Source organism: Pseudophryne corroboree, chromosome 4 (assembly GCF_028390025.1).
Source record: "Pseudophryne corroboree isolate aPseCor3 chromosome 4, aPseCor3.hap2, whole genome shotgun sequence".
In the NCBI taxonomy this organism is placed as follows: Eukaryota; Metazoa; Chordata; class Amphibia; order Anura; family Myobatrachidae; genus Pseudophryne; species Pseudophryne corroboree.
This window is the reverse complement of record NC_086447.1, coordinates 562986987-563131165: the sequence shown is the minus strand read 5'-3', so window position 1 is coordinate 563131165 and position 144179 is coordinate 562986987. Positions and strand designations below refer to the sequence as shown.

Here is a 144179-nt window from a genome sequence, read left to right as displayed (position 1 = left end):
ACTGCAGATACAGTACGCACTGGGACGGGCGCCCAGCATCCTCTACGGAATAAGAGAAAAGGAATTACCGGTAGGTATTAAAATCCTATTTTCTCATACGTCCTAGAGGATGCTGGGGTCACTTCAAGAACCATGGTGTTTATACCAAAGCTCTAGAACGGGCGGGAGAGTGCGGATGACTCTGCAGCACCGATTGACCAAATATGTGGTCCTCATCAGCCAGGGTATCAAACTTGTAGAACTTCGCAAAGGTATTTGAACCCGACCAAGTAGCCGCTCGGCAAAGTTGTAATGCCGAGACCCCCCGGGCAGCCACCCAGGACGAGCCCACCTTTCTGGTAGAATGGGCCTTCACCGATTTCGGTAACGGCAATCCAGCCATAGAATGAGCCTGCTGAATCGTATGACAGATCCAGCGCGTAATAGTCTGCTTGCAAGCAGGAGCACCAATTTTGTTGTGAGCATACAGGACAGGCGCAAGCAAAAAGAAAAAAGGCGATCTGTTAGTGGTGCACTGAGTTTTAAAATTTAACTTTTATTTACTGTCCTAAAACATGATTGATCTATGATACTAGATCGAAAACACTATGCGAAATATTACAAACATATATGTGAAAAGATTATGACAATGTGAGACGATACAAAGAAGAATAAATATGAGAAAGAATTAAAACAGCCTGGGTGTCTTTACTGTGTCTGTGTATTATATATTTATTGTATCCTTTTATTGGTAATTTGTTAAATAATAATGCTGAATGTGTTACTAAGTATGTTCAAAGAAATTTTTGAAACTAATGTTTCTTATCAAAGCTCAGCTATAGTTCTTAGCAGTCAGCCAGATCACATTATGAAACAATGTTTGCTACAGCAGAATGATGCTTTTACTGATAGCATCTAAGTTAGAAAGGGAGCATGCATTGATTGTGTTGCGCACTGTGTCTTTCAGTGTGCAACTTCTCTGATTTAATATAAGTGCTATTATCATGCAGTAATCATGGAGTGTAATTCAATGCTGACAGCTAGCTTGTTTCGGCCGTGGTATCCGCGGTTAGACAGCCTTCATTTGCACTGATTCTCTCCAGTGGCCCGCAAGGTGTCAGTTTATATTATTGCCTTATAGCAGACCTGGGGATATTAGCGCTTTCAATCCTTTGTCTGCTACTATAATGTGTGTGCACGTTATATATATATGATCAGATAGACACTGAGGATCTTTCTATATGCCATTAATACAGTGATATTAATCAGGGGTACTTTAATGTAAGTCCGTGTTGAGATAGATCAATTTATAGGGCTACCAATGGTGTTTCAATACACTGTAATTATAATGCATTAATTGCCCCCGTATCGGTCTAACTTACTAATAATTCCGTCAGGAGTGCACAACTAGTTAATATATCCAAAAGTATTTCCACTTTATTATTTCCTAGATCTTATAAATATATATTATCTGGTGATATAATACTATATGCAGCACCACTATATACGGGTTCTATATGAACAGGTAGTGTCACTTCTTAATATGACTTCCACTGAGCATTGATATACATTCTAGTTTCACTATACTGAATTGAACCATGTGATCTATTGTTCCAATGCCGTGCTTTCTGCCTATAGTATACACTGTTTCTGGCTGAGCATTACTGGTACTGAATTTAAAAGTAACACATTCAATTTAAATAAAGCACAGTAGGACACAAGGCTGGAGTCCTACGTACGTTTCGCATACAGGCTTTGTCGAGGTAACCGGAAGCAGCCTCCAACTGTCCCTTTTAAAGTACCCGTTACCAATCATTATGCGTCTCGGAGTTTCAAAATTAAGTGAGCGCCAAAGTCCGTTGAGATCCATGATCTCTTTGTGTATTAGTTGCCCTGCATATTAATTAGATAAATACTCCTGGAGAGGTCCTAATATCCCCTTCACTGATAGTACCTTCAGGATCCAATCCACGTCTCGGTAATCATGTAAGCCACTTTTCGTAAGGCTGAGATCGAGATACATTGGACTGATGTCAGTGCTGTTTATCACTCTTGATGACAGTTGTTTTCACATCCTGACAATCCGTGCTGTATTCACATGAGACCATAATATTATTATACAGAGGTGCATGTATGGGATAGATTGGTTATATATCCAATTTATTGGCCCCAGGAATTTGCTGTTAATTGTTATTTATGGTTATCTGATACTCCATAATAATAAGAATGTCTGATATTTTTTACCTTTGTATAGTTAAAAATACATTTTTATGATATTACTGTTCTATCTCAGTATTTTTCTGTATTAGACACCATGTAATTGTGTTTTATCCTTACGTGACCTAAAAGTGAAAATGGTGTGTTTCTGTGAATTCAAGTATAATATAAAAAGTGAAAATTAAAAATAAATTACAATAAAGTGTGTTATTTGAAATAAATTGGATTAGAGCCATTGTGCTGATGGTGCATTTGTCTGAAACGGATTCTGGATTAAAAGGTGAAATAATTAAGGATGATTGATTTGGCAATTATATGTGATAATGATATACATGAAATGTGCCCAAAATGTGTGTTTTTATGTGTGAAAAAGAAGGGAAAAAAAAAAAAAGGGAAAAAGCTGAAACCTTAAAAATTACAACAAACCGCAAACAAACAAACAAACAAAACAAAACAAAACAAAACCCTAAATAGGTGAACAAATGTGTTGAATAAATAGAATAAAAAGAGAGAAAAATTGTTTTTAGACATATATTATCAATGTTGTATATATTGATTCTATCTGAATTAAATCAATTAGCACTATCAAAAAAATCTTCTTGATAGTATGAAACCGAATGGCATCAATGAATACAACAGTTACTTAAGGGGGGTACTCACGGGAGAGATGTGTGCTGAGCGATCTTAACACAGACCGCTCAGCACACATCTCTCACCCCGCTCAGCACAGCGCGATGTGCTGAGCGAGGGGGAAAGCCGACGGGGGGCCGCTCACTTCACACAATGGTGAAGTGAGCGACCCGCTAGATTGAGCCTGCATGCAGGCTCAATCTAGCATCGGCGATAGTGATGCGCGGGGCCGCGCATCGCTATCGCTGGAGGGCATACACACGGCAGATCCATGCTTAAAATCTAAGCAATCTAGCAAGATTGCTTAGATTTTAAGCACGGATCTCTCCGTGTGTACCCCCTTTACCCTTTCTTTGAAATAAGAATCTCAGGATAGCAATGGATAATCTTGTTTGATTAGATTCATACAAATTACCCATCAGTGATAGAGATCTAAGAAAATGCAATCCGGAATTCCTTCCTTATTTTCCTTACCATGATCTAATCACAGTAATTCTTCCTCTAACACACAGAAAAAACAGAGAAAAAAATGTAATAAATCAAGTTCTAAAAAAGAAACAGGAAGCCATAGCTTCCGCACAAGGTTATGTGAAAGCATCATTCTGCTGTAGCAAACATTGTTTCATAATGTGATCTGGCTGACTGCCAAGAACTATAGCTGAGCTTTGATAAGAAACATTAGTTTCAAAAATTTCTTTGAACATACTTAGTAACACATTCAGCATTATTATTTAACAAATTACCAATAAAAGGATACAATAAATATATAATACACAGACGCAGTAAAGACACCCAGGCTGTTTTAATTCTTTCTCATATTTATTCTTCTTTGTATCGTCTCACATTGTCATAATCTTTTCACATATATGTTTGTAATATTTCGCATAGTGTTTTCGATCTAGTATCATAGATCAATCATGTTTTAGGACAGTAAATAAAAGTTAAATTTTAAAACTCAGTGCACCACTAACAGATCGCCTTTTTTCTTTTTGCTTGCGCCTGTACCATACACGATCTGTGGTCGCACCCCCACTTGAGAATTAAAAAATTATATTTCCATTTAAAAAAAAGGGGCCTCCCTACATTACCTGTTTAGGTAAGGTATTATTTTTCCAGTGCAACAGAAAATTCCCTCCCCCTTTACCCCCTTTCTTGAATACAGGACAAACAGAGCCTCCGTTTTCCTAATCTGAGCCATTCTGGCCACATAAATTTTCAAAGCTCTGACTACGTTGAGAAACTTCGATTCCAGCAAGGCGTCAGTAGCCACTGGCACCACAATAGGTTGTTTCAAGTGGAACGACAAAATCACTTTTGGTAGAAACTGCTGACGAGTCCTCAACTCTGCTCTACCTTCATGGCGGATGCCAAGGCCAACAGCATGACCACTTTCCAAGTGAGGAATTTCAACTCCTCCTTTTGTAAAGGTTCAAACCAATGAGATTGAAGGAATTGCAACACCACGTTAAGATCCCACGGTGCCACAGGGGGCACAAAGGGAGGTTGGATGTGCAACACTCCTTTCACAAAAGTCTGAACTTCTGGAAGGGAGGCCAATTGTTTTTGGAAGAAAACCGATAAGGCTGAAATTTGTACTTTAATGGAGCCCAACTTTGGGCCCGCATCCACACCGGCTTGTAGAAAATGGAGAAAACATCCTAACTGAAATTCTTCCATAGATGCCTTCTTGGATTCACACCAAGACACGTATTTTCTCCAAATACGGTGGTAATGTTTAGCCATTACTCCTTTCCTGGCCTGAATAAGAGTGGGGATGACTTCCTTGGGAATACCCTTTCGGGCTAGGATCCGGCGTTCAACCTCCAAGCCGTCAAACGAAGTCGCGGTAAGTCTTGGAACACGCACGGCCCCTGCTGCAACAGATCCTCCCTCAGAGGAAGAGGCCAGGGATCTCCTATGAGTAATTCCTGAAGATCTGGATACCACGCCCTCCTTGGCCAGTCTGGAACAATGAGTATCGCTTGAACCATTGTTCTTCTTATGATCTTTATCACTTTTGGAATGAGTGGAAGCGGAGGAAACACGTACACCAACTGAAACACCCACGGTGTCACTTGGAGCGTCCACTGCTATTGCTTGAGGGTCTCTCGACCTGGAACAATATCTCTGAAGTTTCTTGTTGAGGCGAGACGCCATCATGTCTATTTGAGGAATTCCCCAAAGACTTGTCACTTCGGCAAAGACCTCTTGATGAAGACCCCACTCTCCTGGATGGAGATCGTGTCTGCTGAGGAAGTCTGCTTCCCAGTTGTCCACTCCTGGAATGAAGATCACTGACAGAGCGCTTGTATGCCTTTCCGCCCAACGGAGAACCTTTGTGGCCTCTGCCGTAGCCGCTCTGCTCTTTGTTCCGCCCTGGTGGTTTATGTACGCTACTGCCGTTATGTTGTCCGAGTGAATCAAGATGGACTGATTGCGAAGAAGATGTTCCGCTTGCAGAAGGCCATTGTGAATGGCCCTTAACTCCAGAACGTTTATGTGTAGACACATTTCCTGGCTTGACCATCTTCCCTGGAAGCTTTCCCCCTGTGTGACTGCTCCCCAGCCTCGGAGACTCGCATCTGTGGTCACCAAGATCCAGTCCTGGATCCCGAACCTGCGTCCCTCTAGGAGGTGAGAGCTGTGCAGCCACCACAGGAGTGAGATTCTGATCTTGGAAGACAGGGTTATCCTTCGGTGCATGTGCAGATGGGACCCGGACCACTTGTCCAACAGGTCCCACTGAAACACTCTGGCATGGAATCTGCCAAACTGAATGGCCTTGTAGGCCGCCACCATCTTCCCCAGCAACCGAGTGCATTGATGGATCGATACTCTTGGCGGTTTCAGGATTTGTTTGACCAGGTTCTGAATTTCCAGAGCCTTTTCCACTGGAAGAAAAACTCTCTGTAATTCTGTGTCCAGAATCATTCCCAAAAACGACAGCCGTCTCGTTGGAACCAACTGTGATTTTGGCAAGTTTAGGAGCCAACCATGTTGCCGCAGAATTGTCTGGGATAGCGTAATGTTCTGCAGTAATTGTTCCCTGGATCTCGCCTTTATCAGGAGATCATCCAAGTACGGGATAATTGTGACTCCTTGCTTGCGCAGGAGAACCATCATTTCGGCCATTACCTTGGTGAAAACCCTCGGAGCCGTGGACAGACCAAACGGCAACGTCTGAAATTGGTAATGACAATCCTGAACTGCAAACCTCAGGTAAGCCTGATGTGGAGGATAAATGGGAACATGTAAGTAGGCATCCTTTATGTCTACCGACACCATAAAATCCCCCTCCTCCAGACTGGAGATCACTGCCCGGAGAGATTCCATCTTGAAATTGAATTTCTTTAGGTAGAAATTGAGGGATTTGAGGTTCAGGATTGGTCTGACTGAGCCGTCTGGCTTCGGGACCACGAACAGGCTCGAATAAAAGCCTTCCCCCTGTTGCAACGGGAGAACCCTGACAATGACTTGATTGAGACACAATTTTTGTATTGTGGCGCATACCACCTCCCTGTCCGGAAGAGAAGCTGGTAAGGCCGATTTGAAAAATCGGCGAGGGGGAACGTCTTGAAACTCCAGTTTGTACCCCTGGGACACTATTTCTAAAACCCATGGGTCCAGGGCCGAACGAGCCCAGAACTGACTGGAGAACTTGAGACGTGCCCCCACCGGTGCGGACTCCAGCAGAGGAGCCCCAGCGTCATGCGGTGGCTTTGGCCGAAGCCGGAGGGGCTTCTGCTCCTGGGAACCGGCCACGGCCGGTGATTGTTTACCTTTTCCCTTTCCTCTAGTAGCAAGGAAGGAATACCCTCGGCCATTTCTGTATTTATTAGGCCGAAAGGACTGCATCTGATAGTGGTGTGCTTTCTTTTGTGGTGCTGGCACATAAGGTAAAAATGATGACTTACCCGCGGTAGCCGTAGATACCAACTCAGCGAGGCCGTCACCAAACAATGCACCACCTTTATACGGTAGAGACTCCATAGCTTTCTTAGAGTCAGCATCAGCATTCCATTGATGAATCCACAATACTCTCCTAGCTGAGACTGCCATGGCATTGGCCCTTGATCCCAAGAGGCCAATATCTCTCGCAGCTTCCTTTAGGTAGACTGCAGCGTCCCTGATATGACCTAGTGTCAAAAGAATGCTATCCCTATCCAGGGTATCCATTTCAGATGACAAGTTATCTGCCCATTTTTCGATAGCACTACTCACCCATGCAGATGCAATGGCTGGTCTGAGTAGCGTACCCGTGGTGACATAAATGGATTTCAATGTACTTTTCTGTCTACGAACCGCAGGATACTTTAGGGCTGCCATGTCAGGGGACGGAAGAGCCACCTTTTTGGACAGCCCTGACAGAGCTTTGTCCACAATGGGGGGTGACTCCCATTTTTCCCTATCCCCAGAGGGAAACGGATACGCCACTACAATCCTTTTAGGAATCTGAAACTTTTTGTCAGGATTTTCCCAAACCTTTTCACAAAGCGCGTTCAGTTCATGAGAGGGAGGAAATGTTACCTCAGGTTTCTTTCCTTTATACATACAGACCCTAGTATCAGGAACAGTAGGGTCCTCAGTGATATGTAATACATCTTTCATAGCCACAATCATGTACTGAATGCTTATTGCCAGTTTTGGATCTAATCTGGCATCACTATAGTCAACACTTGAGTCAGTGTCCGTGTCAGTATCCGTGTCTGCCAGCTGGGCAAATGAACGTTTTTGTGACCCCGAGGGGGTCTGGACTTGAAACAGCACATCCTCTACGGATTTCTTCCAAGCTTGGTTCTGAGACTCAGATTTATCCAATCTTTTATTTATCAGAGCCACATTAGCATTCAAAGCACTCAAAACATTCACTCAATCTGGTGTCGGCGGTGCCGACAGGGTCACTCCCACAGCCGTTTGTGTCCCTAACATAGTCTCCTCCTGTGATGAGCATTCCGTCTCAGACATGCCGACACACGCGCACCCACCACACGCAGACACACTGGGCCTATAGGGGACAGACCCACAGTAAAGCCTGTCAGAGAGACACAGAGGAAGTTATTGCCAGCTCACACCCCAGCGCCCAATCCCGGTCTGAAAACACTACAGAAAATGTCCCAGACCTGCAGCGCTTTTATAAGTTACATATAATGCACCAATATAACTGTGCCCCCCCCCCTGTTTTGCACCCTGTTACTTGTACAGCAGTGTCAGGTAGGACCAGTGTCTCTGCAGCCTTGTGTAGAGAAAATGGCGCCGGGCTGTGTGCTGTGAGGGCTAAGCCCCACCCCCGTAATGGCACGCTTCAAACCCGTTCTTTTTTGAAAAATTTTTTTTATACTGGCGGGGGTCCGGACAGTGCCCTGGCACTTAGTTCGCTCTTGCCAGGTAGTTATTGAGGCTAAAATGCTGCCCAGGGCGCCCCCCCCCTGCGCCCTGCACCCTGTAGTGCCGCTGTGTGTGGGAGCATGGCGCGCAGCTTGCGATCGCTGTGCGGTACCTCAAAGCAGTCACTGAAGTCTTCTCATCTTCTTCTACTCACCTGTCTTCTAACTTCTGGCTCTGCAAAGGGGGTGACGGCGTGCTCTGGGAACGAGCATCTAGGCGTACCTAGCGATCAGACCCTCAGGAGCTAATGGTGTCCTGTAGCCAAAGAAGCAGAGCCTTTAAACTCACAGAAGTAGGTCTGACTTCTCTCCCCTAAGTCCCACGAAGCAAGGAGACTGTTGCCAGCAGTTCTCCCTGAACATAAAAAAACCTAACATAAAGTCTTTTCAAAGAAACTCAGTAGAGCTCCTCAGAGTGCATCCAGTCTGCCTGGGCACAGATTCTAAACTGGAGTCTGGAGGAGGGACATAGAGGGAGCAGCCAGTTCACACCCCTTTGAAAGTCTTAAAGTGCCCATGTCTCCTGCGGATCCCATCTATACCCCATGGTTCTTGAAGTGACCCCAGCATCCTCTAGGACGTATGAGAAAATAAAAAACTAAGAAATCACATGTACATAAGTATTCACAACCTTTGCCATGAAGTTCAAAATTGCTGTTTCCAGTGATCATCATTGAGATGTTCCTACAGCTTAACTGGAGTCCACCTGTGGTAAATTCAGTTGATTGGACATGATTTGGAAAGGCACACACCTGGGGTCCCACACTTGACACTCAGTGCATGTCTGAGCACAAACCAAGCAGGAAGTCAAAGGAATTGTCTGTAGACATCCGAGACAGGATTGTCTCGAGGCACAAACCTGGGGAAGGGTATAGAAAAATATCTGCTGCTTTGAAGGTCAAAATGAGCACAGTGGACTCCATCATCCGTAAATGGTTTCATAGAGCTTGCGGGCTGTTAAACTGAGTGAGGGGGGGAGAAGGGCCCTAGTCAGGGAGGTGATCAAGAACCCGGTGTTCGCTCTGTCAGAGCTACAGCATTCCTCTGTGGAAAGAGGAGAACCTTCCCGAAGACCAACCATCTCTGCAGCAATCCACCAATCAGGCCTGTATGGTAAAGTGGCCAGACGGAAGCCACTCTTTAGTAAAAAGCACATGGCAGCTCGCCAAAATGCACCTGAAGGATTCTTAGACCATGAGAAACAAAATATTCTGGTCTGATGAGACAAAGATTGGACTTATTGGCGTGAATGCCAGGCGTCATGTTTGTAGGAGACCAGGCACCGCTCATCACCAGGCCAATACCATCCCTACAGTGAAGCATGGTGGTGGCAGCATCATGCTGTAGGGATGTTTTTCAGTGGCAGGAACTGGGAGACTAGTCAGGATAGAGGGAAAGATGAATGCAGCAATGTACAGAGACATCCTGGATGAAAACCTGCTCCAGAGCGCTCTTGACCTCAGATTGTGGTGACGGTTCATCTTTCAGCAGGACAACAACCCTAAGCATACAGCCAAGATATCAAAGGAGTGGCTTCAGGACAACTCTGTGAATGTCCTTGAGTGGCCCAGCCACAGCCCAGACTTGAATCCGATTGAACATCTCTGGAGAGATCTGAAAATGGCTGTGCACTGACGCTTCCCATCCAACCAGATGGAGCTTGAGAGGTGCTGCAAAGAGGAATGGGCAAAACTGCCCAAAGATAGGTGTGCCAAGCTTGTTGCATCATATTCAAAAAGACTTGAGGTAGGAATTGCTGCCAAAGGTGCATTAACAAAGTACTGAGCAAAGGCTGTGAATATTTATGTACATGTGATTTCTTAGTTTTTTATTTTTAATAAATTTGCAAAAATCTAAAAAAAACTTTTTTCACATTGAGGTATTGTGTGTAGAATTTTGAGGGAAAAAATTAATTTATTCCAGTTTGGAATAAGGCTGTAACATAGAAAAAGTGGAAAAAGTGAAGCGCTGTGAATACTTTACGGCTGCACTGTAAGTGTTTGTAAAAACCTGGCTCCTTAGAAACATTTTTACAGAGAGACCTGGAGACCTTGATTGCAGCATGCTGAAGATGGCTGCCCTAGTCTCCTAGGGAAGGAGGGAGTGTTGTTTACAGCTTAAGGGCAGGAAATGACTGACACCCAAAGCTGGGGGAGGTGCTACAGGTTAATCGCCTCCTCCCCAGGTACTAAAGGCCTTTATAAATTTAGTGTATACACTAAAACCTGTGCCTTATATGCCCTGGTGGTCTAGTGGAATCCCTGACCGGAGCCAGTGTCCACATCTGCACGGTGGTCCATCACCCTGGACACGTGGTAGACCGTGATATAAATGCGGGTCCTTTTAAGATGGGACCCTCTAACCTGCCCCATATGCCAGTGGTGCTAAATGCAGTGTGCGGCCCCTGCCGCAAGTACCCATCTTGGCATTGACCATGCAGGAATTTTGACACCAGCAGAGGGTGATTGAGCTGTAGTGCTGAAGTCTGACAGACTTACAGCACTGACAAGCTCAGAGAAGGAAGAAAAAAAACTTTTACATTTGAACGCATAGGGCTGCAAAGGTGCAACCAGCTTTCCTGCGAGCACCAACAAAAAACCTGACCTGCCTGAACATGGTGGCGGGGTTATAGGGGAGAGGAGCCGAGCATTCTAGGAAGCCTGAAAGCTTAACTGTTTCGTGCCCGGACTCTCATCCACCACCTACAACCCCGATGTTCTCCCTGTGGAACCCTATGAAACCCGAAGAAGAAAGTGGTAGCTAGCACTTTGCTTCCAACTCTTTGTTGGGACACTGCTTACTTGAGAGCACTGTATCAGCACCCCAACTATGCTAAATGCATATGCTAATTTTCACATCACGTTTTTTGGTGATATCACAACACAACTACATTAAAAATGCAGAATGTGATATATATGTCCCAAATGTGAAATGTAGTTTAATAGTTCAGGTATGAACATGAACTGGTTAAAGTCTGTCATATCAATAGCAGTTTGCAAAAATGGTAAACTATTACTTTTGGTCAATGACTGTTGTAGCCACATAATGGGTGGGATGTATTATGCATCACATCTGCAATGCGATACATCCCACCACTTATCTGGTACATACTGACATTACTAACACCAGTGTGAACCTAGAAATACACAAAGGACAGCTCTTCCGATAAGAGCTGTCTTTTGCAATAAAGGACTTCAGGTTTTAGGGCCTGCAAATTTTTCAGCGCATACGTAGAGTGAGGTACGCCACAACAGGGTGTGCGGTGGGTGTGTGTGATCCGATTGGATCTCTCTCAGAGGAAACACAAAAAGAAGCCCATAACCTTCTATTGTGTAATGCCATGGCATTACCTACCATATCCAAGCTCCAGAATGTGTTGCATTGTGGAGGGTGGTACATACAGGAATTGTGGGCAAAACTCAGAAAATGGGATTTTCTGAGTTTTGACTGCATTTCTGCCCTTAGTACATCCCGTCAAATATATTAATGCTTGGATAGGTGAGTACAACGCCTCATGAATTATGTACACTCAAATAAACACAGTCTCCATCTATCTTGCTCAAACACAATTTTTATAATATAATGGGTACAGTGTTCATCATTATTATTAGCTTTCAGCCGCCTGCATATTTAGGGGTCATATAGTCAGATGCAGTTGCAAGAAAGGACACACCTATAAAAACTAGTGATGTGCACCGGAAATTTTTCGGGTTTTGTGTTTTGGTTTTGGATTCGGTTCCGCGGCCGTGTTTTGGATTCAGACGCGTTTTGGCAAAACCTCCCTGAAATTTTTTTGTCGGATTCGGGTTTTTTTTTTAACAAAAAACCCTCAAAAACAGCTTCAATCATAGAATTTTGGGGTCATTTTGATCCCATAGTATTATTAACCTCAATAACCATAATTTCCACTCATTTCCAGTCTATTCTGAACACCTCACACCTCACAATATTATTTTTAGTTGTAAAATTTGCACCGAGGTCGCTGGATGACTAAGCTAAGCGACCCAAGTGGCCGACACAAACACCTGGCCCATCTAGGAGTGGCACTGCAGTGTCAGACAGGATGGCTGATTTAAAAAATAGTCCCCAAACAGCACATGATGCAAAGAAAATAAGAGGTGCACCAAGGTCAGTACGGATGGTGTAATGGTTAGCATTACTGCCTCACAGCACTGAGGTCATGGGTTCAATTCCCACCATGGCCCTAACTGTGTGGAGTTTGTATATTCTCCCCGTACTTGCGTGGGTTTCCTCCGGGTGCTCCGGTTTCCTCCCACAATCCAAAAATATACTGGTAGGTTAATTGGCTCCCAACAAAATTAACCCTAGCATGAATGTGTACATGTGATAGGGAATATAGATTGTAAGCTCCACTGGGGCAGGGACTGATGTGAATGGCCAATTCTCTGTAAAGCGCTGCGGATTATGTGTGCGCTATATAAATAACTGGTAATAAATAAATAAGGTCGCTGGATGGCTAAGCTAAGTGACCCAAGTGGCCGACACAAACACCTGGCTCACCTAGGAGTGGCACTGCAGTTTTCTAGCGAGAGGATGAGTGCTTCCATCCTCATGTGAATCTGAACCACTAGCCATGAACATAGGCCAGGACCTCAGCCGTTCCTTGCCACTCCGTGTCGTAAATGGCATATTGGCAAGTTTACGCTTCTCATCAGATGATTTTGATTTTTGGGTCATTTTACTGAACTTTTGTAGTATACTTGACGACACAGAGGTAGAGCAATGGACTGCTGTACCGTACTGCTATATATTATATACTGGTGGTCAGCAAAATTCTGCACTGTCCTCCTACTATGTAACACTGCGCACAACTAAAATGCACCACAGGTATGGATGGATAGTATACTTGACGACACAGAGGTAGGTAGAGCAGTGGCCTACTGTACCGTACTGCTATATATTATATACTGGTGGTCAGCAAAATTCTGCACTGTCCTCCTAATATATAATACTGCGCACAACTAAAATGCACCACAGGTATGGATGGATAGTATACTTTGACGACACAGAGGTAGGTAGAGCAGTGGACTACTGTACTGTACTGCTATATAATACTGGTGGTCACTGGTCAGCAAAATTCTGCACTGTCCTCCTATACTACAATGCAGCACAGATATGGAGCGTTTTTCAGGCTGAGAACGTAGATATTTTCAGCACACTGAGCACAGATATTTGCAAGCACACTGAGCACAGATATTTGCAGCACACTGAGCACAGATATTTGCAGCACACTGAACACAGAAACTAAGAGAACGCTGCACGTCCTCTCCCTATCATCTCCAATGCATGAGTGAAAATGGCGGCGACGCGCGGCTCCTTATATAGAATACGAATCTCACGAGAATCCGACAGCGGGATGATGACGTTCGGGCGCGCTCGGGTTAACTGAGCAAGGCGGGAGGATCCGAGTCTGCCTCGGAACCGTGTAAAATGGGTGAAGTTCGGGGGGGGTTTGGATTCCGAGAAACCGAACCCGCTCATCACTAATAAAAACATGCATATGTTGCCTCAAGCTGTACATCACCAGCATATGTGTCAGGTTTACATCAGAAGTATGAAGTGTGTTTATTTACAGCCAGTGATGGTGCAGAGAAGGTGTAGAGGTAGTGTAGAGGGTTTGGGGCTGCATTACCGGCAGCCGGGATCCCAGCCGCAGAATGCCGATGGGGGAGGGGAAAGCACAACGAAGCCCCTTGAGGGCTTGGTACCGAGCTGCACTTGCCACAGGTTCTATTCCCACTATATGGCTGTCGTGGACACCTACAAGTGGGAATAGTCCCTTTTAGTTGGCATGCTGACTGTTGGGATTTTCATTGATCGGGATGCAGGTGGAGGTATTGGAGGTATTCGTTCACACAGCTGCGACCGGGTCACTACTGTGCATGTGCTGGGGCCGTAATGCGCACGTGCGTTGTTGCCCGGTGACAGCCATTGCCGGGCAACGACGCTGACAGCGGAAAAAGCGATCGCAAGAAGATTGACTGCAGGAAGGCGTTCCGGGGCGTCAACTGACCGTTGGAGACCGTTTTCGGGGAGTGGTAAGAAAAGCGCAGGCGTGTCCAGGTGAACAAAGGGCGGATGTCTGACGTCAAAGCCGAGCCCATCATCGCTGTATCCGTCGCATAGGGTAAGTAGCTGCAGGACTGGTCTTGTTTTGTAGGAAACTTTTTTAGCATAGCAGGGCTGCACAAGTAATCGCAGCCCTGCTATGCTAAAATGCACTCCCCCATAGGCGGAGATTAGTTGATCGCACCAGCAGCAAAAAGTTGCTTGGTGCGATCAACTTGGAATGAGGGCCATTGTGAGACCGCCGGTCACATAACTTCATCTCGTGTAGAGACGTGGCTTGTCAGTGTTAGCAGCAAATGCATTCACATAACCCTATTTGTAAATAATATAATACTGTAATGAGGTGTCATATGCAGAAGAGAAAATTGTGTTATTAATAAATGTGGGTCGCATTTTCAACATAAAATTAAATTTAACATAAACACATTTGTAAAACACAGAAACAAAATATATAAAATTAAATAACATTGAAATTAAACTAAATAAAATCAGATATATAAATGATCTTCTTTTTTGCAGTAGTCCAAATGGATGTCTTTTCTGTAATAGTTGTCCAAGGTCACCGAAGCTTGACTTCATTAGCCCTATATAAGCATAGATTTTATAAATTAATCTTTGTTAGGTTTTGGAAGGAGCTAGAAGTAGGATAGAGCATAGTGTAGTGGAGTATTTGTTTGGAGTTTGGTGAGTGCTACAAATAATTACTTCTTGCCTTTTCTTTATTGCTTTTTGGCTGGTTGCTTTGTGTGTCAAGTTTACTATATTTTGTTCTTTTTATTGTCCTTTGATTTTTTGCTTGACTGTTCCATCATTTAATGGGGGAACACACGGAGAGATCCGTGCTTAAATTCTAAGCAATCTGACTAGACTGCATAGAAATGAAGCACGGATCTCTAATACCCCTTTTCCACTAGCTGTTTTTACCCGTGTTTTTGCACGGGGGCGCGCATCGACACGGATTTTTAGTAGGTGGAAACGGGTCAACACGGGTTGAGTGACCCGGGAATCCAACCCGGCTATTTACCTGGGTAGAACACGGTAATGACACGGATAGCGGTGCAGTGGAAACGGTCATTACACGTGTTTTCAGACCCGAGTAACGCTCTGAGACGCTGATTGGCTGCTTCTGGGGCACTGGAAGATGATGTCATCCCTGGGAGACACGCTGGGCACATGCAGGCACCGCAGCAGCAAACAACACTACGCTGGGCACATGCAGGCATTGAGGCAGCAAACAAAACACTCTGAAGTCGCGCTGGGTACATACAGATATTTTTATTGCAGCAGCTTCCAAACAAACAGACAATATACAGCAGCAGAAGCTCCAGCACAGCAACATGGCTAGCCATACCTGGTCAGACACAGAGATCAAAGAGCTGCTTAATATTCGGGGAGAGGAAGAAATAAGAAGGCAGGTGACTGGAACAGTTAAGGATGCTATCGTCTACAAGAACATATCCCTTATGCTGGCAGAAAGGGGCATCCAAAAAACCCAGCAACAAGTCATTAACAAATTGAAGGCACTACGCAGACAATTCACCAAAGTACACGACCATAACCGCAAGAAAAGTGGTGCTGGGCGTATGGAATGGCCATATTATGACCTATGCTATAGTGTCTTCGGCAAAACTGCGATAACAAATCCCATAGCACTATCGTCATCCAGCTCTGCCAGTCGCCAGATGTCAGTCGACGAGGACTGTGACGAAACACAGCACAGCCTTCCCAGCTCACAATGCAGCCCATCATCCCCGCTGCTTATATCGGACAGCAGTTTCGAAGACTCGACCGTCAATGATGATTCCATCAGTGCCACTATTGAGGACGTACCACAGTCTCAGGCGGAGACGTCGCAACCCCCCAAGACCACGACTTTGCGCTCAAATAGTAAGAATTACCATTACAAATACAGTTGCAGCAGTCCCTATACAGAATCTATGTAAAGGCATGGTAATGTTGCAGAGTATAGCTAGTGTGCAGGTGGGAGAAGGCCACAAACACGTATATGCTACCACTGCTATTTTTATATAGAATCATGGTAATGTTGCAGAGTATAGCTAGTGTGCAGGTGGGAGAAGGCCACAAACACGTATATGCTACCACTGCTATTTTTATATTGTTGCTTACATTCTGTTTCATCTCCTTCACAGTCTACAACGTTCCACAGCGGAAAAAGAAACTGAACAAAACAGAACAAACGGTCAAAGCAATGAAGTCCATTATCATGGATCACCTGCGTGAGGCAGATAGTGAGCTCAATGCCCAGGAAGATGCATGGCTTGAGAGATTTCTTGCGTCAGAAAAAGAAATGCATCAAACTTTTATGAGTCAGTTAATGACCATGCATGATAGGCAGATGACATTTTTTGAACGCACGTTTGCACGTACCATAGGGAATACCACACAAACACAACAGCAAGACACAGCCTACCCACAGCACCCATATGGTCCATACAACTATGAACCTCCCTCAAATCCCCCAACACAAATCCCGCAATCCTCAGAATTTCGGGTATATAGACAACTGCCTTAGAGCAGCGGGTTATAAAACAATGTTTGTGTTTTAAGGTTCTGTTTGCACTGTATCCTCAACCCTGATACATACAAATGCAAACATTATTTTGATTTTACAGAGTGCCCTGTTAGCACTTTAAACTTTTATATTGTTACCTCAGAAAATGGGCAGTGGGATCCAGATATTGGGGCTACCTTTTTATATTGTTACCTCAGGAAATGTGCGGCAGTGTGATCCAAATATTGGGGGTAACCCGATACCTGCCAAACCAAACATTAGGGGTTTTTTTTTACAGAGTGCCCTGTTTGCACTTTACTCTTTTACCTCAAGGCAGGTGTCTTCACCATGTGGCCCTCTAGCTGTTGTGGAAACACATAGCAACACATGCTGGTACATGTTGTTCCACAACAGCTGGAGGGACACATGTTGAAGACCCCTTGCGTTATGTGGAATTTTACAGTGACATGTTTGCACTTAAATATTTTATATTGTTACCTCAGAAAATGTGTGCCAACTGTTTAAAAGAAAAAATATAATAACAACTTTTGAACCAAATTTTTATAACTGAAAATCGAAATAAACAAAAATTGTTTGCACACAAAAACTTGTCTGTCTTCTCTACTGCAACATTGTTTGAAGATTAGCTGCAATGGTGGCCCTTATGCACTCGCTGGCAGCGTCATGCCCCCCCACCAAGCCTGGTGCATCATGTACAGCGACCCCCGCCCCATGATCATGTATATTCCACTCGGGGAGAAAGTTTTCCTTTTGAATCTCACATATGTTATGGAGAATGCAGCAGGCCGCTACTATATCTGGCATTATTTTCAAGTCCACATCATTCCTCTTCATGAGGCAGCGCCAGCGTCCTTTTAAACGCCCAAACGCATTCTCCACTGCCATACGGGCCGAACTTAGGGCATGGGTATATGATGTCTGTTCGGGGGATAAGTGAACATGCTGGGTGTAGCCCTTCATTAGCCAGCGCTGTAATGGGTATGCTGCATCACCAATGAGATGGACCGGGATGTCCACACCATGTACGATCACCGATTTCTGTTAATAAAACATTAATATTATTACAGGGGTAAAACTTGACTATTGGTTTATGGGCAAACATTTCAGTTTAAGTAGTAAATAATCTTACCTCTCGAGGGAAAAGCCATCCACCAAGCTTGTCCTCAGCAATACTGTAAAGATCGGAGTTGGCGAGAACCCTTGCATCATGTGACCGTCCGGGCCACCCTATGAAGACATCTGTGAAACTAAAAATAAAGGTTTATGCATTATCATAAAACAGGCCAAGCCTATTTCAAACACATTAGTGAAACAGTGCTTACCAGTATTTGTGGTCCACTACCGCTTGCAGAACAATGGAATGCCAACCCTTACGATTATAATAGTCTGCTGGGTTGTCACGGGGGGCGATGATGGGGATGTGGGTCCCATCTATGGCACCAGCACACTGTGGGTAGCCACGCTTCTTAAACCCTTTTATAGTCTCATCTAGCCGCTGTCCTTGTGGCAAGGAAATAAAGCGATGGTACATGGTATCCAGCAATGCCCGCGTGACCTGGTAGACAATCTTGCAGACCGTGCCAATCCCTACTCCAAATAAACTGGAAACTGTGCGATACTCTCCAGGGGTAGCATACCACCAGAGAGCAATCGCTAATCTCCTGGCTGGCTCAATGGGCTTACGGAACCTGGTGGTCTGCATGGTTATTGCGGGGGACAGTAGTTCCAAAACATACTCGAATGTAGCGCGAGACATCCTGAAGTTTGCCATCCACTGCTCCTCCTGATATGCTAGAATAGTCTGCATGAATGCTTCCCCATGTCTGCGATCTCTCATCCACATTCTTCGGCTTGGTGTAGAGTTCATTGTTATGAGAGAAATAACAACAGTGGATGATATACGCGCTCTCCTCCTTTTCAAATATTTGCGTCGATAGGTAGCCCTCTCTGCAAAGAATTGAGCTCTCCTTCTCCAGCTCTGCAGTAGGTAGCACGAGGTGAAAAGCTGCATCAAGCTGTCTGTAGCAGAAAGCAGCAGTAAACTGCAAACAGTCTGCGACTCCATGCTAGACACAGCTACTGCACCGGCGTCCATTGCTGCAATGCTGTGAGCAGGCCCCACCCCTCTGTTTTGGTCCTTTTGATGACATCATCTTGATGAGACAGTAAAAAGTCCATTTGTAATGACAGCAATAGGCTTTTACAGAGCTTACCCGGGTTAGGTGGAAACAGATCAGACACGGGAATAACCCGTGTCGAAGTGTAGTGGAAACGGGGGAGCCGACACGGGTTGTAGCCGTGTTAAACATCCCGGATCGGACACGGTACGTAGGTGGAAAAGGGGTATCAGTGTGTATGCCCGTAGCGATAGCGATGCGCGGCCCCACCCATCGCTATCGCTGACTCTAGATTTGGCATGCATGCCAAATCTAGTAGACCGCTCACTTCACTTCTGTGTGAAGTGAGCCCCGCCCATTGCGCTGTGTGCTGGGCGTTCTGTGCTAGATCACTTAGCACACATCTTCCTGTGTGTACGGGGCTATATTTATGCTGCCCTGTGTATCTATTATTTTCATTGCTAAGTGACTGATGGTTGTCTCTTTGCATGGTGGAGGTTGGCGACTGGAAGGAGAATTCAGTGGCAAGTACCTGAGCAGGAGGAGTGGGTAGTGCCAACCCCAGAGTTAAGCTGGGTACACAACTATACAATCATTGGCCCATTCTTTTGTTTTTGAGCCCTTCATTAAAAATCGGAAGAAAATCCTTTGTGCAGTTTAATTTTCATCCAATTCGACAGGGCCAGGACCGACTGAAAGTACTGTGTATATGCACCTTCGACCGTTCTTGCGACCATTCTTACGTTTGTACACCAAGCCAGGTTCGCCTCTGTGGGCGCGCATAATTAAACAAGCATTGAGTGACGCTCCTCTTCTTGTAAACATTTGCCCTTTTTTCGTTTGGTACATTGCACTGCTGCATACATTCTTTTACCTTTGCCCCATGACCTAAACTGCAATCCAGGACTTGCTGGCATGTGTAGTTTTGCAGGTGCTAATGCGCACAAGCATGCACCCTTTTAAAACTTTTTCCCTGCCACATACTGTATACTCCAAGTGTGTTTTCAAAACCAGTATAAACTATATCAGGGCTTGATGGCATGTGTAGTTCCCCAACCTGCTGTGATATGTAGTAATGCAGTTGATAGTGGTCACAAGCATACATCCTTTACCTCAAAAACTTTCCCCACCACGAGGCAGGGTTTGCTGGTGCGTGTAGTTCCACCACTTGCTGGGATGTTTAGTAATGCAAGTGCATTATATTTTTATTTTCTTTAAAACCTTTGCCCGCCATGTACTGTATACTCTATATTGGTTTCAACAACATCAGGGCTTGATGACATGTGCAGTGCAACAACAACTATTTTCCTGTAATAAAAACACCAGTTTTGTCCAAACTAAGGGCCCGATTCAGACCTGATCGTTGCTGTGCGTTTTTGCAGAGATCTGCGATCAGATAGCCGCCGCCCATAGAGAGTGAAAACCTGCCTCGTGCAAGTGTGCGAATGCATGTGTACACCATGCAAAAACTTCGCCAGACAGTGGACATCTGCAAATCCGTTTGCAACTAACTCACCATCTAATGATTTTTCCAGTTTGTGCAGTCTGTGCGCAGCCCAGGACTCACTCCTACAGTGCGATAGAAACAGGGTGATCTGGGCCAGAGCTGACGTCACACACCCTCCCTGTAAATGCTTGGGAACGCCTACATTTTTTTCCTGACACTCCCAGAAAATGCCCAGTTACCACCCACAAATGTCCTCTTCCTGTCAATCACCTTGCCACCAAATTTTGCACCATCCTGTCGCTGTTTGGCATCACACCGGAGCATTGCAGTGAATACACATGCGCAGTCATCCGATAATCGGCCACTGTGCAATTTTCGATAATCGTCCGCTAGCGTCCAAGGTACGGTGCTGTGGTTGTCTGCCGGCAGACCTTCCGTGATCCCACTATAGCACCTTTGAGGAGTGATTTCAACTACAGCACCAGCGGTGATGAATATTCATCTTTAGATCCCACAACTGGACCTCCATGTAGGACGGAACACCCTACCAAGGACCACACAAACAAAGTAAGATTACCTGCACAGGTTATTGTATACATGCGGTTAGAGGACATTAGTATTTACCAGGGGAATGTTGTGTGAGTACAGATTATCCATTTCCTACAGAACAGACTGGAAAGTCAATTTAAGAGAACATTTACAGTGGAACAGATCCTTAGATGCTCACAGCATATGCTTTTTAATTGACTAAACAGACAGGAGAGTAAAACGCTTTTGTAGTGTTTCGTCTGTCAATACCACCATAACCACATCTTGAAACCATTTATATGTTTTGTTTGTCTTGTTTCTCCTACTGTATATATAATTGTATACCGGTATTAGGTCACCAACATTGATTTGCATATTATCATATATTAAACTGTATCATTCTTAAACAAATATTTATTATCTATAATTATAAATAAAACATGACGTTTTAAACTTTTAATACAATTTATTGCACATTCATTTTCTTATATATAGCGAGTTTGGTATGCGCTAAAGCCACAGTCCCCATGTAGTGGTGTGTGTCAATCATGCGGTGCCATGGCAGCGGCGCATCACATGTCCACATCCCGGTTTGCGTCGCAGCCATGGGATCGCATGAGCGACACAAAACTGTACAGCTTGCAGCCCAGAAATTTGCATCGTGAACACAACAAAAACCCTGCATAATAAAACACTACTTTCACATAAAACCCTTGCAGTATTTGGTCATAAAGATACTGTGCATTTGTGAAGTATTTTTATAGTTTACAAATTTTTTGATAAATAACTGTATTTTTCCCCCCTACATGTTCAAGTCACTTTTTTGAAACTGTGCCATTCTCTCCTCCATAGTGTCTTCGTCACTGGGACTTTCAGATTTCTGCTTTCTTCTTGTGTCCTTCTACACTTTCATCAGAGATAGATTACTAGGGTATCTAATAGGAATCATAAAGTTAATAGTCTCCTCCTGGTAGCTTGCAGTGTTGTTGCCATAGCAGCAAGAATACAAGCTCGAGCCTTCCTTTTTCTCAAAATCAAACTCATACTGCAGAATGACACAAACGAACGTTCTGTTTCAAACTAGCTAGCTCAGAATCGAATGATTTTACTAAGAAGGAACGTACTAGCTCAGAAAATGATGAGGTAATTCAGGTAGGCTTGCTTTGGTCTTGTAATCACACCTCCTCCCAGCCCATTATGATAACTTTAGGTACACTCACTACGACCACTGCCTGAGGAAAGTATGTACGCTGGTACAATCATTTCCTTGCAATATTTTGGCAGCGCAGGTTCAAAGGTTCGCACGTATGATTGTATATGTGTGTATTGGCACTGCGATTGGGACTTTCAAACAGGAGTATGGTTGATCGAACAATTGCATTGAAAGTGTGATTATACACGTGTGTACCTAGCTTAAGTGAAGGAGCGAGGGGAGGGGACGGGAGTGGAGGGAAAAGAAGACGCAGGAGACTGTGCCACTCGGAAGATGAAAACTGGATGTAATGTCAGGCTCAGTTTTGATGAGTACTGTGTACTTGTGCATGCTTTTGTGCCAGTGTAAGACACTTTGGGACACTCACTACACATCACTGCCACATAAAACACAAGGTAGGCTGTCGGTGATCCTATTAATGCTGCTGGGTCTATGAGGACCAATGTAGAAAATTGCCGCAAACACTTCCCAGATGTCAAATGGAAGATGGTTGAGGAGTGCATGCAGCAGGAGAGACTGGTGGGGGACCACCACTCCATGTTGATTTAATCACATATGAGAAGGAGCTATGGCAAATCATACCACATGAAAGCTTGGCATGCATGGGGTGGATGCAGATCTGCCACCCTTTCAACCCCAGCCTGGTAAATAACATACGTCAGGCCTGATTCAGACTAGTACGCAAACCCATGTGTAATGCAGCCCGGCACTTGTAGGAGGGCTAGAAATCAACTGACTTGCAGGCGGTCAGGGCCGGTGACAGGGGGGGTCAAAGGGGACACCTGTACTGGGCCCCAAGGATCAGAGGGACCCCAAGTATACACTGCTTAGTGCCTGGCAGGGATGCGAGCCATCTTGTTCAAATAGGGCAGCGAGCTGTAGGAGGTGTGGCTGCAGCCTCAAAGTGACAGGAGCCTCTCACACACAGTGACTGTGCAGCGCAGTGTGCGCCTGCTCTTCCGTGTCCAGCAGCTCCTCTGGCCTGGATTCCCGTACCCTGCGCTGGCCTCTTCTGGTGGGGTGTGAGGTACGCATGGTTCCTGCTGTGCGGCGTTTGGTTCTGGATACTGGTGAGTCCAGCATAGGTGAGTCTTTTCCCAGCATAGATTGGTGAGGGGATACAGGGTTTTAGGATGGGGTGGGGAAGTTGGCAATGCAGCATGGAATCATTGGCGAGAGACAGACTGTGCTGTGTGTGGGGGAGGGAGGAGAGGTATACACAGTTATATATTTGTATAAATATTTATTTATTGACAGGTTATTATATAGCGCAGCAAATACCATTGCGCTTTAATAAATATATATATATATATATATATATATATATATATGTGTGCTTTAATATATATATATATATATATATATATGTAGGTGCCAAAGAGATATCACTGTACAGGGCCCCAAGATTTCTGTTGCCGGTCCTGAGTACAGTATAACTCAGTGTGCACTGGTAAAGCTGCAGCGGGTCCAAGCTAGGTGAATGCTGCTGCGTGCTAGAAGCAGGAATTTGCTGTCCGATGCTGAGACAGAGTTTAGCAGCTTTCACTTCTTGCAGGACCTCAGCTGATATTTTTTTAAATGGAGTGCGTTCAGTTTAGGGCACTGTATAAAGTTGCAATTTGTCAACCCACATAGCGCTGTTGCTTATTTATAATATAAAATCAAGAAAAAAAACTTCAGACAGGCGATAAATCTCAAATCTTTTTTTAAAAAACACACTCCTCTTTCCAACAAGCTCTGACTACTCAGCATCATTACCAGTCCTCTAGAAGGCAATGTGTAGCAGAGCAATACAGTATATGTCACGGATTCAGTATATCCCAGCTGTCAGGATACCGACAGACAGAATACCGTCGGCGAGCGTAGCATGTCCCCTCGTGGGATCGCTATGCTCACCACGCTTCGCACCACGCTAACAGGGTTATATTCCCCCTTGGGTGGTGGTGTGGACCACCACCCAAGTGGGGATTAATCCCGACCGAAGATACTATTTCACCAGGTGTCGGGATTCCGGTGTCGGCATCCTGGCCGCCGTTATCCCAGCACCCGGCAACTTCATTGCCTCCCTGTTCAAAATATAGTGCATGGTCTTGTGGCTCTGCATGTCTACACATACAGTTGTAGAACAAGCACATGGTATTTGTCACATTCTGTGGATATGGCATATTTATTCTGCTTATATGCCATATTTTCAAGGAGCCTTAACATTTGCAGACAGGCCTCCTAATGTATTAAAACAATATATAGGCAATTTCCATGTTAGAACAAATTTAACACAATAAAATATTGTGGTCTTTTAGAAAACACATATATACATCATTGCAGAATAGAGGCATAGATAAATAAAATGTTGATGGAGTTGAGGCATCCAAACAGTGAAATATGAATATCCTGTAAATTAAATAGTGGAAACATGCTGGATCGATTGAAATATTGCAAAATGCACAGTTTCTCTAGAGCAGGACTTAATTATTAAACATGTCTAAGGGTTTACATTACACTTGGGCTATGGCATCTGATTTCCATTTAAGCTCTCTATACAAAGAATACACTGTCATACTGCCTAAATAAATTGTTGGCAGATTTACAATTTGCCAATCTAAGCATCGGAACTGGGGACAAGGCTATCAAGGGAAACCTGAGCAATCTTATTGAGAGCAAACAGACCATGTTACAGCAGAGACAGCTGCAATATTGTATTTTAAGTGACATCTGATTATTTTCCTGGCAAGGAATGAGATTTTGTAAAGTCAGATTCACTGTATAAAGGTCAAAATGTAGTCTTGTGTCTGTTTTGGCGTGTATACTGTTAATGTGCTCAGTCTGTTTTGGCGTGTATACTGTTAATGTGCTCAGTCTGTTTTGGCGTGTATACTGTTAATGTGCTCAGTCTGTTTTGGCGTGTATACTGTTAATGTGCTCAGTCTGTTTTGGCGTGTATACTGTTAATGTGCTCAGTCTGTTTTGGCGTGTATACTGTTAATGTGCTCATCATTTGCCAGGATTGGGCTACACACACGTTCCTGATATTTCGTTTGGACTTAAATCCTTCAAGAGGCCACAATACTGTCCAGAGACGCATCAAATTGAGACGTAAAATTGAGAACCAGCAGGAAATCAGTAATCCTTAAGGTAACCAATCAGTGGCGTATCTATCTAATGGGTGTGTGTGATGCACCTGAGCCCTTCGTGTCCAGGGGGGCCCATCCGCACATGCTTCACCCATAACATTCTCCAGAAGGATATAAATACATTAGAGATGATACAAAGGAGGGTAACTAAAATGGTGCATGGCCTACATCACAAAACTTACCCGGAAAGGCTAAAAGATCTTAACATGTATAGTATGGAGGAGAGAAGGGAAAGGGGGGACTTGATAGACACTTTCAAATATATGAAGGGTTTTAATAAAGTTCAGGAGGGTATACATTCTTCAAAGGAAAAGAAGTATTAGAACTCGAGGACATACACTGAAACTGGAGGGAGGCAGGTTCAGGGGAAGGTGAAGGAAAAATTACTTCACAGAAAGGGTAGTGGATAAGTGGAATAGCCTCCCATCAGAGGTGGTAGAAGCTAAGACTGTAGAGCAATTTAAACATGCTTGGAGATAGGCACATGAATATCCTTACAAAGAATTACGGTTCATAAAGGGTTAAGATTACCTAAAGGATAAAAAAAGGGGCAGACTAGATGGGCAAGTGGTTCCTATCTGCCGGCAATTTCTATGTTGCTATAACTTCATAAACCTCCTAATGATAATGTGTGGACCCTAATTCAAAAAGTAAAGCATTCAATACCTTTAATACCAAGAAATAATGACACAGAGACTTGAATTTGGAAGAAAATTGTTAGCTATTTATTGTACCCTAACCATTAGAAAAAACCTGTAAAGTAAAATTTAAGTTAACATGCCGATTCAGCCGGCACATGGTGGCAGAAAAAAGAACGGCTATATTCCACTGACGATAACCTCAAAAAACATTAAAACCCAAACAATCCTAATTTACCACAAACCATACATAGGTAATAGGTGCCCGACTCAGACCTCCACGCTGACTGTCCACCCTGATGGGTGATGACGCTGCCCCCTGATGGGTGATCTAGCGGCCTTAAAAGTCAATGGAGGTGAGTGCACCTAAACCACACCAATACTGTAAACAACTGTAACTAACAAGTCAAACTACAACCTGCCGTTCTTTTCCGCCAACAGCGAAGGACTCTTCCCCAGAGTCTTCGCACCACCACCATACCCTCAACCTAACTCCTGCAACACCAGAAACAGATCCTCCAGGAAAAACAACATCCCTTCCTTGGACAGATGCACACCATCAGGCCGAAAAAGGTGACTGGCACGAAACCAAATCCTAGGGTGGCGAACCACTTTCCCTCCGTGAGCCAACACCCACTTCGCCACCGCCGCATTCACCTTTTGCCTGGCCTCATCAATCGGGCGACCGTCTGCCACTCCTCGCCAACGCAGCCTTGGCACCATCATAGAGAACACCAAAACACAATTGGGCCACGCTGCGGCCACACTGGCCAGATCCTCCATCATGGCCCATCGCAGCTCCAAAGATGTCCTCTTCCCCAGATCGTTGCCACCCAAATGGACAACCAGCACCCTAGGGACTCCATGCTCGCTGACCTGACTGACCAATCTACTCTTCAGATCTTGCCACATCATCCCTCGCCAACCAAGCCAACGAACGCCATGAGCCCAAGGAAAAAACTGAGCCCCCTCCGAGGCCAAAAACCTGGCTGCCCAGTAAACATAAGAGTGGCCAACTACCCAGATTGCCAAATCGTCGTCAACCCAACCTGAAGAGAAGGAAAGGAGTAAAAATCGGTTAATAAGAATCCTAACAGGAGCTTATTGAATGCATTAACCTGAAGGATCTGCCAAAAGAAAAAAGGGGTTTTCGTGTCTTGCATAAGTCATGGCCTAGCCGATCTAAACAAGCTTCCAGCCAATCGAAGCATAACATAAAAACACAACGGGAAAGATCAAAGTAAAATAAGGAAAATAAAAAGGGGGGGGGGAGGGGGGGGGTTAAAATGGGAAAAACATGTAAGAACTCAGCTGGAGGTGAAAGCGTAAAAACCTGCTGAGGGACTTTGAGTTGTACTGATCAGCCGAATTGTAGATTGAAATTCAGTCCGTCAAGTCAGGCAAAAAATCACAAAAGAACTCCAGACCCCCGCTGCCAGCAGCGGCGAGTAGCTAATCCCTGAGTAGGATGAACAGGGGAGACAAACAGACACAACTGCACAAGGACGTACTTAACCTTACAACATGAACTTATACAACGGCTAATAAAACTGAACTGTTAATCAAACTAAAAACTTATGAAACTGGGCGAATATATCGTCTGTAACTTGACGACTTCCATCGTCCCACTGCCTGGATCTCCGCAACGGAAAAACCCGCCGACGCAGCCGACGTCGCCGCCCCGATTCGGAAAGAATGCGTACCTAAAGCAGCGGGTGAAAGGCCCAAGCTCGCCAGACAGCGACTCAGCATCCAACGAAACTGATATTTCGTCAAAGGTAAACCGTCATAATGCAGCAGCCACGACCCCTGCACACCGGGCCGAACTGCTGCATATTACGATGCCAATCTCACCGGGCAAATGCTCCCCTCCAGAGACGGTACCAAAGTGACCCATCGCCCTCTACCTACTTGGTCCGTCTTAGAGCGACGCAATCTGCACATCAAGGACCTCTCACCCACCACCACGTCATCCAGAAGCATGCGCTAGTCTGCCCGCTTAGATGGCGCTACCAGTTCCGAAACCCGAAAGGCTCCGTGGTAAGCCATGGAGAACGCCAACTGGAACAAAAGCGATTCAAAAATTGACGACGCGATACTGCCTACCGCATCGATGACAGCCTGTAGCAAGGCCGCATCGATGGGGCGTCGCCTATCAGGTGGCGTTGGCGCCACGCGCGCCCACCCTTTAATCGCCTTTACCAGAAGCACGCTCTTCGTCACGTCAGGGACACCCTTGATTTTATTAAAAAACAAAATCCCTGCTAAGTACCGGGACACCACCGCTCTGGACCTACCCGTGACAAAAAGCTGCCAAATAAAAGAAAGCATCATCCGATGCCCGCTCTTACCTTCTTGACTACGTCCTCGGACAAACTCTTCCCACTCGCTCCAAGCTTGACCGTAAGCCTTGAGCGTGTTTGGAGCCACTGACCGCATCGCTAGACCCTCCAGTCCGGTCCGATCACCTGCCAGACATAACCGGGACATTGAAACACCCGCTCATCGGCCTCGGGTGCCAACAAACGAAATCTCTCCCACTGACCGCGGGACAACGCGTCGGCAATTCTGTTCTCAAGTCCTGGCACATGCTGCGCGCGGAACCATACATTCTTATGCAAGCATGTCAGCAGCAATCGCCCAAGCACCCTCAGAACCACCAGCGACTTCGCCCTCTGGTTATTGATCGCATGCACCACGCCCAGATTGTCACATCTAAACAAAATGCTGCGATGAGCCAGACGATCGCCCCAAACCTCCAGTGCTACCATAATGGGGAAAAGCTCCAGCAGCAAAAGGTCCTTAGTGAAACCTTCGCGACGCCATTCCTCAGGCCACGAGGCCACGCCCCAAGATCCCTCTAGGTAGCAACCGAACCCAGAGGAACCCGCCGCGTCGGTAAACAGCTGTAACCTAGCATTGTCAATCGTTGGGGCCAGCCAGATACGCACCCCATTAAAGTCCTCCAGGAACGAGGCCCAGACGGCCAAATCCCTCTTAATCTCGGAGGACAAACGAATGAAATGATGCGGCCTGGCACACCCCGCCGTCGCCCTCTCCAGCTTTCGGCAGAAAACCCTGCCCATCGGGATCACCCGGCAAGCAAAGTTCAAGAGGCCCAGCAAGGACTGTGCCTGCCTCAGCGTGACTTTGCGCGACATCACGAACTGGCAAATAACCTCGCGGAGCTTCGCGACCTTGGCCTGAGGTAGGCGACACGAGCCTGCCACCGTGTCGATTTCAATCCCCAAGAACGACAAACAGGAAACCGGTCCCACACACAGGAAATCATCGAGGTAATGCGCAACTCCATGACCCCCTGAAGAAGACTCCACGCACCAATGCAAGAATGTGCTAAACCTTTCAAAAAACCGAGCAGGATACGGAACATCCCATCGGCAAACATTTGTCAATGAAATATTCCGCTCCGATCCGAAAACCCATAAAACGGAATGAGTCCGGATGCAATGGGAGCAACCGAAACGCGGACTCAACCTCCATCTTAGCCATCAGAGCTCCCGGGCCGTAACTACGAACCAACTCCAGCGCCTCGTCAAACGACTGGTACACCACCGAGCAGTGTGCCGGCGGTATCGCATCGTTGACCGACGACCCTGACGGGTAAGAAAGATGTTGAATGAGCCGAAAGGGTGAGGGACTACCCCCACTGGGGAAATGACCAAGTCATCCACTGGGGGCAAGCTAAACGGGCCCTCCATCCTACCCATTCGCACCTCTTTATCAACTTTCTCGCGCAAAACAGATGGCAAGGCGCGAGCGGACTGAAGATTCCGGAGAGCCTTGACCGATACTTCGCCCGCAACTGGCAAGCGGAAACCAAACTTAAAACCCTGAAACAAAAACTGGGCGTCCGTACTATTCGGACACCAATCCAACCATTTGGACATGGCGTCCAAATTAATTGGCGTTGGGGCCCTGTTGAGCGATCCCGCTCACGCCGGGTTTTGCGTAGCTTTGCTTTCCCCTCGCGCCTTGCCGATTTCCTTTAAAACAGTTGGAGGCCGGGTGGAAGCCGCCACATTGCAAGCACGAATGTCAAAACCGACACTGCTTGCCGAAGGAACAGGTCGCATTATTAAATGCGAAGCACTTCCCCTTCGCGGGGGCCTGTCCTCCCCCGCGGATAGCCAACCTACCTCTCCTACCCGGTCCCCCTTCCGCACTACTCCCCTGGGCGGACGACCCTGCGCGTTGCCCGTCCGCCCCCGGATTCCGGGGCTCCTTTGAGGGTTGAGAAGCCCGGGTGACCTGGAGCCAGACCTCCACGTCCTTGCAACCAAAGTCAATAATCTGTAAGCAGTCCTGCTTCTCTCGGAACTTTTCATCATACATCCGCCATTCGATTCCTGACGATGTGCGCTGCATATCGTGTATCAAGTGCAGGTATCGCATGACGTTCATATGTTCCTCAGGCCTATCTTCCAGATAACACGCCGCAAAGACGCAAAAACCGGCCAGCCAGTTGTCGAAAGTACGGAAAGCTGCAGCTCCGATGCCTTTCTTAGCTGTCGCTGCCTTATACTCCTTCTTTGCGTCCTTAGTCAGCACGAACATATCCACGTAATCGCCTCTGCAGATCTTCCTACGGCAGCTATCCCGCAACCCCCTCAACACTGCTGTATAATCACAGTGGACTACTCCCGGCAAATCACGGCGCTTCTTGGCCCTGCGAGCGTCCTCGCTAAGCCGCTTGCATCTCTTCCGCCTCTCCTGCTGCCCTGCCGCCCTCTTAGCGTACTTCGTCGCACGCTTTTTTGCCCTAGTCGTGCTACTGATGTTGGACGCTTGCGATGACAGGGATGAAGAAGAGGAGGAACTGAGAGAACTGGAGCGCGCGCTGGAGCCCGACGCCAACTGCTCAACCTCACCTGACGCTGTCGACTGTTCGGACTGGGAGTCCTCCGGTGTGGAAACTTCGAAATCCTCCTCATCGCTCACATCCACCTCAACCTCTCCACGATCACCTGAAAAAGAAGACAAACTAGGGGACCCGGAAACCACTCCCGGGGCCTGCCTAGCACTCCGGGGCAAAGACGTCCCCACCTCGCGTCCGCGCTCCGTCCGTACTGGACGGTGTCCCAACTGCGCCGCGGCCGCCCCCAGGTCACGGCAATTCACTGAGCCGCTGACCCCGGCTGCGTACCGGACGCCCTCGCTTCTGCGCACGCGCCGGAATGCCTTGCTGCCCCCGGGGATGTGGCTGCGGCCAATGAGCCCAATGCCGCCACCACCGTCGACAGAGCCGACGCCAACTCTCCGGAAGCCTCCTGACTTCCCCAAAAGTCGCGGCCGGCACCGGCGGGAGCCCCCGCACCTCTCCTGGCCCGTCGGCCGGCAGGCACCGATAAGGGACCCAATGGCCAATGCCCCGCCTGGCCTGCTGGTGATCCGCTGGCCCCCCTGACCACAATTGGCGTGGCTCCCCACCAATCATCTATCCTATCCTGCGCCTTTCTGGCCCTCACTATCGCTGCTGTGCCTGCCACCGCCCCCCCCCCGCGCGTGCCCTCCCCCCGCAGGCCGGAGCTCTCTCCGTCTGCCGGGAAGGCACCTCTGCGGGGCTCAATGCTGCCGCGCCCTATCCTGGGATATCGCCCTATCCGCGCCCTATCCAGCCCCCACGCCGCCGCTCCCCGCCGGACTCCGGCTGTAAGGGAGGCAGCAGGGGAGACGTTGAAACTGGCTAGTGATGGGTAGTTCATGAATGATTAGTTCAAAATGAACTAATCTTCAAAGTGAACTAGTTCGTTCAGTTCACAGCTTTGGCAAAGATTAGTTCATCAGGAAGGAGGAGTCAGACACAGACAGAATAGAGCCAGCAGCTGCATTAGGCTTCTCACTGTCTCATTCACTTCACTGGATTTTCACTTCCTGAATCTGATGCTGTAAAATGAAAGGTAAAAGTACAACACAGCCCAGCAATACAGATCTAATAAAAAAAAAAAAAAAGCATCTGCACTGCCTAGCCAAAGTCTATGTGTGTCTGTGAGTGAGCATGTGTGGTCATGCTGCTCACCTTTCTGTGATACAATCACTGCCCTATTAGTCCAGATGTCCAAACACTTGCTGCTGCTTCTGGCAGGGGCGGATCCAGAAGAAAATGAAAGGGGGGGCACCATAATATGGGAACAGTAATAGTTATATTTACATGCACCTAAGGCACGCGTGCTCCCAGATAAGGAGTGTGGTTCTCCTTTTGAAAAAAAATAAAAAAGAAGTGTCAGTGATCGCGCTGAGCCCAAAGAAAAGTGGGTCCCACGGACCCCTCACTTTTAAAAATTGTGGTCCTATCTGTCCTTTTCTGGGTCCCATCGGAATTAAGGTTCATATTAATCTTATTAATTATTCAAATATAAAAACAGACTTGATTTGGACACTACAAAAGTATTGCGAGGGGGAGGATGGGGTGACAATGCTGCTGGGATGTGTAGCCAACAGGACACTCTGCCCCAGAGCTGTAACTAGACATTTCAGTGCCCTTTGGCAGAAAGTATATTGGTGCTCCCCCTGCCATATTTCAAACCAAGGACAGTGCGCGCCGAAGGTGCTCACCAAAAATGTAGGGGTCTGGCTTCATGGGGAAAGAGCATGGCCACATAACAGTACCAATTCACATTACACCACACAGGTAGAGCACGTTATATACACATTGCACCAGGTAGAGCACGTTACACACATTGCGCCAGTTAGAACACCCTATACACACTGCGCCAGGTAGAACACGTTACACACACTGCGCCAGGTAGAACACGTTACACACACTGCACCAGGTAGAACACATTATACAGACAGAGCCAGGTAGAACACGTTATACATATTGCGCCAGTTACAACACGTTATACACACTGCACCAGGTAGAGCACGTTCTACACACTGCACCAGGTAAAGTACGTTCTACACAATGCGCCAGGTAGAGCACTTTCTACACAATGCGCCAGGTAGAGCACGTACACACACTGCGCCAGGTAGAGCACGTTACACACACTGCGCCAGGTAGAGCACGTTACACACACTGCGCCAGGTAGAGCACGTTACACACACTGCGCCAGGTAGAGCACGTTATACAGATTGCGTCAGCTAGAACACGTTATATAGATTGCGCCAGGTAGAACACGTTATATAGATTGCGCCAGGTAGAACACGTTATACACACTGTACCAGGTAGAATACGTTACACACATTGCACCAGTTAGTGTTCTATACACATTGCGCCAGGTAGAGCATGTTATACACGTTTTATATGGTACTAGGGAGTAGCGACAGAGGTAGCAGGGAGAAGGGACAGAGGTAGCAGGGACAGAGATAGGCACCAGGGAATAGGGACAGAGAGAGCAAGGAGTAGGGACAGAGGCACCAGGGGGTAGGGACAGAGAGAGGCACCAGGGGGTAGGGACGGAGGCAGCAGGGGGAAGGGACGGAGGCAGCAGGGGGAAGGGACAGAGGCAGCAGGGGGAAGGGACAGAGGCAGCAGGGAGTAGGGACGGAGGCAGCAGGGGGTAGGGACGGAGGCAGCAGGGGGTAGGGACGGAGGCAGCAGGGGGTAGGGACGGAGGCAGCAGGGGGTAGGGACGGAGGCACCAGGGGGGGGTAGGGACAGAGGCACCAGGGGGGGGTAGGGACAGAGGCACCAGGGGGGGGTAGGGACAGAGGCACCAGGGGGGGTAGGGACAGAGGCACCAGGGGGGGGTAGGGACAGAGGCACCAGGGGGGGGTAGGGACAAAGGCACCAGGGGGGGTAGGGACAGAGGCACCAGAGTGGGGTAGGGACAGAGGCACCAGAGTGGGGTAGGGACAGAGGCACCAGAGTGGGGTAGGGACAGAGGCACCAGAGTGGGGTAGGGACAGAGGCACCAGAGGGGGGTAGGGACAGAGGCACCAGAGGGGGGTAGGGACAGAGGCACCAGAGGGGGGTAGGGACAGAGGCACCAGAGGGGGGTAGGGACAGAGGCACCAGAGGGGGGTAGGGACAGAGGCACCAGAGTGGGGTAGGGACAGAGGCACCAGAGGGGGGTAGGGACAGAGGCACCAGAGGGGGGTAGGGACAGAGAGGCAGGAGAGTGTGCAGCCAGAAACCCCACCAAATAACTCCCTCCAGGGACCAGGCCCCCACTGCTTACCATGGACACTGTGAGCAGCCAGCAGCGCTGTCAGGCCGGGGGTTATAGTTCGCCAGGATGGAGTCTCAGGATGCGGCCAGGGGGGAGCGGAAAACGCTGAGGGGGCCGCCGCATGGTCGAGGAGGGAGAAGAGGGGAATCAGCGGGGAGTGCGGCGGCATCCAGCTGGGGGACCAGGGACCAAACTGGTACAGCAGCGGAGACGGAGTTCATCGTGGGGGGAGAGCATGCGGAGCAGAGGAGGAGGAGGGGAGGGCGGGAGATCACACTCTTCATGGTCTCCGCCTCTTCCAAGTTCCTCCCTCCGTTCCGTCCCTCCCACCGGACTGATTGACAGGACAGGACAGCGCTGCGGCTCACAGCGCGTCCTGAGTGAGTCGGGACCCAGCATTTTTTTTTTTTGTGTCCCCATATCAATTCCTGGGTAACGACAGGGGGGGCACGGGCCCGAGTGCCCCCCCCCCCTAGATCCGCCACTGGCTTCTGGTACTACTGGCTTCTGTGCATACTGCTGTGCTAAATCTTCTGCTGGGTGTTGTGTAGGTGCAGCTGCAGCAGCACTGTTGTTATTCAGCTCTCACTCAGCAATACTCCAGCAAGGCAAACCAGCAGCAAGAGAGACTTAGCTAGCCTATACATCCCTATATATACTGATCCCTCCCCTCTCTACCATTGGCTGTACTTTTCATAACAGTTAGGTCCACCCCTCACAGGAGGTTTAACTCTCTCCATTCCTATGTCTGTCATTTCGCTCTCCGTACGTCTCTGGAGTCCCGCTGTCTGCAGCTGCAGCCGTGCAAAATCACTGGGAAAATGGTGCGACGGCCATTTATCTGTTATTTTGTGCATTATGCATTAAAGAAATCACCAGGAAAATGGCCACCATACTATTTTCTCTGAGACCTGTCTACTAGCACTAAGAAAAAACTAGATGGCCGGTTATAGAGAGGAGGAGCCCTGGACAGAGATCTGCACTTGGGGCCTCTCCTTTGTTAATACGCCCCTGTAACCAATATAGCTATATCTTCAAAGACGGTAGGAAAATATTACCGCCCTTGCATGCGCTACTTTGAATAAAACCTGGATTTGTTCCTTCACATGTATACTTACATTCCACAATAGCGAAGGGATAACATAAAAGTGTGGTGTGATAGTAAGAAATGCAAAAGTCGCATTACCGTATTTATACTAGAGATATTTAGGTCTTGATCTATTGATAAATGCAAAAATTGCATTTTCAATATAAAATGTAATTAAATAACAATTAAATTAGGGCATGGCTTGGTGGGCATACTGAGTGGGCACACGCTAGTGAAGCTCCTGCTGCCTGACACCGAAAATTCACTTTCTGCTGGTGGCACCTGCTGCTACGTCACTGTATTCAGGGCCATCTTAACAGCAGTGAAGGCCCCTGGGCACAGCAATGCACTGGGGCCTCTACCCATCCTCCAGCAGTAGGGGTGGAGGGTGCTATCAGCAGCACCTTTGATGTCCTGCGGTCGATAGGGGGTGTTCTATCTTCCACTAAGCACGTAGGACCAGGAGCAGCAATTTCTGCTAATTACTCCTTTACTGCACAGATGGGGCAGGATGGAGAACACTAAACTGTAAAAGGGGGCATTGGGCTGAATAAAGAGGCCCTGGTACATGACTTAATATTCATAATTTTCCGGTAGGAGGGCAACTTGCTTGACTGCAGATATCTCAAGTTCCTGGAAATAGATTTCTTAGCTTTGAATGGGATAAAAAAAAAAACTAGAGCGTCCCACCTTTCAGGGTGTACTGGGGACCTGGGGATCAGAGTTCAGGAGCCCGAGTAATCCACAGCTGAAAATATAAAACTGCATACCAGGCGTGTGTAGCTGGAGTAGGGACCAGCTGCTGGAAGGCTGATATCTCTGGTTCTGGGCATAGTAGAGACAAGCTGTCAGTGTCCACCAAAATGGGAGAATCCCAGCTTTTGGAGTATACCCTCACAAAAGTCAGACAGAATCCGAGACATCTGGCTGGGAAGAAAAATTAACAGGCTTGGATGGGCACCACTGTTTGAAGTCGGATATCTCCAGTTCCCCAGGGCCAATTTTCAAAAATCTGGTACCCCTGGAAATAGGGGACCCTCAGCTATCAGCCCAGTGCCCATTGAGCCCATGCGAAAAGACGGCCCTAACCGTATTAAGGGTTAGGTAAGTAGTGGAGTTGCTCCTGGCCTGACTGTGGCAAGCAGAGGCTCTCTTTCACTGCGGGCACTGAGCTTATCTATTGGAGTGGTCTCTCCTCGCTGGAAACATACCCACTACACCATGTACTATTACACCTGCTTTCTGTCTGTATGCCATCCCGCTCTCTGGATTTCACTCTCACTGATGACGCTGATGCCCTCATAATGGGACTTTTATTTAGACAATAGTCATAACCTTTTCTCATCATAGCATCTGGCCTGTCTTATACTAGTCCTATCCCTGTTATTTGTTTGAGTCCCCTCCACCATGGATACATTGTGGCACTGACCTCTACCCCTAAGGCCAGAGGGCAAAGGGAGGAAGCAGATCCACAGATACATCCATGCCTCCCACAGAGGACTCTAGTAATGCCAACGCCTTCGATCAAGGGTTCCATCAAGAGAGGAGGAGGTCCATGTGCAATTTTCGTCCAGGTCCCCTGATCTCTAGCCGGCAAGGCAATTGGGCACTAGGGTCGCTAGTAGAGATGAGCGGGTTCGTTTTCTCTGAATCCGAACCCGCCAGAACTTCATGTTTTTTTTCACGGGTCCGAGCGACTCGGATCTTCCCGCCTTGCTCGGTTAACCCGAGCGCGCCCGAACGTCATCATGACGCTGTCGGATTCTCGCGAGGCTCGGATTCTATCGCGAGACTCGGATTCTATATAAGGAGCCGCGCGTCGCCGCCATTTTCACACGTGCATTGAGATTGATAGGGAGAGGACGTGGCTGGCGTCCTCTCCATTTAGATTATAAGAGACTGAGAGAGATTTACTGGAGCTGACTAGGAGGAGTACTGTTACTGTAGAAGTGTAGAGACTGAGTGGAGAGAGTTTACTAGTGAGGACAGTGCAGTTTACTTTATAATCCGTTCTCTGCCTGAAAAAAGCGATACACAGCACACAGTGACTCAGTCACATACCATATCTGTGTGCACTGCTCAGGCTCAGGCCAGTGTGCTGCATCATCTATTATCTATATATAATATTATATATATCTGTCTGACTGCTCAGCTCACACAGCTTATAATTGTGGGGGAGACTGGGGAGCACTACTGCAGTGCCAGTTATAGGTTATAGCAGGAGCCAGGAGTACATAATATATTATATAGTGAGTGACCACCAGACACACAGTGCAGTTTATTTAATATATCCGTTCTCTGCCTGAAAAAAGCGATACACACAGTGACTCAGTCAGTCACATACCATATCTGTGTGCACTGCTCAGGCTCAGGCCAGTGTGCTGCATCATCTATTATCTATATATAATATTATATATATCTGTCTGACTGCTCAGCTCACACAGCTTATAATTGTGGGGGAGACTGGGGAGCACTACTGCAGTGCCAGTTATAGGTTATAGCAGGAGCCAGGAGTACATAATATATTATATAGTGAGTGACCACCAGACACACAGTGCAGTTTATTTAATATATCCGTTCTCTGCCTGAAAAAAGCGATACACACAGTGACTCAGTCAGTCACATACCATATCTGTGTGCACTGCTCAGGCTCAGGCCAGTGTGCTGCATCATCTATTATCTATATATAATATTATATATATCTGTCTGACTGCTCAGCTCACACAGCTTATAATTGTGGGGGAGACTGGGGAGCACTACTGCAGTGCCAGTTATAGGTTATAGCAGGAGCCAGGAGTACATAATATATTATATAGTGAGTGACCACCAGACACACAGTGCAGTTTATTTAATATATCCGTTCTCTGCCTGAAAAAAGCGATACACACAGTGACTCAGTCAGTCACATACCATATCTGTGTGCACTGCTCAGGCTCAGGCCAGTGTGCTGCATCATCTATTATCTATATATAATATTATATATATCTGTCTGACTGCTCAGCTCACACAGCTTATAATTGTGGGGGAGACTGGGGAGCACTACTGCAGTGCCAGTTATAGGTTATAGCAGGAGCCAGGAGTACATAATATATTATATAGTGAGTGACCACCAGACACACAGTGCAGTTTATTTAATATATCCGTTCTCTGCCTGAAAAAAGCGATACACACAGTGACTCAGTCAGTCACATACCATATCTGTGTGCACTGCTCAGGCTCAGGCCAGTGTGCTGCATCATCTATATATATTATATATCTGTCTGACTGCTCAGCTCACACAGCTTATAATTGTGGGGGAGACTGGGGAGCACTACTGCAGTGCCAGTTATAGGTTATAGCAGGAGCCAGGAGTACATATTATATTAAAATTAAACAGTGCACACTTTTGCTGCAGGAGTGCCACTGCCAGTGTGACTGACCAGTGACCTGACCACACTGACCACCAGTATAGTTAGTAGTATACTTATATTGTGATTGCCTGAAAAAGTTAAACACTCGTCGTGTGACTTCACTTGTGTGTTTTTTTTTTTTTTTATTCTATAAAAATAAAACTCATTCTGCTGACAGACAGTGTCCAGCAGGTCCGTCATTATATAATATATAATATATACCTGTCCGGCTGCAGTAGTGATATATATATATTTTTTATATCATTTATCATCCAGTCGCAGCAGACACAGTACGGTAGTTCACGGCTGTGGCTACCTCTGTGTCTCTGCACTCGGCAGGCAGTCCGTCCATAATTGTAATACCACCTAACCGTGGATTTTTTTCATTCTTCTTTATACATACATAGTTACATAGACATCTTCTCTTCATCAACCAGTCTATATTAGCTGCAGACACAGTACAGTACGGTAGTTCACGGCTGTGGCTACCTCTGTGTCTGCACTCGGCAGGCAGTCCGTCCATAATTGTATACCACCTAACCGTGGTTTTTTTTCATTCTTCTTTATACATACATAGTTACATAGACATCTTCTCTTTATCAACCAGTCTATATTAGCTGCAGACACAAGGGTCGCTAATCTTACTCACACAGCTACCTCATTGCGCCTCTTTTTTTCTTTGCGTCATGTGCTGTTTGGGGAGGGTTTTTTGGAAGGGACATCCTGCGTGACACTGCAGTGCCACTCCTAGATGGGCCCGGTGTTTGTGTCGGCCACTAGGGTCGCTTATCTTACTCACACAGCGACCTCGGTGCAAATTTTAGGACTAAAAATAATATTGTGAGGTGTGAGGTATTCAGAATAGACTGAAAATGAGTGTAAATTATGGTTTTTGAGGTTAATAATACTTTGGGATCAAAATGACCCCCAAATTCTATGATTTAAGCTGTTTTTTAGTGTTTTTTGAAAAAAACACCCGAATCCAAAACACACCCGAATCCGACAAAAAAAATTCGGTGAGGTTTTGCCAAAACGCGTTCGAACCCAAAACACGGCCGCGGAACCGAACCCAAAACCAAAACACAAAACCCGAAAAATTTCAGGCGCTCATCTCTAGTCGCTAGGAGACCCTAGCACTGTCCAAGAGTCTAGAGCTCATGCGCAGGTCTATGGGAAAATGTCACAGTTGCAATTTTCCCAGTTATTTTCCTACTGCACATGCTGGGAAATTGCCCCCCTGCTATTTTCTCGTGTTTTCTGTTGTGCTGCAGTCATAAATGTAGGAAGTCCAGGACAGGAGCAAAGTATTTGGTAACTGTTGGAAGCGAGGGTATGTATTTCTTGGGAAACTTACTGTTTGTTCCCTGATGTATTGTTTCTTACAATTCACATTAAAGTTCTATGGGCTGGATGTATCAATCGTAAAAATGCAGTAAAACTCAGAAAACTTCAATTTACCGCAATACATAGAGTATCTGCTGCAAACTCGTAGCACGCAGACTCCCAATGGGTCCTATGGGGGTGCTATGTGCTCTCATGCATACAGCAATCTCTAGAAAGCATAACCTTTGCAAAAATCCCTCTCTGATCCTTGCCGCTTGAGCATGCACATTTGGACCCCTGAGTCATAAACACATAAGTACAGTAACTGCATTGCCAGGACAGCTCTATCGGAAGAGTTGTCTTGGCGGTTAGGTATTCCTGCATAGCAGTGATCATCAATGTTATCCATAGCATCCAATCAGATTTTACCTATAGTTTTATAGAGTGTACTAGAAAACAAAACTAGAATCTGGATAGTTTCTATGGGAAACACATTGGGGGTCATTCCGAGTTGTTCGCTCGCAAGCTGCTTTTAGCAGCTTTGCACACGCTAAGCCGCCGCCTACTTGGAGTGAATCTTAGCTTATCAAAATTGCGAACGAAAGATTAGCAGAATTGCGAATAGACACTTCTTAGCAGTTTCTGAGTAGCTCCAGACTTACTCGGCATCTGCGATCAGTTCAGTCAGTTTCGTTCCTGGTTTGATGTCACAAACACACCCAGCGTTCGCCCAGACACTCCTCCGTTTCTCCAGCCACTCCCGCGTTTTTCCCAGAAACGGTAGCGTTTTTTCGCACACACCCATAAAACGGCCAGTTTCCGCCCAGAAACACCCACTTCCTGTCAATCACATTACGATCACCAGAACGAAGAAAAAACCTCGTAATGCCGTGAGTAAAATTCCTAACTGCATAGCAAATTTACTTGGCGCAGTCGCACTGCGGACATTGCGCATGCGCATTAGCGACTAATCGCTCCGTTGCGAAAAAAAATAACGAGCGAACAACTCGGAATGACCCCCATTGACTTGTCCTTTTTAGTAGGTGTGATATAAAGTATCTTCTCCTAAGGCAGACATATCATTTGTACAGCCGATGAATGATATATCAGCTGGACCATAAGCCGATATGTCCGTGAATGACAGGTTGTACCTGCAGTATGGGCGATGCAAATATATTCTGTAGATCAGGCATGTCCAAACTGCGGCCCTCCAGCTGTTGTTGTTGCAAAACTACATATCCCAGCATGCCCTGACACAGTTTTTCTGTCAGAGAATTCTAAAGCTGTGTCAGCATGCTGGGATGTGTAGTTTCTGAACAGCTGGAGGGCCGCAGTTTGGACATGCCTGCTGTAGATATATCAATAAAGCTGCCTGTGTGTACGGACAACCCACCGACTGATTGATATATAGTATCAGCCACAGAAACTACTGAATGTGATGTCACAAGTGGGCAAGTATATTCAAATGGGTATGCTGACCTTACAATCGGGCAGATGATTGTGTCTATGCACAAGATCGTTTGTGCATAAACCTTACCAATCATTAGATAGGTCGGTGGGTCAGCCGTCCTTAGTAATGCTAAGACTGCATCAGCTACATGGTCTGCTCACTCTATGGATCTTATTCTTCTGTTTATTCTGCTTAGAGCAGTATTTCCCAACCACGATCCTCAAGGCACACTAGCAGTCCAGATTTTAGTGATATTCATGTTTGAGCACAGATGGTTAAATCAAAATAACTGAGGTACTATTAAGTCATCTGTGCTCAAGTATGGCTATCCTTAAAACTTGGACTGTTAGTGTGCCTTAAGGACTGTGGCTAGGAATCCCTGGCTTAGAGGCTTAAAGTTCTTAGAGGAGATTATTATTATTATTATTAACAACAGTTTCTTATATAGCGCAGCATATTCCGTTGCGCTTTACAATAAGAACAATAGTAATAGAACAAAACTGGGTAAAAACAGACAGACATAGAGGTAGGAAGGCCCTGCTCGCAAGTTTACAATCTATAGATGTATATAGAAGCAGATGCTCAATTAGCTTAGTGATATCATTCAGGTGCTTGAGAGGAAGGGGTATTTCTAAGCAAGAAAAAAAAAAAGGCATTTTGTTTCCCCAGCACTCTGAATGATAACAGTAACCAGATATAAATCCCACACAATGGCCCTCATTCCGAGTTGATCGGTCGCAAGGCGAATTTAGCAGAGTTACACACGCTAAGCCGCCGCCTACTGGGAGTGAATCTTAGCTTCTTAAAATTGCGACCGATGTATTCGCAATATTGCGATTACTAACTACTTAGCAGTTTCAGAGTAGCTCCAGACTTACTCTGCCTGTGCGATCAGTTCAGTGCTTGTCGTTCCTGGTTGACGTCACAAACACACCCAGCGTTCGCCCAGGCACTCCCACCGTTTCTCCGGCCACTCCTGCGTTTTTTCCGGAAACGGTAGCGTTTTCAGCCACACGCCCCTGAAACGCCGTGTTTCCGCCCAGTAACACCCATTTCCTGTCAATCACATTACGTTCGCCGGAGCGATGAAAAAGCCGTGAGTAAAATTACTTTCTACATAGCAAAGTTACTTGGCGCAGTCGCAGTGCGAACATTGCGCATGCGTACTAAGCGGATTTTCATTGCGATGCGATGAAAAATACAGAGCGAACAACTCGGAATGAGGGCCAATATTAGAATTCAGAGATCTCGGGTACATACATTTGTGCAAATGTATGAATAAGCCCCAAAGGCGTCTCTATATTTGGGGTCCCTAGCGCTATATCTAGGTGCAGGGTGTGGCACCCCAAAGCACCAGCATAAGCCAGAAAGCCCAGGGCAGCATACCAGTGAAAAAACAATAGTGTTAATAAATTAGTGTTAGGAAGCCGCAGCTATAGAGAGGGTGATACAAAAATGAAATGTAATTAAAATAGAGAAAGTGTTAAAAAATTTAATAAGTGAAAAGTGTTAATAGAATGTAAAGGTATGCCACACTAAAGCCATCCAGCTCAGCCAGTCCTGGGGCACCACACCCTACACCTCCATTACCCCAATCTGGGTCTATGATTAACCAGCAAGGAGCCACATGATAATGGCTCCTTACTTAAATATATCTAAGCTAAGAGCTACCCTGGCTTAGAGGCTTAAAGTTCTTAGAGGAGATTATTATTATTAATAATAATAGTTTCTTATATAGCGCAGCATATTCCGTTGCACTTTACAATTAGAACAACAGTAATAGAACAAAACTGGGTAAAAACAGACAGACATAGAGGTAGGAAGGCCCTGCTCGCAAGCTTACAATCTATAGATGTATTAAAGCTTGAAGAGAAATAAAGTGGAGCTTCTGTCATTTTCCATACACAGCCTGTAACATGGCAGTTAGGTGCTAATTGGAAAAAGTGGCATGATAAATTTCATTATTTTTTTTAAAATATATGTTTATTGAGAAGGAACATGCAATAAAATACAAGTCGTGGGGGCGTGGCCTGGAGGCTGACCAGGGTGGCTGCACGTACAGGGAGCTCTCTATCCCCTGTGGAAAATATCCCCTTGTTTTCCTCCCCTCACCCCCTGATTGCACCACCATACCTTCCACTGCACCACTAAGACCCCCTCACATTGGTGGACCCGTGCTGCGGAGTCGGGAAGCCGGTATACTGGCTTCTGCGGACTGCGGCCTGTCCATCCACCTGAAGCCGGGGCCTCGAGTTCAGTCCGGCGCCACTCGTCGCGGGGGCCGTCCGCCTCTGGGGACCCCGAAGTGCCCGCTCAAGCCTCCCAGCTCGGATCTGTGCAGCCGGACCCCCCTTACCTGACATCTGGGGTCGGCCGTGCTGCAAGAGGGAGAAGAACCCGACTGATCGCGGCTGCGAGAGGCCCGGAATCCCCGCGGCGGCGGCCATCTTGGATCTCGGGGCCCGGACGGAGGACGTGCGGCCCGGGGATCCCCCCCGGCGAAGTGGTAAGCCGCTTCCCCTGCTCTTGCCTCCCTGCGGCGCTCCCTCCTTCTGGGCCCCAGCGCACACCACCCGCGGACGGCCGCCGTCGGCGGCCCTGACACGCTGGAGGGCTGGACGCAGCTCCATCCCCCCCCCCTCCTGTGACCTCAATCTGGGACTGACTCTGTCCCCCTCCTGGGCCTGAGGGAACCTGCTCCACTTCCATTGCCTGGAGACCTTCCTACACTGCCTCTCGGGGAGTACCGGCCCGGATCCCCCCCAGCTTCCGGCCCCCTGCAGCCTACTCCAGCGGCGGCCATTTTGTGGGTCTCCGGGACCGCAGTTCCCCTCTGCCTCCAACCACCTAAATCCCGCTGGGGCCTACACTGGAGCTCACCCGAGGGCCGTTTCCATACCGGTCCGCGGTCCTCTCCCCCCGCCGGGACCCAGCAGCGGGACTACCCCGGTCACTGGCTGGTCCGTGCCCTGGACCCGCCCCCGTGGTCCCCGAGCGGTGGAGATCGTCTCCGGGGCCCCCCCTCCTGCGGCTTCGGATTATCAGCCTCCAACCCGGGGCTGGGTGCCCTCCCTCTGCTCTCTTGAGCCTCCCTGGGCAGGCTCCATCTGCCGAGCTCGGCTGATGTCCACACCATGATGCCTCCCTAAACCCCCCGATTCACCTTCCCTGGCCCTGAGCCTCACTGCAGGAGCGCCGCCTCCATTTCCCACCCTGCTCTCCACCCACCCCCCTGCGCTCCCAAGATGACCAGGGGTAACAAAAAATCCCAGGGGTCCGACCTCACACCATTTCTAACCAAAAAAAGCACTCCAGCCACGAACAGGCCTGACAATCCCGGCCCATCCCAAGGTCCCTCCAAATCGGAGGCCGAAGATGACGATCTCACCCCCCTCACCCGCAAAGACTTCCTCTCCCTCCTTAAGGAGATGCGGGACATCAAGTCCTCAGTCCAGGCTCTACACTCCTTGAAATCCGATATAGCCGATATCGGCTCCAGAACCGACCAACTTGAAAGGAGAGTGGAAGAAGTGGTAACATTCCAGCAAGCAGCAGAGACCGATCTTCATCAACTCCGTCAGGATGTTGCCCACCTCCGGGAGGAGAACGAGGACCAAGACAATAGAGCAAGGAGAAATAATATGAGGATCCGGGGCATCCCAGAGGAGGTCGAGGCGACCCATCTTGAGCTTTACCTCAAACGTCTCTTCGCACACCTGTCACCTGACACCCCTGAGGAGCATCTCCTACTGGACCGAGCCCATCGGGCCTTACGGCCTCGCTCCCAGGACTCCTCCCAGCCCAGAGATGTCATCCTCCGAATGCACTACTGTACAGCGAAGGAGGCCGTCATGAGGGAGGCCCGACGACTGGGCTCTGTGACTTTCCAAAATACCCCGCTCCAAATTTTTCAGGATTTATCCCCCCTAACCTTAGCTAAACGCAGGGACTTTAAACCCATCACCTCCCTGCTCTCCCGTCACAACGTGAAGTACCGTTGGGGTTTCCCTTTCCGTATCCTAGTGTGGCACCAAGGGAAGCTCCTCACAGCCAGAGACCAACCTGAGGCCCAAACGCTCCTCTCCAGACTGGGCATCTCCGCTCCTGACCAAGATGTCCATTCTCCACGCCTCCCACCACGGACACAGCGGGTCTCACTTCAATCTCCTCGCTCCGAGTGGTTCACGGTGCCATCCTCTGCGGCCTCCCAGGCTCCACCTCCAGTTCCCTGAGAACTTTTACCTCTCTGCGCTACCGCTCCCCACATTGAATTGGGGCGATCACTCCTGGTCGTATCCCCCCATCAGAGGCGCTACTTTACTTTAGGTTCCCCGTAACCTTGCCTCTTGATCCCTTAGTTGCCCCACAAATGTTTTGTTGTTATCCCTTGTTGAATTGTTACAGTGTTTAAAAGCTTAAATGCCTAACTGCCTAAAAACTCGAAGCTCTCTCTTCTGATATGTTTCCATGCTGACACTTGATTTACTCTCTTCCATCCCCCCCCCCTTCCTATTCCTCACCCTTTGGGGCTGGCGCTCTGGCTGTCTTCTCCTCCTGTCTTCTCTCCAGCTCTCTCCCTCAGGTACCCCCAGGGGAGGCTTACCTCCTGTCCTTTCCCGTGCGGCTCGTGATCCGCGATCTGGACCCCATGCCGCGCCCCCACAGGGCCCCAGGCCCTACTGCTGACCTAGGTGCTCCCCCGACACCTAGTATTCCTTCCCCTTGTCAGCTCTACCGGTCCTGGCCTCCTCCGCCAGACGACCACCCACCCTCCCACCCCCTCCGGTCTTCTTTCCCTCCCCCACCTCCTCTGACCACACTCTCTCTCACATCATATATCTCCGATCTGTCTCCCCCTCCCCCCTCTCCACCTTTAACCACCTCCGCCCTTTCAGATCCGCCGACCTCGCTGTTGCCTGCCCATGGGTCTCCGGGTACTCTCTCATAACGTGAAGGGCCTGAATAGCCCTCAAAAGAGGGGTAAGCTCTTTGCTTCTCTTAAACACCATGGAGGCGATCTGATCTTCCTACAGGAAACTCACTTCGTACACGACTCTCACCCTACCCTCCAATGTAAACCATTCCCTGTCTCCTTTCACGCCTGCGATGACTTGGCCAAAAAGCGTGGAGTAGCGATTTTAATGGCCCGCCACCTCTCTTTTGAACTCCTAGACTCTCAAACTGACAAAGACGGCCGGTTCCTTGTCCTGGTGGGGAAACTTAATAATAATCTATGCACCCTGGTTAACGTTTACGCCCCTAACCAGCGACAGGAACGGTTCTTTACAAGGCTAGATAATCTCCTCACCCGAGTCCGCCAGGGCGACCTTATACTTGCAGGGGACTTCAACTCCGTCCTCAACCCACAGCTAGATCGCTCTTCCTCTTCCCTTACTCCTTCCCCATCGGACTCCCTCCGCTCTAGATCCCTCCTCCGACTTATGTGTTCTCAACTCCTCTACGACTCCTGGAGGATAAAAGATCCCTCTGCCCGCGATTATACCTTCTACTCTGCCCCTCATAACTCCTACTCCCGCATTGATATGGTCCTGCTCAGTCATGATCTTGCTCTGAATCTCTGCGATGCCCATATTCTCCCATTAGTATGGTCCGACCACGCTCCCATCTCCTGCGACTTGGCAGGTTTGGTTTCCCGTCCTCGCCCTATGACATGGCGCCTCAACGACTCCCTCCTACACAACCCTGAGATTAGGTCCCATCTTCATGACAAAATCTGATTATTTCACCTTAAATGACTCCCCCGATATCTCCAGATCCAGCCTCTGGCTGGCGCATAAGGCTGTTCTTCGTGGACACCTCATCAGCCTAGCCTCAAAAGCCAAAAAGCAATCCCTTTCCCAATACAACAGGCTCTCCATTAAACTCCACGCACTTGAGACCCAACACAAGGCGTCCTCCGACCCAACGGTCTTGTCCATTAAGGCGGAACTTGATCTCCTCCTTACTACACGAGTGGCCAAGCGTCTTAAGTGGCTTCGCCAGTCCTTTTATGAGAAGGGTGACAAGGCGGACAAGATCCTGGCGGCTCGACTCCGCTCCACGAGAGCCAAAACCAACATTGTCACTATCAGAAACTCTCTCAATCAACTTGTTCAGGATCCCATCGCCATTAGAGCCGCTTTCCAATCTTACTACACCGATCTATACAACCTCCCGCCCCCTCCACCGGGCTCCTCCCCCCGACCTCGATCCGACCTTATCTCCCACTTTCTCTCTGCTTCTAATCTACCCAGACTACCCCAGGACGCCTTGGACCTTCTTAACGGAGAGATTACGGTGGATGAAATCACCCAGACTATACTCATGCAAAAAATCGGCAAATCCCCTGGTCCGGACGGGTTCACGGCTCTCTATTACAAAAAATTCTCTGCCCTTCTCTCCCCCCACCTACACTCTCTGTTCAATAGGATTGTCCAAGGCGACTCCTTTCCCCCTGAGATGCTAGAGGCTAGAATTGTGGTGATCCCCAAAGAAGGCAAAGATCCCCTTAACTGCGCTAGCTATCGCCCCATATCTCTCCTGAACTTAGACCTGAAAATCTTTGCTAAAATTCTGGCCAATCGTCTTAACCCATACCTCCCTTCCCTTGTTCACTACGACCAAGTAGGGTTTATGCCGGGCCGCCAGGCAAGAGACAACACCAGACGAGCCATTGACCTTATACATATCTCGAATTCCAGGGGATCCCCTACTATCATGCTCTCCTTAGATGCCGAAAAAGCATTTGACCGGATCTCCTGGGAATTCCTGAAACCCGCCTTGGAGGCTTATGGCCTGTCCGGGGGCTTCCTCACTAGCATCCTAGCATTATACTCCACCCCCTCTGCCACCGTCCTTATCAATGGTACTCCATCCGCCCCACTTAGTATCTCCAATGGCACACGTCAGGGCTGCCCCCTTTCCCCCTTAATATTTGCCCTCATCATAGAACCCCTTGCCTCTCAAATTAGAACACATCCGGATATACACGCTATACAGGTAGGCCCCACAGATCCCAAAATTTCCCTCTTCGCAGATGACATCCTACTCTCCCTGACCCAGCCCCTTATTTCACTCCCAAACTTATTCTCAGTTCTACAAGCCTATAGCCTTATTTCAGGCTATAAGATCAACTACTCCAAATCTGAGGCCATGATGCTACATATCCCCCAACATGAGGCTGAATCCCTTCGCGCCAACTTTAACTTTAAATGGCAGCCCACGAAGATAAAATACTTAGGGATCTACCTAACCCCGCGCTATGACTCCCTGTTCCGAGAGAACTTCCCGCCCCTCCTCACCAACACACTAGCCGACCTGACCTCTTGGAACAGTCTCTTCATCTCGTGGCTGGGCAGGATCATAGCAGTTAAAATGACCATAATCCCCAAATGGCTCTACCTTTTCCAGACTCTTCCTGTAGCGGTCCCGGCCTCCTTTCTCCGCAATATCCAACGAGCCCTTATACGCTTTATTTGGAACCACAGGCCTCCCCGCATTGCTGCCAACACTCTGAAAAGGTCAACCTCCACGGGAGGCAGAGGCCTTCCCGACGTCAAGTTATACTACCTCGCCTCCCACTTATCCCACATTGTCACTTCATACGCTCCTCCAGGGTCGTTATCCTGGTTGGACATCGAGGCAGCCTTCATTGGCATCCCAGACCTGACCCCCTTATGGGGACTCTCCTCCACCTCTCGACCCCCAACCTCTAAACTTCTTCCCACCATCAAATTCAACCTCAAAACCTGGGACACCCTCTCTCTGAAGTGGGGTCTCACTACTACACCCTCACCCTTGACCCCCATCTGGCAGAATCCCATGTTTCCCTCCGGACTCTCGATTACGAGATCCCGGACGTGGATAACACTGGGCCTTAAATTCCCAATCGACTTTGCCGATCGGGGCCAATGGCTGTCCCTGCCTGACCTCCAGCAGAAAATCCCCTCACAACCACTCAATCCCTTCCAATTCCTACAAATACGCCACTTTCTAACCTCCCTCCCCCCCACCGCCTTACTTCGTGCCCTTACTCCCTTTGAATCCCTATGTGTCAACTCCCACTCCTCCAAAGGCATAATCTCCCAACTTTACTCTCTCCTACTGGAATCCTCCCTGCCTTTATCCCGGCCCCATGAACTCGCATGGGAACGGGACCTCGGGCCTCCACCCGAAACTGAAGACTGGGAGGACATGAGACTAGGGATTGCTAAATGCTCTATTGCCACCGCCTTTAAGGAAACGGCCTACAAAGTTTATTATCGCTGGTACTACACCCCCGACCGTCTTAACAAATTTTTCCCGTCCGCCTCTCCGGCCTGCTGGAGGAACTGTGGAGCTAGAGGTACTATGCTCCACATATGGTGGACTTGTCTGGTTATCATGTCCTTCTGGGATTTGGTCCACTCCCTCCTCAACTCACTTCTAGATTCTCCTATGCCGAAAGATCCCTGGATCTCCTTACTGTGTTATCCCCCCCCCCACTTCTCAATAAATTCTCCCAAAAGCTGACCTCACACATTCTAGCGGCAGCGAAATCACTGATCGCCCTCAACTGGAAGAGCCCCTCACCACCTTCCCTACTATCCCTTAAAGCTAAAATCTGGCACATCGCCTCCATGGAAAAGATCACCTATTACCTCCACGACCGGGGCCATGTCTTCGAGCAAGTCTGGGCCCCCTGGCTCGCCGCTTAACGTGGCTAGCCGTTTCCCTCCGTCTGCCCCCGCTCCTCCCGCAGACCCATGGGCACCCACCACCTTCTCTCTCCGACATTCCTCTTTAACCCCACTCCCATCTTTCTCAATTACCTCTTCTTCCTATTACCCTCTCTCTCTTCGTCTCTTTCCTGTCTCCCCTCCTCCCCTCTATTACGATCTCGTTGTTCTCGAGATATATATTATGTATGAACATAAATGTGGTTCTTCCCCCCCCTGTTCCTCTCCTCCCCCCACCCCCCCACCCCTGATCCCCATGTTTGAACTCGACTGTTTTCCCACACCGATTAACCCTGTTATGTATCTGAAAATTGTGGTCTATCTTGGACGCTGGCTATGTTGGCCGCCTGTCCCATGTATTTCTAGAATGCCTTCTCAATGTACCTGACCACGTATAAATAAAGAATTAAAAAAAAAAAAAATACAAGTCGTATGTCACAATGCTTGTGAGAAAACAGTCAACCACTGCAAGGAACAGAAATTGCCAATAAAAGAGTTGGACAAACACTTTAAATAGTATTAACAAGGTAATGAGGACAATCAACCATATAGTTCAAGCAGGAGAACGTAACATCAGTCTATTACATTTTTTAAAAGGGTGGTGAGCCTTTAATGAGGGATTCCGTATTATACCATGTTGTTAATCGAACTACTTTGCGCACATATTCCCTGGTGGTAGTTGGTAGCGTGAGTAGGTAGGGTAACCAGATGGCAAAAAAAAATTGGCGAGCGCGACTCTGCGTCTAGGGCACAATCAACCCAATCCATTTGATATAGGTATGTTAAACGTGGTAACATGAGGGAAAAGGGTATCGGCTCCGAATGTATCCATTGGGATAGAATGGTTTTCTTTGCTGCAGCAGCCACACGAGCCAACAGTAATTTCGTCCCTTTGGAATATGGGGGATCCTGAGTATTTATGAAGTTCCAGAAAGCCCAGACCATAGTAATATTAAAAGAAATGTGAAGTTCCACATTAATATACGTTTGGACTGCCGTCCAGAATGTTTGTACTACCGGGCATGCCCAGAGACAATGAATAATATCGGCTTCGGGAGAATTACATTTAAAACATGAAGAGTTGTCAGATACTCCAGTGAGGAACCTAAGTCTAGGGGTGTAGTAGGCTCTGTGTAGTATTTTAAAGTGCATCTCTGCATAGGAAGATGAAACTAGTTGTTTATTTAGCATACCACACCACTGAATCACTGTCAGGAGATCAGTGTCAGGGAGGGTGTCTGTCCATTTGGCCATCCCTGTTGTGAGCTTAGATAGATCCAACCTTCGCCTAGTATGGGAATAGATCAAAGAAGTGTTATATGGGGCTCCTGGAGACTGTCGTACCAGGCCATCAAGAGGAAAGGCGAAGTCAGAGGAGTGCAATCGTGACAATTTGCTAGTAACAAAGCTACGAATTTGGAAATAGGCAAACAGAGGAAAATGAAGAGTGGGGTATTTTACTTTTAGTTGTGCTAAAGTTAGGTCTAAACGGTTCCTAAGTTTACGCCAAGCTGTACACGGGGCATGTAATAATGAATTATGGAGTCTGTCATGTTGAGGAGGGATATCAGCAAAATGCAATAAATATACCAAAGTGTGTTGAGGTGAGAAATCCTGTTCCAAAGCTCTATTAACAAAATTGTCACTATCCCCTATCCAATCCAGAGCGTATCTATAGTTGGCGGCAAGGGAGTAGTCTTCAGGACAGGGGAGATTAATACCACCAAGTGACGGGGGTTGTTTTAACTTAAAAAGTGCAATGCGGGGACGTTTGTTTGCCCAGATAAATTTAGTAAGGGCTTTATTAATAGAATGGACATCACGTTTGGATGTCAAAAAGTCATTCGTCATTTGAGTGATGTGGTAAGAAAAGTTCACTGTATATAGGTCAGTGAGGAGTGGCGGGATGCGGAGGCCTAGATATTTTAAATATCGGTGGGCCCATCTGAAGGGAAATGAGTTGCCCCAATCCTGTGCCGCCTCTCCTCCCAATGCCAGCGCCTCTGTCTTGTCAAAATTAATAAGAAATCCGGAAATTAAATTAAAATCATGCAGTGTGGTTAGTAATGATGGAAATGCCTGTTTGGGGTCGGTAAAATATAGTAACAGGTCGTCAGCAAAAGCAGACACCTTGACTTCGTTGTTACCTACCATAACACCTTGCCAAGTGGGATCTAGTATAAAATGACGTATCAAAGGGTCTAGGGCCAGATTGAATAACAGGGGGGAAAGAGGGCATCCCTGACGGGTCCCTCTACCTAACGTGAAGGCAGACGAGTTTAAACCAGATGTCAGATGCGCCTGGGGTAATGTATATAGCATTCTGAATAGATGAATAAATTCCTCACCAAATTGCTGGACATGAAAAATATGAAGCAAATGAGACCAGGAGACGCGGTCAAACGCCTTATCAGCGTCACAGCTTACAATAAGAGCGTTTGGGCAGGCAGATTGTTGTGCACTATACATTGCTGCAATCAGCGTACGTATATTATGAACTGAGGTTCTACCCTTGACAAACCCTGTTTGAGCAGGATGCAGAACCCGATTCAGAATTGGTTGAAGTCTTGTTGCAATTAGTTTTGTAAAAAGCTTCATGTCCTGATTCAATAATGAAATAGGTCTATAAGATTGAGTATATCGGGGATCTTTTCCCGGTTTCGTAAACAGCACAATTCTGGCTTCACTAAATCCCATGGGGGGAGGTTTACCCTCTAGCAGTGCATTGAAAAGAGATAATAAATGGGGTGATAAATGGGGGGCCAGAATTCGGTAATACTCCGCACCAAATCCGTCCGGGCCAGGAGACTTACCATTGTGCAGTGATTTAATCAAAGAAAGTAATTCCGGTTCTGTGACCGGTTCTGTTAAGGATTTTCTTTCCTCTTCCGTTAAAACAGGTAATTTTGCTCTCTCAAGGAATTGCATTCCAAGAGTCGGATGATCCAAGGGGGCTTCATAGAGAGTGTTATAATATTGTAAGAAGGCCTCAGAGATTGAGGGAGTATCAAAGATGGCTGCAGACGAATCTGTGAGTAGTTGGGGAATACGAGAAGGGGCGGAGTACGGCCGAACCAGATTCGCCAACAATCTCCCGGATTTATTTCTCCCTCTGAAAAATCTATTCCGTTGTAAATCGTATGAAAATCTCTCCCGCTCCGTATGTAATGAGTCATATAGTTGCTTAGCAGCAAGATAGGCCTGTCGGTTGTCGGGTGAGTCCCTCAGCAAGAGTGCGTCATAAGTTTTGGTCAGGTTACAAGCAAGGTCTTGTAATTGGGTAGCGAGTAGCTTGCGTCTCCTAGAAACATATTCCATAATATGTCCACGAATCACTGGCTTCGAAGCCGACCAAAACAAATTGATGTCCTCCATATGTGTACTATTGTCTGCTACATAATTACGAAACGTTTGTTCTAGGTGTGTGCAAAAATCAAGAGGATTTTATAAGATAGGCTGGAAATCTCCAATTATATGACTGAGAGATAGGGGAGTGTAAATTAAGGGTAAACCAAACTGGGGCATGGTCGGACAATGATATGGGTTCTATTTTAGTTTCAGCCACGCGCTGTAATAGGGTGTCAGTGATTAGCCAATAGTCAAGGCGAGAAGAGGAATGATGTGGATGAGAGTAAAATGTGTACTCTCGGGAGTCAGGGTGTTGGCATCTCCAAGGGTCGCAGAGCCGCAGTGAGTCAGTTAACAAGGACAGGGATTGGGGTGGTGTAGAAATATGCGATCTAGTAGAGGTGGATCTATCCAAACCCGGAGACTGGACAGTATTGAAGTCTCCGCCTAAAATAATCTCCCCCTCCGCCCATTCTTGCAACTTATTATAAATATTAGAAAAAAAGAGTGAGTTGGGGCCAGTAGGTGCGTAGATAGTAGCTATGGTGTAGAGAACACCGAAAATAGTGATTTATATAAATAAATAGCGGCCTTCAGGGTCACTGAGACTATCATTTATTTGATACGTGAGGCGTCTATTAAAAAGAATCAGTACACCCCTTCGTTTCGCTGAATAAGAGGCCAATTTGATTTCCCCTATCCAGGAATCTCTCACAACATTAGGGTCCGCATTTTTCCAATGCGTCTCTTGTAAGAGAACTATGTCAGGCTTTAAACGTTTAAGATAGGAGAGAATCTTTCTCTTTTTGACTGGAGTGTTTAAACCCTCAACATTCCAGGTTACAAATTTAATGTGGGACTGTACTCTAGTGGAGGTGGCAGCATTCGAGGACATTAACCTATACCTACTCTAGGCCAAAATTCCCATTTAACTAGTAATGATAGACCCAACCAGCCCGTCCCAGCAAGCGGGCCAGCGAGCAAAATACCTGTACCAAAGCAGTATAAGGATAAGAGGAACAATTGTGACAATGACATACAATAAATTTGTACAACATCTATATCAAAATCCCAACTCAAAATTATTTTAAATATTATACGAACCAAAGTGTTGAGGTCAATGGAGCGGCCCACCGAGACGACTAATTGATTCCAACCTAAAACATACGTATAGTGGAGAACCGCGCCAAGAGACCGTACAATAATCAAACATAACAATAACAGATAAGGAAAGGAAAAAAGGGGGGTGGAGTTTAGTCGGAGAAGAGGAGGAAGAAAAAGAGTCAAAGAAAGTAGAGAGCATTTCAAGAAGAATTGAGAACAATAGGATAAGCGGTCACCGAGAGAGAGAATATTTTGGGAAATGCAATAGGGTATAGGTGACAATATACCCACGTATATAGAGATAAACAAACTATATATCAACCAGTGGTAGGACCCACTCTTAGTAGTTACCAAGAACCTGAATGTGTATTGTTCAAGAAGATGCAAATATACAAGGCCAACGGGTATCAGTCCTCATCGTCCATCCCGGCAGAGGAGTGTGAGGAAAGTGAATCTACAAAGTTCTTGGCCGTCTTTGGAGTCTCGAAGAAGTAGGCCTTTCCCGCATGAGTGACTCTCAATTTAGCCGGATAGAGAAGCGCAAAGCGGTGGCCCAGTTCAAAAAGTCTCTTGCAGACAGGCGAGAATTCTCTACGTTTGGAAGCAACCATATAGGAAAAGTCCTGGAAAAGCAGCAATTTAGCGTCTTGGTATTTCAAGTCAGCACATTTTCTATAGGCGTCCAATATCATGACCTTGTCAGCGTAGTTGAGGACTCTCAGGTTGACGGACCGGGGTCTATCTCTTGTGGATTGCCATTCAGGGCCAATACGGTGTACACGTTCCACTACTATGGATCCAGAACCTGAAACACAGCCCAGCTCCCTAGGCATCCATTGAGAGACGAGCGTCGTGAGGTCATGGGGTTTCACCGACTCCGGTAGGCCGATGAGGCGCACATTGTTTCTCATATTACGGTTTTACAGGTCCTCAAGCTTATCCTGAATAGATGCAACAAATTTTTCTTGGTCAGAGAGAGCCGTCTTAGCCATAGTGAGATCATCCTCTAGGTCGGATATTCTCTGTTCTGCCTCGGTGAGTCGCTGAGCATGTTGGTTCAGTTGAGTGAGAGCGGAGCCAATTTTTGGTCTAATAACTTAGACAGGATATCTGTTATCTCATTGGTCGTGCAGGATTTTGCAGAATCCATTGCGGATACGGACACAGGTTGGCTTCGGGGGCTGGAATGTGAACCCAATGAGGGTGACGGAGGGCTCTCGACCGAGGAGTTATCACGGCCACGGCCCCTACCCGACTGATTGCTACGAGTGCCCCGCGACGGTTTGGCCGCAAATTTGTCCATCATCAGAATAATGAGATAATAACAGCAGTGAGTGCGGCCGTAGACAGCTTGAGATATATAATAATATGAGCCGCAATATAATGTTCCTCCAGCAGAGGGAGTTAAATAAGTGCAATGAGATAATAGATGTATTATAGATGAATGATATTTCTTCCAGAAATAGAGTGTAGAAGTTGGAGGTATAATAAGGAGAGGGTATAAGATCCCAGGTCCAATTTAGCAGGTTCCAACCTGGCCAGAGAGGACAGCCAGCAAGGATCACGGACCTGCCAGTGACCACAGCTGACTGCCTGTAGCAGGGAGCTTCAGCTTACCAGCTCGCCTCCTCCAAGATGGCCGCCAGATGCAGGGGGGAGATGTGATGCAACCTGAGGAGAAGCCTCTTCCCGGCTGCCCAGCGCCTTGGTGCCGCCAAGTAGGGACCCAACAGGTCAGTGGCCGCCCTCCGGGGGGGGTATGGTGAGCGAGTGATTCAGCCGTGGGCGCGGGCGAAGCAGAATCTTCTGCTCCGCCGCCCTGGAAGTCCGCGGCGGGTCGCGGCTAAAATCGAGGTCCCGGCCTGTGGAGGTGGTGTAGGCCGCGGAGCTCCGGAGCTCCGTGAGCGGCCCCCAGCTGCCGGAAAAGCGTTCCCCGATAGCGGGCCCGGCGGGCAGGGAGGCAAGGGGGTATTTGAGTGCGCTATGTGTGGGCCAGAGGCAGGGGGAGGCTAATAAATAGCAGATGCCGTGCTGAGAGCTCCAGGGCACGTCCTCTTCCAGCAGTAATTTTCAATCCCATCTTGATAAATTTCATTTTAATACTTTTGTATAAGATTGAAACCTATCCCAATTCAGTTTCTCTAATAGATGATAGTAAATGTGCTTTTCTGCTATGCCAGACACATGGGGGTATTTATACTAAAAAGTTGATTTTGGTCCTATTTAAAATCGACCAGAATAGAAACAACATTCTCATAAAATTGATTACAGTGTTTCTATTCCAAATAGCTAATTTACTAAAAGTCGATTTTGAGTTCCTTTTAAAAATTGCTGTGTGATGTGAGTTCTATTTGAAGTTCTGAAAGTGTTCTACTAATGAAAAATCAACCCAAAAATCAACAAAATTAGATCAAAAATCGACTCAAAATAGTCGAAATTATACAAAAGCATTTCTGTTGTCCGAAACAGGTCACATGCACTGTATTATCCACTATTTTTTTTAAATCAGTGCTGTGCTTTTCAGTGTCATGATTTATGCAGCCAGAGTGTCCCACATTCTTCTCTAATTTGTTTTTTTCCATCATATTGAGGTTTCAGACAATTCTACATGGATTTTTTTTTTACTATTTTTGATGGTTCTATTGAAAAATAAGATTTTAAACTTACCGGTAAATCTATTTCTCCTAGTCCGTAGAGGATGCTGGGGACTCCGTAAGGACCATGGGGTATAGACGGGCTCCGCAGGAGATAGGGCACCTAAAAAGAACTTTGACTATGGGTGTGCACTGGCTCCTCCCTCTATGCCCCTCCTCCAGACCTCAGTTAGAGAACTGTGCCCAGAGGAGATGGACAATACAAGGCAGGATTTAGCAATCCAAGGGCAATATTCACACCAGCCCACACCAATCATACCATGTAACCTGGAACCTACATAACCAGTTAACAGTATGAACAAAAAACAACAGTAACGGTCCAAGACCGATGTCAACTGTAACATAACCCTTATGTAAGCAACAACTATATACAAGTCTTGCAGAGTTTCCGCACTGGGACGGGCGCCCAGCATTCTCTACGGACTAGGAGAAATAGATTTACCGGTAGGTTCAAAATCTTATTTTCTCTTACGTCCTAGAGGATGCTGGGGACTCCGTAAGGACCATAGGGTTTATACCAAAGCATCCAATCGGGCGGGAGAGTGCGGATGACTCTGAGGCACCGACTGAGCAAACGCTAGGTCCTCATCAGCCAGGGTATCAAACTTGTAGAATTTAGCAAAAGTGTTTGATCCCGACCACGTCGCCGCTCGGCAAAGTTGTAAAGCCGAGACGCCTCGGGCAGCCGCCCAGGAAGAGCCCACCTTCCTAGTGGAATGGGCCTTAACCGAATTTGGTACCGGCAATCCAGCCGTAGAGTGAGCCTGCTGAATCGTATTACAGATCCAGCGAGCAATAGTCTGCTTTGAAGCAGGCGCGCTAATCTTATTGGCCGCATACAGGACAAACAGAGCCTCTGTTTTCCTAATTTTAGCCGTCCTGGCTACATAAATTTTTAAGGCCCTGACTACGTCCAGGGATCTGGAATCCTCCAGGTCACCAGTAGCCACAGGCACCACAATAGGTTGATTCATATGGAATGACGAAACCACTTTAGGCAAAAATTGCGGACGTGTCCTCAATTCAGCTCGATCCACATGAAAAATCAAGTAGGGGCTCTTGTGTGATAGAGCCGCCAATTCTGACACTCGCCTTGCTGATGCTAAGGCCAACAACATTACCACCTTCCAGGTAAGAAATTTCAACTCAACCTTGTTAAGCGGTTCAAACCAGTGTGATTTTAGGAACTGCAACACCACGTTCAGGTCCCATGGTGCCACTGGAGGCACAAAAAGGGGGCTGTATGTGCAGCACTCCCTTTACAAACGTCTGGACTTCTGGAAATTCCTTCTGAAAGAAAATCGAGAGGGCCGAAATCTGTACCTTAACCGAGCCTAATTTCAGGCCCATATCCACTCCTGTCTGTAGGAAGTGGAGAAGACGACCCAAATGAAAATCTTCCGTAGGTGCATTCTTGGTCTCACACCAAGACACATACTTTCGCCAGATACGGTGATAATGTTTTATCGTCACCTCCTTCCTAGCCTTTATTAAAGTAGGGATGACCTCTTCCGGAATCCCCTTTTTTGCTAGGATTCGGCGTTCAACCGCCATGCCGTCAAACGTAACCGCGGTAAGTCTTGAAATACACAGGGCCCCTGCTGCAACAGGTCTTCCCTCAGAGAAAGAGGCCAGGGGTCTCCTGTGAGCATCTCTTGTAGATCCGAGTACCAAGCCCTTCGAGGCCAGTCTGGGACCACGAATATCGTCTGTACTCTTCTTCGTCTTATGATCCTCAACACTTTCGTGATGAGAGGAAGAGGAGGGAACACGTAGACCGAGTCGAACACCCACGGTGTTACCAGTGCGTCTACTGCTACTGCCTGAGGGTCCCGAGACCTGGCGCAATACCTCCGAAGTTTTTTGTTGAGGCGTGACGCCATCATGTCTATTTGAGGAGTTCCCCAAAGACGTATTACGTCTGCAAAGACTTCTTGATGTAGTCCCCACTCTCCTGGATGGAGATCGTGTCTGCTGAGGAAGTCTGCTTCCCAGTTGTCCACTCCCGGAATGAAGACAGCCGACAGAGCGCTTACATGATTTTCCACCCAGCGAAGGATCCTTGTGGCTTCCGCCATTGCGACTCTGCTTCTTGTCCCACCTTGGCGGTTCACATGAGCCACTGCTGTGACATTGTCTGATTGAATCAGAACCGGAAGGTTTCGAAGAAAACTCTCCGCTTGTCGAAGGCCGTTGTAAATTGCCCTGAGTTCCAACACATTGATGTGTAGACAGGACTCCTGGTCTGACCAAAGACCCTGAAAAGTCCTTCCCTGTGTGACCGCTCCCCATCCTCGGAGGCTTGCGTCCGTGGTAACCAGGATCCAGTCCTGAATCCCGAACCTGCGACCCTCCAGCAGGTGAGCACTTTGCAACCACCACAGGAGGGACACTCTGGTTCCTGGGGACAGAGTTATTTTCCGATGTAAATGCAGATGGGACCCGGACCACTTGTCCAGAAGGTCCCATTGAAAAGTCCTTGCATGGAACCTTCCGAAGGGAATGGCCTCGTAGGCCGCCACCATTTTCCCCAGAACTCGAGTGCATTGGTGAACTGACACCCTTTTCGGTTTTAGCAGGTCTCTGACCATGTTCTGGATGTCTTGGGCTTTCTCTATTGGGAGGAAGACCTTCATTTGTTCCGTATCCAGTATCATACCTAGGAACGGTAGTCGAGTTGTCGGAATCAACTGTGACTTCGGTAGATTTAGAATTCAACCATGTTGCTGGAGCACTCTCAGAGAGAGCGCCACACTGCTCAGCAATTTCTCTCTTGATCTTGCTTTTATCAGGAGATCGTCCAAGTATGGGATAATTGTGACCCCGTGCTTGTGCAGGACCACCATCATTTCCGCCATTATCTTGGTGAAAATCCTCGGGGCCGTGGTAAGTCCAAACGGCAACGTCTGAAATTGGTAATGACAATCCTGTACAGCGAATCTCAGGTATTCCTGATGAGGGGCATATATGGGGACATGAAGGTACGCATCCTTTATGTCCAGAGACACCATAAACTCCCCCTCCTCCATGTTGGCTATTATCGCCCTGAGTGATTCCATTTTGAATTTGAATCTTTTTATGTACAGGTTTAGGGATTTCAGATTCAAAATCGGTCTGACCGAACCGTCCGGTTTCGAGACCACAAATAGGGTTGAGTAGTAACCTCTTCCCTGCTGGTGCAGGGGAACCTTGATTATCACTTGCTGTATACACAGCGTTTGAATTGCAGCTAACACTACATCCCTGTCCGATGTGGAAGCTGGTAGGGCCGATTTGAAAAATCGGCGCGGGGGCACCTCCTCGAATTCCAATTTGTAACCCTGGGAAACTATTTACAACACCCAGGGATTCAGGTCCGAACTGACCCAGGCCTGACTGAAAAGTCGAAGACGTGCCCCCACCGGTGCGGACTCCCTCAGGGGAGCCCCAGCGTCATGCTGTGGGTTCTGGAGCAGCCGGGGAGGACTTTTGTTCCTGGGCACCTGCCGAGGCAGGTGCTCTCTTGCCTCTGCCCTTACCTCTGGCGAGGAAAGAGGATCCCCGGCCTCTTTTGGACTTGTGCGACCGAAAGGACTCCATCTGATAGGGTGTTACTTTCTTTTGCTGTTGGGGAATATATGGTAAAAAATTTGATTTACCTGCTGTAGCTGTGGAAACCAGGTCCGTCAGCCCATCCCCAAACAATACATCCCCCTTATAGGGTAGTACTTCCATATGTTTCTTGGAATCCGCATCACCTGTCCATTGGCGAGTCCATAAGGATCTTCTCGCTGAGATAGACATGGCATTGGCCCTAGAAGCTAGCAATCCAATGTCCCTTTGAGCATCCCTCATAAATAAGACTGCGTCTTTTATATGGCCTAGAGTTAGGAATATAGGCCCTCATTCCGAGTTGATCGGTCGCAAGGCGAATGTAGCAGAGTTACACACGCTAAGCCGCCGCCTACTGGGAGTGAATCTTAGCTTCTTAAAATTGCGACCGATGTATTCGCAATATTGCGATTACTAACTACTTAGCAGTTTCAGAGTAGCTCCAGACTTACTCTGCCTGTGCGATCATTTCAGTGCTTGTCGTTCCTGGTTGACGTCACAAACACACCCAGCGTTCGCCCAGGCACTCCCACCGTTTCCCCGGCCACTCCTGCGTTTTTTCCGGAAACGGTAGCGTTTTCAGCCACACGCCCCTGAAACGCCGTGTTTCCGCCCAGTAACACCCATTTCCTGTCAATCACATTACGATCGCCGGAGCGAAGAAAAAGCCGTGAGTAAAATTACTTTCATCATAGTAAAGTTACTTGGCGCAGTCGCAGTGCGAACATTGCGCATGCGTACTAAGCGGATTTTCACTGCGATGCGATGAAAAATACCGAGCGAACAACTCGGAATGAGGGCCATAGTATCCTTATCCATAGTATCAAATTGATCTGTCAGCTCATCTGTCCAAGCTGCAATTGCACTACACACCCATGCCGACGCAATCGTCGGTCTTAGCACAGCACCCTTTAAGGTAGTTTCTTGCCTGCGATCTGCTGGGTCTTTAAGGGCCGATGTGTCAGGAGACGGTAGCGCCACTTTCTTGGATAAGCGCGTCAGGGCCTTGTCCACAGTGGGGGGTAATTCCCAAATCTCCCTGTCCTGCTTAGGGAAAGGGTATGCCATAAAAATTATTTTGGGGATCTGCGGTCTCTTATCCGGAGTCTCCCAAGCTTTTCCAAAGTACTCATTTAATTCATGAGATGTGGGAAAATTTATAATCTGTTTCTTTTCCTTAAACATGTGTACCCTTGTGTCGGGGACTGAGGGTTCATCCACAATATGCAACACATCCCTTATTGCCACAATCATACACTGAATAGTTTTAGTCACCTTAGGGTGCAATTTTACTTCGCCATATCCGACACTGGAATCAGAATCCGTGTCGGTAGTAGTGTCTTGTGTTAAGGGACGCTTTTGAGACCCCTACAGGCCCTGTGAGTCGGTCCAATCTGAGGATTGACCGCCTGATGTCCCCCCTAAACCAGCCTTATCAAGCCTTTTATGTAAAGATGCCACACTTGCATGCAACGTATGCCACATGTCCATCCAATCTGGAGTCGGCACAACCGACGGGGACACACCACTCATTTGCTCCACCTCCTCCTTGGAGAAGCCTTCCGCCTCAGACATGTCGACACACACGTACCGACACCCCATACACACAGGGAGTTACCTATAAGGGGACAAAACCCCAACCAGGCCCTTAGGAGAGACAGAGAGATAGAGTATGCCAGCACACACCCAGCGCTTAAAAACACTGGAATATATGACCAGATAGCGCTATTATATGTTTATAATTGTAATCTCCACTCACTGCGTCGCCAAAGTGCCCCCCTCCTCCTTTTTCCAACCTGTGAAGCTCAGCAGGGGAGAGAACAGGGAGCCAGCGTTTTCTCATGCAGCCTCTGTGGAGAAAATGGCGCTGGTTAGTGCTGAGGATCAAGCCCCGCCCACCCGATGGCGGGCTTCGTTCCCTTCATCATATACTAATAAAATGGCGGGGGTTCGCGGATTTACTGTCCCACAGCCTAATCCATCGTATTTATGGCCAAATCGAGGTTTATTGCTGCCCAGGGCGCCCCCCCTGCGCCCTGCACCCTTCAGTGCCTGCTTTGTGTGTGTGACTGGGAGCAATGGCGCGCAGCTTACCGCTGCGCGCTTACCTCATGAAGATCTGATGTCTTCTGCCGCCTGAAGTCTTTTCCTCAATACTCACCCGGCTTCTATCTTCGGCATCTGTGAGGAGGACGGCGGCGCGGCTCCGGGACGAACCCCAGGTGAGACCTGTGTTCCGACTCCCTCTGGAGCTAATGGTGTCCAGTAGCCTAGAAGCAGTGCCCAACTTTACAAGCCAGCTCTGCTTCTCTCTCCTCGGTCCCACGATGCAGGGAGCCTGTTGCCAACAGGACTCCCTGAAAATAAAAAACCTAACAAAATTATTTTTCCACAGAAAACTCTGGAGAGCTCTCTGCAGTGCACCCATTCTCCTCTGGGCACAAGATCTAACTGAGGTCTGGAGGAGGGGCATAGAGGGAGGAGCCAGTGCACACCCATAGTCAAAGTTCTTTTTAGGTGCCCTATCTCCTGCAGAGCCCGTCTATACCCCATGGTCCTTACGGAGTCCCCAGCATCCTCTAGAACGTAAGAGAAATGGTGATTTTGGGTCAATTTTCAAATCGACTATTAGTAAATATGGATTAGGAATTGAACTCTATGTTAAAGTATTGAAGGTTCTATTGTAGTTTTATTTAAGTGTAAAGCTCTATTTCAGTTGATTTTCACTTTAGTAAATACCTGTCACACAAAATCAACTGAAAAACCAAAATCGACTTTTAAATACTGTATACCCCATGATGCGGAATGATCTCTACTGGGGACACAACAGGTTGGTTTTGCCTTGTAAATATTTGCTGCTTTAAAATAACATACGAGTTCGGCCAGAATTTCATAGCTCCGGCCGTCTCACGCTGCATTACATCTGGCCCTTGGAGAGAGATAAAGTGGATGGAGATAAAGTACTAGCCAACCAGAGCCTGTCATTTTTCAAACAAAGCCTTTAATGTGGTCGATAGGAGCTAATTGGCTGGCACGTTCTCTATACATTTTATCTCTCTCCAAGGTTTAGTACAAATACCCCATGGTCTAGAAAACCAGTATTCCTGTTGCTCCTTAGTCTGTGATGATGGTCTTTTAGAGGTTGTGTAGTTCTACCAGTATATTACAGTTTGCATTGATAGTAATTAAGATAATTACTTCTGCAGTTGATGAATGTTTAAATATCATGTTTACCAATATATAAGGAGTACATTTGGGAGGTTAAAAGTGAGTTTGCTTCTTGAAACTCACATTTATTGCGTGAATGCGCACACCTGAGAAATACGAGATCCAATTAGAAATGCCAATTCTTGGGACTCATGGCAAAGGTGCGTGACTTCTCTAGAAATAGTGACTTGGAAGCAGGGCACAAAAAAGCAGGGAAACCACCCTGGGCCCACGCAAAAAAAGTGGTAACTGAGACAGCAAAACCATACCGAAGACTTTTAGTGGCCATAAAGAAAGTACTGGAAGTTTTTAAAAGATGTAAAATGGATGATTTTTGCACTTATTATTCATGATGGAAAAATGATAGCAAGCAAATACTTTTCATCAAATTAAAGTCATTCCAGCATTTTTGATATAGAAAAATGTCTGTATAATCATTTTTCAGTATTTTGATACAAGTTTGTTAAAAGTTGGAAAAGAGCTTTTAGCTCCCATCTGTAAGTTCTAAACCTCCTCTCCCATCAATACACCACCTCTACATACTGGCCCTCATTCAGAGTTGTTCGCTCGGTAAAAATCTTCGCATCGCAGCGATTTTCCGCTTAATGCTCATGCGCAATGTCCGCACTGCGACTGCGCCAAGTAAATTTGCTATGTAGTTAGGATTTTTACTCACGGCTTTTTCATCGTTCTGGCGATCGTAATGTGATTGACAGGAAATGGGTGTTACTGGGCGGAAACAGGCCGTTTTATGGGCGTGTGGGAAAAAACGCTACCGTTTCCGGAAAAAACGCAGGAGTGGCCGGAGAAACGGGGGAGTGTCTGGGCGAACGCTGGGTGTGTTTGTGACGTCAAACCAGGAACGACAAGCAGTGAAATGATCGCAGATGCCGAGTAAGTCTGAAGCTACTCAGAAACTGCTACGAGGTGTGTAATCGCAATATTGCGAATACATCGTTCGCAATTTTAAGATGCTAAGATTCACTCCCAGTAGGCGGCGGCTTAGCATGAGCAAATCTGCTAAAATTCACTTGCGAGCGAACAACTCGGAATGAGGGCCACTGTACATGACACACATCATTTAACCTATTATTAAGCTTTTTAGAGAAATCACATAAAAACTATTATGTCTTCATTGGCCAAATTATTGAAATCTTCAATAAACAATAGCAAATACTTCAATCATATTTAGTTAGATTTTCCTGTTCTGATCATGGGATTGACTGTATCATGAAATAAAAGATATTTGGAATTTTGTTAGTTTTATTTGATCATAAATTCCCAATTTGACTTAAATTGTTGTCTCTGATAAAAGACAAAGGAATCTTGTGTTAGAGATTTTCAGTATACTTTGGGGTACATTTACTAAGCAGTGATAAGAGTGGAGAAGTGAGCCAGTGGAGAAATTTCCCCATCAACCAATCAGCAGCTCTGTATCATTTTATAGTATGCAAATTATAGATGTTACTTCAGTGCTGATTGGTTGCCATGGGCAACTTCTCCACTGGTTCACTTCTCTGCTCTTATCACTGCTTAGTAAATGTACCCCTTAATCCTTTAAATCTTATCTTTAGGGCTCCATACACTGGAACAATAATGCCCGATTTCATCCGATTTCGGGCATTCGGCCCGATATATCAGATGAAATCGGGCATTTTGGAGGTGTTTCCGATCTGATCCAATTCCCGTGAGCATCGGATTGGATCCTCCAGATTGACCGTGCTGCACTAGCGATCATATCCGACCCCACAGGCATGGCTGGGTTCGCACAAGATACATCATATGCAAAAGGACATGTCGCATAAGTGTATGGGGCCCTTTAAATATAGATGACTGAGAATAAAATTCATGGGGGTAAATAAATTTACTAAGATGGGAGTTCTATTTAAGATGGGATGTTGCCCATAGCAACCAATCAGATTCCAGGTATTATCTTCTAGAAGGTGCTAGATAAATGAGAAGTAGAATCTGATTGGTTGCTATGGGCATCCCATCTTAAATAGAACTCCCATCTTAGTAAATTTACCCCCCTGGGGCATAATACCTGGAATCTGATTGGTTGCTATGGGCAACATCCCATCTTAAATAGAACTCCCATCTTAGTAAATTTACCCCAGGGTGGCGTTGATCAAATTATATGAATGCATTGTAAGTAATGGACCATAAATGATGTTCCAAATCACTTCTTGAAACATCAGTGTAACTATTGGAGTCAACAACTGTGAAAATATTTTTTGACTTGATACATACAGCATCATTATGGTAAAAGTATTTATTTAAACCTTGTGCCTTATTAAAATTTTTATACATTTCAGTTTATCCTTACTGATATATTCAACAAAATAAAGGATATCTATTCTAATTCCTGACCGGATAATGCATTTATAAATCATGGGCATGGCCTTGCAGGAAAAGACTACCTTAGACCCCAGTTTTTGACAATGCAACAACAGCCCACAGAAAAAAACAAAACAAAAACATTCCACCATATTGAGCCCCACATAGTAATGCCCCCTGCACCATATTATGCCTCCTGCTACATATTATGTCACACACCGCAATGCCCGTAATACGTTACGCCCTACAGTAAAGCTTCTATTTTCTTTTAAATTACCTGCTTGTTACCAAGGGTTTCACGCATTGTGGGTCATGCTCATTGCCAGGGGTTTCATGCTCTGGGATCCATGCTTGTTGCCAGGGGTTTCATGCGCTGGGTGTCATGCTCGTTGCCAGGGGTTTCATGCTCTGGTATCCATGCTTGTTGCCAGGGGTTTCATGCGCTGGGTGTAATGCTTGTTGCCAGGGGTTTCATGTGCTGGATGTCATGCTCTGGGATCCATGCTCGTTGCCAGGGGTTTCATGCTCTGGGATCCATGTCCGTTGCCAAGGGTAATGCTCGTTGCCAAGGGTAATGCTCATTGCCAAGGGGTGTATAATTTCTGGTGGGCTGTTATTCTGCTTCCCCTCCTCCCTCCCCTTGGGGAGCGGTGTTTTGCAAAATGATGCGGTTGCGTTGTGACAACGTGATGCAACCACATCATTCCATGAAACTCCCCCCCCCCCTCCCAAGCGAAGTACAATATGGGAGGGAGGAAGGGGAGCCAGATAGGAGCTGCAAGTGCTGCGGCTGGCGTCTTGTGGTATCGCACGGCTCGCCTGCCGCTAGAAACGGCATTATGGTTGTTCAGGATTAATAAAGCTTTGTGTTCTGTAAAAGTCAGGTCTCTCATGTTGTTTCATGAAACAATATTTTATTCATCCATTAAATATTATTCCATTACTTTACTTTAGTCACATTACAGCTCAAATCACCATATAGAGGCAGATGTATAATATCCCCTTATGTATGATTGCTGATGTTTAACATGTACCATTTCCAGTTAATATGAAATGAGATTAATTATCCATCATCTCAATCCCATCCCTCATGATGAGGACTGATGTATTTATTCATATACCGCATTTGTGTAGAAAATAAGATTTTTAAACCTACCGGTAAATCTTTTTCTCGTAGTCCGTAGAGGATGCTGGGGACTCCGTTAGGACCATGGGGAATAGACGGGCTCCACAGGAGACATGTGCACTAAAAAGAACTTTAGGTATGGGTGTGCACTGGCTCCTCCCTCTATGCCCCTCCTCCAGACCTCAGTTAGAGAAACTGTGCCCAGAGGAGACGGACAGTACGAGGAAAGGATTTTGTAAATCCAAGGGCAAGATTCATACCAGCCACACCATTCACACCGTATAACATGGGAGATACGAACCAGTCAACAGTATGAAACAAAACCAGTATCAGTCCAAAACTGATCCAACTAAAAAATATAACCCTTATGTAAGCAACAACTATATACAAGTCTTGCAGGATGTTGTCCACATCCACACTGGGACGGGCGCCCAGCATCCTCTACGGACTACGAGAAAAAGATTTACCGGTAGGTTTAAAATCTTTTTTTCTCTTACGTCCTAGAGGATGCTGGGGACTCCGTAAGGACCTTGGGGATTATACCAAAGCTCCCAAACGGGCGGGAGAGTGCGGGTGACTCTGCAGCACCGAATGAGCAAACATTAGGTCCTCATCAGCCAGGGTATCTAACTTGTAGAATTTTGCAAAAGTGTTTGAACCCGACCAAGTTGCTGCTCGGCAAAGTTGTAATGCCGAGACGCCCCGGGCAGCCGCCCAAAAAGAGCCCACCTTCCTAGTGGAATGGGCCTTAACCGAATTCGGTAACGGCAATCCAGCCGTAGAATGAGCCTGCTGAATCGTGTTACAGATCCAGCGAGCAATAGTCTGCTTAGACGCATGAGCGCCAACCTTGTTGGCTGCATACAGGATAAACAGAGCCTCTGTTTTCCTAACCCGAGCCGTTCTGGCCACATAAATTTTCAATGCCCTGACCACACCCAGGGACTCGGAAACCTCCACGTCTCTTGTAGCCACAGGCACCACAATATGAAAAGAAGAAACCACCTTAGGCAAAAATTGAGGATGAGTCCGCAACTCAGCTCTATCCACATGGAAAATCAGATAAGGGCTTTTGTGAGACAAAGCCGCCAACTCCGACACTCGCCGCGCCGAAGCCAAGGCCAATAACATGACCACTTTCAAAGTGAGATACTTCAACTCAACTGTTTGAAGCGGTTCAAACCAGTGTGACTTAAGAAACCGTAACACCACGTTAAGGTCCCATGATGCCACCGGAGGCACAAAAGTAGGCTGGATATGCAGCACCCCCTTCACGAAAGTATGGACTTCCGGAAGAGAAGCCAATTCCTTTTGAAAGAAAATGGATAGGGCCGAAATCTGAACCTTAATGGAGCCTAACTTTAGGCCCAAATTCACTCCAGTTTGCAGGAAGTGGAGAAAACGGCCCAGATGGAATTCTTCCGGAGGAGCAGTCTTGGCTTCACACCAAGACACATACTTCCTCCAGATCCGGTGATAATGTTTCGATGTCACCTCCTTCCTAGCCTTAATCAGAGTAGGAATGACCTCCTCCGGAATGCCCTTCTCCGCTAGGATCCTGCGTTCAACCGCCATGCCGTCAAACGCAGTCACGGTAAGTCCTGGAACCGACAGGGCCCTTGTTGTAACAGGTCCTCCCTGAGAGGAAGAGGCCACGGATCTTCTGTGAGCATTTCCTGCAGATCCGGATACCAGGCCCTTCGAGGACAATCTGGAACAATGAGAATTGCCTGAACCCCTCTTCGTCTTATGATTCTCAGTATTTTTGAGAGGAGAGAAAGAGGAGGGAACACATAGACCGACTGAAACACCAGTGCGTCCACTGCAACCGCCTGAGGGTCCCTTGACCTGGCGCAATATCTCGGAAGTTTCTTGTTGAGACGTGAAACCATCATGTCTATTTGAGGCAGTCCCCACTGACTTGCAATCTCTGCGAAGACTTCCTGATGAAGTCCCCACTCTCCTGGATGCAGATCGTGTCTGCTGAGGAAGTCTGCTTCCCAGTTGTCCACTCCCGGAATGAAGACTGCTGTCAGAGCGCTTACATGACTCTCCGCCGATCGAAGAATCTTTGAGGCTTCTGCCATTGCCACTCTGCTCCTTGTGCCGCCTTGGCGGTTTACATGAGCCACTGCTGTGATGTTGTCTGACTGAATCAGAACCGGTAGACCTTGAAGTAAGGTCTGCGCCTGACGAAGGCCGTTGTATATGGCCCTTAATTCCAGAATGTTGATGTGTAGACAAGCCATCTGGCTTGACCACAGACCTTGGAAGTTTCTTCCCTGTGTGACTGCTCCCCATCCTCGGAGGCTCGCGTCCGTGGTCACCAGAACCCAGTCCTGGATGCCGAACCTGCGACCCTCTAGAAGGTGAGTACTCTGCAGCCACCACAGGAGAGACACCCTGGCCCTGGGGGACAGGCGGATCATCTGATGAATCTGTAGATGTGACCCGGACCACTTGTCCAGAAGGTCCCCCTGAAAAGTCCTAGCATGGAACCTGCCGAATGGAATGGCCTCGTAAGATGCCACCATTTTTCCCAGCACTCGAGTGCAGTGGTGTACCGACACCCTGTCTGGCTTCAACAGGTCCTTGACCAAGCTCTGAAGTTCCTGGGCCTTTTCTTTTGGAAGAAAAACCTTTTTTTATTCCGTGTCCAGAATCATGCCTAAGAAAGGCAATCGGGTCGTTGGAACTAACTGTGACTTTGGTAGGTTTAGGATCCAACCGTGTTGTTGCAACACCCTCAGGGAGGGTGATACGCTGTCCATCAATCGTTCTCTTGATCTCGCATTTATCAGGAGATCGTCCAAGTATGGGATAATTGTGACACCCTGCTTGCGCAGGAGCACCATCATCTCTGCTATTAATTTGGTAAAAATCCTCGGGCCGTGGAAAGCCCAAACGGCAATGTCTGAAATTGGTAATGACAATCCTGCACCACAAATCTCAGGAACGCCTGATGAGGTTGATAAATGGGGATGTGAAGGTATGCATCCTTTATGTCTAGGGACACCATATTATCTCCCCCCTCCAACCTTGCGATGACCGCTCTGAGCGATTCCATCTTGAACTTGAACCTCTTCAAGTATAGGTTTAAGGATTTAAAATTCAGAGTGGGTCTGCGCGAACCGTCCGGTTTCGGGACCACAAACAGGGTTGAGTAATAGCCCATCCCCTGCTGTAGCGGGGGAACTTTGACCACCACTTGTTGAAGGCACAACTTTTGAATTAGAAAAGGAGATCTTTTGCTGCGCCAATGTGTCTCAATTATCTTAATAAAATTTAAACAAAGCTAACAACTTAGAAATAAAATCACAAATGTCAGAAGTGTGTGCGCCTCTATAAGGAGTAGTGTGTTACTCCTAACTAATAAGCTGGAGAAGAAATGGGTAAAAATAGAAGCGCTCAACACTAACTGACCCTGCGATCCAGAATTAATTCACAACCAAAGTGTCAAAAGGGATTTTTTGATATATTAACTTTTGAATTGCTGCCAGAACTACCTCCCTCTCTGGGGAAGAAGTCGGCAGTGCCGATTTGAAAAACTGGCGAGGAGGCACCTCTTCGAATTCCAGCTTGTACCCCTGGGAAACAATGTCTATTGCCCAGGGATTCACCTGAGAGTGATCCCAGACCTGGCTGAACAGACGAAGACGTGCCCCCACAGGAGCGGACTCCTGCCGCGGAGCCCCAGCGTCATGCAAATGGATTTAGTAGAAGCCGGGGAGGACCTTTGTTCCTGGGAACTGGCTGTAGTTGGCAGCTTTTTCCCCTTGCCCTTACCTCTGGCAAGAAAGGAAGATCCCCAAGCTCTCTTGGATTTATGCGATCGAAAGGACTGCATCTGATAATGTGGCGCTTTCTTAGGCTGTGAGGAAACATAAGGTAAAAAAGTTGATTTACCTCCAGTAGCCGTGGAAACCAGGTCTGCGAGACCTTCCCCAAACAATTCCTCACCCTTGTAAGGTAAAACCTCCATATGCCGTTTTGAATCGGCATCACCCGTCCACTGTCGGGTCCACAGTGCTCGCCTGGCAGAAATCGCCATAGCGTTCGCTCTGGACCCCAGTATGCCTACATCCCTCTGAGCCTCTCTCATATAAAGGACCGCATCCTTAATATTGCCCAGGGTCAATAAAATAGTTTCCTTATCCATTGTATCCATATCAGTATGCGTTCTGACTCCCTCTGGAGCTAATGGTGTCCAGTAGCCTAAGAAGCAGAGCCTAGCATTTAAGTAGGTCTGCTTCTCTTTCCTCAGTCCCACGATGAAGGGAGTCTGTTGCCAGCAGGTCTCCCTGAAAATAAAAAACCTAACAAAATACTTTCTTTTCAGGAAGCTCAGGAGAGCTCCCTGTAGTGCACCCAGTCTCCTCTGGGCACAGTATTTCACTGAGGTCTGGAGGAGGGGCATAGAGGGAGGAGCCAGTGCACACCCATACCTAAAGTTCTTTTTAGTGCCCATGTCTCCTGTGGAGCCCGTCTATTCCCCATGGTCCTTACGGAGTCCCCAGCATCCTCTAGGACGTAAGAGAAATAGGCTTGCTATAATATCCCTTTAATGTGGGAAACCTACCTGTATGATTTACACAGCATCTGTGGCTGATTAAAACCAGGTGAAATGCAGGCTTGAATTTAGTTAGCCACAAAACATGTGTAAATCATAGGTCTTCCTGATTAAAAGGATATTATGACAAGCCTATGTAGAAATAATCTTTCCTGTAATTACCCTTTATTATAAATATAAAAATATTCCCCAAAAATGATATATTGCATATACTGTATCAGAACATGGTTGTAACCCTGACACTACTGCATTACATCACTGTATAGTCCAGTAGTGAGTATGCTTTTCTATGTAAGTACAAATAATGTTAATGAACATCACTAAGTGACAATTAAAAGTGAAGGAAATGCGGAATAAAATCCCTTGTGCTTCTTTCATGTGTTAACAATATCTTCTTTATTTGGTTAAAGCCGAGTTATTGGAAAACTGTACAATTCCAGTTGCGTAAACACTGAGATTAGGATGTCAAAGTCCTACAAGTAACGTAACAAGAACTCTTGTGCATTAGTAAAAGTATGATGCAGGGGTAGTACTTCCCAAGGCAATTATCTTCATTTTCCACTGACCAGGCACAGGGCTAGCCCAAGCTTAATTATTTTGGTAAGTGAATATAGATTTTGGCTCCCATTGATGGGATAAACCTTTTAAATGGACCTCAGCAAAAAGGGTTCTGGTCTCACAAGAAAGGGGCATGGCCACACAATAGTACCTACAAGGTTACAGGGAGATAGTAGGTGACTGGGGAGGCAGGGGTTACAGGGAGATAGTGGGTGAGTGGACCCCTGAGCAGGCACTTACAGCCGTGTGTGAATCATACCTCCCAACTTTGAGAAGTCCAAGTTTGGGCCTCTTTTGTGCGCTGAAGGCATGTGCGCCCAGAATGAGGGCATGGCCTAAATGAAATGGGTGTGGCTTTGCAGAATGCCATGACCGCAAACCATGTCTCCGTTTTCGTCACTGTAGGGGAGGCCGGCTGCTCTTTCCTTTATGCAGCAGGGACTCTCTGAGCTTCTGGCTGGCTTCTGACAGTATAGTGCTTCCCTCGTAATCATAAGGAGTAGGACACTAGCAAGGACCCCAGGGCTGTTCACCCAACTGCCTGCACAATGCTATCTGTGTAGTGCTCATAATTCCTGGGGCCCGGCCCGCACAGCATGACATACCCTCCAACACTGCTGTGCCTAAAACCGGTACAAATTCGTAAAGGTGTGGCCACTGGTAAAGGGGGCATGGCCTCGTGACGCTGCCATAGGAATGTATAGTATTGGGAGAGGTCAAAACCCGGTACAAAGCCTCTTTTTGGCAGGTACAGACCATTAAAAAAACGGTCAAAAATGTACAGTTGCAGGGTATGGCATGGTATCCCTGGGACCACAAAGCTGACTGATTAGCGGTGTTACTCTATGGCTACCTGACACCCTCCTCACTCTTGCACCTTACTTAGCCGCATACCCAGTGTAATGGCTGGGCATGCTCTGACCAAGCATGATAAACAGATTGTACGTTTTGTGGTTCATGGATGCTGTGATATTCTGCGCACTACGGAGTATGATATCAATGTTATTGAAGAATAAATAAAACATATAAAAGTGCAATCCTTACATTAGATCTATATATATGCTGCATTGCCCAGCCAATGTTAAATACAAAAGGACTGATTTACTAACACTGTATTTAGGTTTAAACATATGCACTGATACCAAATATGTACTTACATTATCTAACATGCTCTAGAGTCTAGATAGAGATATGCTAATTATTGGATAGTTGCAGCAAAAATGCAGCGATAGTAAATGAGCCCTCATGTACAGTATGCAGAGATGGTATGTTTATAATAGGCCAGCATAAATATTGCAATCTGCCTCCTTACTCCTATTGTTGCTATTTTTATACAGTATAAAACATTATATTTGTGCAATCTATGTTGTAAAAAGCCCTTACATTGGAAGCTGCTACATATTGTTTTTGTTCTAGGACTTCTAGGTCCAGCCGAAGTCCTCTTGCAAAGTGTACTGTACACAGTCCAAATTCTTAACATTATTTGCTACACCTGCGAGGTCTTTCTTCATATGGAGGCACTGGGTCTTGATAGATACTAATACAGGAGTCACTAGATGTTTTCAGTATTGCCTCCTCATAAGGAGGGGGCAAGCATATGGTTAGAAATGAGGCATCTGGTATCAATGTACAATACTGAAAAGGCTCTGTACTCCAGGGCATGTTGGAGAAGAAGTCCATTTCTCTATCTTGTACATTCTCCTGCAGACTTATGGCAAATATTTGACCTTGATTTGGGATCTTGCGTCGGCATCTCCGATAGAGGAACAGTACAAAGAACCCTATCACCAGCAATGCTGTTGTTGGAAGTATGATGCACAAGAATGGCTGTAAGTCTTCTTTGGTGGAATTTATTTGATTAGGATGCTTGCTCTGCAGAAGGAAAAGAGGATACACATTTATTTATATATCAATATTAGTTAAGACTACAGAGAAAATGTATTCTATTAACTCCACATAAATTGCACCATGTGCATCCTTATGGATAAAAAGTTTTGTTATACATTTGGAGTACTACACATGCCAAAACAAATAGTGTTGGATTTTTTATTTTTTAAATGACATTTGTATAGTATACTCATCATACTTGCCTACCTTATTGAATTCCTTTTCAGGAGATGCCCAGAGAGGAGAAGCAGGTGGGCGGGGCCACTATTAATTCAGTTATTAGGCTCGTCCCCCGCAAGAGGAAACTGACGTGATTGGAGCGCATTCACATAGAGGCGGGGCTAAATGACACAATTAACATGAAATTGCATCATTAGCCCCTCCCCCTCCATAGGGACCGTGGTTTTGCTCTGTTTATTTCCCCATTCTGTCCACTTCACTATGAAGTCAGCAGAATGCAGGAGGGGTGCCCACTCTTCCAGGACTGCGGGGTAGTACTAGAAAAAAACACGTGTCTCCTGCAGAATCCGGGATTGTAGGCAAGTATAATACACAGTATACATAGGAGTCTATTCATGGAGCAGTGAAAGAGTGGAGAAGTGAGACAGTGGAGAGGTTGCCCATGACAACCTGTGCCAGATTAAGGTCCACATGGGCCAGGAGCAGAAATGTATGAAGGGTCTATTGTGTGCTGCCGCGGGAGGTGTGTCCATTATCGCGGTCTACACAGGGTGTGTGGCCTTTTCCCTTGGGTGTGACTTACACCATATTTTAGTTTCATAAGTACTGTGACACTGCCAGTCAGACCGCAGTATATTATTTCCTACTCATACATGTATTGTGTTACTGAGAACTCCTAGGGCTGACTAATAGGCCCTACACACATGCCGATTTGTTTGAAAGATATGAACGATCTCGTTCATAAATGAACGAGAACTCGTTCATATCTTTCAGTGTGGAGGCTCCAGCGATGAACGATGCGTGGCCCCGCGCTCGATCATCGCTGGTCCCCCGTCGGCTGTGCATGCAGGCCAATATGGACGATCTCGTCCATATTTGCCTGCACTTCAATGGAGCCGTGTGACGGGGGGAGTGAAGAAACTTCACTCCCCCCGTCACTGCCAACCCGCCGCCGGGTCGCTCGTCGGCCGTATCCGCCGTCGGGCAGCTCGGCGGCGGATCGGCCAGTGTGTAGGGCCCATAAGCTCAAGACCATATAAGGGTCCTTAGTGTTTTGCAATAGGTTCAGAATCTAGAGAGCTCCTAGGATGGTATACACTACAGCTGCACTAATTCCATCTTGAACCTTTATTTGTTACCAGGTTAATCAAAATTTGTAATATTTTCTAACGCCATTTGGGTAAATTAATATTGACATATCTTAATATATGTACAGAATAAAAGTTATGTTTTACATATTTTTTTGCCATTATTATTTAATCTTCAATTAAGTACCCTGGGTTGGTGGTCCAGGACTAATTAAAATTATTTATGGTCAATGGAATAGGCAAAACCAGTGCTGGTGGCTGTCAGTCATAAAATATGTGGGCAAACAGAAGCAAATCTTGTCCTTCACCTCACAATTAAACCTAAGGATGACATATAAAAGGAGATTTATGGTAGACTTACCATTGTTAAATCTCTTTATGCGAGGTACACTGGCACCAACAGGCTAAAGCTGTGACTGTTCCCAGGATGCACTGCATCGCCTCCTCTATAGCCCTGCCTCCAGGCACTGGAGCTCAGTTTTGTTAACCAGTCCAATGCAGTAGCAGGTAAGAGAGACGGTAGATGTTAGTCACATAGAACCACATTCTCACGACAGGAGAAGGGACTAGCGGCTAATGCCATACACACCCAAAGAAGCTAAGTGCGTCAGGGTGGGCGCCCTGTGGAATCCAGTGTACCTCGCAGAAAGAGATTTAACAATGGTAAGTCTAACATAAATCTCCTTTTCTGCAGCAGGGCACACTGGTATACCACAGGGAATAACATCGGGGATGTCCTAAAGCAGTTCCTCATGGGAAGGCACAAGAACCCGGCGTCCAAAGGGAGCATCCTAGGAGGCGGAAGTATCAAAGGCATAGAACCTGATGAACGTGTTCACTGAGGACCACGTAGCCACCTTGCACAATTATTCTAGGGACGCACCACGGCAGGCCGTCCCAGAAGGTCCAACAGACCGAGTAGAATGGGCCTTGATAGCAGCAGGAGCTGGGAGCACAGCCTGCGCATAGGTTTGTGCAATCACCATTCTAATCCATCTGGCCAAGGTTTGCTTATTCGCAGGCCAGCCACGTTTGTGAAAACCAAAAAGTACAAAAAGGGAAAGTGACCTCCTGAGAGAGGCAGTCCTCTCCACATAAACACAGAGAGCTCATAACACATCCAAAGATCTTTCTTTGGAGGACAGACCAGAAGAGATGAAGGCCGGAACCACAATCTCCTGGTTAAGATGAAAAGATGATACCACCTTAGGCAAATAACCAGGGCGAGTTCGATGAACAGCCCGGTCACGGTGAAAAATCAGAAAGGGTGGACGACAGGACAAAGTGCCTAAGTCCGACACCCTCCTAGCAGAGGAAATAGCCAACAGAAATATGACCTTAAGCGTAAGGCATTTAAGGTCCACAGACTCAAGAGGTTCAAATGGAGACTCTTGCAGGACATTTACTGTAACACGACAGACAGATCCCATGGAGCCACAGGAGGGACATAGGGAGGCTGTATCCGTAGAACACACTGAGTGAAAGTGTGAACATCAGGAACTTTTTCTCTGAAATCACACTGACAAGGCAGATATAGGGACCTTGAGGGAGGCCAGACAAAGGCCCAAGTCTAGGCCTTGTTGAAGAAAAGCCAAAATTCTGGAAGTCTTGAAAGTATATGCATCATAATTCTTAGCAGCACACCATGTGAAGTAAGAATTCCAGACCCTGTAATAAATCCAAGCCGAAGCTGGTTTACAGGCTTTCAACATAGTTTGAATGACCGCCTCAGAGAATCCTTTTTCTCTCAGGAGTGATGTTTCAAGAGCCACGCCATCAAAGCCAGTCTGGCCAGGTCCAGGTAGACACAAGGGCCCTGAACGAGGAGGTCTGGGCATTGAGGAAGTAGAAGAGGACGCTCTATCGAGAGACCCTGCAGGTCTGAGAACCAATGCCGTCTGGGCCACGCTGGAGCGACTAGAAGTAGTATTCCTCCTTCTTGCTTAAACTTTCGTATTACCCTGGGCAGGAGTGACACTGGAAGGAACACGTATAGCAGCCGAAAGTTCCATGGAATTGCCAGTGCGTCCACGAACGCTACTTGAGGATCCCTTGTCCTTGCTCCGAAGACCGGAACCTTGTGATTGTGTTGAGACGCCATCAGGTCTACATCTGGTAGGCCCCACCTGTCCACTAGGAGTTGAAAGACTTCGGGATGAAGACTCCACTCTCCGGCGTGCACGTCCTGACGACTGATGAAGTCCACTTCCCAGTTGAGGACTCCCGGAATGAACACTACCGATATGGCTGGCAGATGGCGTTCTGCCCTTTGGAGGATTTTTGACACTTCCATCATTGCCATGCGACTTCGAGTGCTGCCTTGATGATTTATGTACGCCACCATGGTGGCGTTGTCTGACTGTACTTGAACAGGTCTGTTCTGTATCAGAAGCAGGGCCACTGTTAACGCATTGAACACTGCCCGCAATTCCAGAATGTTTATCGGGAGGAGAGATTCCTCCCTGGTCCACCGACCCTGGAGAGAGTGTTTCTCCAACACCGCGCCCCAACCTCGCAGACTGGCATCCGCTGTCAGGAGGACCCAGTTGGAGATCAAGAAGGGTTGGCCCCTGCTCAACTGTTGGTCCTGTAGCCACCAGCTCAGTGACAGATGAACCTCCGGTGTCAAGGAGATCATTTGAGACCTGATCTGATGAGGCAGGCTGTCCCATTTGGAAAGGATTAACCTCTGCAGAGGGCGGGAATGAAATTGAGCGTACTCTACCATGTCGAAAGCCGACACCATGAGGCCTAGTACTTGCATCACCGAGTGTATCGACACTCTCCAACGAGAGAGGAAGCATCTGATCTTTTCCTGAAGTTTCAGGACCTTCTCCGGAGACAGAAACAGTCTTTGGCTGTGTGTGTCCAGCAGTGCCCCCAGGTACACCATGCTCCGAGCAGGGACCAGCAAGGACTTATTCCAATTGATGAGCCACCCATGGGCTTGTAGGAATTGGACCGACATCTCCAGTTGACTGAGGAGGACATCTTGGGATTTCGACAGAATCAGCAAGTCGTCCAGATACGTCAGGATCCTGATACCTTGACGACGGAGGAAAGCCGTCATCACGGCCATAACCTTAGTGAAAATCTGAGGTGCCGTGGCCAGTCCAAATGGCAGAGCCTGGAACTGAAAATGAAGGTTTCCAATAGCAAACCGCAGATATTGCTGCTGCGAAATGGCAATAGGTATGTGCAGGTTAGGATCCTGTATGTCCAGGGATACCATATAGTCCTCGGGTTCCCATGGCCAGCACAATAGAGCGCAGAGATTCCACATGGAATTTGGACACTCTTACAAACTTGTTCAATGATTTGAGGTTGAGGATAGGCAGGAAAGACCCCTTCGGTTTCGGAACTAGAAACAGGGTCTAATAGTATCCCCTGCCTCTCTGTGACGAAGGTACCGGCATTACCACTCCTGCTTCCAGGAGGGATTGTACAACCAGGTGTAGAGCTTGCGCTTTCAACGGATCTGAGGGGATAACCGTTGAACAGAACTAGTGAGGGGGACGTCTCTTGAAAGAGATTGCGTACCCGTGAGAGACAACGTCCCGCACCTAGGCATCTGAAGTGGTCTTTAACCAGGCCTAGGCGAACTGCAGAAGTCTGCATCCCACCCTGGGTTCCCCCAGAGGGAGGCCCACCCCATCATGCAGCAGGCTTGTCTTGTTTGGAAGCAGGCTGACAGGCAGCCCAGGATTGTTTAGATTTGGACTTAGTGGTTTTGGAAGTACGAGCCTGTCTCGGGTATGCCTGACCTTTTGCTTTACCTGGGGGTCGAAAGGAACGAAAAGTGGTACTCTTAGCCTTCTGAGCATAAGGATTAGTACTTGGGAGAAATGCAGTCTTGGCCGTCACCAAGTCAGTCACAATCTTGTTCAGATCCTCCCCAAAAAGTAGCTCCAAGGTCTTTTTAGAGTCCAGGTCCACTTTCCAGGACCACAACTACAGAATCCGGTGAGCCAGGATAGACATAGTAGATGCCTTGGCTGTCAGGACCCCTGCAACAGAGGCTGCCTCCTGAATATAGTGAGAGGCTTTGGTAATATACAACAGATATTGTCTGCCTGTGTCAGAAAAATCCCGAGGTAGCTCATCCTCAATTGCCTGAACCCATGCTTCAATTCCTTTTGCCACCCAAGAGGCCGCCATAGTGGGTCTATGTACAGCACCGGTAAGACTGTAAATAGACTTCAGGCATCCCTCCACACGCTTATTTGTCATTTCCTTCAGTGAGGTGACAGTGGTGACAGGTAGAGTAGATGACACCACAAGACGGGCAACATGAGAGTCCACCGGTGGTGGAGTTTCCCACTTTTTACTCAACTCCGCAGGGATAGGTTAACGAGCTAGCATCTTTTTAGACAGGGAAAACTTCTTTCCTGGAGATGACCAGGATTCCTGACGTATGTCAATTAAAAGGTCAGAATGTGGTAAAACTACTTAAGTAACCTTCTGACGTTTAAACTTATCGGGTTTCTTAGATGTAACAGGAGGCTCAATGTCATCATCAATTTGGAGAATCAGCTTGATAGCCTCAACAAGGTCGGGAACATCAACCTGGGTTGTATATTCCCTATCCTCATCGGAAGAATGATCCGAAATATTAGTGGATTGTGAGGAAGAAATGGCCCGCTTAGATGACCCTTTGGCCCCAGAGGGACATGGGGTGGACTTTTGTCTAACCAAAGTCTGATTTAATTGCTGTAACTAGGTAGACAAAGCATCTGCCCATGGCGGATTAACTACAGGGACAATATGTGGCTGTAATGGCACGGGAGGCGTAAGATGCGTTACAAGCGTAGTCAGCATATTTGAAAAAGCTGCCCAAGGTGGGTCCTGATTGGCCACATGTGCTGCAGACGGACTGGAGGATGTATGACTCCCAGCACCTGAACCAGCAGCTAACACTTCCCCCAGTGGCGTCACAAGGCGGGTGCGGGGGGTGCGGCCCGCACCCGGGTGTGACGCCTGGAGGAGGTTGACACCAAATGTCAGCTCCTCCGCACTGACAGGAACCAGGTGCTGCAGTGAGAAAGTCTCCTACAGCACCCGGCTCCTGTCACAGAAGAGGAGCTGACAGCGGACGGAGACTGGCTCTGGGGGAAGCCCAGCATCTCCGGAGATGCTGGGCACGCCCCCAGAGTGACGATTCCGGGATCCCCGCGAAGCCACGCCCCCAAGTACAAGGCCACACCCCATTTTGTCCCGCGATCGCGACAGGAGATCAGGGGCGCGCACCGGGTGTCACCACACCCGGTGACGCCTCTGACTTCCCCCACTGGTGAATCCGTGACGACAGAACTGCATGATACAGGAGCATCCGCGGGATGCCCTGTGTAGCAGACATTGTATGGAATGTAGCTTTAGGGCGCAACAGTACAATATAGCCAGACAAAAACAAAAACCAGCAAACAATCCCCTGTGTTTTGTGACAGTAAATACAGAGCACAAACAGAGGATTTAAGAGGTGTGGGTTGACTGAAATACACAGTGAGAAATACAAACAGTATACTCTGTGTAGCACTATATATTATATGAGACCCTGATGTACCTAGTTCACCAGGGTACAGAATCTAGTAATAGCAAAACGTGTGATACACAAGAATGGAATTCACACAGCAGCTACAGCCACACTCAGTCACAGGTACAATGCAGGAATTATTACATATAAATATTAAAACTGCACTGGACTAGCAATTACATATAAGTATGTATGTATACAGATATAACAATGCACAGTAAACACTGGATGTACAGTATATCACAGAATACTTGTACTAAATATTCAGATAGCAGTACGCTTGTTCTTAACTAACACTGTCTAAAATGACATGTAGAATACTTAAGTGTCTGTAAATGCACAGTGCTGATGATACAGGCGGATTTACAAAGGAGACAGAGCCCTGCAGTCCCGGAGATCAGCCCAGCTACAGTATGTAATGGCGCCAAAATCTCTTCAGGGAGTTAGGGAGAGAGAGAGATGCAGCTCCAGGGCGGGAACACCAGAGTAGATAGTGCCCAGAACTGGGGGAGGGGCTACAGGTCAGCGCCTTATCTCCTCTGCTGGACTTCACCAACCTGTGCTCCTTGCCCTGGTGGATATAGTGGGGTCCTTGTGTAAGACGGTGTCCACGCCATCTGCGCGGTCCTTCTCCTGGGTCCGTGACCGGATTGCGATTTACCGGTGGGTCCCGCCTGGAGGACCCTCTTACCTCCTACCTTTAGTGCAGCCACGCGATCCTGGAGAGTGACAGCGGTGGTGTGCCTGGAAACCGGTGTGTCTCTGCTGCAAGTACCCAGGAACCCGGCCGCGGGAGTATGCAGCACCGATGGAGCCGCAGCACAGCATAGAGATATAGAAAGTGCTGCGGCCCTTGAAGTCTTCTAAAAAGCTTTTTTCAGGGCAGCCTAGCGCAGCCTCACCTGTTAGTGACCTGCACTGCAGGCACCAATTTACAAACTGAGCTCCAGTGCCTGGAGGCGGTGCAGTGCATCCTGGGAACAATCAAAGCTTTAGCCTGTTGGTGCTTCGGATCAAGATCCAACTCTACACCCCAATGTTATTCCCTGTGGAATACCAGTGTACCCCGCTGCAGAAATATATTTACTTAAAATTTCTCAATAAGAACCTTTTGGCCTAGGGTGCCGTGAAAATAATTCTGATACTCTAGAGCAGAGGTTCTCAAACTCGGTCCTCGGGGGCACACACAGTGCATGTTTTGCAGGTCTCCTCACAGAATCGCAAGTGAAATAATTAGCTCCACCTGTGGACCTTTTACAATGTGTCAGTGAGTAATTAATACACCTGTGCACCTGCTGGGTTACCTGCAAAACATGCAGTGTGTGTGCCCCCGAGGACCGAGTTTGAGAACCTCTGCTCTAGAGCACCATGATTCCAAAATATTTGAGAACCACTGCTCTATACCATTGTAGACAGGGAAATTTTGTCAGACATACCACTCGAGACATGTAGCGAGACCTCTGTATATATGTGTTACAGACTTTGGGGCAGTGGTGCAGGTAGAGAAAATTTCCTAGTGGTACTGTATGCAAAAAAAAAGGTTGTGGTCACGTGTCACAAGGGGCGTGGTCAATTGAAAATGGGGCATTTCAGCATGATATGCCACCTATTTCTTGTCACTCTGGGAGCATTTCTCTCCATTCATACCCAAATTACACCTTATCTATATGGTGATTTCCATTCAGGTCCATTTGAAGATACCATTTTACGTAGTGCAACAGGTGCAGTCACTTGATGCCACAAGAAACAGCCCTTGGTACTTTAATGTGCTACTCCATCCAGCCATAAATAGCTTGCAGGGGGAGGGATGGGTGTGGTGGTGGTATAGCAGTTAGACAGTTAAAAGTAGATAGTCATTAGGGTGACACCATATGATCGCCAGTCAAAAGGTTGACAGGGTCAGAAGGTCGACACACAAGAAATGGTTTTACGTTGTATTTTTAAAAATTTTTTACCCAAATTATTTGAAATGCATATGCTCGCCCCGCTCCAGGCTGAGTGGCTCACTCATCTCACCACATAGTTAATAAACATAATAGTTTGTGACATGGATAGTAAATGAGGCAAAAGTTGTAAAAGCATGAAAAACATGTGTCAACCCTGTTGACCTTTTGACCCTGTCAACCTTTTGACCCTGTCGACTTTTTGACTATTGACCATATGGTGTCAACCTAATGACTGTCTATCTTTTAACTGTCTATACATTGGAACCCGGGTTAGGGTTAGGCTGCGGGTAGGAAAGGCTAGGGTTAGGCTGCGGGGAAGGGTGTTAGGCATCACCGGGGAGGGTTAGGGTTAGGCTGCGGGTGGGAAAGGCTAGGGTTAGGCTGCGGGGAGGGGTGTTAGGCATTACTGGGGAGGGTTAGTGTTAAGCTGTGAGGGAGCGAGGGTTAGGTTTAGGCTGCGGGTAGGAGGGGTTAGGCACCACCGGGGAGGGTTAGGCTGTGGAAGAAGGGGGGGATGGTAGGTTAGAATCAGGCTGCAAAAAGGCGGGTTAGGGTTAGGTGGTTAAATGATCAGGGTTACATTACTTATTAGAAGCTGTCTGGATCTTAAGCTCTGGAATGCCGCTGTTGGTATTGTGACAGCCAGCCTCTCAAGTGCCGGGATCCCGTATCCAGTCCCTAAATACAGTGTGCAGTACATAATACACATTGTTTGCCTTTATATTGTGCTGGTTGCAATCTCAATACAGTACAATGCATAAACTATATGCAGCCAATGCGTACATGTGTGAGATAAAGGCACAGAGCACGTAAACAATGAGTAGAAGGCACAGTTGTAGAGGGCAAGGTATAATACATTATACGAGTGGTGCTTTTCTGGGCTCGGTATCCGGATGCTAGGTCGACATGACTTACAGTAGGTTGACAGTCATTAGGTCGACCACTATTGGTTGACATACATTAGGTTGACAAGGACAAAAGGTCGGCATGGCAAAAAGGTTGACACAGGAAAGGTCAACACATTAAAAAGGTTGACGTGAGTTTTTTTACAATTTTTTCATAGTGTACCATCCACTTGGACTATGATTGTGAGTCGCTTGCCATGCAAAAGTAAGTCGTAAACAACACCAAAACCCCCCCTAGAAAGCTAATTTCGCATACCTCCCAAGTGTCCCGAAATTCGCGGGACAGTCACGTTTTTTTAAGGACTGTCCCGCCGTCCCACCCTAGGGCCAGTGTCCCACGGTGGGGGGGTAAGTTGGGAGGCTCCTGCACTCGCTGCCCTGCTTAGCAGAGCAGCAGTGAATAGACGCTATTCACGGGAGACAGAGGAAGAGAGGGCATGCCAGCAGCTCACAGAGCTCTGGGCATGACCCCTCAGTGATGGAAACGGCGGGCGTGGCTTGCGCTCGTGACACTCACACGAAACCACGCCCTTTCACATAGTGCCATGCCCCTCTACGCCTACGGGAACGGCTTCACCGCGCAGATGTCCCGCTCGCCATTAGACAAACGTTGGGAGGTATGATGTCGACCCTTTCATGTGTCAACCTTTTCCATGTCATCCTTTTTATCATGTTGACCTTTTTGTGATGTTGACCAAGTGCCTGTCGACCTAATGACTGTCGACCTTAGTCAGGATGACCCTATGATCCATAAACCTCTTGCTCCTTCTCGCCACAGATTGTCGTCGTCCCCTCACTGGGAACCGCTTCGGAGCTGCCTGCGCATGGCCGGGGTGCTGGGAGGTGGCATCTTACAAATTCCACAGAGATTATATATATATATATATTATATATACTCACACACACACATGCATACACTCCTGTACTTAAGGGCGGCACTCAGCGCTGCAGGAGGATGTGGCACAACCGCCAGACCTCATGGCAGCGTCCACCCGGCTCCAGCAAGCTCACTTGCTGGAGCCGGGTGGACACTGCCGTGAGCGGCGGCTGTGCCACATCCTCCTGTAGCGCTGTTCTGTAGCGCTGCTCTCCCCCTTCTGCCCGCGGCTCTCCCCCCTTTCCTCCTCTCAGGTCCCTCATCTCAGTTCGACTTTTTTTAAAGTCGAACTGAGATGGTCGGAAACGGGGCCAAAACCTGAAGAATTTGGCCCCGTTTCCCTCAGAAGCTATACTGCCAATTCACGTACTATTCGACAAGTCGAATTCCTCGACTTGTCGAATAAAAATGCTGGGGACTGAATAGGTTGGAACCCCTTCCGACCTGAAAAAGTCGAAAACTGCCGTCTTTTCGACAAGACGGCAGTTTCGACCTTAATTGAATATACACAGGGGCGTTTTAAGAGAGGAGGAGGCCCGTGTGCAGCCTTCTGCTTCAGGGGCCCCCTCCTCTCTGACTGATGCACAGCATTTAATACTTACCTCTCCGGAGTCCCCCAGCGGTGACATCCTTCTTCGCGGCAGCGGCAATAGAGTCTAAGAACTGACTCTATTGCGCATGCGCAAACCTCCGGGAACACGGCGCGGCGGCCATTTTCCCGAAGATTTTGCTAATGCGCATGCGCAAAACTCTAGAAAAATGGCCACCGTGACATCTTTCTGGAGTTTTCAGCAGGCGCAATAGAGTTTGTTCCCCCTAGTGTTCATACTCTATTGCGCTGCCAAAAAGGGATGGCTTCGACGGGGGACTTCAGAGAGGTAAGTATTAAGCAAATGGGTGCAGTGTGTGCGGGGTGAGCCCCCTGGACCTGGGGGCCCGTGTGCCTCGCACACACTGCACCTATTAAAGAAACGCCAATGAATATACCCCTAAATCTAGCAGTTAGTGGTAGTTTACGGAGCTTGACATACTGAAATCAGTTAAGCTTGATCAAGCAGGTGAAAATGATTATATCTTAAATATAAATTCTCTGTTTTATTCTCTTGAGTGTTTTGACACCACATGGGAATTAATATATTGAGTTTAATCCTGAGCAGAGAGGTTTCTGAGTACATTTCAGAAATAATTTGTCCTTGACAGCAGTAGGTAATGGCATATATTGATACTCAAACAGCATTCAATCGTATTATTATATGTCTATACTGCACAAACCACCAAAATGTTAGGAAGATTCCCAAAGATATCTACAAACATGTCTGTTGTTGTTGTTGTTGTTGTTGTTGTTGTTGTTGTTGTTGTTGTTATTATTATTATCAGCTAACAGACTTGGGTGACACAGAAAGGGTAGACAGTGAGCATAGGGGGTAATTCATACCTGATCGCTGCTGTGCGTTTTTGCACAACAGGCAATCAGATCTAAACTGCGTATGCGTATCCACCGCAATGTGCCAGACGACTGCACCGGGTATCGGTGCCTAGCGACGGGATGGTGCGAAAAAAGTGATTGCAAGGTGATTGACAGGAAGAGGCCGTTTGTGGGTGGCAACTGACTATTTTACAGGAGTGTCCAGAAAAACGCAGGCGGGACCAGCCGTTTTCAGGGAGGGTGTCTGACGTCAGTTCCGGACTCGATCAGCAGGATTACATCGCAGAGGAAGAGTAAGTCCTGGGCTGAGCAGAGACTGCACAAACTCATGTTTGTGCAGCTCTGCTACAAATGCAATTGCACACCTGCACAGACCTATCCCCCTCCCCTGTAGGCGGCGACTATCTGATCGCAGGGCTCCAAAAGAACGCACCCTAGCAATCAGGTCTGAATTACCCACATAGACAAGAAGGTTAGGAGGAGAGTTAGCTGGGTTTGGTGAAGAATTGGGTCTTGACAGCCCGTTTGAAGTTTTGTAGAGAGGTGGAGAGTCGGATGGGGAGAGGTAGAGAATTCCAGAGATAGGGAGCAGCACATGCAAAATCTTGTAGGTAGGAGTGGGAGGAGGTAATCCATTGGCAGGAGAGACGGAGAGGATGAGTAGGAATGTAAGAGAGATAAGGTCGAGATGTAAGAGGGAGAAGAGTGGGTGAGGGCTTTGTAGATGAGTGTGAGAAGCTTGAATTGGATTTTGAATGGTACGGGTAGCCAGTAAAGGTCCTGCAAGAGAGGGGATGTGGATGTAGTACGTATGAGATGGGCAGCAGAATTGAGGATAGATTGGAGTGGAGAGAGGCATTTTTCAGGGAGGCCAGATAGGAGGAGATTACAGCAGTCCAATCCAGTATTTAATCTGTGGTATTTAAATATAGGCGTGCTGTAAACACTCCTATTAATACCTAAACAAACACCATGATTTTTAATATATCAGGATTGTGAACAAGTCTCTACCATACCTCCCAACATGGGTGATGGCAATCATAAATTAAGAGGGAAGTCCAGGAGCAGAGTATTCTATCCGTCCTGGAGAGGGTCATGTTGGGAGGTCCACTCTATACACTGCCGACTCGATAGTCAGCTGACCAGGAGCTGACACCCGATCACAGTGAGAGGGTAGACAGCAATAGGAAGGCACCGCATGTAAAGTTACAGCCTACACCACACGCATGACCCGGGACCTGGCTGAGGACATTGCGATCTGCTGGTATACAGGAACTTGCTTCCAGTTATGTACTGCACCACCTATATCATACTTAACATCCACGGACACCGTGGGACCTGACCTTGGACACTGTACATCACTGTCCGGCAGGCCAGATAACCAGCAAGCTGTATATGCTGTTATTAGCAACACCGCTATATATTCTTTACTAATTATAACTGTCATAATAACATAAGACGGGTGTAGTATTGTATGCCGGCGGCCGAGCTCCCGGCAACCAGCATACCGGAGCTGGAATCCCGACCGCCGGCATGCCGACAGAGTGGCGAGAGCAAATGAGCCTCTTGCGGGCTCACTGTGCTCGCCATGCTGCGGGCACGGTGGCGTGCTACGCGCGCCACACTGTTTACTCTCCCTCCAACGGGGTCGTGGACCCCCAAGAGGGAGATAAAGTGTCGGTATGCTGGCTGTTGGGATTCTGGCGCCGGTATACTGTGCGCCGGGATCCCGACAGCTGGCAAACTGAAGACCACCCCATAAGACTATTGGAACAGTATTGATTAAAAAAAATACAGTCATATGAAATAACATTTTGCATAAAAAACTACCTTTGTACTCCTACCTTTTTCCAGTAGAAAGTGCTGGTAATCTAGGCACATTTGAACCCTGCAATACCCATGCGAATCAGGGGCCATCTAACACCCATAGGATTGTATCCCTTCTACGGCAGCTATCTTTTCCATAAACACAGTTGACTATTCTCTCAACGTCCGTTCAATCTTATAACGGACGATAGCAGAAATAGAAAACTGCTTGTGTGTTTTACTATCTATTTATCCAACTCTGGTCTAAGAACCACAAATGTCTATTATCACTAGTGATGAGCGGGTTCGGTTCCTCGGAATCCGAACCCGCCCGAACTTCACCTTTTTTTTACACGGGTCCGAGCGACTCGGATCCTCCCGCCTTGCTCGGTTAACCCGAGCGCGCCCGAACGTCATCATCCCGCTGTCGGATTCTCGCGAGACTCGGATTCTATATAAGGAGCCGCGCGTCGCCGCCATTTTTCACACGTGTATTGAGATTGATAGGGAGAGGACGTGGCTGGCGTCCTCTCCGTTGTATTAGAAAAAAAAAAAACTGAGTGACTTAGTTTTAATTGTGGGGAGGATTGGGGACGGGGAGCAGCTGTTAGGGAGTACAGTGCAGGGTTTTGAGTTTAATCCGTTGTTTCTCTGCCTTAAAAAAAACGCTCCACCATATCTGTGCTCACTCAGTGTGCTGCACTGCTGCATGATATATCTGTGCTGAGTGCACTGCTCACACTGCCTAATTGTGGGGACTGGGGAGCAGTTATAGCAGGAGTACAGTGCACAGTTTTGCTGACAGTGACCACCAGTCCAGTATACGTTTGTCTGCCTGAAAAACACTGTGGTGTTTTTTTTTTTTCTTTCTTCATGCTAGTTTGTTTAGCAGTCTGCTGACAGTGTCCACCAGGTCCGTTATACAGTATATTATATATATAATTAAGCACTAAGCAGCAGTACGGTAGGCCACGGCTGTACCTACCTCTGTGTCGTCAGTGCACTCGTCGTCCATAAGTATAAGTAGTAATACTATACTATCCATCCATCTACATTGTATACCTGTGGTGGTTTTTTTTTCTTTCTTCATAGTCATACTAGTTTGTTTAGCAGTCTGCTGACAGTGTCCACCAGGTCCGTTATACAGTATATCATATATATAAGCACTAAGCAGCAGTACGGTAGGCCACGGCTGTACCTACCTCTGTGTCGTCACTCGTCGTCCATAAGTATAAGTAATACTATACTATCCATCCATCTACATTGTATACCTGTGGTGTTTTTTTTTTCTTTCTTCATACTAGTTTAGCAGTCTGCTGACACTGTCCACCAGGTCCGTTATACAGTATAATATCATATATATAAGCACTAAGCAGCAGTACGGTAGGCCACGGCTGTACCTACCTCTGTGTCATCACTCGTCGTCCATAAGTATAAGTAATACTATACTATCCATCCATCTACATTGTATACCTGTGGTGTTTTTTTTTTCTTTCTTCATACTAGTTTAGCAGTCTGCTGACACTGTCCACCAGGTCCGTTATACAGTATAATATCATATATATAAGCACTAAGCAGCAGTACGGTAGGCCACGGCTGTACCTACCTCTGTGTCGTCACTCGTCGTCCATAAGTATAAGTAATACTATACTATCCATCCATCTACATTGTATACCTGTGGTGTTTTTTTTTCTTTCTTCATACTAGTTTGTTTAGCAGTCTGCTGACAGTGTCCACCAGGTCCGTTATACAGTATATCATATATATAAGCACTAAGCAGCAGTACGGTAGGCCACGGCTGTACTACCTCTGTGTCGTCAGTGCACTCGTCGTCCATAAGTATAAGTAAAACTATACTATCCATCCATCTACATTGTATACCTGTGGTGTTTTTTTTTTCTTTCTTCATACTAGTTTGTTTAGCAGTCTGCTGACAGTGTCCACCAGGTCCGTTATACAGTATATCATATATATAAGCACTAAGCAGCAGTACGGTAGGCCACGGCTGTACCTACCTCTGTGTCGTCACTCGTCGTCCATAAGTATAAGTAATACTATACTATCCATCCATCTACATTGTATACCTGTGGTGGCTTTTAGTTGTGCGCAAAATATGGAGAACAAAAATGTGGAGGTTAAAAAAATAGGGAAAGATCAAGATCCACTTCCACCTCGTGCTGAAGCTGCTGCCACTAGTCATGGCCGAGACGATGAAATGCCATCAACGTCGTCTGCCAAGGCCGATGCCCAATGTCATAGTACAGAGCATGTAAAATCCAAAACACAAAAGATCAGTAAAAAAATTACCCAAAAATCAAAATTAAAAGCGTCTGAGGAGAAGCGTAAACTTGCCAATATGCCATTTACGACACGGAGTGGCAAGGAACGGCTGAGGCCCTGGCCTATGTTCATGGCTAGTGGTTCAGCTTCACATGAGGATGGAAGCACTCATCCTCTCGCTAGAAAAATGAAAAGACTTGCGGCAAAAGCACAGCAAAGAACTGTGCGTTCTTCGAAATCACAAATCCCAAAGGAGAGTCCAATTGTGTCGGTTGCGATGCCTGACCTTCCCAACACTGGACGGGAAGAGCTTGCGCCTTCCACCATTTGCACGCCCCCTGCAAGTGTTGAAAGGAGCACCCGCAGTCCAGTTCCTGATAGTGAAATTGAAGATGTCAGTGTTGAAGTACACCAGGATGAGGATATGGGTGTTGCTTGGGCTGGGGAGGAAATTGACAAGGAGGATTCTGATGGTTAGGTGGTTTGTTTAAGTCAGGCACCCGGGGAGACACCTGTTGTCCGTGGGAGGAATATGGCCATTGACATGCCTGGTGAAAATACCAAAAAAATCAGCTCTTCAGTGTGGAAGTATTTCAACAGAAATGCGGACAACAGGTGTCAAGCCGTGTGTTGCCTTTGTCAAGCTGTAATAAGTAGGGGTAAGGACGTTAACCACCTCGGAACATCCTCCCTTATACGTCACCTGCAGCGCATTCATAATAAGTCAGTGACAAGTTCAAAAACTTTGGGCGACAGCGGAAGCAGTCCACTGACCAGTAAATCCCTTCCTCTTGTAACCAAGCTCGCGCAAACCACACCACCAACTCCCTCAGTGTCAATTTCCTCCTTACCCAGGAAAGCCAATAGTCCTGCAGGCCATGTCACTGGCAAGTCTGACGAGTCCTCTCCTGCCTGGGATTCCTCCGATGCATCCTTGAGTGTAATGCCTACTGCTGCTGGCGCTGCTGTTGTTGCTGCTGGGAGTCGATCGTCATCCCAGAGGGGAAGTCGGAAGACCATTTGTACTACTTCCAGTAAGCAATTGACTGTCCAACAGTCCTTTGCGAGGAAGATGAAATATCACAGCAGTCATCCTGCTGCAAAGCGGATAACTGAGGCCTTGACAACTATGTTGGTGTTAGACGTGCGTCCGGTATCCGCCGTTAGTTCACAGGGAACTAGACAATTTATTGAGGCAGTGTGCCCCCGTTACCAAATACCATCTAGGTTCCACTTCTCTAGGCAGGCGATACCGAGAATGTACACGGACGTCAGAAAAAGACTCACCAGTGTCCTAAAAAATGCAGTTGTACCCAATGTCCACTTAACCACGGACATGTGGACAAGTGGAGCAGGGCAGACTCAGGACTACATGACTGTGACAGCCCACTGGGTAGATGTATTGCCTCCCGCTGCAAGAACAGCAGCGGCGGCACCAGTAGCAGGATCTCGCAAACGCCAACTCGTTCCTAGGCAGGCTACGCTTTGTATCACCGCTTTCCAGAATACGCACACAGCTGAAAACCTCTTACGGCAACTGAGGAAGATCATCGCAGAATGGCTTACCCCAATTGGACTCTCCTGGGGATTTGTGACATCGGACAACGCCAGCAATATTGTGCGCGCATTACATCTGGGCAAATTCCAGCACGTCCCATGTTTTGCACATACCTTGAATTTGGTGGTGCAGAATTATTTAAAAAACGACAGGGGCGTGCAAGAGATGCTGTCGGTGGCCAGAAGAATTGCGGGCCACTTTCGGCGTGCAGGCACCGCGTACAGAAGACTGGAGCACCACCAAAAAAACCTGAACCTGCCCTGCCATCATCTGAAGCAAGAGGTGGTAACGAGGTGGAATTCAACCCTCTTTATGCTTCAGAGGATGGAGGAGCAGCAAAAGGCCATTCAAGCCTATACATCTGGCCACGATATAGACAAAGGAGGTGGAATGCACCTGTCTCAAGCGCAGTGGAGAATGATTTCAACGTTGTGCAAGGTTCTGCTGCCCTTTGAACTTGCCACACGTGAAGTCAGTTCAGACACTGCCAGCCTGAGTCAGGTCATTCCCCTCATCAGGCTTTTGCAGAAGAAGCTGGAGGCATTGAAGGAAAAGCTAAAACAGAGCGATTCCGCTAGGCATGTAGGACTTGTGGATGGAGCCCTTCATTCGCTTAACCAGGATTCACGTGTGGTCAATCTGTTGAAATCAGAGCACTACATTTTGGCCACCGTGCTCGATCCTAGATTTAAAACCTACGTTGGATCTCTCTTTCCGGCAGACACAAGTCTGCAGGGGTTCAAAGAACTGCTGGTGAGAAAATTGTCAAGTCAAGCGGAACGCGACCTGTCAACATCTCCTCCTTCACATTCTCCCGCAACTGGGGGTGCGAGGAAAAGGCTACGAATTCCGAGCCCACCCGCTGGCGGTGATGCAGGGCAGTCTGGAGTGACTGCTGATGCTGACATCTGGTCCGGACTGAAGGACCTGCCAACGATTACTGACATGTCGTCTACTGTCACTGCATATGATTCTCTCACCATTGAAAGAATGGTGGAGGATTATATGAGTGACCGCATCCAAGTAGGCACGTCAGACAGTCCGTACGTATACTGGCAGGGAAAAGAGGCAATTTGGAGGCCCTTGCACAAACTGGCTTTATTCTACCTAAGTTTCCCTCCCTCCAGTGTGTACTCCGAAAGAGTGTTTAGTGCCGCCGCTCACCTTGTCAGCAATCGGCGTACGAGGTTACTTCCAGAAAATGTGGAGAAGATGATGTTCATTAAAATGAATTATAATCAATTACTCCATGGAGACATTCACCAGCAGCAATTGCCTCCAGAAAGTACACGGGGATCTGAGATGGTGGATTCCAGTGGGGACGAATTAATAATCTGTGAGGAGGGGGATGTACACAGTGAAAGGGGTGATGAATCGGACGATGGTGATGAGGTGGACATCTTGCCTCTGTAGAGCCAGTTTGTGCAAGGAGAGATTGATTGCTTCTTTTTTGGTGGGGGCCCAAACCAACCAGTCATTTCAGTCACAGTCGTGTGGCAGACCCTGTCGCTGAAATGATGGGTTGGTTAAAGTGTGCATGTCCTGTTTATACAACATAAGGGTGGGTGGGAGGGCCCAAGGACAATTCCATCTTGCACCTCTTTTTTCTTTCATTTTTCTTTGCGTCATGTGCTGTTTGGGGAGTATTTTTTAGAAGGGCTATCCTGCCTGACACTGCAGTGCCACTCCTAGATGGGCCAGGTGTTTGTGTCGGCCACTTGGGTCGCTTATCTTACTCACACAGCTACCTCATTGCGCCTCTTTTTTTTCTTCTTTGCGTCATGTGCTGTTTGGGGAGTAGTTTTTGGAAGGGCCATCCTGCCTGACACTGCAGTGCCACTTCTAGATGGGCCAGGTGTTTGTGTCGGCCACTTGGGTCGCTTATCTTACTCACACAGCTACCTCATTGCGCCTCTTTTTTTTCTTCTTTGCGTCATGTGCTGTTTGGGGAGTAGTTTTTGGAAGGGCCATCCTGCCTGACACTGCAGTGCCACTCCTAGATGGGCCAGGTGTTTGTGTCGGCCACTTGGGTCGCTTATCTTACTCACACAGCTACCTCATTGCGCCTCTTTTTTTTCTTCTTTGCGTCATGTGCTGTTTGGGGAGTAGTTTTTGGAAGGGCCATCCTGCCTGACACTGCAGTGCCACTCCTAGATGGGCCAGGTGTTTGTGTCGGCCACTTGGGTCGCTTATCTTACTCACACAGCTACCTCATTGCGCCTCTTTTTTTTCTTCTTTGCGTCATGTGCTGTTTGGGGAGTAGTTTTTGGAAGGGCCATCCTGCCTGACACTGCAGTGCCACTCCTAGATGGGCCAGGTGTTTGTGTCGGCCACTTGGGTCGCTTATCTTACTCACACAGCTACCTCATTGCGCCTCTTTTTTTTCTTCTTTGCGTCATGTGCTGTTTGGGGAGTATTTTTTGGAAGGGCCATCCTGCCTGACACTGCAGTGCCACTCCTAGATGGGCCAGGTGTTTGTGTTGGCCACTAGGGTCGCTTAGCTTACTCACACAGCTACCTCATTGCGCCTCTTTTTTTCTTCTTTGCGTCATGTGCTGTTTGGGGAGTATTTTTTGGAAGGGCCATCCTGCCTGACACTGCAGTGCCACTCCTAGATGGGCCAGGTGTTTGTGTCGGCCACTTGTGTCGCTTAGCTTAGCCATCCAGCGACCTCGGTGCAAATTTTAGGACTAAAAATAATATTGTGAGGTGTGAGGTGTTCAGAATAGACTGAAAATGAGTGTAAATTATGGTTATTGAGGTTAATAATACTATGGGATCAAAATGACCCCCAAATTCTATGATTTAAGCTGTGTTTTAGGTGTTTTTTTGTAAAAAAACACCCGAATCCAAAACACACCCGAATCCGACAAAAAAATTCGGTGAGGTTTTGCCAAAACGCGTTCGAACCCAAAACACGGCCACGGAATCGAACCCAAAACCAAAACACAAAACCCGAAAAATTTCAGGTGCACATCCCTAACTCACTAATGAGATTTGGTAAGATCAGTAACACATAAGATTAATTATTGTTTTTTAATACTATTGGCATCCCATTTGAACATCCAGATTGATGCCTGCTAAATGTGATGCTACAGATATGTAAAGTTTATGTGTTGTCCGTTCAGAATGGAAAATATGCTACAGCCGAATCATGAATTTCTATATTGGTGCTGTTGCCTGCCGTGTGTTTTGAATAGGGGTTTTTACACAATAATATTACTTATTCTGTCTGGCTTGTTTAAACTGCTATGATACAGAATACCTAATACAGAATATTTATTCTGAGACATTAAAATCATGGTGTTTGTTCAGGTGTAGTGATGTGCACCGGACATTTTTGGGGTTTTGTGTTTTGGTTTTGGATTCGGTTCCGCGGCCGTGTTATGGATTCGGACGCGTTTTGGCAAGACCTCACCGAAAATTTTTTGTCGGATTCGGGTGTGTTTTGGATTCGGGTGTTTTTTTACAAAAAACCCTAAAAAACAGCTTAAATCATAGAATTTGGGGGTCATTTTGATCCCATAGTTTTATTAACCTCAATAACCATAATTTCCACTCATTTCCAGTCTATTCTGAACACCTCACAATATTATTTTTAGTCCTAAAATTTGCACCGAGGTCGCTGGATGGCTAAGCTAAGCGACACAAGTGGCCGACACAAACACCTGGCCCATCTAGGAGTGGCACTGCAGTGTCAGGCAGGATGGCACTTCAAAAAAATAGTCCCCAAACAGCACATGATGCAAAGAAAAAAAGAGGCGCACCAAGGTCGCTGTGTGACAAAGCTAAGCGACACAAGTGGCCGACACAAACACCTGGCCCATCTAGGAGTGGCACTGCAGTGTCAGGCAGGATGGCACTTCAAAAAAATTGTCCCCAAACAGCACATGATGCAAAGAAAAAAAGAGACGCACCAAGGTAGCTGTGTGACTAAGCTAAGCGACACAAGTGGCCGACACAAACACCTGGCCCATCTAGGAGTGGCACTGCAGTGTCAGGCAGGATGGCACTTCAAAAAAATTGTCCCCAAACAGCACATGATGCAAAGAAAAATTAAAGAAAAAAGAGGTGCAAGATGGAATTGTCCTTGGGCCCTCCCACCCACCCTTATGTTGTATAAACAGGACATGCACACTTTAACGAACCCATCATTTCAGCGACAGGGTCTGCCACACGACTGTACAGATTTGGGTGGAGGCTGCGCTCACAAAAGGGAGGGATGCTAGACCTGGAGGCGTCCTACCTCCTGTACTGGAATTTGGAATGGTCAGTGCGCTCATTATGGAAAATGAAAGAGGTAGAGAAAAGAGGGGATGTTGCGGGATAGGGTGTTGTTATAGATATGTAGATGTATCAGAATTTTTCGTATGGATGTGGGTTTACAGCAATGATCAGTATAATGGTGGTTTCTAAACATAAATTTATTGTGGTATTGGAGATATATATATATATATATATATATATATATATAGAGGTCAGCAACCTTCTGGAATGATATATGGTTCCTTGTCCCACCGTTCCTTCACCACTGTCAGGTGTGTCCTGCAGACTACCCTTTACAAGGTATACCTCACTAATGGTATACCAAAAATGGACCCCAGCTCAGGTAAATGTCAGGTGTACCCTACGGGTCACCTTTACCATAGGTGTGGTGGGTGCCTATGTATCCTCTGAAGCTGTGTCCTAAATTAGTGTTTGGGGGGTTTTGACCAGTGCGGCGTCCGCCTGTCAGTCCCCTCTCGTGTGCGGCACTGAGTTGTGGGGTCGTGGGCTGTGTGTCACACACTTACCGCCGGGGGCAGGTCTCTGCCTGCCGCCGGTGACCTCGTCTCTTCCTTCCACGAACTCAGGCCTTGGTTCTCTTTGTCCGTGTCCTCCGTCTTATTCGGTCCGCGCGCTTCTCCTGCAGCCGCCGGTCTCCTCCGTCCACGGGTCCCGTTCTACCACCTCCTGGTTTGTGCGTCACGTGCGATGTCACGTGAGCGCTCCGTCTGTAGTGAAAGCCGCTGTGTTCCCTTCTCCGGCCGGGGAAGGGTGGCTGTGAATAATTGTGGTGTGAATTAGCAAGTTACCAACGCGTTTCAGCACGGATGCCTTTGTCAAGGGTTGCATGCCTGATGTCCTACACCCATTATAAGCTTTAATGGCTGTAGTGATTGGTCAATCCTAGATGTCCTTAATTACCACTCTCCAGTGTGATTGGAGGGGGAATCAGTCCTCACTTGTCAATCATATCCACATGTGTGGCTTTCTTCTTAAATGTGCTGCAAAACTCAGTTCTCCCACATTTTAATTGGATTGTAATCCCGTACTCAGCATCCAAATTGACTTTAGATGTAGTATGATAATGGTATGTGTATGTTGTATTGATGGATAAGCCCAGCTACATATGTCATTAATCAGCAGTCTGATGAGCAACTGCTGATTGAGAGTTGGAATAAAATAGAATAATATTAAATTAAAACAGGTAATGAGTTGAGCCTCTATTATAGTTAATTCTGGGAGTGGGTGGAGGGGCAATATGGTTGCTGTAAACACACATCCATACGAAAAATTCTGATACATCTACATATACATATCTACATCTACATCTACATATCTATAACAACACCCTATCCCGCAACATCCCCTCTTTTCTCTACCTCTTTCATTTTCCATAATGAGCGCGCTGACCATTCCAAATTACAAATTCCAGTACAGGAGGTAGGACGCCTCCAGGTCTAGCAGCACTCGTTAGCATCCCTCCCTTTTGTGAGCGCAGCCTCCACCCAAATCTGTAAAGCCGTATTGTCCTTTAGAGGCTGCAGCACACACCCTATCTCTATCACCCTATTCCCCGTGGGCAGGGTCGTTTCTAGACAATTTGGCTCCCAGTGCGAGATTTAAAAATGCGCCCCCCCCCCCCCCCCCCAATTGCTCTAAAAAAAAAAAGTGTGCCCCCCCCCCCCATATAGCCATAAAAAGAAAAAGCATGCGCACGCCATAGGCGCGCGCGCTCCCGGCAAGGGTGTGTGGCCTGATTAAAATGGGCGTGGTTTCATTAAAGTGGGCATGGCCTCATCTGATATCATCACATCCACCACAGGGGGGAAAAAATAAATAAAAAAGTCCCCTTTTTACACATTACAGCAGGCAAGTGTCCCCATATTACACAGCGCGGCAGGCAGGTGTCCCCATTTTACACAGCGCGGCAGGCAGGTGTCCCCATTTTACACAGTACGGAAGGCAGGTATCCCCATTTTACACAGTACGGTAGGCAGGTATCCCCATTTTACACAGTACGCAGGCAGGTGCCCCCATTGTACAAAGTGCAGCAGGCAGGTATCCCCATTTTACACAGTGCGGCAGGCAGGTATCCCCATTTTACACAGCACGGCAGTCAGATATCCCCATTTTACACAGCACGGCAGGCAGATATCCCCATTTTACACAGCACGGCAGGCAGATACCCATTTTACACAGCACGGCAGGCAGATATCCCCATTTTACACAGCACGGCAGGCAGATATCCCCATTTTACACAGCACGGCAGGCAGATATCCCCATTTTACACAGTACGCAGGCAGGTGCCCCCATATTACACAGTGCGGAAGGCAGGTATCCCCATATTACACAGTGCAGCAGGCAGGTGCCCCCATTTTACACAGCACGGCAGGCAGATATCCCCATTTTACACAGTACGCAGGCAGATGCCCCCATATTACACAGTACGCAGGCAGATGCCCCCATATTACACAGTACGCAGGCAGGTATCCCTATTTTACACAGTGCGGAAGGCAGGTATCCCCATTTTACACAGCGCAGCAGGCAGATATCCCCATTTTACACAGTACGCAGGCAGATGCCCCCATATTACACAGTACGCAGGCAGGTGCCCCCATATTACACAGTACGCAGGCAGGTATCCCTATTTTACACAGTGCGGAAGGCTGGTATCCCCATTTTACACAGCGCGGCAGGCAGGTATCCCCATTTTACACAGCGCAGCAGGCAGGTATCCCCATTTTACACAGTACGCAGGCAGATGCCCCCATATTACACAGTACGCAGGCAGATGCCCCCATATTACACAGTACGCAGGCAGATGCCCCCATATTACACAGTACGCAGGCAGATGCCCCCATATTACACAGTACGCAGGCAGATGCCCCCATATTACACAGTACGCAGGCAGGTGCCCCCATATTACACAGTACGCAGGCAGGTGCCCCCATTTTACACAGTGCGGCAGGCAGGTATCCCCATAGGCAGGTGTCCCCATTTTACACAGTGCGGCAGCGGCAGGCAGGTTTCAAGTTGAGGGGAAGGAAAGGGGAGAGAGAGAATACTTACGTCTTCCCGCTCTTCGGTCCCGCCGCCTCACGTCCCTCGCGCCGGCCGCCTCCTCCTTCTTGCTTATCTCCTTATCGCCTCTCCCGAGCGCTCCTGCTCGGGGGGCGGGGCTTCGCGGAATGACGCGTTTGCGTCGTGACGTCACGACGCATCGCGTCATCCCGCGAAGCCCCGCCCCCCGAGCAGGAACGCTCGGGAGAGGCGATAAGGAGTAACAAAGTGCCGCGGCGGGCGCCCCGCGCGGTTGCACAGCTCGCCCGCCGCTAGAAACGGCACTGCCCGTGGGACACACAGAAAGCAACATCATAGTGTTCATACATGGGATTATTAGATTACAGGAATGATCGTATAGATAGGGCAAAACAAACATTTCATACATTTGAACGAACTACATCATTCCTCAGCAAGGGACAAGATTTATGCACACATATCGTCCAGTTGGAACGATTACTTAAACAGGAGACGAAATTATGGTTGGACACTTTTGCATTACAATGGTATGCAGACCAGAAAACGGTACCAAAGGGACTCACCATTAAGAAAACACCCACACACAATAGAGAAAATGCGGAGTTCATGGAAAAATGGAACAACACTCTTAAAGATTGTTCGTTTAAATTGATACACATCATTATAGAACAGCACGAGAAAGATTTGGAAACAATAGACAAAGATATAATTTCATTACACAACAATCTAGAATTATACCAAAAGGACAAAGATTATCAGAAAATAGAAACATTGACACAAAATAGACTAAAGAGGGGGGAGGACATTATTATTGAAAGGAAAAAGAAAAAATTCCTTAGAGACAAGTGGGGGATCAAAACCACACATAAAGGGAAGAAAACCACACCTCCTACACCAAAATTGAGATCAAGACACAAGAACATCACTTACACAACAAACTTACACAAAACCATCCCTAAGACATACAGACACCCAAACACAAACAAGACTTTGACGTATAAGGAATATATGACATTGTTACACTCCAATGCAACAAGATCCACAGAAGTGGAATCTGAGACAGAATCAGACATTACGGACACATCATGTATGATAGAAGCAGACTCATCTTTCTCTATCCACGAGATAGAGGATCCAAATTACGAGGCCACAATAAGACAATCCCTAGAGATAGGCTGTTTAATAGCAGTAACAGATACACAGACAGGAAAACCAAGCGACATTGGAAAGGAAAATACCATGCAAATAGAAGAAACACAAAACCAATTACCCACCACCACAACAAAAAATGGAGAACACTGGGACCTAGATTTTTTAGACATAGAGGCAGGCATTGCGGCCTGCCGCACACCAGCAACACACACACAAACCAACAAAAGAAAACTCATGGAACCAGACGAGGTTGCAGGGGAGGCCAAAAAAACAAAACCAACAAGGACATAGAGAAAGCACCGTCCTCCGAAGGAATTTTTAACCTAAGCAGCTTTCACTTGGGGGATCAGCAAAAGAAATTACTTAACAAGGGACTCAAATTTGCTCCAACCAAAAAAATGAACAAATTTGAAACTTACATGGATATACAGGCCTTCACTAGGAAGATCACTCTCAGAAAATTCTTTGCACAGACCCACCTACAACACATACCAGATGACAATACTTCAACTTTCAAACATACTGAATGCAAGCCACAATCGACATTCTACCCACAACACATAAAGGGACACATAATCAATACATTTGAACAATTGCTAACCAATGATTTAGACAAAATTGATAATACACACAATAAACACATAAATTTGGATAAGGGAGAAATACAGGCCTTGGAGGAACTAAAGAGCTCCAAAACACTCATCATCAAACCGGCGGATAAGGGTGGTGGTATTGTGCTGCTTGACATAAGTGATTACATTCAAGAATCAGGACGATTACTTGGGGACACACAAACATATACCAAACTGACAGGGGACCCAACACAAGAATACAAACGGCAGTTACAATCATTACTAAATGAAGGCCTGTCCTTAGGGATCATCAACAAGAAAGAATTCGATTTTCTCACCCCCTCAAATCCAGTGATACCAGTATTTTATTACCTCCCGAAGATACATAAAGACTTGGAACACCCACCAGGAAGACACATCATTTCAGGGATCAATTCACTAACATCCAATTTATCCAGATACATAGACTCCTTTCTCCAACAGTATGTAGTCACACAGAAATCCTACCTAAGAGACACCACTCACATACTTCAACTATTACAAGACACAGTATGGACAGAAGACATGATATTGGTAACCAGTGATGTAACATCTCTTTACACAATCATAGAACACAAACAAGGGACTGACAGTTCGAGACACTTTCTTTCACAGGACGCCACACTGCAACCATTACAGACTGACTTCATAATAAAGGCCATTACATTCATATTGGAACACAACTACACTTGGTTTGAGAACGATTACTACAAACAGCGGACAGGGACAGCCATGAGGACCAGGTTCGCCCCGAGTTATGCTAACCTGTTTATGAGTAAGTGGGAGGAGGATAACATCTGGAAGGGGCATGACTTTGGGGCGAACCTGGTCCTCTGGCGCAGATACATAGATGATATCATATTCATATGGAAAAGGACAGAAAGTGAATTACAGACATTTCTACTATACATCAGTGACAATAACAGAAATTTACAGTTCACAACACATTACAGTAAGGAACAAACAGTATTCCTTGACCTAGACATCCACATTGTGAACAACAAGATTCACACACGTACACATCACAAACAGGTGGACGTTAACAGTTACATCTTATTCACCAGTGGCCACCACCCCAACTGGCTTCAAAGCATCCCGACAGGACAATTTACACGACTAAGAAGAAACTGCACACAGATAGAGGATTACCAGAAACAAGGACAAGAATTGAAACAGAAATTTATAGACAGAAAATATGATCAGGAAATTGTAAATAAAGCATATAAAAAATTGGAGGACACAGATAGACAGGATCTACTGAAATACAAAGAAAGGAATGAGAAACAACACAACAAGGATATTTACTTTGTAACACAGTACAACACTGGAGCGGGCAAGATGAAACAGAGCATAATGAAACATTGGGCAATCTTGATGCAAGATGAGACCTTAGCTAGAATACTACCCCTGCAACCAAAAGTAGTGTATAGAAAAGCCCCAGATTTGATGGAGAAACTTGTACACAATCACATCCCACCATCAAGAATGCAACAGACAACACTAGATGGTACTAGAAAAAGGCAGGGATTCCACTACTGTGGATCTTGTTCAGGTTGCAGGACAACCAACTCCAGAACAACACAGAGCACTATAGAGTTTTGCTCGAACATCACAGGACAAAAATATGAAATTAGGGAAGAACTCACATGTCACACAAAAGGTGTTATATACCTCATCACATGCCCGTGTGGACTCCAATATGTTGGACGCACCATCAGAACACTAAAGATTAGGATATATGAACATATACAGAATATAAAGAAAGGATACAAGAAACATAGTGTATCACAGCACTTTAAGGAGAAACACATGCAGGACCCGTCCAAAATACAATTTATGGCCATAAAACAGGTAACCAACAATTGGCGAGGGGGGGACTACGTGAAAAAAATTAATAGAGAAGAACTTCAATTTGAAGACCCTCACACCAAGAGGACTCAATATAGACTACAATATTGTTGCAGCTTTATAATTCGATGTATTGCACAGAAATATGACATCCCCCTTTTTTATGGTACTTATATTTCCCTTCATTCTCTACCCATCCATCCACATTTTCCCCCACCCCGTCCTTAATTGAATTTATTTAAATTTATCCATATTGCCCCTCCACCCACTCCCAGAATTAATTATAATAGAGGCTCAACTCATTACCTGTTTTAATTTAATTTTATTCTATTTTATTCCAACTCTCAATCAGCAGTTGCTCATCAGACTGCTGATTAATGACATATGTAGCTGGGCTTATCCATCAATACAACATACACATACCATTATCATACTACATCTAAAGTCAATTTGGATGCTGAGTACAGGATTACAATCCAATTAAAATGTGGGAGAACTGAGTTTTGCAGCACATTTAAGAAGAAAGCCACACATGTGGATATGATTGACAAGTGAGGACTGATTCCCCCTCCAATCACACTGGAGAGTGGTAATTAAGGACATCTAGGATTGACCAATCACTACAGCCATTAAAGCTTATAATGGGTGTAGGACATCAGGCATGCAACCCTTGACAAAGGCATCCGTGCTGAAACGCGTTGGGAACTTGCTAATTCACACCACAATTATTCACAGCCACCCTTCCCCGGCCGGAGAAGGGAACACAGCGGCTTTCACTACAGACGGAGCGCTCACGTGACATCGCACGTGACGCGCAAACCAGGAAGTGGTAGAACGGGACCCGTGGACGGAGGAGACCGGCGGCTGCAGGAGAAGCGCGCGGACCGAAGAAGACGGAGGACACGGACAAAGAGGACCAAGGCCTGAGTTCGTGGAAGGAAGAGACGAGGTCACCGGCGGCAGGCAGAGACCTGCCCCCGGCGGTAAGTGTGTGACACACAGCCCACAGCCCCACAACTCAGTGCCACACACGAGAGGGGACTGACAGGCGGGACGCCGCACTGGTCAAAACCCCCCAAACACTAATTTAGAACACAGCTTCAGAGGATACATAGGCACCCACCACACCTATGGTAAAGGTGACCCGTAGGGTACACCTGACATTTACCTGAGCTGGGGTCCATTTTTGGTATACCATTAGTGAGGTATACCTTGTAAAGGGTAGTCTGCAGGACACACCTGACAGTGGTGAAGGAACGGTGGGACAAGGAACCATATATCATTCCAGAAGGTTGCTGACCTCTATATATATCCAATACCACAATAAATTTATGTTTAGAAACCACCATTATACTGATCATTGCTGTAAACCCACATCCATACGAAAAATTCTGATACATCTACATATCTATAACACCCTATCCCGCAACATCCCCTCTTTTCTCTACCTCTGCCACACAACTGTGACTGAAATGACTGGTTGGTTTGGGCCCCCACCAAAAAAAGAAGCAATCAATCTCTCCTTGCACAAACTGGCTCTACAGAGGCAAGATGTCCACCTCATCATCATCCTCCGATTCCTCACCCCTTTCACTGTGTACATCCCCCTCCTCACAGATTATTAATTCGTCCCCACTGGAATCCACCATCTCAGGTCCCTGTGTACTTTGTTTAGGCAATTGCTGCTGGTGAATGTCTCCACGGAGGAATTGATTATAATTCATTTTGATGAACATCATCTTCTCCACATTTTCTGGAAGTAACCTCGTACGCCGATTGCTGACAAGGTGAGCGGCTGCACTAAACACTCTTTCGGAGTACACACTGGAGGGAGGGCAACTTAGGTAGAATAAAGCCAGTTTGTGCAAGGGCCTCCAAATTGCCTCTTTTTCCTGCCAGTATACATACGTACGGACTGTCTGACGTGCCTACTTGGATGCGGTCACTCATATAATCCTCCACCATTCTTTCAATGGTGAGAGAATCATATGAAGTGACAGTAGACGACATGTCAGTAATCGTTGGCAGGTCCTTCAGTCCGAACCAGATGTCAGCACTCGCTCCAGACTGCCCTGCATCACCGCCAGTGGGTGGGCTCGGAATTCTTAGCCTTTTCCTCGCACCCCCAGTTGCGGGAGAATGTGAAGGAGGAGATGTTGACGGGTCACTTTCCGCTTGACTTGACAATTTTCTCACCAGCAGGTCTTTGAACCTCTGCAGACTTGTGTCTGCCGGAAAGAGAGATCCAACGTAGGTTTTAAATCTAGGATCGAGCACGGTGGCCAAAATGTAGTGCTCTGATTTCAACAGATTGACCACCCGTGAATCCTGGTTAAGCGAATTAAGGGCTCCATCCACAAGTCCCACATGCCTAGCGGAATCGCTCTGTTTTAGCTCCTCCTTCAATGTCTCCAGCTTCTTCTGCAAAAGCCTGATGAGGGGAATGACCTGACTCAGGCTGGCAGTGTCTAAACTGACTTCACGTGTGGCAAGTTCAAAGGGTTGCAGAACCTTGCACAACGTTGAAATCATTCTCCACTGCGCTTGAGTCAGGTGCATTCCCCCTCCTTTGCCTATATCGTGGGCAGATGTATAGGCTTGAATGGCCTTTTGCTGCTCCTCCATCCTCTGAAGCATATAGAGGGTTGAATTCCACCTCGTTACCACCTCTTGCTTCAGATGATGGCAGGGCAGGTTCAGGAATGTTTGGTGGTGCTCCAGTCTTCTGTACGCGGTGGCTGAATGCCGAAAGTGGCCCGCAATTCTTCGGGCCACCGACAGCATCTCTTGCACGCCCCTGTCATTTTTTAAATAATTCTGCACCACCAAATTCAATGTATGTGCAAAACATGGGACGTGCTGGAATTTGCCCAGATGTAATGCACGCACAATATTGCTGGCGTTGTCCGATGTCACAAATCCCCAGGAGAGTCCAATTGGGGTTAGCCATTCTGCGATGATCTTCCTCAGTTTCCGTAAGAGGTTGTCAGCTGTGTGCCTCTTCTGGAAAGCGGTGATACAAAGCGTAGCCTGCCTAGGAATGAGTTGGCGTTTGCTAGATGCTGCTACTGGTGCCGCCGCTGCTGTTCTTGCTGCGGGAGGCAATACATCTACCCAGTGGGCTGTCACAGTCATATAGTCCTGAGTCTGCCCTGCTCCACTTGTCCGTGGTTAAGTGGACATTGGGTACAACTGCATTTTTTAGGACACTGGTGAGTCTTTTTCTGAGGTCTGTGTACATTTTCGGTATCGCCTGCCTAGAGAAATGGAACCTAGATGGTATTTGGTACCGGGGACACAGTACCTCAATCAAGTCTCTAATTGCCTCTGAATTAACGGTGGATACCGGAACCACGTTTCTCACCGCCCAGGCTGCCAAGGCCTGAGTTATCTGCTTTGCAGCAGGATGACTGCTGTGATATTTCATCTTCCTCGCAAAGGACTGTTGGACAGTCAATTGCTTACTGGAAGTAGTACAAGTGGTCTTCCGACTTCCCCTCTGGGATGACGATCGACTCCCAGCAGCTACAACAGCAGCGCCAGCAGCAGTAGGCATTACACTCAAGGATGCATCGGAGGAATCCCAGGCAGGAGAGGACTCGTCAGACTTGCCAGTGACATGGCCTGCAGAACTATTGGCTTTCCTGGGTAAGGAGGAAATTGACACTGAGGGAGTTGGTGGTGTGGTTTGTAGGAGCTTGGTTACAAGAGGAAGGGATTTAGTGGTCAGTGGACTGCTTCCGCTGTCACCCAAAGTTTTTGAACTTGTCACTGACTTATGATGAATGCGCTGCAGGTGACGTATAAGGGAGGATGTTCCGAGGTGGTTAACGTCCTTACCCCTACTTATTACAGCTTGACAAAGGCAACACACGGCTTGACACCTGTTGTCCGTATTTGTGTTGAAATAATTCCACACCGAAGAGCTGATTTTTTTTGTATTTTGACCAGGCATGTTAATGGCCATATTCGTCCCACGGACAACAGGTGTCTCCCCGGGTGCCTGACTTAAACAAACCACCTCACCATCAGAATCCTCCTTGTCAATTTCCTCCACAGCGCCAGCAACACCCATATCCTCATCCTGGTGTACTTCAACAGTGACATCTTCAATTTGACTATCAGGAACTGGACTGCGGGTGCTCCTTCCAGCACTTGCAGGGGGCGTGCAAATGGTGGAAGGTGCAAGCTCTTCCCGTCCAGTGTTGGGAAGGTCAGGCATCGCAACCGACACAATTGGACTCTCCTTGGGTATTTGTGATTTAGAAGAACGCACAGTTCTTTGCTGTGCTTTTGCCAGCTTAAGTCTTTTCATTTTTCTAGCGAGAGGATGAGTGCTTCCATCCTCATGTGAAGCTGAACCACTAGCCATGAACATAGGCCAGGGCCTCAGCCGTTCCTTGCCACTCCGTGTCGTAAATGGCATATTGGCAAGTTTACGCTTCTCCTCAGACGCTTTTAATTTTGATTTTTGGGTCATTTTACTGAACTTTTGTTTTTTGGATTTTACATGCTCTCTACTATGACATTGGGCATCGGCCTTGGCAGACGACGTTGATGGCATTTCATTGTCTCGGCCATGACTAGTGGCAGCAGCTTCAGCATGAGGTGGAAGTGGATCTTGATCTTTCCCTATTTTAACCTCCACATTTTTGTTCTCCATTTTTTAATGTGTGGAATTATATGCCAGTAACTATCAATAGCAATGGCCTACTACTATATATACTGCGCACAACTGAAATGCACCACAGGTATGGATGGATAGTATACTTGACGACACAGAGGTAGGTAGAGCAGTGGCCTTCCGTACCGTACTGCTATATATACTGGTGGTCACTGTCAGCAATCTGCAAAACTAAAATGCACCACAGGTATAGAATGTAGATGGATAGTATACTTAATGACGACACAGAGGTAGGTACAGCAGTGGCCTTCCGTACCGTACTGCTATATATAGTATACTGGTGGTCACTGTGTCAGCAAGCTGCAAAACTAAAATGCACCACAGGTATAGAATGTAGATGGATAGTATACTTAATGACGACACAGAGGTAGGTTCAGCAGTGGCCTTCCGTACCGTACTGCTATATATAGTATACTGGTGGTCACTGTGTCAGCAAACTGCAAAACTAAAATGCACCACAGGTATAGAATGTAGATGGATAGTATACTTAATGACGACACAGAGGTAGGTACAGCAGTGGCCTTCCGTACTGCTATATATAGTATACTGGTGGTCACTGTGTCAGCAAACTGCAAAACTAAAATGCACCACAGGTATAGAATGTAGATGGATAGTATACTTAATGACGACACAGAGGTAGGTACAGCAGTGGCCTTCCGTACCGTACTGCTATATATAGTATACTGGTGGTCACTGTGTCAGCAAACTGCAAAACTAAAATGCACCACAGGTATAGAATGTAGATGGATAGTATACTTAATGACGACACAGAGGTAGGTACAGCAGTGGCCTTCCGTACCGTACTGCTATATATAGTATACTGGTGGTCACTGTGTCAGCAAACTGCAAAACTAAAATGCACCACAGGTATAGAATGTAGATGGATAGTATACTTAATGACGACACAGAGGTAGGTACAGCAACCGGGCAATAATCACGCTGCATTTCAACACTGGACAACACACAATATTCTCTTCCTTCAGGACATTGCCCCTCTTTCCTCATTCCCATCCTTTGAAAATTTACAATCCCGCTACTTGCTCCCTCACTCGGTATTTTACCAATTTTTGCAAATTAGACACTTCTACGGTACACTCCCTAAACCCACCAATCCCTCCATAGCTACCCCCCTGGAAATATGGTGCTGCGGCTCTCGCTTAACGAAAGGACTCCTTTCACGCATATACCGAGTGTTACTGTCGCACAATGTCCCCCCCAAGGAGAGTCACGAGTTGGCGTGGGAGAGGGAGGTAGGGGAGTCCTTAACCGTAGAGGAATGGGAGGATATTAGACAGGAAATTACCAAGAGCTCTATCTCGGTTCGTATAGCCGAAAACTCATATAAATTGTACTATCGCTGGTACCTGGTACCTACTAGATTACACTCTATTTATCCAACGTGCTCGGACGAGTGCTGGAGATTATGTGGTTGCAGGGGGAGCTTGCTGCATGTTTGGTGGTCTTGTCCAACAATTCATCAATATTGGAGACAAATTCATAAATTGGTTCTAGAAGTTACGCACTTAACCGTGCCGGACTCACCCTTTTATTCACTACTTTCCCGTCCCATCCCTGACACCTCGCGCCATCAACGAGCCCTAATTAAACATATTCTGAACACAGCCAAATGTCTAATAGCGTCCAAGTGGAAATCTGTGGCCCCTCCTACTATGACCGCTACTATTAACGCAATTTGGTTCACATATAAGTTAGAGCGAATTACGGCTTCTCTTCGAGACTCCCCACTCTCTTTCACCGAGACATGGACACCATGGACCTTGCATTTCAACGCTGAACCTCCATTGACAACCATTTAGCATCTAATACCTAGTGCCACATTCTATATGTTTGATGCTGATTATTTGGGATGTTGTATGGACCTTACCTACATCGAAAATTTGTATCCATCGGTAGCTCGGACTGGCCGACCTTTCCCTCCCTCCCCCCTCCCCCCCCCCTTCTTCATATCCTCTGTTTCTCTCCCCCTTTCTCTTAACCTTAATGGATAGTTGTAGCATTTAGGTAATCTGTCTTCATGGAGGCAAGCGCGACAACTATTTATTGATGGATCTATTGAGTGCCCCTCCCTCCTGATTATAATATGTCATTCGTTCCCTATATGCCATCTATTGTTACAACGTTGTATCTGTATGTTTATATGCTTATATAATCAATAAAACATTATTTAAAAAAAAAAAAAGAGGTAGGTACAGCAGTGGCCTTCCGTACCGTACTGCTATATATAGTATACTGGTGGTCACTGTGTCAGCAAACTGCAAAACTAAAATGCACCACAGGTATAGAATGTAGATGGATAGTATACTTAATGACGACACAGAGGTAGGTACAGCAGTGGCCTTCCGTACCGTACTGCTATATATAGTATACTGGTGGTCACTGTCAGCAAACTGCAAAACTAAAATGCACCACAGGTATAGAATGTAGATGGATAGTATACTTAATGACGACACAGAGGTAGGTACAGCAGTGGCCTTCCGTACCGTACTGCTATATATACTGGTGGTCACTGTGTCAGCAAACTGCACAACTGAAATGCACCACAGGTATAGAATCTAGATGGATAGTATACTTAATGACGACACAGAGGTAGGTACAGCAGTGGCCTACTGTACCGTAATGCTATATATTATATACTGGTGGTCACTGGTCAGCAAAACTCTGCACTGTACTCCTCCTATATAATATTATACTGGTGGTCCCCAGTCCCCACAATAAAGCAGCACACTGAGCACAGATATGGAGTGTTTTTCAGGCAGACAACGTTTACTGGTGGTCACTGTCAGCAAAACTCTGCACTGTACTCCAGCTATATAATACAGCTGCTCCCCAGTCCCCACAATTAAGCAGTGTAAGCACAGATATATGCAGCACACTGAGCACAGATATGGAGCGTTTTTTTCAGGCAGAGAACGGATAACTGGTGGTCACTGATCAGCAAAACTCTGCACTGTACTCCTCCTATATTATACAGCTGCACCCCAGCCCTCCCCACAATTAAGCAATAGTGCACAATCAAGTTCAACAATAACGGAGTGGACGCCAGCCACGTCCTCTCCCTAACATTTCCAATGCACGAGTGAAAATGGCGGCGACGCGCGGCTGCTTATATAGAATCCGAATCTCGCGAGAATCCGACAGCGGGATGATGACGTTCGGGCACGCTCGGGTTAACTGAGCCATACGGGAGAATCCGAGTATGCCTCGGACCCGTGTAAAAAGGGTGAAGTTCGGGGGGGTTCGGTTTCCGAGAAACCGAACCCGCTCATCACTAGTGTTAATAGGAGTATTTGCTGCACGCCTATACGTAAATACCACAGACACGTTTGTGGATATCTTTGAGAATTTTCCTAACATTTTGGTGTTTTGTACAGTATAGACCAGTGGTTCTCAAACTGTGTGCCATGGCACTGTGGGGTGCCTTGGGGTACTTGCACAGGTGACCAGGGTTGGTGGTCCAGGACCAATTCAAATTATTTACGGTCCATGTAATAGTCAAACCCAGTGCTTGTCGCTTCCAGTTATAAAATATGTGGACAAACAGAAGTGAATCCTGCCTCTCACCACATAACTAACCCCAAGGATGACATATAAACACAATTTACTAAATTTTATATTTTTTTTCTGGTTTTCTCAATAAGAAACTTTTGGCCTAGGCATGCCGTGAAAAAAAAATCTGATACTCTAGGAGCCGTGACTATACCAGAGGTTCCCAAACTTTTTTCAGAGGCATATAGTAATAAGACTGAATGCTGTTTGAATATCAATAATTACCATTACCTACTGCTGTCAAGGATAAATTATTTCTGAAATGTACTCAGAAACCTCTCTGCTCGGGATTAAACTCCATGGGGAATTCAAATGTTTGAAAAGTCGGTTGGATGTCTGTTTTTTCCTGTCTATTAGATAGGAAAAAAACAGACACCCAACTGACTTTTCAAACAATTGCATACCCCCCCATATGTTAATTCCAATGTGGCATCAAAAACACTCAAGAGAATAAAACAGAGAATTTATATTTTATAGGCTGACCATATTATCCCTTTAACCTGGGACACTCATGAATTACACAGATTCTGTGACTACAAGCCTGCAATTCACCTGGTTTTTAAGCAGCCTCAGAACCTGTGAAATTCATGAGTGTCCCAGGTTAAAGGGATAATATGGTTAGCCGATTTAAGCTATAATAATTTTCACGTGCTTGGTCAAGCTTAACTGATTTTTCAGTATACGCAACCACTAATTGCTAGATTTAAACTAATTAATTTATGTCACATGGTAAAAATTATTTGCTACCAAAAATGTTATTTCATGGAACAACTGAAGGGATGATATACAGTATGAACAAATATTTTGGTTATACTCTTTGTATGTATTTTAATTTCATACAGTATGTTATGTCCTTTTTGTATTGTTTGTAGCAAATTTTAAGGTCTACAAACAAATGTTATATTTTATCAGTACTGACCTGATTTAGGTATAAGTTTGCGCCTAAAAAAGAGTCTTTCTTGTTTAACTGACTGTATTTTTCCAGGAGGGTAATTTTGCTTCTGTTCTGTATACATACATATTATACATACAGTACATACCAGGATATGCGGTGAGGTAAATGGCTCAAGAGGCACTGGCTAGTACCAGAGCCAGATTTACACATAATATATGAGCCAAAGGATTCATGTGAGTATTACACACAGGTGCAGCAGTATATACTGCTGGAAAGTTGGTGAGTTTAGATCAGAGATGTGCGGACAAGGTAGGCAGGTGACACTACCTCACCTGTCGTTGACAAGTATACGCAAGAGTTTTGACTATAAAAAAATCAGAATAATGCAAAGAAGGTATTACTAATATATTCTTTGTATTTTTTTTATATAGCTTACATAGTCAAAACTCTTGTGTATATGTTAGTATGACAAGAAAGGCTCTGTCTCACCCCACCACACATCACTGATAGATAGATACATACATACATACATACACAAAGAAGGAAAAGAGGCCAGACACTTAAGGCCCATATAGACGGGCCGATGTGGGAGAGATGTATGCTGAGCGAACCGCTCAGCATACATCTCTCCCCCCGCTCAGCACAGTGCGATGTGTGCTGAGTGTGCGGGGGGAGACAGGGGGGGAGGGGGGCGATCATTTCACCCAGCGGGTGAAATGAGCGACCCCCTAGATTGGCGTGCACGCAGGCCAATCTAGCACCAGTGATAGCGATGCGTGGGGCTGCGCATCGCTATCGCTGTAGGGGGTACACACGGAGCGATAATGCTCAAATTCTAAGCAATCTAGTCAGATTGCTTAGAATATCGCTCCGTAAGTACCCCCCTTTAAACTTTTATGGATATTTTAGCAGTTAATTACCACCACCCAAGCTGAGGAGATAAGAGTATACTTGTCTACTTTTGAAAAACATGTCAGGGAGATGTGAAAGTAACACCTATCAGCGCGGGCGCGTACTGCTACATCTGAGAGGCGTGTCACGAAAATAACTTTCACCCAAATGTAAATGAGCCCCAATGTTAGCAAAATCTATTTGTTGAAGAAAAGACACTGATATTTTGCAGGATTTGTTCGTGTGTTGTGTTTTACAAGAGGTTCCATATACTGTAAGTGGCCATAACCAATGCAGGGAAATGGCACTGATGAGCCCATTTGAATGTATGTATCTCTGATTTATTTTTCCCCCAAGAATGAAATAGCTACATAATGGGGGTAATCAGGGAGATTGCTGCTATTTCAGGAAGTCTCCTGCAGAATGAGGGAGGGTAGGCAAGTATGGATAAGAGTAGTCCCGAGTCCTGGTTGTGCAGAGCCTAATGTCCCTGGCTATGGAATTCAGCTCAGCAGCCCCACAATCAGCACCATGTGTGGAGTACCAGGTACAGCTACTTTTATCAGTTAGACATGGCTCCATCTCCCCCCTGCTTCTCCTTAAAGCAGTGCCAGATTAAGGTCCACGTGGGCCTGGAGCTAAAATTTAGGAAGGGCCTACTATGTGCCGTGGCAGGTAGTGTGATCAGCGCCGTAGAGAAATTCTTCCAGGTGGGCAGGGGTGTGTGGTGACATACTATATCACTGCACTACCTCCCCACACTACATCACTATATCTACCTCCCCAAACTACTCCCCACAGTACATCACTATGCTACCTGCTCACACTACATCTCCACACTATACCTCCCCACACTACATCACTATGCTACCTCCCCACCGTATATCACTATGCTACCTCACTCCACTCCACTCCACACTATACCTCCCCACACTACATCACTATGCTACCTCCCCACCGTATATCACTATGTTACCTCACCACACTATATCACTATGCTACCTCACCACACTACATCTCCACACTATACCTCCAAATACTAGATCTCCACACTATACCTCCACACACTACATCACCACACTACCTCCCTACACTACATCCCTGCCGTATATCACTATGCTACCTCCCCACACTACATCCCTGCCGTATATCACTGTTCTACCTCCCCACACTACATGCCTGCCGTATATCAATATACTACCTCCCCACACTACATCCCTGCCGCATATCAATATACTACCTCCCCACACTACATCCCTAACGTATATCACTGTGCTACCTCCACACACTACATCCCTGCCGTATATCAATACGCTACTTCCCCACACTACATCCCTGCCATATATCACTACGCTACCTCCCCACACTACATCCCTGCAGTACATCACTACGCTACCTCTCCACACTACATCTCTGCAGTACATCACTACGCTACCTCTCCACACAACATCTCTGCAGTACATCACTACGCTACCTCTCCACACTACATCTCTGCAGTACATCACTACGCTACCTCCCCACACTACATCCCTGCAGTACATCACAACGCTACCTCCCCACACTACATCCCTGCAGTATATCACTACGCTACCTCCCCACACTACATCCCTGCAGTATATCACTACGCTACCTCCCCACACTACATCCCTGCGGTATATCACTATGCTACCTCCCCACACTACATCCCTTCAGTATATTACTAAGCTAACTCCCCACACTACATCTCCACACTATTTCACTGGTCCCCAGACTACATTCCCGCACTACATCTACCTCCCCACACCACAATACTGCGCTACCTTCATGGACGGTTTAAGGTTTGTGGGGCCTCTGGGCAACAAACCTGTGGGGCACTTATCAATAAAAGAAAAGGGGGAACATGCAAGGCTGCAATGCTTGCCTCCAGTGCGGGGTTAGCTGGGATCAAGGTCGAGGAGTGCCATCATCCGCTTTCCGGCAGGGGATGGCTCCAACAGGGTGTGCCAGGGTTGAGGGAGTGACTGACATCCTCCTTCTGACAGTGGCTGCCTGAGCAGTAAGCTGTACTGTAAAGTGGACACTGGGCCAGAAGTGTTTCAGATGTATTAAATGAAGACAAACACTGCATGCTAGTTCCAAGTAGTCATGTTGAACAAGGCAGCCTGGACAGGAAGTCACACCCCCATCACAAGCAGCTACATCTATATAACTCACATGGCAACACTAGGTTAGATTAACATTACACAAACATCTTCCTTTTTTTTTTTTTTTTTTATGCTGCAGATATAACATAACTAACAATGCTAACAATGTCCTCCATTACTTTGTTTATTTTGAAACTATAAATCAAGTCTGTCAGGTGGCCGTGAATGACGGCCACTACGAGTAAAAACAGGAAGTTGAGTCGGAGATGAAGTTCGTTGGGCAGGAGTCTGTATAACTCTAGCGGGTGATAATGATGGACTGCCATCTGGAATGTCTGCATGTTCCATGTTCTCATTTTCTCCAAATTCAGGTATAACAATCTGTGGCCTTTCAAATTCCTGATTCACCATTGGCGCAACCGGCTCCATAATCAAGCCAGGAAAGGAATGCCCAACATTCTCATGTAGTATTGTCCCTTCAGCTACTCGCAAATCCACACGATTGCGTCTGTACAAATTACCTTCCACATCCACAAGATATGAGCGTGGTGCAACCTTGCGCACACAGGTACCAAGTCTCCAACGGCCTGTGCGATCTCCAGGAAGGGGCTTCATGCGAATTGGCTCACCAATAGCAAGTTCAGGCAACTCCTTAGAAGATTTATCATACCCCAGCTTAGAAATCTGCTTCCTCTGCTGTAGCAATTTAGGCACACCTTGGACTACACACGGATAGAGCAAAGTGCTGGCAACTGGTAAAGATGTCTTAAGTCTCCTTGACATCAGACGCTGTGCAGGACTAGTCCCAATGCCCTCGGTGGGTGTATTTCTCCAATGTAATATGGCCTTCCATTGGTCTGTATTATCACTGCTAGCTTTTTTGCACAAATTCTTTACTATCTTAACTGCAGACTCAGCTTTACCATTCGATTTTGGATAACGTGGGGATGAAGTAACATGCTCAAACTCCCATTCAGAGGCAAATCGTCTAAATTGTTCACATGCAAACTGTGGTCCATTGTCAGAGATCACTCTTTCAGGCTGGCCATAACGTGCAAATTGTGCCTTGCAGTGCTTTATTGTAGTCTCAGATGATAAGTCTGGGAGAAGCTCAATTTCCCAAAAATCAGAATAATGGTCCACTATTAACAGAAAGTCTTTGCCTGCATAAGTAAATAAATCCATGCTGACAATCTGCCATGGACGCACTGGTATCTCATGTGACATCATAGGTTCTTTTTGTTGTGCATGAGCATATTCATTGCATGCCGAGCAGTTACCAACATAGTTCTTAATCTCACTTTGCATATTAGGCCAGTACAATGTATCTCTTGCTTGTCTGTAGCATGCATCACCTCCAAGATGGCTGGAATGTATGCGTGCCAGCATCTCGGATCTTAAAGATTTTGGTATGATGACTCTTGGCCCTTTGTACAAAATGCCATTCTGTACGCTGATCTCATCTCTAAATGACCAATAGTCCCTCACTATGATTGGTGTCTCTTCTTTTGAGTCCGGCCATCCAGCCAGTACAATAGACTTCAAAATCTGCAGGCTCTCATCAGTCATGGTGTGCTGCTGAACCTGCTGCAGTCGCCGATCAGTGACATTCAGATAATCTGCCTGGTTAATCTTTGCAAAGTCAGTCATTACCGGATGCATGGTGCACACTGTGTGATAACTCTGAGCTGCTCCAGAACTCCCATCCATAGCTATTGCTCTACTAAGAGTGTCACTGATATACATCTCAGGGCCTGGCTTGTAGGTGACACAGAGATTGTAATGCTGTAATGTTAACATCATACTCTGAAGTCTTTTAGGTGCACACAGAAGAGGCTTTTTAAAGATGGCAATTAGTGGTTTATGATCAGTCTCCACTGTGATCACGTCCCGGCCGTATAGAAAATAATGAAAACGGGAACAAGCAAAGACAATGCTCAAGCACTCCTTTTCAATTTGTGCATAATTCTGCTCAGTTGGAGTCAATGCTCTTGAAGCAAATGCAACTGGTTGTCCTTCTTGCATAAAGCAACATCCCAGTCCAGTTTTACTCGAATCACTTTGTACAGTTACTGGCTTGGTAACATCATAATACTTCAGCACAGGTGTAACTGTGACCAAATGCTTTATTTCCTCCACAGCTTTATCATGCTTTGGAAGCCAGTGCCATATCGAATCTCTGTCCAGAAGCCTGCGCAGGGGTTCACATACCTCTGAGAGGCGAGGCATAAATTTGGCCAAATATGTCACAAACCCAATCAAACGTTGCACAGACTTTACATCAGTGGGCTTTGGCATTTCCAAGACAGCTCTAACTTTTTCAGGGTCAACTTTCAAACCTTCAGAGGACAGGATATGACCATGAAAATGAACCTCATTCAACTTAAATTGCAGTTTCTTCACACTAAGTCTTAATTTCACTTGTCTGCAACGATCCAATAGCGCTAGCAACTTGCGGTCATGATCAGCCTCCGCTTCCTTTACTGTCTCGCCACAGCCAACCACAAGAATATCATCTGCTATCGGCTCAATGCCGCTAAGTCCAATCAGCAATTCGTGTTGTTTTCGCTGGTAAACCTCAGGTGCTACGGAAACTCCAAAAGGAAGTTTAAGCCATCTTTTCCTACCCCAAGGGGTCCAAAAGGTTGTCATATAACTGCTTTTATCATCCAGCTTACATTGCAGAAATGCATCACGTGCATCAACCAGTGTAAAGACTTTTGCTTTGGGCAGCTTATATAAAACATCCTCCAATGTCGGCATAATATAATGAGATCTTCGCAGTGCTTGATTTAAAAATTTAGGATCAATACAGATTCTTAACTTGTCAGGCTTTGCCACAATGACCATATTGCTAATCCAGTCCGTTGGTTCAGTCACAGGTGCAATATGCCCATCTGCTTCATACTGATCAAGCAAAGCTTTCACTTTCGGTTTGAGGGCTATAGGCACATTGCGTGGAGCACACTGGAATGGTGGAACACTTGGATCAAGTTCAAAATGTACTTCCCCAGGAACAGACTTCACTGGCCACTTGAACACATCATCATAGGCCTCTATTATTTGCTCTTTCCTCAATGGTCCAGACAAATCATGTTCCATCTTATGTAACTCAGAAGGAATAGTAAATTGCATCAACCCCAAACGCTCACATGTGGAACCTGACAATAATGGTTTCTGGTGGGCCTCTACAATTTCAAAAGTAAGCACATGGGTATGTCCACTAACAACGCATTCTGTTTTGAACCGTCCCAATGATTTCATCAGCTCTCCAGAATACAGCTTCAGTTTAGTGTCACTTGGCAGTAATGGAACTCTAGGAGCCAATTTCATCTTATCTTCCAGACTCATAACATCACATGTTGCCCCTGAGTCTAATTGACATGGTTGCCTCTTATTATTCAAAGTCAGATGTGCAAACCACTTTTGGCCTTCTGATCTTATAGTACCAATACATTCTGTTGAATAAATCACCTCAGCACTATGGGTATCAGCTCCAGGTGTTTCATCTACTATGTGTACTTTCCCTGCTTTATTCCAGCTCTTGTTTGATAAGCACATTTTAGCAAAGTGATTGGTAATACCACATGATCTACAGGTTTTCCCAAATGCTGGGCACTGCTCTTTCCCTAGCCTGTGCCTATTACCACAGTATTTACAGGCCATATATTTGGCTGCTGGTGAGTTCTGCTGCCGATTTGCACACTTTGGGCTATCCAGCAAACCACCCCTGCTGTGCTGTTGTCTGTCTGTAACATTGACATTATCAATCTGTCTGTCTATTGCTCTGATTCTCTGGTCAGTGAGCTCTGCTGTGCGACACATTTCAATAGCTGCTGACAGATCTAAATTCCGCTCTCTCAGGAGACGGCGGCGTGTGTTTTCACAATTTATGCCCAATACTAATTTATCTCGTATAAGTTCATCTTTCAATGTGCCATACTCACAGGTTGCTGCCTTTTCTCTCAGCCGGGTAACAAATTTATCAATGGATTCACCTTCCTCTTGTTTACTGCAGCCAAAAATATACCTTTCATAAATGACGTTTTTTGCTGGCTTAAAGTATGCCTCCAATGCATCCAGTATTGCTTTTACATCTGTTTGTTGCTGCGCAGAAAGACTCAGGCTGTGCTTATAAACATGACGACATTCACTGCCCATCACTCTCCTCAGTGTGGCTGCTTGCACCTCAGCTGATTTATCATTCAGGCCTGTAGCTAAAGAAAAATCTTCAAACTCAGCTCTAAAGTTCTCCCAGTTGATGCACAAATTGCCACTCATCTGCATCCCATCAGGTGGAGGAATATTGTTGTTAGTTGCCATGTTGTTGTACTCCCACTCCAGAGAAGGCAGACAAGTTTAACACAATGGTGATTCAATCCACTTGATATCTATGCAATCCTTATCCTTTTCTTGTCACTGCAGGTCTTCTCATAAGCTTGAGCTGCTGCTCTGCCAATAATCAGCATCATTTGTGGGCTCAGGAACTTCTGACACCATGCTTCAGATGTATTAAATGAAGACAAACACTGCATGCTAGTTCCAAGTAGTCATGTTGAACAAGGCAGCCTGGACAGGAAGTCACACCCCCATCACAAGCAGCTACATCTATATAACTCACATGGCAACACTAGGTTAGATTAACATTACACAAACAAGAAGTCACCTCTGGGGGGAGTCAGCCCGAGTATATCTGGAGTTTGCGGGAGCGCCGCTGCTACACTGTATTAGGTCAGTGGTCACTGCAGGGAGCCATCTCACTGCACAGGTGGCCTTCTCTGGGTTCAGGTAATGTCACTGCAGCAGCAGCAAGCATACTGCAGTGTGCTGTTGTGGAGATACAGTGGTCACTGGCAGGGCCGGATTAAGCCTTTGGGGGGCACCTAAGAGAGGGGGCCCTCATATCAACACTGCCTCCCTAGTGTTGTGGTGCCCCCATACACACATTATGCCACACCATAGTACTTAAACCAATAATTTATTGTTATATGTCTGTGTCTGCCCTGCAGTGCAGACTTTACTTACAGATCAGCTGCAGTGGTCTCCAAGGCTTCTGTATGGAGAGGCTGCACTCTGCAAGGACACACATGGCTGACTTCCAAGGGGCGGGGCTAGTCAGGCCTGTGGGCGGAGCTTCGGGTTACACGTGGGAAGGGGGGGCGGTGGCTCCTGCCTTTATGTGAATGAAATGGTGCAGCCAGCTAAAGCTTTGGATAACATTGGAGCAGAGTTTTTGGCAGTCTGAGCAAGCACAGCTTCGTTCAGGCTGTCGAGGGGGCGGGGCTTATCACGGTCGGGGCGGGGCTTAGCAAATTCCGACGTTTGCGCTTCTGGCAAGCGGCAACACAGCAGGGAAAGAGGCCAGTTGTGCACTGCTGCTGGTGGTCTGAAGAGAATAAGAGGAGCCTTGGCTGGGAGGGAGCAGGGACAGGGAGGCATTTGCTTTTGATTGATGACAGGAGAAAAGTTTTTTTCTCCTGTCAGCACTGGCTGCACTGCAGGGAACTCTGTGGGCCTATTTTCAATGGGGGGCTTGGAGCTGCAGCTCCATCCGCCCCATTGTTAATCCGGCCCTGCCTTAAGGGGTGTACACACCTAGAGATATTTGCTGAACGATCTATCACAGTCTGCTCAGCACACATCTCCCCCCCCCCCCCCACTCAGCACAGCGCAATGTGTGCTGAGCAAGGGGGGGGGGGGGGGGGGGCGCTCACTTCACACAGCGCTGAAGTGAGCGACCTGCTAGATTGTGCCTGCATGCGCCTTGCTATCGCTGGGGGGCATACACACGAGAGATCCGTGTTTAATTCCTAAAGGGGGGTACACACGGAGAGATCCGTGCTGAAAATCTACGCAAATCTGACTAGGGGGTGGTTCGTAGGATCCAACTTCCTGAAGAGCTAATGGTTCTCTACTCCGCTGGACAGGAAACTGAGCTCCTGAGGGTGCTGATCACAAGCCCGCAGGGCGACCGCTCACTCCCGCAGCACGGCCACTACCCCCTAACTGAGCCAGAAGAAAGAAGAGCCCTCTCTCATTCCCTCTCTGTTTCAACTCTCTCTCTTTCTCTTCCCTCTCTCTCTCTCCTCTCTCACCCTGCTTTTCTACCCTGCTGTCTGTTTCTTTCTCCCTTTCTCTTCCCTCTCTCTTTCCCGCTCTCTCTCTCTCATCCCGCTCTCTCTCTATCCGTCTCTCTCCCCTTCTGAGGGGTGATGGGAGTTGCTGACTGCTGCTGTCATCTGTACTGTTGGGTGATGGGTGCTGTGCTGGGAGAGGGGTACTGGGTTAGAGGTGGTGCTAGGTGTGTGTGGAGTTATGGCATAGATTGGTGGAGGGAGATGTAGGGGCCTGAGGGGTCAAACTGGGCTCAGTGGATATATAGTTCAGTAAGAAAGTTTGTGCAGGGACATTGACAGTAGTCTGACTGGTAGCACAGTGGTACAGGACTATTCTGGAGCACAGCACAAATCATTATGCACCCCTATTGTTTATGTACCATGATTATCCAGCAACCCACTGTTAAGTGTATAGGTGATCAATATTACAGGATGACCAGGGTATTTAGGGGCGGACATCTGATTTGTGGGGCCCAGCAGGTTGTGTTTATATGGGTCCTTCTCTTCTCTCAGAGTGGTGAACAGCTTGTACCCTCCCACAGTAGTGATCACAGCTCCATCTTCCAGTATTGACACCCAGAGCATGAAAACCCCTGGCAACGAGCATGACATCCATAGCATGAAAACCCCTGACAAAAAGCATTATACACCACTAGCAACGAGCATGGAACCCAGACCATGAAACCCCAGGCAATGAGCATGGAACCCAGTGCATGAAACCTATCGCAACGAGCGGGTAATTTAAAAGTAATAAGAAACCTTAATGTATCACGGGCATTGCAGTGTGTGGCATAATGTAGAACAGGCATTGCGGTGTGTGGCATACTGTGTCACTGGCATTGTGGTGTGTGGTATATTGTGTAACGGCATTGTGGTGTGTGGCACAATGTATCACGGGTATTACGGTGTGTGGCATAATGCGTCTGGGGCATTACGGTGTGTGGCATAATGTGTATGAATCAGGATTTTTTTTTCCTATGGTGGCCAATGTCATGCAGGTTGCAAAACTGGGGTATAAGATAGTCTTTTCCTGCAGTGCCATGGCCCTTGTAGTGAGGCCACAACCCATGTAGTGAGGCCATGCTCCCCTTTCTAATTCTTTACTTTTCTAATTGCAATAACAGGTGGGGGACGCCAGAAACTTTTTTGGCTTGGGGTAGCAAAATTTCTAGTTACGCCACTTCTCACTCTGCATTTGAGGCTCACAATACCCTGAAGGTGTGGATCCTAAGCCGGCTGACAAGGTCCCTGAGGGTCTGCAGGTCCTTGTTCCCGGGCTTGTAGGTATCCATGCTGGGGCTACTGTGATCAAATGTTCTGATGGACACCCTGTTTGGCACTGAGTCAGACGCACAAGCTGCTGCTGCACAGTGTGCACACTGCACAGTCTCGCAAGTTATCATTATGTGAGCTCCGCAGCGGCTGCTGTATACTGAACAGCTGAGCAGCTGAAGACAACTGGAGCACAGGCAGCCTACTGCTATGCTATGTGCAATCTCTTCTGCCTAAAATCTGGCCCTAACTAAGTGATTCTATTACCTGGCTTCAGGTGGCACCACCCGGTGGCACCTCCTCTTGATCAGCGCCCCTGATGGGTGCCATCTTGGCCAGGAAGTAGATAACCTATAATATAAGTTAAAGAACCCTTTATTCCTAGAGAAATAAAGCAATAAAAAAGAATAAAAGAGTAACAGGTTGGGGATGCAGCAATATAATAGCAAAAGTAAAGACACTAATGAAAGCGGCAGAAGACAGCAATAGCATTGAAATATAACATATAAATGAGAAATTATCATACTATGTAGTGAGAAAAACTCATTAAGTAACTGAGTTGACTATCCTCGTTACATGTTTATGGTAACATATAAAAATGAGGAAAAAATCTAAACTACGTGAGGTACTCGCGTAAAAAACGTGAAAACTGTATACTAAAAAATATATATAAAAGGCCACCAATATTTGAGGCCAAAAAATATACTAGTGTGATCCATAAAACTATGTTGAAAGAGCTCTATTATAAAATGTTCAGTTATGTGATAACACAGGTCTATTCATGTAGCAGAGAAAAGCCCTGTTTTGTGGAAAACAGGGCTTTTCTCTGCTTTCTGCTATTTACTGAGGAGAAGTTCCTGTCTTTTCCCGCAGCACCCCCACTCCATGTCTAAATTGCATCACCGTACTTGTATGGTGAGTGCGATTCATAAAGGAACGGAAAGCTCAGCTTTCCGCTTCTCCATGGAGATCAGATTCGCCTCCTCAAGATGGCGCAATCTGAACTTCGGTGCAGAGACGGCAGGGAAGCTCAATGCTTCCCTGCTCTCTACCCAGCACCCATGCTGGCTCCGTCCCCCTGACCTCCCAGTAGCCATTGCAGCCTCTCGGGAGGTTAACCGGTGGTGCATGCGCAGTGGGATCCAACGGCTGACTACAACACCGGAGAAGACAGCGCTGCTGGAGCCCTGTATACTGCATCACTGGAAAGGTGAATGTACATGAATTGCTACTTGTCAAAGCTATACATCACATTGAACTGATGGTTTGTATAGTGATAAGTAAGTTATGCATTCACAGCGGCGGAGGGCAGCCTATGGTAAAGGAGAGGGCCAGCAGCAGCAGCGCTTCTACCAATGACACAGCGCTGCTGCGGCTCCCTCCTCCACCCCCCCTCCTCCTTCTTCTCCCCTGCCAGAAGCTGCAAGAGGAGCCTGGGTTGCGTACGTCCAGGTCCTTTGCACGAAGGCAACATAGACACAACCGAGGAGCCTGAGCCAGCGGAAACGGTAAGTATACCTATTCTATCTATCTGTCTGTCTGTCTGTCTGTCTATCTATCTATCCTGTTTGCCATAATGTGTAAAAAATGGGACGCTGTCTGCCGTAATGTGCGAAAAATGGGACGCTGTCTGCCGTAATGTGCAAAAAATGGGACGCTGTTTGCCGTAATGTGTAATAAATGGGACGTTGTCTGCTGTAATGTGCAAAAAATGGGACGCGGTCTGCCGTAATGTGTAATAAATGGGACGCTGTCTGCCGTAATGTGTAATAATTGGGACGCTGTCTGCCGTAATGTGCAAAAAATGGGACGCTGTCTGCCGTAATGTGTAAAAAGGGGACGCTGTCTGCTGTAATGTGTAAAAAAGGGACGCTGTCTGCCGTAATGTGTTAAAAGGGGACGCTGTCTGCCGTAATGTGTAAAAAAGGGGACGCTGTCTGCCGTAATGTGTAAAAAGGGTACGCTGTCTGCCGTAATGTGTAAAAAGGGGACACTGTCTGCCGTAATGTGTAAAAAGGGGGACGCTGTCTGCCGTAATGTGTAAAAAAGGGGAAGCTGTCCGCCATAATGTGTAAAAGGGTCTCTACCTGGTGTAGTGGTAGTACCGTGCGGCGTAATTTGAATAATGGAGACTACTGTGCACCGTTATATGAATTGGTATTATTTTGTGGCCACACCCCTTCCCCACGAAGCCACACCCCTATTTTTTGGGCGCGACTGCGGCGCGCACTGCCCCTGTTTTACATAGAGGGGCGAGGCTCCGATGCCGTTTCTTGTACACAGCACTAAAATTACTAATTACGCCACTGTTGCTAGGTATCCATTTCCCTGGCCCTGAGCAGGTCCCCCTCACCAGATCCTCTCCAGGGGTGAGGCAGGGGACTTAGATGGGGGGGGGGGCCCAAAGCATTTTGTCGCACATGGGCCCACCGCTCGCTAGTTCCGCCACTGCATCCCAGGTTCAACAAAATAATCCTCAATGCGTGGAAAGCTAGAAAAAACAGTAAGACATGGATGCTGTTGAAAGAACGATATGTCTAAAAAGATAGGAACCAGAAAGAGAAGGCTGGATTAAACAACATTTGCACCACTACTTACAAACGATTTTTCATTAAGGCCATGGGGACTGATGGTGTTCAGCTCAAAAATCCATCGAGCTTCAAATTGTAGCAGTTTCCCCACTCTATAACCTCTTCTCAAGGACTTATGTGGCCCTTCTCGGCAAACTGCCTGGCCACGGGTTGGTCCAATGCTTTTCCTAGGAGTGCTGATTTAATCGCAGACCTGTGTAGTGCCGTCCTTGACCTCACTGGTGGTCTTGCCCACGTTGTCTGCCCTTGTGGCTAGTACACGATATATGATGATGTACATGTTAGCACATGTTTGATGTTAAAGTGAGTCCTGACTGCTAGTGTTTGAATGACGGACCAGTTATCATGTTAAGGCACATAATGCACCAGAGACATTTATAACATCCTGGATTTTTCGTTGAAAAGGAAAGGTTGCTAGTCCTCGCAGACTCGAAGAGAAGCCAGCGATGTCTGTATGAACAATGATGTCTTTAATATTCCTTGCTGGTATAACAGGTCAAGGGCTACTTTTGTTTAAAACAAAGTAAGTCTCTGTTGGTGGAAATTATTGGCTAGTGTTTTGGTTGCCCTGAAGAGGACAGGACTTGATGTATCTATTGCAGTGGTTCCCAAACTTTATTGGTTCAGGGCACCCTTTAGTGTATCAGGGCCAGTTGTACTAAGCCTCAAAAAGTGATAAAGTGGAGAGTGATAAACTACCAGCCAATCACCTCCTAACACTCATTTTCAAACACAGCCTGTGGCATGGCAGTTAGGAGCTGATTGGCTGGTACTCTCTCTCCAATTTATCACCTTTCAAGGCTTAGTGTGGTACCCTCATAAAACCTGTGGAGCTACAGGTGCCAGCATGACTCTGCAGCCAGAAAGGATGAGATATGCTGCACACAGCCCTTGCTACAGAAACTACAGAAACTGCAGGAATAACAGGGGTTAATGCAGCCAAGGGACAATACATTGTTGCCAGCCACAGGTCTCCTTGCTCTCACCTGATTGGATGTCAAAAGAGCGGGAATCCCAGGCATGGAATGTTGCTATGGGAAGTCAGAGAGGTTAAATATGCTCTGCATCTGGTAGGAGGTGTGCAGTGTCAGCTTGGAGTGTTTTCTGCGGTGTGTCCAGCTGTCGGTAGTGTGAGAGGGAATGGTGTTGCAGCAGCCCTAGACAGAGTGCACCCTATCTATTGGAAATGAGCAGAACAGAGTGACAGCAGTGTTGGAAGCTGTAAACCTTCACCAGGCAGAAGTTAGCAGTGCACTGGAGCCAAAGACTTGTTGGCAGTACTGATACAAGCTGCATCCAGTTGTCAGCAGAGGGAGATATGAGCTGTCACTATCTTGGAAGCTGTGTGTGTCTGAATTCTTTAGTATTGCACACTATTCACAGACACTGCCCTTATTGAACTTTTTCAGACCATATCAACTTCCTTAAAGTGTACCTCACCCTATGATGAGTGAGTCCTCAGCAAGTGCCACAGTTAAGCACTAAAGCCTGCTGCATATAGAGACTGAGAGACTTTTGGTTAGACAGAAACGGGGAGCACCAAGCAGCTATTAGAAGCATATAACTTGCCTCCCCCTCCCAGTATGATACAAGCTGTACCTATCTAATCGCTCTTTCAGTGTTCACTTCTCTGATTCTACCTCCTCTTCTCTACCTCTATCAGTTGGAGTACCGCAAGGCTCAGTCTTAGGTCCTCTGCTTTTCTAAATCTATACCTCCTCTCTTGGTAAACTAATCAGCTCCTTTGGATTTCAGTATCATTTGTATGCTGATGATACTCAAATCTACCTATCCTCCCCAGATTTGCCACCACCAGTATTGGCTCGTGTCACTGGATGCCTGTCTGCCATTTCATCTTGGATGTCATCTCGCCACCTCAAACTCAACATTTCCAAAACCGAATTAATTATTTTTCCACCAGCTAAGAGTAGTTACCAACCTGATATCTCTATAACTGTTGACAATGCAACCATCCACCCCACCCCACAAGCTCGTTGCCTAGGTGTCACCCTTGACTCTGAACTGTCCTTTGTTCCACACATTCAATCTGTCTCTAAATCATGTTACATGCACCTTAAAAACATATCCAAAATACGCCCTTATCTTACACAAGACACTGCAAAAACTCTAATTCATGCACTCATCATCTCCCGCATTGATTATTGTAATAGTCTCCTTACTGGTCTTCCCAAACATAGGCTATCACCACTTCAATCCATTTTAAATGCAGCTGCGAGGCTAATCTTCCTCGCCAGACGTTCTTCATCTGCTGATCCGCTCTGTCAGTCCCTCCATTGGTTACCGGTATTCTACCGTGTCAAATATAAAATACTTTTACTTACATACAAGGCTATTAACCAAACTGCACCATCATACATCTCCTCACTCATCTCAAAATATCTCCCTACCAGACCTCTCCGCTCTGCACAAGATCTGCGTCTCTCATCCACATGTATTACCTGTTCCCACTCAAAATTACAGGACTTTACCCGGGCTTCACCCACTCTGTGGAATGCACTCCCACGCACAATAAGACTCTCCTCTAGTCTCCAAACCTTTAAACGTTCTCTGAAAACTCATCTCTTCAGACAAGCCTACCACATTTCTGACCCACACACATAACCTTCACAGCTTCCCTATCAAGTTACATCCCCTCTGTACAGTCCACATAAACTCACATTTTGTCTTCCAACATTGCTGGGTGATCATATCATATACAACCCATTAAGAACCTAGCAACCTGGGGAACCATTATGTGACAAGTAGCATCTATCCTTGTGTATCAATGCCTATTTCCCTATAGATTGTAAGCTCGCGAGCAGGGCCTTCCTACCTCTGTCTGTCTGTCTGTCTTTACCCAGTTTTGTTCTATAATTGTTGTTCTAATTGTAAAGCGCAACGGAATATGCTGCGCTATATAAGAAACTGCTAATAAATAAATAATAACAAGTGCATATCCTGCCACAGCCTGCATGGTGTGAGGGATTATTCATGTCATCATACATTGAATGTGCAAATAAATGGATAGCATTATCATAACTTCAGAATTACAAGACTGCTAATACAGTTTGTCCATCTCTAAAGCCACATATACCTCTATTGTCTGTAGCTGAGTTCAATTGCCTGTAAATCGGAGGGTTGTGGACAGGAACTCACTGTGGAGATCTGATTTACAGTTATGCATCTGTGCAGTGCAAATGTTTCCTAGGCTGATTGAAGTGTAGTAATCTCCTGCTAGAGCTTGCACATCAAAAGAGCACCCTTCAGAGCTGCAACACTGTTCAGTGTTAAATTGATTCTTGCAACAAACATGGATTATGGATTATATTCTGATGAGTAGTGAATACACATGTGGGATTTTGAATTTTGGATAAGGGATACTCAACCTGTACTTCTAAATCGCTCTACCATCTAGTGGCTAAAACCAAGCTTAGACCTTTTCTGGGTTTTATATATATGCTTGTACTGTATATCCCTATTCAAATTGCTATTGACGTCACACTGGGATCTCTTATCTCACCCTGAACTCACGTGTGCCGGAACTATATTCCAGGGACATTTGTATGTTGAACTTTCATAGTGATATGGTATATATGGTTCTTGCTAATGTACTGAGATATTACTGTAACAGCTGAAAAGTCATTCATATTATTTGATATGCTGATTGATTGTGACTATTTCTACTGAAAGTGATTAATATTTACATGACAAGTTTTCAGATTGCATTCATCGTATTCTATGCTCTATTATAGCATTTATGTTATTTTAAAAAAATGTTCATAGAGGCCTTAAACGCCATATTCCAGACTGGGCTTGTGCTTCTCATCTATATCTCTGAAGCCACCAGCGAATCTGTAGTGGAGATCGTAACCTGATGACTTAGCTGAAGAACTGAGAGTTCCAGATCAGGTCAGTGAATTACCTCCACACCTCTCACTGCACACGGCAGGAAATCACATTAGTACATCTCCCCCTCAGAGTTTTTCACGGCACCCCTAGGTGAAGGCAGGGCCCAACTCTGAGAAAGGGTGACAACATGGACACACATACTGCGTCCTGGAGGTCTTACCAAAAAGAGACTCTCACCGCTACAATCCATTGTGAATGCTGCTGCAAGGCTAATTCTCTTTTCTAACCATCGTCTGCGGATCCGCTCTGTCAGTCCCATTATTGGTTACCTGTATTCTACCATATTAAATATAAAAAAACTACACCAGCATATATCTCTTCGCTTATCTCAAAATATATCCCAACCCGACCTCTTTGTTCTTCACATTCCATCCCATTCACGAATGTGGAATTTTCTTCGGACTGCACTTTAGTGTGTGGTATACACACCGGTACTTTGGTGGCCCCCAGAACCTCTAGCAGTATGGGCTTACACAATTGGCTGGAAACCGCAGGATCATTTGCAGGAGTAGTAACTGCAGGCAGATGCAGACTAGCAGGGAGACCGTTAGCTAGAGTATAACTGTAGGTAATAAAGTGTGCTCAGGACTCTGGAACTAGGGCCCTCATTCAGTGTGAATCGCATTTGCAACCGCTTTGCAAATGCGATCCTTAGCAATGCAACTGCAGCAGGAGGTGTCACACACCTCGTGGCTGCATTTGCGATCGCAGCACTGCAACCGGTGTTGCAGTCTGGGATCAAACATCGCGACCATCTGAGATAGCAAGCTGAGTAAGCCTCAGCTTACTCAGGCTGGCCGTCGCAGTGCAGCTTGTGAGGCCAAGGAAACTGTGTCTCGAGACACATCCCTTGGCTTCCCCACTTCTGTAAAATGGGGGCGACACGTCAAAAAAAACCCTCTACCCCCGAATGCCTTGGCTTATCAATCAGGCAGAGGCGTTCACAATACTGCTATGTGATTGCAGGACCCATTCTGTACATGCACAGAACGGGAAACTTCTCTGATGATCACGCCTGCGATCCATACTACATATTCCCCTAGGTGTAGTAAGGATCTCTCATCGGGATGAGTTTAAAATACCTTCCGTCGAGATCCTGGCGGTCACAATAACAACGTCATAAACCTGACAGGGGTACAATCCTGCCGCCAGAATACTGGCAAGGTAGGTAATTCTCCCTGTGAGAATAAAACCTGTGGTGAGCGAAGTGAGCCATTGTGCCCGCAGCATGGTAAGTGCAGCAAGCCCACAAGGGGCCCTGATACGCTCTCCCCCCTGCCAGCATTCTGGCGGTCGGGATGCCGCTGTCGGTATAGTGACAGGAGACATCCCATATTCTGAGATCCCATACCGATCCCCTCTCAGTGTACGAGTATGCAGACTGTGGATGTGGGCTACTCCAAAAGAGTAATGGGAATTCAGGAATGCAGCACAATACTTTATCACAGGTGGGATGCAGCCGAGGAATGAATGCACATATCTAACTCAGGGGTAGATGTATTAACCTGGAGAAGGCATAAGGAAGTGATAAACCAGTGATAAAGCAGTGTTAAATGCAAGATGATAATGCATCAGCCAATCAGCTCCTAACTATTAATTTACATATGGGAGCTGATTGGCTGGTGTGTTTAACACCTTGCATTTATCACTGGTTAATCACTTCCTTATGCCTTCTCCAGGTTAATACATCTGCCCCTCAGAGCTTGAATGTACAAGGATATTACACAATGGCTACCGCTTATTGAACCAATATCCACGGTAATGCATACCTCCTAACATGACCCTCTCCAGGAGGGACAAAATGCTCTGGACTTTTCTCTTAATTTGTGATTGCCGGCACCTGTTTTGAACAGGTTAATGGATAAGAAAGGTGTTTCAGCACAGGTGAATAAATTAAGAGGGAAGTACAGGAGCAGAGCATTCTGTCACTCCTGGAGAGGGTCATGTTGGGAGGTATGGTAATGCATACCTCCCAACTGTCCCTATTTTCTTGGGACAGTACAGTTTTTTGGGGACTGTCCCGCTGTCCCATCTGCTGGCCTCAGTGTCCTGCGGTGGTGATGTGTGTGTGTATATATGTGTGTGTGTGGGGGGGAAGCAGTTGGGAGGCTCCTGTCACTCGCTGTTCAGCGGTGAATAGACGCTGTGTGCATGCGCACATCGTAAATTCAGAGGGATATCAGAGGGACTGCGGGCATGCCAGCAGTTCACACAGCATTGACCATGCCCCATAGTGAAAATGGGGATTGAGGCACACCCCTTTCTATATGCCCTGCCCTCTTTTCGGCAGTGCATGGCTTAACTGCGCCAGGGAGTCCCTTCTCAGCATCTGCCTATGTTGGGAGGTATGCATAGGGGCCTTTACAAACTTTTGCCATGGGGACTACAATATATCTAGTTATGCCCCTGGACCTGATCATTGTAATGTGCTATAAAATGCATTGGAGAGCATTATAATGTTACATAATATGCACTCGGGCACTGTAATGTGGTAAAATATAAATTTGAGGTACTATAGGGTGGCATAATAAGAACTGTGGCACTGTAATGTGGCACAATATAAAGCTGAGGTACGATAGTGTGACATAATATGAACTGGGGCACAGTAGTATGGCACAGTAAGAAGTGGGGGCACTGCTGCAGAGGGGTGTCTCTCTAGAAGCATTGGGACAGGGGCCCTTTCAAAATGTTGCTATGGAGCCCAAAATGTTCTGATTACACCCCTGCCCACATGAAGCCTTTGGCTCATAAATTGTGTGTAAATCTGGCTTTGGTACTAGTCAGTGCCTCCTCAGCCATTTACCTCACCAAACGTCCCTGGTGTGTCTGTGTGTGTTAGCATTATTAGGCTGCTGGTAACACAGCACAGGGCACAGCCAAGGAGGTGGGAACCATGGGACCACACAGACAGGTTAGAAGTTAAATACTGACATGCTAAATGAAATATGCCGCTGTAATTTGGTAACATTCTTTAATGGAGCCCTAAGTCTGAAGACATATTAGTTACAGGATGACAGGCCTTCCTTACACAGAGAGCACAAGTGCACGAAAATCACTGGGCAGTGGGCAAGGCCATAACTAGGGTGGTGCAGCATGCAGAGGTGTAGCTACTGTAGGTGCCATGGTGCTTGGAGCAAGGGTATGTTTATTTAAAAATCCTAAATTGGTAACAGGGCTGGTTCTAGACCTTGTGGAGCTCAGGGCGAAAATTTCCTTTGCGCACCCCCATATATTTAAAATAGAGACAGTGTGCACCAAAGGAACGCACCAAAAATATAAGGCATGGCTTCATGGGGAAGTGGGGTGGCCACAGAATAATACCAATTCAGATTACACTGTGCAGTATTCAGTTATTCACATTACACCGCACATTACTGTCCGTTATTCACAGTGCACCACACAGTAGTACCCCTTATACACTTTACACCACACAGTAGTACCCCTTATACACTTTACACCACACAGTAGTACCCCTTATACACATTACACCACATAGTAGTACCCCTTATACACTTTATGCCACACATTAGAGCCTCTTAGGTGCTGCAACAGATGGGGCAGAGGGAGGCGCTGCAGCTGCTGGGGCTGAAAGAGGTGCTGCAGCAACTGAGACAGAAAGAAGTGCTGCAGCAGCTGGGACAGAGAGAGGTGCTGAAGCTGCCAGGGCAGAAAGAAGTGCAGCAGTAGTGAAGGCAGAGAGTGGGACATGCAGGACAGAAGTAACCCTACCGCACAGCTACAAGTAGACAATGAGACATAAAGAGGACGGCAGAGCTTCGGCTTGTGCTGGCTGTCAGTGTTTCCTGCTGTCGCCTCTGGCTTGCCCAGTCCCTACCTAGTCTTCAAGTCTGAGTCATTGTGCACCCCTCTGCTTCTCCTCCTCCTGTGCTGCGGCTGCTGGTACAGCGGGCCACGAGATAGCAGACAGAAGGAGGGGAGCAGGCGGCGGCGTGCCCTCTAACTTTTCCTGAACCCGGAGCTCGCACTCCACCAGAGCCACCCTCGCTACAGCCCTGGCGGCATGTCCCACTGCACGGTAAGGGGAGCAGTTCTGCAGAACCTGTCAATTTTCTGTTTTAATCAATCTCACTTGCATCTTACTTCTCATTAATCCCCGAAAACACCTAGCTGCCCCCATCTCCTCCTCATGTTCCTAATCACCTTCAGTCGCACACCCCATGGCATTGCAGGAAAAGACTACCTTATACCCCTGTTTTGCAACCTGCACACCGAGACATTGGCGATCACAGGTAAAAAAATAAAAATCCTGATTCATGCCCCTTACATTATTTGTCATTTATCCTCCTTATAGTAATGCCCCTTACATATTATGCCACACAGTGCAATGGCCCTTAGACATTATACCACACACCATAATGCCCATTACACAATATGTCACACACCCAAAATGCCCCTGACACATCGTAATGCTTGTGACACATTATGCCACACACCGCAATGCCCGTTATAAATTATGCCACACACTGCAATGCACCTGAAACATTATACCACATACCATAATGCCTGTGACACAATATGACACGCATCACAATGCCTGTTATACATTATGCTACACACTGCAATGCCCCTGAGACATTATACCACATACAATGCCCGTGATACAATATACCACACACACCATCATGCCTGTGACCCATTATGACACACTCCGCAATGCCACTGGGCACCAGGGCTTGCATCATGTCCCTGTTTGAAAAATATGTGTGTGTATGGGGGGAGGGTTGCCAATGCTTTTTTTGCTCCAGGCCACCAAAATGTCTAGTTCCGGCTCTGGCAGTGGGTGTCGTAGGGCAGTTGAATAAGATTGCTATAGAAAGTAAAACTTTCCATACTCACATTAAGTGAGCAGCAATAACATTGAGATGTACACAGCACCAGAAATGCTGTTTTCTGGTGCTGTGTACCAGGCAGGAATAATACCAAACACACTACCACCAAAAGAGGTATATTTAAGTCGAAAAGGGACAACAAGGGGTTCCACTTTAATGTGGAGATATCTTTAACAATATCCGTCTATCATTTACCATGTATTGATGACAGGAAATAGGTTTAGATTTTTTTACTATTGCTCATTAAGCTGGGCATACACTATACAATTAACCAAAATTGTATAAACAACAGTTTTTGGGCCTAATTCAGAGTTGATGACAGCAGAAAATTATTAGCAGTTGGGCAAAACCATGTGCACTGCAGGGGGGGGGGCAGATGTAACATGTGCAGAGAGAGTTAGATTTGGGTGGGGTGTGTTCAAACTGAAATCTAAATTGCAGTGTAAAAATAAAGCAGACAGTATTTACTCTACACAGAAACAAAATAACCCACCCAAATCTCTCTCTCTCTGCACATGTTATATCTGCCCCCCCCTGCAGTGCACATGGTTTTGTCCAACTGCTAACAAATGTGCTGCTACGATCAACTCTGAATTACCCCCTTTGTCCGTTACCCAGTGTTTGGGAGCAAATGGTCGTTTGTCATTTGCTCTCATCAATTACCAGATTTTCATTCCAACCAGCCAGATCTGGCAGATTATCTGCCAGATAATTGTATAGTGTATGCCCAGTTTAACAGTGACTTTTTTTTTTTAAATATAAAGTTTCTTGGAAGGCCACAGAGCAGAGTTTCTCAAACGCAGTCCTCAAGGTACCTCAACGGTCCAGCGGTGAAGTGAGTGACACGCTAGATTGAGCCTGCATGCAGGCCTAATCTAGCACCGGCGATAGCGATGCGCGACCCCGCGCATCGCTATCGCTGGGGGGCATACACACGGCAGATCCGTGCTTAAAATCTAAGCAATCTAGTCAGATTGCTTAGATTTTCAATACGGATCTCTCTGTGTGCACCCCCCTTAAGAGTCAGAATCAGCTTCAATTTTAAAAAGTGGTACAGAACAGGGAGTGCTTTTATCCATTCATAATATACAGTAGTGCTGCCATGTTTTACATTGCAGTATTGACAGATGTTATATCTCTTCTGTAGTTCCCACTGAGCTCATTACTGACACAATGGGCCTGCTTCGGAGGTGGATGCAGTGGAAATATCGATACAAGCATATGAAGCACACTGTGCATGAATCCCAATAGTTAGAGCTCCGAGTCACACAAAGCATTCGGGTATAAGAGCTGTGGGGTTCAATGTGCATCCCTGGAAGGTAGCAGCTATAACCGTGGCTGCATCTTAAGATGTAGCATACTTGCCTACTCTCGCGGAATGTCTGGGAGGCTCCCGAAAACCGTCTGGCACTCCCGGCTGCCTGGCAAAATAGGCAAGTCTCCTGGAGCTGGCCTCCAGGAGCCCGCAGCCCCTCAGTAGCCGCCCACTCCCTACCATATCTGCCCGCTTGTGATGACACAATTAGCACTGCATTGCATCATCGTATCCCCACCCCCTGCTTCACAGTGCCGATAATCTAAGCATTTTATAGCGGGGGATGGGGCCACAATGATGCAATTTTGCCTTCACATTAGCCTATGCTGATGCCCTGCCCCCTTTGGGGCCAACCTGGATGACTCCTGCCGGAAGGGGCAGCCAGAAAGTCAGCAAGTATGAGCTGCAGTAGTGCTGACATGGGATGCCGTGTTCAGATGGAGAACTTGCACCTGCCAGGGGGCTGGTGCAAGCTTCAATGTTGCAACTGATTGTGCGTCTTAAGACACACTGATGCGTAATAGCACTGCTGCACTGGCCATATATTGGTAGTCTCAGTAGGCTGAGAATCAGTTGCGGCTCTAGCATAAAGGCACAGATATGGCTGCAGCAAAGGATGCAGCTGGTGCACCTCTGGGCATTGTACCTTGCAGACTTTCAGATTGTTTAGCTTTTATATTTTCAGTTTTACAGACAGGACCTAACAACATATTGATTGTTATTACTGGCAGAGAGAGCTATACAGAAAACATTTGTCAGACAAAAATAAATACGCAGCACAATCAATTCATACCCTCAAGTCTTTGTTTTATAACTAGTGATGTGCACCGGACATTTTCGGGTTTTGTGTTTTGGTTTTGGATTCGGTTCCGCGGCCGTGTTTTGGATTCGGACGCGCTTTGGCAAAACCTCACCGAAATTTTTTTGTCGGGTTCGGGTGTGTTTTGGATTCGGGTGTTTTTTTTTACAAAAAACCCTAAAAAACAGCATAAATCATAGAATTTGGGGGTCATTTTGATCCCATAGTTTTATTAACCTCAATAACCATAATTTCCACTCATTTCCAGTCTATTCTGAACACCTCACACCTCACAATATTATTTTTAGTCCTAAAATTTGCACCGAGGTCGCTGGATGGCTAAGCTAAGCGACACAAGTGGCCGACACAAACACCTGGCCCATCTAGGAGTGGCACTGCAGTGTCAGGCAGGATGGCACTTCAAAAAAATAGTCCCCAAACAGCACATGATGCAAAGAAAAAAAGAGGCGCACCGAGGTCGCTGGATGGCTAAGCTAAGCGACACAAGTGGCCGACACAAACACCTGGCCCATCTAGGAGTGGCACTGCAGTGTCAGGCAGGATGGCACTTCAAAAAAATAGTCCCCAAACAGCACATGATGCAAAGAAAAAAAGAGGCGCACCAAAGTCGCTGTGTGACTAAGCTAAGCGACACAAGTGGCCGACACAAACACCTGGCCCATCTAGGAGTGGCACTGCAGTGTCAGGCAGGATGGCACTTCAAAAAAATTGTCCCCAAACAGCACATGATGCAAAGAAAAAAAGAGGCGCACCAAGGTCGCTGTGTGACTAAGCTAAGCGACACAAGTGGCCGACACAAACACCTGGCCCATCTAGGAGTGGCACTGCAGTGTCAGGCAGGATGGCACTTCAAATTTTTTTTCCCCAAACAGCACATGATGCAAAGAAAAATTAAAGAAAAAAGAGGTGCAAGATGGAATTGTCCTTGGGCCCTCCCACCCACCCTTATGTTGTATAAACAGGACATGCACACTTTAATGAACCCATCATTTCAGCGACAGGGTCTGCCACACGACTGTGACTGAAATGACTGGTTGGTTTGGGCCCCCACCAAAAAAAGAAGCAATCAATCTCTTCTTGCACAAACTGGCTCTACAGAGGCAAGATGTCCACCTCATCATCATCCTCCGATTCCTCACCCCTTTCACTGTGTACATCCCCCTCCTCACAGATTATTAATTCGTCCCCACTGGAATCCACCATCTCAGGTCCCTGTGTACTTTGTGGAGGCAATTGCTGCTGGTGAATGTCTCCACGGAGGAATTGATTATAATTCATTTTGATGAACATCATCTTATCCACATTTTCTGGAAGTAACCTCGTACGCCGATTGCTGACAAGGTGAGCGGCTGCACTAAACACTCTTTCGGAGTACACACTGGAGGGAGGGCAACTTAGGTAGAATAAAGCCAGTTTGTGCAAGGGCCTCCAAATTGCCTCTTTTTCCTGCCAGTATACGTACGGACTGTCTGACGTGCCTACTTGGATGCGGTCACTCATATAATCCTCCACCATTCTTTCAATGGTGAGAGAATCATATGAAGTGACAGTAGACGACATGTCAGTAATCGTTGGCAGGTCCTTCAGTCCGGACCAGATGTCAGCACTCGCTCCAGACTGCCCTGCATCACCGCCAGCGGGTGGGCTCGGAATTCTTAGCCGTTTCCTCGCACCCCCAGTTGCGGGAGAATGTGAAGGAGGAGATGTTGACGGGTCACGTTCCGCTTGACTTGACAATTTTCTCACCAGCAGGTCTTTGAACCTCTGCAGACTTGTGTCTGCCGGAAAGAGAGATACAACGTAGGTTTTAAATCTAGGATCGAGCACGGTGGCCAAAATGTAGTGCTCTGATTTCAACAGATTGACCACCCGTGAATCCTGGTTAAGCGAATTAAGGGCTCCATCCACAAGTCCCACATGCCTAGCGGAATCGCTCTGTTTTAGCTCCTCCTTCAATGTCTCCAGCTTCTTCTGCAAAAGCCTGATGAGGGGAATGACCTGACTCAGGCTGGCAGTGTCTGAACTGACTTCACGTGTGGCAAGTTCAAAGGGTTGCAGAACCTTGCACAATGTTGAAATCATTCTCCACTGCGCTTGAGTCAGGTGCATTCCCCCTCCTTTGCCTATATCGTGGGCAGATGTATAGGCTTGAATGGCCTTTTGCTGCTCCTCCATCCTCTGAAGCATATAGAGGGTTGAATTCCACCTCGTTACCACCTCTTGCTTCAGATGATGGCAGGGCAGGTTCAGGAATGTTTGGTGGTGCTCCAGTCTTCTGTACACGGTGGCTGAATGCCGAAAGTGGCCCGCAATTCTTCGGGCCACCGACAGCATCTCTTGCACGCCCCTGTCGTTTTTTAAATAATTCTGCACCACCAAATTCAATGTATTTGCAAAACATGGGACGTGCTGGAATTTGCCCAGATGTAATGCACGCACAATTTTGCTGGCGTTGTCCGATGTCACAAATCCCCAGGAGAGTCCAATTGGGGTAAGCCATTCTGCGATGATGTTCCTCAGTTTCCGTAAGAGGTTGTCAGCTGTGTGCCTCTTCTGGAAAGCGGTGATAGAAAGCGTAGCCTGCCTAGGAACGAGTTGGCGTTTTCGAGATGCTGCTACTGGTGCCGCCACTGCTGTTCTTGCTGCAGGAGGCAATACATCTACCCAGTGGGCTGTCACAGTCATATAGTCCTGAGTCTGCCCTGCTCCACTTGTCCATGGTTAAGTGGACATTGGGTACAACTGCATTTTTTAGGACACTGGTGAGTCTTTTTCTGAGGTCTGTGTACATTTTCGGTATCGCCTGCCTAGAGAAATGGAACCTAGATGGTATTTGGTACCAGGGACACAGTACCTCAATCAAGTCTCTAGTTGTCTCTGAATTAACGGTGGATACCGGAACCACGTTTCTCACCGCCCAGGCTGCCAAGGCCTGAGTTATCTGCTTTGCAGCAGGATGACTGCTGTGATATTTCATCTTCCTCGCAAAGGACTGTTGGACAGTCAATTGCTTACTGGAAGTAGTACAAGTGGTCTTCCGACTTCCCCTCTGGGATGACGATCGACTCCCAGCAGCTACAACAGCAGCGCCAGCAGCAGTAGGCGTTACACTCAAGGATGCATCAGAGGAATCCCAGGCAGGAGAGGACCCGTCAGACTGGCCAGTGACATGGCCTGCAGGACTATTGGCTTTCCTCGGTAAGGAGGAAATTGACACTGAGGGAGTTGGTGGTGTGGTTTGTAGGAGCTTGGTTACAAGAGGAAGGGATTTAGTGGTCAGTGGACTGCTTCCGCTGTCACCCAAAGTTTTTGAACTTGTCACTGACTTATGATGAATGCGCTGCAGGTGACGTATAAGGGAGGATGTTCCGAGGTGGTTAACGTCCTTACCCCTACTTATTACAGCTTGACAAAGGCAACACACGGCTTGACACCTGTTGTCCGCATTTGTGTTGAAATAATTCCACACCGAAGAGCTGATTTTTTTTGTATTTTGACCAGGCATGTTAATGGCCATATTCGTCCCACGGACAACAGGTGTCTCCCCGGGTGCCTGACTTAAACAATCCACCTCACCATCAGAATCCTCCTTGTCAATTTCCTCCCCAGCGCCAGCAACACCCATATCCTCATCCTGGTGTACTTCAACAGTGACATCTTCAATTTGACTATCAGGAACTGGACTGCGGGTGCTCCTTCCAGCACTTGCAGGGGGCGTGCAAATGGTGGAAGGCGCAAGCTCTTCCCGTCCAGTGTTGGAAAGGTCAGGCATCGCAACCGACACAATTGGACTCTCCTTGGGGATTTGTGATTTAGAAGAACGCACAGTTCTTTGCTGTGCTTTTGCCAGCTTAAGTCTTTTCATTTTTCTAGCGAGAGGATGAGTGCTTCCATCCTCATGTGAAGCTGAACCACTAGCCATGAACATAGGCCAGGGCCTCAGCCGTTCCTTGCCACTCCGTGTCGTAAATGCCATATTGGCAAGTTTACGCTTCTCCTCAGACGCTTTTAATTTTGATTTTTGGGTCATTTTACTGAACTTTTGTTTTTTTGATTTTACATGCTCTCTACTATGACATTGGGCATCGGCCTTGGCAGACGATGTTGATGGCATTTCATCGTCTCGGCCATGACTAGTGGCAGCAGCTTCAGCACGAGGTGGAAGTGGATCTTGATCTTTCCCTATTTTAACCTCCACATTTTTGTTCTCCATTTTTTAATGTGTGGAATTCTATGCCAGTAACTATCAATAGCAATGGCCTACTACTATATATACTGCGCACAACTGAAATGCACCACAGGTATGGATGGATAGTATACTTGACGACACAGAGGTAGGTAGAGCAGTGGCCTTCCGTACCGTACTGCTATATATACTGGTGGTCACTGTCAGCAATCTGCAAAACTAAAATGCACCACAGGTATAGAATGTAGATGGATAGTATACTTAATGACGACACAGAGGTAGGTACAGCAGTGGCCTTCCGTACCGTACTGCTATATAAAGTATACTGGTGGTCACTGTGTCAGCAAACTGCAAAACTAAAATGCACCACAGGTATAGAATGTAGATGGATAGTATACTTAATGACGACACAGAGGTAGGTACAGCAGTGGCCTTCCGTACTGCTATATATAGTATACTGGTGGTCACTGTGTCAGCAAACTGCAAAACTAAAATGCACCACAGGTATAGAATGTAGATGGATAGTATACTTAATGACGACACAGAGGTAGGTACAGCAGTGGCCTTCTGTACCGTACTGCTATATATAGTATACTGGTGGTCACTGTGTCAGCAAACTGCACAACTGAAATGCACCACAGGTATAGAATCTAGATGGATAGTATACTTAATGACGACACAGAGGTAGGTACAGCAGTGGCCTACTGTACCGTAATGCTATATATTATATACTGGTGGTCACTGGTCAGCAAAACTCTGCACTGTACTCCTCCTATATAATATTATACTGGTGGTCCCCAGTCCCCACAATAAAGCAGCACACTGAGCACAGATATGGAGTGTTTTTCAGGCAGACAACGTATACTGGTGGTCACTGTCAGCAAAACTCTGCACTGTACTCCTGCTATATAATACAGCTGCTCCCCAGTCCCCACAATTAAGCAGTGTGAGCACAGATATATGCAGCACACTGAGCACAGATATGGAGCATTTTTTTCAGGCAGAGAACGGATAACTGGTGGTCACTGATCAGCAAAACTCTGCACTGTACTCCTCCTATATTATACAGCTGCTCCCCAGCCCTCCCCACAATTAAGCAATAGTGCACAATCAAGTTCAACAATAACGGAGAGGACGCCAGCCACGTCCTCTACCTAACATTTCCAATGCACGAGTGAAAATGGCGGCGACGCGCAACTGCTTATATAGAATCCGAATCTCGCGAGAATCCGACAGCGGGATTATGACGTTCGGGCGCGCTCGGGTTAACCAAGCCATACGGGAGAATCCGAGTATGCCTCGGACCCGTGTAAAATGGGTGAAGTTCGGGGGGGTTCGGTTTCCGAGAAACCGAACCCGCTCATCACTACTTATAACAGGGTGTATAATGTTGCCTATTGCAATACACATTTACCGTCTACAGCAGTGGTTCCCAAACTCGGTCTCAAGGACCACTAACAGTCCAGGTTTTAAGTATATCCATGCTTAGCTACAGGTGACTTAATTACAGTAGTACCTCAGTCACTTTGATTTAACCATCTGTGCTGAACCATGGATATATTTGAAACCTGGACCGTTTGGGGACCATGTTTGGGAACCACTGATCTACAGTAACATTAAACTGATAATGTTATTGTAAAATGGTTTTCTATGTATTATAACCCATATTTATAAAATACTTAATTACACAGCACTCTGGAATATTTAACTTCATAACTACAGTTCTTAAAAGGCTAATGACATGCTGGGAATATTTGTGCCATCTTGTATTAAATAGCAAAATGCACTTTCTTATTATGAAAGCAGTACAGATTTAGGAAAAGGACAGTTATATGATATCTTATTACAATGGTATGGCTTAGGACCATGTCTTATAGACAATTCAGTAACCTTCCATTATGACTTTTGGTATACATGTGAATGCAGTATTTGCTTTATTTTAGTAGTTAGGTTAAGTACTGTATATATATTACTTTTATTTTTGTTTCACAACAGGCAAAGTTTTGTTTGATGTATTACCTCCATATACTTGCTAGCAATTGAAACAGATTTGATGGAATATTTTCAAGCAACTGTGAAGTTCGAGTAAACTACAGCCTGCAACATTACATATTGAATGAACATAGTTCTAATTTCCTTTTTGTATTTCAAATACTTATCTTGAAATAATTATTCATTTACAAAGCAATATCATTTGCAAAATGCAAAATTAAATGGATTGTACAGTGCAGTTTGTCAGTTTTACAAAATCGGAACATTTCCATAGACATTAATAACAGCAGCCATGTACAATATTATTTAGTCATTTTTCTGATTCGTAAACTGACTTGTATATTTTTTTTTCTAGAACTTAATCATTAAATTAATTGTATTGTTTACTTGGAATATTAAGCCAGTTCTAGCATCTCATTAATTGCAACCAAGGACAGCTCATCCACCCTATCCTTTGTATCTAGATCAACTAAACTGAAGGTTTCATTGTTTTCTAAAAACAAATTATCAACCATAAAACACTACTGTAAGATGTATTCTTCAATACTAGAATACTGTCCAATCATGTTAAATATAAATAATCCATTCTGATCAAACAATATGTCAGTTTGCTGTGCTTAGATCCCTGTGTGTGTCTGCTGCCATAAGATGCAAACACAAAGCTTTCTACTTAGGAATATAAAGAGTCTTTGTAAAGTTCTAAATGTAGCATTGTGTAACTTATCAGTGTTTTGGCATTAAATAGACATATGAACGACTAGCTTATTCTGCTATTTTCCTGTAATAAATATTAATTACATTTAATACAAATATCACAATGGAAATGTAAATAATATGGGGTTAAGCTTAGCCTATGTAAGTGAAATATAAAGATAACCCCTTGCATATTTTAATGTAAATGAAAACATAAAATACTTTCATCTGATACATAAAATTTACCAAGCACTTTGTTTTGAACATTAACATTAATATTGGTAATAATTTGGAGCATTTCAAAGGTCTGGTCACAAAGTTACACTACGTAATTTTTTTAAATATACTTTAGCATACACATTCACAGCAAGCCATGTCGCACAGTTGAAATCTATTGTTATTTTAATGATAAAATTGTGCAATTAATCACGCTTTTTCTGAAAATATGAAACAAAATAATAAAAGATCTATATAATAGTATAAAATATATAATATTAATGTAACATGTGCTATGTAATAAAGAGTTTTAGATTTATTGCAATACTAAGAGATTGTAAATAGCTAAATAATTCTTGTAAATACTGTACATATAAAATGCACAATCATTATGTATTTAGGTGACTATGAGAATACTAAGCAAATTGAACAAAATCTGATCCTAGAAAACTGCCTATATAATATAGAGATAGGTTATCTGGGTATTACGCTATGCACTAGCCATAGGGTGTAGTACAGTACCTACCTGCAACTTTGTTTCCACAAGTGGTAGTCCAGGTTCACTAGTCATCCACTCATAGGTGCCCCTGCCTGCATGTCCAAATTTACTCCAGCTGCTGTCCAAGAGCCACCGCATTCTTTCAAGAAATGCTTCTGTTGCCTAAATTCCAAACCACAAGGTTCTGTCTTTCCCACAATTCCTCTCTTTGTCTGCCCTGACACAGCTGGTGTCCTGGGAGCTAATGATCATTGGTATAAGTTCTTTCAGCGTTATTAACAACAGTGGAAAAATAACACAGCTAGGCTTCAATATCAGCCCAAGTCAATCTCTCTGGATTTGTTACGGTGGCCTACATTACCAGAAAGCTGGCATCAGGTATCAGGGAAGGGCAGGGCTTTGATTGGATAGCCCGCTGCATTAGGATTATTAAAGGAGAATTTACCAGCACATGGTCTGACTCTGAACAAATAACCTTCTAAATTTAGATTCTGTAGTAAAAAGAACCTTTAAAATCACCCCCATGTGATAGAAAACAATACAATTCTGTCTTTCTGTGAAGTTCTGGTGTGTGATGCACAGATGTAAACAGTGTAATGTTACTCAGGGAAGAGCAATACAGGTCAGATTCAGCAAGGACATGGGATAAGTGACATGCTGAATT

General features: G+C 46.6%; 1 protein-coding gene across 1 annotated transcript; it reads right to left on the bottom strand.

The window, feature by feature from the left end:
• Window positions 1-72319: 72319 nt before the first annotated feature.
• On the bottom strand, window positions 72320-143843 carry SMIM28 (small integral membrane protein 28). Its single transcript, XM_063919728.1, has 2 exons — window positions 143543-143843; window positions 72320-74369 (listed from the first exon to the last, which is right to left on the bottom strand). Exons 1-2 carry the CDS (start codon window positions 143651-143653, stop codon window positions 73977-73979), a joined length of 504 nt encoding a protein of 167 aa, XP_063775798.1. The 5' UTR covers window positions 143654-143843; the 3' UTR covers window positions 72320-73976.
• Window positions 143844-144179: the final 336 nt, after the last annotated feature.

Excerpts from the sequence above, each read along its gene's own strand:
- SMIM28 (XM_063919728.1), bottom strand. The coding sequence starts at position 143,653 with ATGCGGTGGCTCTTGGACAGCAGCTGGAGTAAATTTGGACATGCAGGC. Across the intron at positions 74,370-143,542 it reads TTGTGGAAACAAAGTTGCAG|AGCAAGCATCCTAATCAAAT; the intron begins GTAGGTACTGTA and ends TTCCTTCTGCAG.